The sequence below is a fragment of the Pipistrellus kuhlii genome, unplaced genomic scaffold (assembly GCF_014108245.1).
Source record: "Pipistrellus kuhlii isolate mPipKuh1 unplaced genomic scaffold, mPipKuh1.p scaffold_m20_p_18, whole genome shotgun sequence".
Taxonomy (NCBI): domain Eukaryota; kingdom Metazoa; phylum Chordata; class Mammalia; order Chiroptera; family Vespertilionidae; genus Pipistrellus; species Pipistrellus kuhlii.
Genome location: NW_023425493.1, coordinates 23614402 through 23738247, shown reverse-complemented (window position 1 = coordinate 23738247; position 123846 = coordinate 23614402). Strand labels below are relative to the sequence as shown.

The 123846-nt window shown below is 35.8% G+C and overlaps 2 protein-coding genes across 6 annotated transcripts; one reads left to right on the top strand and one right to left on the bottom strand.

Annotated features, from left to right (window-relative positions):
- Nucleotides 1-2777: 2777 nt before the first annotated feature.
- Nucleotides 2778-116782, bottom strand: KIFAP3 (kinesin associated protein 3). 5 transcript variants are annotated; one of them, XM_036442882.2, is made up of 21 exons: nt 116492-116780; nt 110265-110396; nt 104963-105117; nt 103105-103160; nt 102427-102568; nt 97995-98094; nt 96642-96766; nt 94652-94750; nt 92726-92904; nt 87653-87815; nt 70494-70594; nt 61691-61799; nt 59385-59497; nt 58811-58976; nt 57917-58042; nt 56105-56203; nt 54264-54349; nt 40752-40941; nt 33078-33177; nt 6544-6612; nt 2778-3228 (listed from the first exon to the last, which is right to left on the bottom strand). In XM_036442882.2, the coding sequence occupies exons 1-20, from the start codon at nt 116521-116523 to the stop codon at nt 6567-6569; spliced, it is 2319 nt and encodes a 772-aa protein (XP_036298775.1). In that variant the 5' UTR covers nt 116524-116780; the 3' UTR covers nt 2778-3228; nt 6544-6566. The 5 variants fall into 5 exon arrangements, with proteins under 5 accessions (XP_036298775.1, XP_036298774.1, XP_036298776.1 ...); XM_036442884.2 differs by lacking the exon at nt 6544-6612 and adding an exon at nt 27147-27192 and having other exon boundaries at nt 3154-3228; XM_036442881.2 differs by lacking the exon at nt 6544-6612 and having other exon boundaries at nt 116492-116779.
- Nucleotides 43002-43378, top strand: LOC118721693 (40S ribosomal protein S27-like). Its single transcript, XM_036442888.2, has one exon. The coding sequence runs from the start codon at nt 43034-43036 to the stop codon at nt 43286-43288; it is 255 nt and encodes an 84-aa protein (XP_036298781.1). The 5' UTR covers nt 43002-43033; the 3' UTR covers nt 43289-43378.
- Nucleotides 116783-123846: the final 7064 nt, after the last annotated feature.

Sequence of the window (123846 nt, the reverse complement as noted above, 5' to 3'; positions counted from 1 at the left end):
ACCGAGTTGTGTACTAAGTCAGTGATGCCCTATAGAAAAAAAATTCAAGCCACATAGGTAATTTTAAATTCTAGTAGCCACATTAAAAACAGAATGAAGGTAATTTTAATAGTTTTAACTAGATAGGTCCAGAAGACTGTCATTTACACATGCACTCAATATGAAAAATTGAGATTCTTTACATCTTCAAAACTGATGTTTATTTTTTTAGAATTTGGACTAGCCATATTTTCACGCTTAGTGGTCACACATGGTTAGCGATTACCATGTTGGAGAGCACAGTTCTAGAGGTCTGACCATCACTTTGCTTATGATCTTAGGCTGCACAGCTGGGGTTCTCAACCTGGGACCCACAGCTAGCAGAGTTGCCCAAGACCATCGGAAAACACAGATATTTACATTATAATTTATAACAGTAGTAAAATTACAGTTATGAAGTAGCAACGAAAATAATTTTGTGGTTGGGGGTCACCACAACCTGAGGAACTGTATTAAAGGGTTGCGGCACTAAAAAGGTTGAGGACCACTGGTTTAGACCCTGTTTATTCAGGAGCAGAGAACATTTTCTAAAATATGTTAAGCAAATCACCTATCTTGAATTCTTTTTAGACCTAATTTCTAATGTACACTGACTATAAGCTGTTAATTTTGCCAATAAAAACCCATTTCCAATACCATGATAATTAGTAAAACATCTGGTGTCTTCAGAGACCAAGGTGGTTAAAGTATTTGTAGCTCCATCTCTGGAAGGTGGCCTTTCTGGTATGATGCTACTCGCTAACCCTGCAGTGTGTGTTCTGATTACTAGAATGCTAGCCGCCTCTACGGTTTACCTGGAACCAATCAAACCACAGAGAACAGCACACTGCCTGTGCTGAGAAAATTTAAAGTCAACCACAGACATCATGACACCCATGTTACTGTAAGAAAGAGTGTCCTGTGTGTTAAACACTATGAATGTTCTAGAAAATGTAACCTCATGTTACAGACTATGTTTATTCCACAGGCATTTAATACACGCCCCTTCTGTGCCATGCATTGTGCTGACCACTAAGAAGGAACAATCATTACAGAAAAGTGGGTTGAGGGGCCCAAATAAAACTTTTTTTTTTTTTCCCTTTTCTGTTTAAGGGATTCAAGATGTGCCAGTACTGTAATCCTAGGAATGTTATTTCAGCTTTTCAAAATGCCTGTCCCACTACCAACGTTTAACTACTGCTACTGTTTGTGGATCTGGACATGAGCTAAATGACTCCACACTTTTCCTGACATTCGTTCCTTGTTCATGGTGAAGGGCTCACTGTGCGCCGGCTTCCACTCCACAGTCAAGGGAGACACCAGCACAAAACAACTTCCCTGCTCTCAACAGACCCAACATCTTAGGGGTTAGGGGGACAGAGAGACATAAAGCATATAAACAAAGGTAAGTTCAGCTGATGTAAATTCTATGAAAAAATAAAACGAGTTAATGTAGGAAGAGTAACTAACACGTGTTTAGTACTTACTGTGTTAGATACTTCATATGATGTTCTTCCTAAGTCACTTTGTAATAGTTCGTGGGAAGTTAAGCTTTAGCACGTTCGCTTTGTCTTTCTATTAATGTCACTTAATGTAATTAATCTTTGTACATATAACAAATAACAAGGCAAGATGCTTAGTGTTGAGGTTAGTGGGTTGGAAGCAGGGAGACGGATTACGTCACTGACCAAACAGGTAAGTTTGGGCAAATAATTTCATCTCTCCTGGCCACAGTTTTTTCAACTGAAAGAATCTGATAAGGTTGATTCTAGGGCCTTTTCCAGTTTTAATAGTCTATGGTTGAAATAGAAACTAAGACAAATGTATGTTTTCAGAAAGATCAATTAGGTTGTAATTTTAAAGACACAAATCATATTTCAGAGTGACATATTCCCTCAGAAGCATCATATTCTTAGACATAAGCAGTAGTTTAAAAAAATCTGTTGACTATATTGCATATTTTTATGTGATTGGTTTCTCAAATAGGTAGATGAACTGAGTTATTTCAAAGGCTCTACTGTTCCTTAAATATAAATCAAGCCAATAAATAGTGCAGTAGGTCAATGAGATCTAAAACCCAAGGACAGAGTTGTCTTTGATCTATGCATCCCTTCAAATCCTTACATAATTCCTTCCACAGCAAGTGCTCAAGGAAATAGCTACAGATTATTGCTATTTTATTTGCTTTAGTAAACTTTAAGCATTGTAACATTGAGCTATTTTCAAAACTCATGATTAATTATAAAGTCTTTCCATTTCTTACTACCTAAATCTAATTTATAACAGCAAGTGAACAAATGGGAAACAAGTATCTTAGTGAGCAAAGATTGTTCTTAATTTTCCTCCGAGAGAGGACAATTAGCTTTACCATACTTTAGATTTCACAAATCATAAAATTTAAAAACCCAATACTGATCTCATTTCATGCATACTAATAGATGTCCCAGACTTTCTATAGTAAGAAAGACATGAATGCAAATGGTTGAAGAGACTATACTCACATATAACAACATATGGCATATGTTCCATTGTTAATTGAAAACTCATAGTAACTTCGGGAAGCAACTTTTCAGGCACATGGCATGGAATAAAAAGGTGACGTCTTTTTATAAATTTTCAGGGTACCACATGCCACATGAAATACTCAAGAGTTTACAAGGGGGGAAATGAGGCGGGGGAAAATAAAATTCATATGCAACCTATATAAGCATGTAACTCCTAATGAAACACATTAAATAGAAACACATGACTTTCTCTAATTCATTTGTACTTTATGTTTCTTTTTAATAGAAATTAAATTAGTCACTTAATGTACATAATGTAGTGTTTGTTTTCCAGTCTAGTTGCTTTTCAGCATCCACTTCTGAGTCTCAAGGGAAATGTTATCCAGCATCAGATATGGCCCGGTGATGAACAGTGTCTAGCATCCGCTCTACTTAACAGGGAGTATAGGGGGTGCAGTTAACCTGCAGCTAACAACATGAAACGAAAAAACAAGCACAGACCTGCAATAGTATCAACATGCATTATTAGCTCAATATGCAGAGTCAACCCAAACCACACAGGTAAGAAACTAAGAGCACACATGGAAAGGGACGCCTTTATCGAGACCCGTAGCCATAGTAGTAAGGTTCATCAGGGCGGAATCCATACGCTGTCGCTGGGCGTCCCAGAATGCCGACTGGCTGGCCAAAGCCATCCATTCCAAGGCTAGAAAGAGAAAGAGAAATATGTTATATTTTTCACCACACACCCACAATGCAGGTCAGGTAAGAGGCCTGGAACTTTACACCTTCAAGATTCTCTTCCTAGCAATGGAAGTGATTGATGTGGATATTGCCAATCCTTTAAAAAATCAATATAGCTATAAAATGTGTATGACAAATATTTACTTCTAATGATATGTGCAATAAAAAATGTTGGGAACCACTGTCATCAGGGTAAAACCATTAGCGATAACGAGGAGGACAGATCAGAACAGTTTCAACAAATTACATGCCTATATGGCTTTTATGCCAGAGTATGAAAAGATTTTACATGCTAGCCATGATCTGAAATACAGTGGGAGGGAATGCTAAAACTGGAAAAATGAGTTTTGCTGTTTATAACGAGATCTCCTTCATAGGAAGATGTAGGACTGATCCACTATTACAAGGACATGCAGTTAGATTTTAACAGTAAATGCTCTCTCAGGGCCAAACTGCACACTAAGCATGTGAGTAAAGGAAGAAGACAGGACATTTTACAGAATTTCAAAGTGATCTGCAATTCTCGTTCTGGCTCAGCAGTGCAAACATTTACTCAATAGTACATGTTTGAGTAACAGCAAGTTAATGATACACTTTGATTCATTTTATTCCATGGGAATAGAAGTCCAAAGATAACCTTCAGTTATAAAAATAACTTGATAATGAAATGACTTAGAACATTATTACCTTAAACAAAGCATTGTTCCATTAGTAAACTATTTAGAAGAGAATCTGTTCTCCAGAGCACCCTCTAAGGTTCAGAGCATTACCCAACGCTTAGCAAAATCACGAGCTTTGCCAGGCAAATGTGGCAGCTGCAGCATGCTCATGCACAGCTCATGCAGGGAATGCCAGTGAGCTCGTTTGCAACCAAAGGAAAGGGCTTATGATGCAGAAATGTAAGCTCTGAAAAAATAAATATATTTAAATGATTTAAGATATTATTAGATGGGAAATACTTTTCTCTTACAAGCAAAATCTTAATATGATTAAACAATATATCCAAATAGCCACTAACTTACTCTCACAGCTCAAAATGAGATGAAAATACCTTATAATTTAAAATATTAAGGTTTTATATAGTGTGTGTGTATTTGTGTGTGTGTGTATTGGGATAGGATTTAGAACTGAAATGTAAAGAGTCATAATACATATAGGGCATATTAATCAAGTTCATCCACCTCTCAGAGGAATGGAATTTCTGAAATGCAAGTCTAGGTTAGCATTTATAATGAGTGATGCTAGATAAATCAAACTTTTGGGCTCCATCTATAATTTCTGAAAGTTGATTGAAAATTTTAAGTTTGAATTTTATCTTACAATGGCAAAATATTAGCACACCCCTCCCACCTTGGTCCTATGGGAAGGTCACATTTTATGATGAAGAGAAATATTAGTCTAAAAGCAGCTTTTAAGATATTTCAGAAACTAGTGGCGTCTATGAGCTCAGCTACACCTGTATCATTTTAGAATCAGAGGAAAACTGCTGTAGAAATTTCCCCCCTGAAGCACTAAGGCTAACAGACATGTATCTGAACAACGCTCCACTACGTAAAGGGGGATGGCATAGCTGTGGGTTTCCACTCCTTCCTTTATCATCTTTCTACTTAAGCCACTTCCTACATATTTCAGCATCTCTTCTGAGGCCAAGCAGCAGCAGACTTAGGTTAAACTCAACTCAATGTTGTCTTTGTTTCTCAATCAAGGGGCTGTGGTGAGATCTCTTTCAAGAACTTGGAAATGAGAAGCACACAGCAGATCAGTGAAGAACTAGACAAAAGCACCTTGAACTCTGACCCTCTCACAGAACTGTGACAATGACTAATTCTATCTGAAGGGGGAAGAGGAGCCTCAGAAGGCAGTCTGCCCACAGGCTCCCGAGGCAGCACTGGGAGAACCAACCCAGGCAATTTCCTGGGGGGCCCTCTGACAGCACCCACCTGATCCAGAAGGCTCGTCCTCCGCGAGGGAGGAGCCTCAACAAAGTTCTGAGAATCTGAGGTCATTATACACTCAAAAGGCAAAACCTTCCATTTTTTTTTCTTTCTTTCTATGACCAATAGGCAAATTTCTGATCCCTTTTTTCTCATGGGGCTTGCTAAAAGGGTAAAGAATAAATATCTGATATGCCTTATGGTGTTACTTTTCCATAGTAAGTTGACAGGTGGGTATTACTACGTTTTTTTTTTTTTTTTAAACATCTGTCACATTGCTGGTAAGAATTTGCACCCAGTCAGTGAAAGTAAGACGTAACCCAGAACTCTGGTGAGTTTGTGTCTGAGCCTGCAGGTGTCCTATTGACACAGAGACATCTCTGGGCAGTACAATGTCAAGGACACAATGTTTTGCATTTCCATAGGAGGAGGAAAATTTGAAGCCACCTCTGTTCTTTTGGGACATGGGGACATTTATTCACTCGTTCTCCCATGGGAGGCAACAGTATGAGAGGCACTTGCAAACCCTCATGAGGGACCGAGAACCAAGGGAGACTAGGCTATGAGATGTGCACCTGCCCTTGTCCGGTGACTGTTCTGCTTCAGGTAAGTATGTACAGTTGGCTGTTTATATGGGGCCTTAATCCTGCACTGCACGTGTGTCTCTGCATGTGCATGTCCGCTTCCTGGTACTGCTGACCTATGCACAGGAGCTGTGTGTCCCTTTAGATAGAATATAGTACAACTAGACCACTCTTCCTTTCCAGGATAGTTATATAGCACCCTCAGGTCTAGATGTCATACTTTGGAACTTTAAATTAGAAAAATACCAAAATGCAAGATCTCTTTTTGGAAATAATAATTTCAGTTCAATGAAAATGGTTACTATTTGTTGTGAAAAGACAACTAGGAAAGGTAAGGGCTCCAATCCCACCTGCTATTAAGTTTTATGATCCAAGAACAAAGATTTTTGGGGTACCCAGAGAGGAAAATGGCAAATTCTTCATAAACAAAACATTTATATTTAAAATCCAAAAGCAAATATAAAAACTACACCTAGGTATAATTTTATAAAAACCCTTACAGCTCTTATTAGCATTCAGCAAGCAGGATTACTCAATTTCCTGTAATATTAACAAGGCTTCAAATAAATTTTTAACAGCATTCACTAGGATTCTAAACCTGAGATGATGGGGGAGGGGGACCCAGACATGACAGGTGACGCGTCACATGCAGCACAGTACACGGGGACAGCAGCCGGGGCGGTCCCAGGCCCTCTGATGCTCTCACTGAACTCTGGGCCAGAGCTGACATTCCCAGAGAAAGGGAGGAAAGCCACCTACCTCTGGCCGTATGGGAGGTTTAATTAGTGCATGTTTGTAAAGCACTTTGAAATCCTTGGATGAAAAGTGCTGCATAAGTGAAAAGTATTATCGTTATTTTATTAGAATTAGATAAAAGCAATACAAGACTTTTTTTTTTTTTCCTTCTTTGAAATTCCCAAGTAAGCAAAATGAATGCAGAGTACATGGTGAATATATTAGTGGATGCCACAAAAGAAAATCCCAGCCATGTTCTCTTTCACAGAACCTTTGTTGGACACATTTCCAGAAATCATCTACAGCCTATTCTTTCATCCACAACAGCATCCGTAACAGGGCCTATCCCATTCTCGTGGGAACACTTCCGAAATGCAGGTCTCACTCCACCGTGGGGGCAGTTCACGGCATCTGCGGCCACGCCAGACTGTCAGAAAGTTCCTTGTTACACTGCTCTGAGATCTGGTTCTATTAGTCCTAGATTTACCCTCTGGAGCCACACGAGAAGTCTTATTCTCCTTTAGTATCTATTTTACAACTCCTGTTTAATCTTTCCTCATGATATGGTCTCTCAAATCTTTACCAGCACATTTTCTCTCTAAAATACTGCTAACTTCACTTTTTTCAATATTTTTCTTAAAATGAAGAAACTGAAGATGTGTAACTTATAATGTGGTCTGGAACCAGTATAGAATATAACGGGATTCTTTTTCTGACTCTGCCAAAGTAGGCTAAAACTGTATTGATCTTAAAGTTCTTTAAGGTGTTATCACCACCAAGTGTCTTACACTGAATGCACATGTGTCTGTGTATAATTCTGTGTACACACACAATTTTCACTTATAACTACATGTTGAATATCTTATAAAAACTTTGGGCCTTTCTTTAGTGATTCTATTCTACCTAAGACAAAATCTTTTATGACAAATAAATTTTCAAATAGGGAATGGTGAGTCTTATTAACTATCTTTGTGGTCCATCAGGAAAATCAAAAGCTGGAGTTCTTTTGGGATTGTGAAGTGAAAGGGCTGAAGGACAGCAAGTGGAACGTTAGGGTGAAAGTCTTGGGTTTCTGATATGAGCAAGTGGAAGGAGATAAGGCTAGAAAGGGGGGTTAGGATAGATTCTGAATGCTTTTGGAGAGTTGTCATGGTTTTTAAGAAGGGGAACAATTTACCTCTGTTCTTTAGAGGGATGATTGTGGTAACAAAAGGTGATGAGAGGCAAGAGCATGGGGAACATTTAAGAGCATATTATGGCTGTCCACATGTGAAGTCATTAATGAGATCTGGGAGAGCATTGGCAGAAAAACAATGATGAAATATGCTATATTTCAAATAAAAATAGTATTTTTTTTTAAATGTGGTTTACTATCACTATTTTGGAACTGATAATTAAGGAGAATGAATATAAAAATTACCTGAAAATTTTAGAAGTTCTAGTTAACTGGGAACAAAACAAATTTTGCCCCTCTGAATGGGAATATGCTTCATGCAATAATTAGAGGCTGTGGTATCCCATGTAGATGAAATCAGTAGTTTGCTTCTGTATTCAATAGAAAGGCTGGACTGTTCTGGCAGAAGCAAACATTTTTTTTTCCTTCTTGATATTGTTATATACTAGAGGCCTGGGGCATGGAATTCGTGCACAGTGGAGGAGGGTCCCTCAGCCTGGCCTGAATCCTCTTGCAATCTGGAGCCCCTTAGGGGATGCCTAACTGCCAGTTTAGGTCCGATTCCTGCAGGATTGGGCTTAAACCAGTCACTGAACACCCCTCTCATAATCTGGGACCGCTGGCTCCTAACCACTTGGCCTGCCTGATTGCCTCTAACCATTCGCCTGCCTGCCTGATCACCCCTAACTGCCTCTGCCTCAGCCCCCATGGCTTCATCAGGAAGGTCATCTGGCTGTTTGGTCTAATTATCATATTATCCTTTTATTATTATAGTCACAAGAGAAGTATTAATCAAATGAGACAATGTCTATAAAATTTTACCTAATGTTTGTATAGTGATATTATATTATTAAATCAAGATCTAAAGGTTCGTAATTTTCAGACCAACCACTAGATGGAGGGCTTGTCTTATCACTGAGTATTGCCATTTTGCGAAGTTAGAAAGCAAGCTTTATAAAATTTAAAATTTTCAGCTGTTTACCTTCTACAAAATGTGGTTTACGTTGCTCTCTCACATAACTGATGTCTTCATTTTATAAGTGTGAAACAACTTACTTAAAGCTAAACAGGAATATCAGGCAGATGCCAAGTGTTGTAACGAGGGCCTATGAAAAGGCTGTGTAGTCTTGGGCACGGAGAAATGTATTGTACATGCATGCGAAGGCACTACTGTTGTAGAATGGCTTCTATTATGTTCACTGAACTGTTGACAGGGTCTCATTTCTACAGATGTATATGTAATAAATAGATATTTTGGATTGCTCGAAGGTGTTACTTCTTGCTTTGGACTTGAGCCTTTGTAAGATTGAGAAAGTGAGCAGGTAAGCAGTCTTTTAATGAGCTTCACCAATAGATATCAAGTTTAGCTGTAATTTCCCATTTGGTTTTCTTTTAATCTTTCATATGTACGGTTATCACTTTTCCTTTTGTTATAAAACTAAATGCCTAAGAATACTAAAGAATCATATTTTTAGTGAAATCAAGCTAAGTGATATTTCCTCCCAAAATCAGGAACAAATGATATGAATAGTGGGAAGTTGCGTTTAAAGTACTCATATGTTTACTTAAAAAAAAAAGAAAAAAAAGAAAAAGACATCTGTCAGTTCTAATGGGAAAAGAACCATTGGCAGATCCTTTTAATTTAGTTACTATTCTGAGAAAAACTAATCTGTATGAATGAGGGAATCATGTGTAAAATAGTCATGAACTTATTTCAAATGAAAGAAAATCTATTTTATTGATGCTTCTGTAATATCATTCAGTTTACACTTTTATTATACATCTTAATTTGTTGTTTAACCATCTCCAAAGTCTATTTTAATGTGGAGATGTTACAGTTGGTATCTTTTCATATTACACAACCACTGCACTGAGTTTTTTATTTTTTTGTTTAAATATATATTTTATTGATTTTTTACAGAGAGGAAGAGAGAGGGATAGAGAGTTAGAAACACCGATGAGAGAGAATCATTGATCAGCTACCTCTTGCACACCCCCTGCTGGGGATGTGCCTGCAACCAAGGTACATGCCCTTGACCGGAATCGAACCTGGGACCTTTCAGTCCACAGGCCGACTATCCATTGAGCCAAACCGGTTTCGGCTAAGTTTTATATCCTCTTATTTTCCCTATATTTTATAGCCTCACTGAGGTTTCTCTATTAATGCTAGTTCTTGGGCATCCTCTCTTACTATTGCTTCTGACAATTCTCCTTCATGACAGTCATTTCTTTATGAGCACTGTAATTTTTTATTGTGTTCAAGTTTCAGGCTTATTTGTTTTTCTTGCCTTTCTGTTGGCCCTTGAGCACTGGAAATATTTCTACAGAGAGGTTCTGTATTTGCTTATAATTTCAAGGCCCTGCTGATTTCACTGTCTTGAAGCAATTTTAATAATTTCTGGGTTTGGGGTTCCCTCAGTTAAATTCTGAACCCATTCATGTATATGGAGCAAGCTAGTGAATTAAAACCAGGAGATCTTTTTTCAACCAAAGTTCCCAACTTTCTATAGGGAATCAGTGCCACCCTCCTCTATACCACAAAACCCACACCCCACCCAGGATTCTTGTGGGTGCTTCTTTTTTGTGTGCATGTGTGTCACTGGGGGTGTTTCCTATCTTTGGGAGTTTTTGTGAACTTGGCCAGGAATTATAAATGGTTGTCCTATTTTGCCCACCTCTTCTGTGCATTTGTATGCCCTTCCAGGTCAGCTCGGTCTACCATCTTGCCCTCCATGCCCTTCCAGGTCAGCTCGGTCTACCATCTTGATGCAAGTCCCCTTCCATTTTACACTTTTTAGCTGCTCTGCACATTTAAGGAAAGAACTTATAAGCTTCATATTCCTGTAACTCGAAATTGGCTTTCTTGAAGAGAACAAGGATTTAGAAGAAACAACTGAGCCATTAGATTAGAAGATGTTTTCTTTCCCCTTATTTGCAGCAATTAACAGAAAAAATACCCCAATAGATGCCTGGTGGAAGCTGTCAGATGCGGTTATCAAGCCGATGTGACTATTGACTCAAATCTAGAATGGTCTCCAACTTTTTCAGCAATCTTTTAATGAAGGTATCTTTAACTTCCACTTTTTCAACGAAGCATAAGGCTGCTTGAAGCTGGCAGTTCTGTAATATCAAGCAATGCCTCATTTCACACCACCGAATGTGCGGGGAGCTCACCGAGCTGCTTAAGTAACCCCTAGGTCAATAAACTGAGTCATTAGCACCTCCTTTGAATAACTGTGTGTCTGTTACTGCTTCAACATTTATATAATCTGTCATAATACCTTGGTTTTTTAAGGTACAAAAAATGACTGCTGTAGGCTTAACATAGAGACTAGAATGTAAGTAGCAATGTTTTCACAGTGATGGTTTAACTGTCCTGTCTGGTACTGAGTGAGTTAAAGCCCGAACACCACAGCTAATTACTCTGTAATGCTAACCTTAGTTGCTGGTTCATTTTGAGACTCTTTAAAATATGAACTGTGTATTTTACCCCTATGCACTCTCTTAATGATTTGTTTTTTTAGACTGAAATCACTTCCAGCCATCAGTTATACCCTTGGTCTCTACATATGCACTTCTCCAAGCACAAATATTTCTTTTTCCTATTGGCCTGCCAGCCCTGTCAGAGCGAATTTCACTTTAAACTCGATGCTATGATACTTAAAACCTCTTGGATTACTCAGGCTGCCAGTGTGATCTATGACCTTCCGAGAATGACAGCTGCACTTTCCAATTTGCTTCTACCGCTTGGGGAACCAGAAAGCACATGCCAAAGAGGAAAATGCTTCTGATGTTGAACAGAGAGGAGAGTTCTTGTTGGAGGCGGGAGCCGGAGCCTATTAGGTACTGAAAAACGCGAATCAGAAATGAAAAGAAACCAAACATGCGGCAAAGCCCAAGACCTTGAGCATAACTCAAAAGCTAATGCTGGTACTAAAAACTCTTGAGTCCAGTTAAAATATGAATAATGACCTCCAGTTACTGTAATGTAAGCACCAAGCAGAATCTCAAAGTGATAACGCACTCTCAACATGAACAAGTTCAAGAGATGGAAGAGAATCTAAAATTATCATGAGAACTGTAACAAAATGGACTGTCTCTTGCTTCATAAAACACAGCAATCTGACATGTGGACATAGTCCATGAGGTAATATGGCTAATAACGTGCACACTACGCCTCCTGACATACCAGTCTCTCATAAATGGAAAATTATGGTTGAGCTTCTGTTAAAACCTTGTCGCCAAAATGCTAAAATAAATATAATGTAGTTTGGGAATATTTCAATATTGTTTTGAAACTTTTCGCTTTCTTTTATTATCTTACGTAAGAGTGGGAAAAATGTTTGTTGTAAAAGAACTCAAAAGTCTTATCAAATATGAAGCTTGATGTAAAGTTTCCAATTTATGTCATGTCTTGTCTCAATATTTAGGTTAAATAATCTACAAATTACCTTTGGCTGATAAAAATAAAATAGTGGTTGAAAAGTTAAAGACTTATTTGTAGCTAAAGCAAACTAAGTAACATTTTCAAAATTGTTGGTACAAGAACGGATAATAGAAATAGTATTTAAACAATTCAAAGTGTATGATTTAAAACAGCAAAGCATGAAAGTTTGAAATTTTGATTCTCAGTAAGCTTATGCTATCAAATATACAACAAAAAAGAATTTTCTTGAGTTATGATAACATTTCAAACCTCTATATTGGACAGTGTTATGAGTATACTTTCAGTCACTAACTCAGTAATTTCAATAATCAACTCAGGCAGATAAGTATTTCATAGCTATATGGTGCCCTCTAGAGCATTCGGAACCTCAGTATACTGTGCACTGTACCAACACTGCATGTAGCACTGGAAGAATAGGTGCTAAAGTAAATCTCCACTCTTAAATTTTACGAGTTCTCTCGGTCCTTGAGAATATGAGATATCATGGATCTGTAAACACAAACCAACCAACCAACCAACCAACCCAAGGTGAATTTATTTTCTACTTACATCTATCTAAGGCTAACTTTAGATTTTCAAGATACAGACTGACTTAATTCCTTCTGATCAACCGGATGCAGTCTTCTGATGATGACATGAAGTATTTCCTTATCATTTCCATTGAATGGGGCTGAGCTCTTTCTGGGCACACTGGGTTGATACTAAGCAAAGTAAGTGTACATGGAAAGAAGTATACAAGTTTAACAAATAGTTTTCTGACTTGTACCCTATTATCATATTTTAAATGATCTATTTTCAAGGCAACATAAGGAAACTTTTAAAAAGTGCTGATGTATGTAAGCATTTCCCTCCCTTAATTTAAGGACTGGCAATTATGTAAATTAAATTCAGCAACATTAATTTAAATATGAACTTAACTCCTGAATTTTTAAAAGTCAGTTGGGCACAATGACATCAGAAACAGAATATCTGAATAAGATTTGTCTCTATTGATAACTTTTTTTCCAGTCTATATCTGTAACTTTCTTTGTCATGATTATTTTTGTAAAATAAGAATAACGGCTTTCCCTTTTAACATCTATCTGCCTTGAGATTATATTTCCAAGTCTCTTACAAGAACAGTATGGTGACTCCTATACAGTTGGTGTTGTTATTGTTCTGACATATGAAAATAATAGAGCCTTCCCTAAAAATACCTAGGAGATCCTGGCTCCTGCCACCTAATGTAGACAGTGAAGGGATCTCTATCACACCTGGCACACTTCCCATGCATGCTTTCTGTTTGACCTCCTGGGGCTCTTACATAATTCATAGAGAGCTATGCCTTTGCACAGGCGACTAATTTTTGTTGCACCAAAATAATGCCACAGCCAATCATACCTTCCTTTTACCATAGCGAGAGTGAGTGGCTTGTGGAAGTGGGATTCTGTGTTACGACTGATGCAAACGATACACCTTTAGCAATGAAAAATACTGGGAAAGGCTCTTTACATGCTTTCTCGTCTTTTACAGTCAGTGATTTTACTTTAAAAGTAGCTGATCAAGGGCAAGGTTTTTGGTTATTTCACACAAATCATCACTTCTCACCTTGCACACACTCCTGTTCTCAGGTTGACTGCTATAGTGTTGGCTTTTCTTTGAAAAGGGCACAGAAGTACTTAGAGTGGAGTGTTTCCATTTTGGGATGTTCATTGTGTTGGGGTTGTGCCAACCCCACAAACTGGGACTTATAAGCAAAGCTGGGCAACGGTGAGGAGAACTCTCCCTGGGGATGGAAATGCAGCGTACATTCTTGAGGTTAAGGGCGGAATAGGGTTTTAGGTACGATTTCAAACTCACACACAGGTGTCTTGACCTTTGAACTGCTCGGGTCTGAACTGCGCAGATTGGTCACACGCATTTTTCAATGGACCAGCACGTTGGAACCGTGTTGTCCAAGGATAAATTCCCGGTGGGAACCTGCATATGTGCAGGGCTGATTGTAGTTACATGCAGATTTGTCACTGCCTCGGAGATTGGTGACCCTAACCCCTGCATTATTCAAGAGTCAACTGTATATCTGTATTATTTCAGGCATTCAGGATGAGGAAAGATTACAAACTTGATTTATTTTAAATGACTATGGTACCCACTTGCTGATGGCAAACAGTACTTCACTCCCCCAGACTTTGAGAGAAATAGGCAAGTTGCAACAGTAAGAAATTGTAATAGTTTCTTTTTCCCCTTTGCGTATATAGAGAATAAGTTAATTATAATAATTCAATATTTATAAAGACCTTAAAATCCAAAATTCTTTAAAAAATGTTTTAGAGACTTTTAAGAATTCCTGTTCATTTACCACCTCAAAGCTATCTCAGCATGAAGTTTTAATACCCATGTAAACATAGCTTTATGGCTTTCTTGTATCAATTTGAAAAGATGTAATTTTAAGTTACACTTGCAATTTAAAAATTCACTTGTCTAACTATGCTCCTAGAAGCCTCCACCTCTCCTTTCTCATCTGAGGGGCTCTAAATTAACTCCTTGATACTGTCGACCAATTTGGATTAATTTTTAATATTGCTTTTGCCTTTTAATTTCTAACAGGCCAATATGAAGGTGCTTTGATTTTGGCTGGAAAAACCTGAAATAGGAAAGGATATCTGAAAAAGTGGGTGGGATGTATCAACTAAACAAACAAACCAAAAAAATAGGCTTAAAATATATGTGTGTGTGTGTGTGTGTGTGTGTGTGTGTGTATGTGTGTGTATGTATGTTACATTACATGAGATAGGATGCTGACTTATGTCCACAAAGAGAAGATATTCACAAAGTCATTAATTATGCTCCTGTTTATAAATCTATTAAAAAGACTTTAATCTTTAACTTAATCAAAGGGCATCAAAAGCATTTGTTGATTGTGCCACTGTGCCTCACTAGTCTAAAATGAGGCCATAGAAATATGTAGTTTTTACGGGTAGACATACATAAGATTTATAATGGCCAATAATTCACTTTAATAACAGAAGTATAAAGTTCAGAAAATTACTAATATTCTTCCAGAACATAAAAACAAATAGCATTTGAAATTAGATTCTTTTATAGAGCCACACTTGTCTCTTTGGAATAGCTGAGTTCTACCTAACTGATGAAGGCACTAAATAGTTAAGAGATTACCAAGTGACTTGGGCTACTACTGAAAGATTGTATATTGACCTAAAATTCCTACAGGTAAAATCTATAATACAAAACTACAGTCCATAATTCATCCCCTTAACTCCAGACATCGTCTCCATTTTCAAATATTCATCAATGGAGGTTTATTGCGTTTAAAATGAGAAAACAGAATCCATTTGAACAAAGTTTTGTAATCTAAAACTCCATTAAATGGTTTGAGAATTCATCAATAGCTATTCCCTCCCTCCCTTCCTTTATAAAATGGGTCTCCTCAAATCTCACGGTTATTCAAGTTATGTTTTGAAGGACATAGATGTGTTTTTAAAGAAGCATTATCTCTATTACAAAGCCACAGTGAGTTGCCTTCTGGATTCATCCTTCCAAAGAGCCTATTGTTATAATGAAGAATTTACTGTATAAAAATTCTAGTGACTTACCATCACAATGCAGTATTTTATTAAACAACCTATGTAATTCAGGAAGTGTATTTCAATGGTAATTCAATTCTTTGTCAAAAATTGCACTGTGCCCTAGCTGGTTTGGCTTAGTGGAAAGAGTGTCAGCTGTGGACTGAAGGGTCCCAGGTTTGATTCTGGTGAAGGGCACATGCCTGGGCTGCAGGCTGGATACCCAGTAGGGAGCGTGCAGGAGGCAGCCGATCAAGGATTCTCTTTCATCATTGATGTTTCGATCTCTCTCTCCCTCTCCCTTCCTCTCTGAAATCAATAAAAAATTTTTAAAAACATTGTACTGCTAGGCATAAAATGAAAAAAAAAGTTTTTTTTTTTTGTGTTTTTTTTTTTTAACATTTAACACAGCATGACATTCTTTTCCAAAGATGATTGATTTTGTGTCCTCTTAAGATTAAGGACAATTCAGAACTGTTTAAGATGTTTATATCATTGGAATACTCACATGCACGCAAGCACATTTAATCAAGGTGTGGGAACAACACAAAAGTAGGCAGGAACATGTAGAAGACTGTTTGGCGCAGAAGTAAAATATTTGGGACCAGCTACAATTATCAGAAAATCATGCTTTGTTAACCATGATGGTTCTGTTCTGATTAGAGAAAGCACATTCTAACCTCACTGAGAGAGAAACGCTCTAGGACTTGAGAGAGCTAACACCGGAAGGCAGTCCATTCTTCTGAGAAGTGCCTATCACTATGGACAGGTCTACATCCTCCTGGCACCAAGTCCTGAAGTCACCTGATCTTTAAAACCCCCTATTACTGTAATCTGGACTCGAGGTGCCTGATCTCTGTGGCTCTCCACCCCCCCAGTCCACACGGCTTGTAACCTGTAATGATTATCCCATGCTGACTTGCCCACACCTGTAATTCCTACTTGCCCATGTACTCTTCATCCTTCTACCTAATATGTGCAGCTGGCTTATGTAGGGTGCAGAGCAGTTTTTTGTGGATGACCCGTTGCTTTCCCATATACCGCATTATTGGAATAAACGCTCATATGATTCAACCCTGTCTCTGCTTCTCTGGCCGAAGTAGTGACAGGCAGCCTGGGTCCCTTGGTTGACCAGTTACAAGACCACTGATGTCCCAAAGTTGACAAAGTACTTGGTATTGGTTCCTGAATGCCTTTTCTAAGCCAAATAATACTCTTAATCATAAATATTTAAAAAAAGAGAAAGTTGAAATAAGGAATAATTATGCTTTAAGTCATCTCAAATAATGACATTTTAATCCTGAACTATAACTTCCTTGAGGGAAAAGAATTGTTTCTCTATCCTGGTGCCCATCCAAGTCCTTGTCAGTTAGAAAGGTTACTAAATAAAGAAAATATTAAGTGTTACAAGAAAACGTTAAATCCACATTCTTACCTTGATTATATTTATAAAGTTAATTTAATTTGTCATCACAGAAACTTTAGAAGTTAAAATATCCTTTAGAAATGACAATATCCTTTTCATTTACTAGTTACTAACAGGTCATTAGTGAAGATTTTTTCCAGGAACAGGAAAAAAATACGGTTAAGGAAACTCTTTATTCATTTTAAGTATAGCATATAATTTGTTTCTACAGAACATAGGCTATTCGATAATGAAAAATAATATAAAACTTGTTAATACTGGGACATAAAAAGTTTCTTTTTCCCAGTAATAAAAAAATTTTTTATGATAAAAAATGATGATATTTGGTAAGATAAGTACTTCTCTCATGTGTGTGTACATACATATGTAAGAAGTACTTCAATGAGATATGTTGTAATATATGTGTACTAAGAATTTCTTAACTCAATCTTAGGCAGGCATCTTCATCTACATAAAATACTGCAATTTAAAATATTTTGATTTATACAGGTTATTAAAAAAATTCCCATATAGCATAGGTTCCTACCAACAATGTCGTAATATAAGCATATAATACTATATATGTGCATGTGTGTGTGTGTGTGTGTGTGTATAAATATATATACACTCTTTCTCTCTCTCTCTCTCTCTCTATATATATATATATATCTTGAGTCTGTAATAAATATAGGGTTGAGCAAAAGTAGGTTTACAGTGTGAATGCATGAAACTGTTTATTCTTGTATTATTATTTGTCAATTATTGTGTTATTTTCTATATGAACAACTGTAAAGCTACTTTTGCCCCACCCTGAACTATACATTGTATATTTGAAAGGATGCTGAAATGGTAAAGATAATATATAAATTTAAGTCATTGTTAAAAAAAATTAAGATTGAAAATAAAATACAGCCCAGGAAATAGAGGAAGACACATGTGTGCTTGAACACTGGCTCTGACCCTTACAACTCATTTATTAAACAAACATCTATTGAGAACCTACTGTGACAGGCTCTGTAGGCACACCTTTGAATACAACAAAGTTCTTGGTCTCCTGGAGGCTAACCTCTTGTGGAGGAAGGCAGATAAATAAATGACTGGGGTGCTAACACAGAAATTAGAGGATGGGAAAGGAGCTTCTTTGATCATTTTGTCAGGAAAAGGCTCTTGGAGTGATACCTGAGCTGAGATACTTGAGACGTTCATGTAAAAAATAATACAAAAAGGAAGTTTCACAATGCAGGGCCTAGACACTGCTGAGGATGAAGGACAAGGAAGGCCCACTGGATGTGGTGATGTGAAGACACTGGCGATCTTGACAAGATGGGAAAGTGAAGAGTCTTTTGAGAGGCATGTATGATAGGAAGTGAGAAATGGGCAGTAGTTGGAATGTGATGGGGGGCCAATGAGAGCAAAATAATCCAATAGAAGGGAAAAGAGAGGACAGCAAAGAAATCCTTGAAAAACAACAGGGATGGGGCCAGAGCGAAACAGACTGGCTGGACTATACAAAAAGGCCACTTTCTTCAGTGTAACGGAATGAAGAAAGATGGGTAGAAATAGAAGTAGACATTGGGTGGTAGGAAGATAACCGTGGACAAAATGCTTAACTTGATAAGCTTCAGTTTTCTTCCTATTAATGGCTCCTTGTCTGAGCTGTTGTAAAGATTAGACAGGGATGTAATAAATAGCAATTAGCATGCTGCCTGGCACTCAATGTACATATCTATACATATAAAAGGCTAATATGCAAAGTGTGCCCTCGGGAGTTCGACTGAGAGTTCGATCACAAGACTAGGAGTTCTATCGCTCGCTATGATGTGCGCTGACCACCAAGGGGCAGTGCAGAATGAAGGAAGGCTCCAGCTGGCAGCCGGCAGCCAGCAGCAGGAGAAGGAAGGCCCTAGCTGGGCAGCTGAAAGGCCCAGATCAGCCCTGATCGCCGACCAGGCTTAGGGACCCTACTCATGCACGAATTCCATGTACCAGGCCTCTAGTATTTCAACAATTGCCATCATTATTATTAATTAACAGATCTAAGATTGCAGGAGGAAATTGAAACTATTTTAGTGAACATTTCAAGTAACTGAATTAGGATAAAGATTAAGTCAATATGACAGTGAAGCCTGAACTGTTTCTAATTCTTTCCGGCAATTTCATTTAAAACTGGACTGGACAGTTCATGTTCCAGAAACAAATTTTTGAGCAATTTTACTTACTTTTTTGAAGAGTAATAAAAACTTAACAAAATTAACGTTTGTTCTGTGCAGAAATGTTTTGTGGGCTTTCAAATCCAGAACACTGGATGGATTATGGACTAATGGTCTGACACAGATTTAATGTTGCAGAAAAATGAAGAAGCAAACTACAGAAGCCCCCACCTAAACCAGATACAGAGTCTAAAATTCTGTGTTAGCCTCCACCATTTTCCCCCAATGGAAACTATGATGTTTTAGTTTAAGTACACATAGACCGGCTTATTTTAAAGTTCAACATTTCTACATTATATTTAACACCTTCTGAAAAGGCCCAGGGTAGTACTGCACCTCTCTGTCTTTTAAAAATTTCAAATCACTCTTTTCTCATTGGGGTAACTAAAAATAGTCACTTCTCCAAGTGGGTCCTCTGTTTTATCAGAAAATCTTGATAAATTTAGAAATATTATCCTAAATTTCAGTGCAATTTTAGTTATTGTTTTTATGAGAGTTATCTAAATCATTGAATGGGTCTTATATACCACTAGAGGCCCAGTGCATGAAATCCGTGCACAGGTAGGGTCCCTCGGCCTGGCTAGGGAACAGGGCCGATCAGGGCCTTCCGGCTGCCAGCCGGGGCCTTCCTTCCCTGACTGCTGGCTGCTAGCTGGGGCCTTCCTTCATTCCACACCGCCCTCTGGTGGTCAGCTCACATAATAGTGAGCAGTCGAACTCCCAGTCAGCTTAACTCCTGAAGGGACAATTTGCATATTAACCTTTTATTATATAGGAGTATTGATTTATACCCAACATTTTGATTTTATGAGAATACAAATGATTTCTTCTGTGGAATTAGATGGCAATAAGATAATATGTGTGACTTCAATCGTGAGAAACTAGAAGTTGATTTATTTCTTTTATATATTTTATTTTACAATACTTCATATTTATGTTATTATGATCTATATATGTGTATAATATTATTTTAATATATTTATCAATGGCTATCATCTAAAATGGCCTTCTAAGAGTAAATTTCTGGATGGAGATAAGTTCCAGTTACCAATCACAAAATAAGACAGTAAAAAAGAGAAAAGATGCAAGTGAAAAATAAATTTAACAACATATATTAATTGAATCAAATAATGCCTCAATCCTAAGGTCTAATTGTAGCAAAAAAAGCAAATAAAAATATGAGATTTTATTGTAATTCAGCATGAAGATACATATGTTTAATAGTGTATAAAATAGTTTGAGGGCATGAGTGAGGGAATGGGGGGAATAAGGACACACATGTTAACACCTTAATCAATAAAGAAATAAAAAAATAGTTTGTTTTAATACAATTTTAAATTTCCTTCAATTTATTTTACAAATATTTATAATATTTCCAATATGTATATGGCCCCATTTGATAAGATGGTTCAATGCTTGCTTATAACAATCTTATTTTTACTTTAAGAATAGCTCTTATAATGTAGAGATCAAGGTGTTTTTTTTTTTTGAAATTCTTTAAATTCCATTAAATACTATGGACTCTTTAATCAAAAGTTAAAAATAATGTTGTGACTTATTAAATAAATAGTAAGTGCAAATTTATGTTGAAACAGAACATACAACACAATCAAAGAATTGACAAACTTGTTAATTTTATTTGAAGAGAACAAATGGCCTGGTCTTTGAAAAGCACTAAAGTAGACCCACTTTGAATCTTAATGCTAGTACACATTGCATGTGCCCTGACTCCCTCAACCCACCTCCTCAACATATGCCCACTTTTCTCCTCTGTTTGTTAACAGTCTCAATCTTTCTCCCAGGTTCGGTCTTTTAACCACTTACTTTTGATAAAGTAGGTCACTTAAAAAGCAAGCAAGCCCAATAAAATGAATTACAAAGACGACAAGATTAAACCGACTGCACCATTTTCATACATTGTAGCTGAAATTCTGCAAATATGCAGTTGGCTGTGGTTTGGCATTTAACAGCATGTGATCAGTGAGGAGGAGGAAATTTTATTCTCATTAACTGTTGCAGATTTACTGCAGTGAAAAAGAGCTATGTAACCCGAGATGTGACAGTACAGAAAGATCAAAGCCAGGGACTGGAAACTAAATAAACCCTCTGGCTACTTCCTGCAAGGAAAATTCACTTTGGCAATGTAAAACAGAGCCCAGTTAAAAACTACTCTGTTTTATGAGCTGTCATAGCAGCTCAAGTGGTTTGGACCGGCTGAGTTTAGAACATTATATTTCCTTGTTTTTGTCTTAGATACTGCTGCAAGCAGTTTTATAGACCCCCCCTTTTTTTCTTTAACACAATAACAAAACACACACACACACACACACACACACACACACACAAGAAACTCTCTTCTTTTGGCTGAAACTGAGAAGGTAACTGCTAAACTTATTAAAGCAGGCAGGTCTTCATTTGCACATTCCTTTCTCATTTACTACAGTTTAATATTTTGCTCTTAGATTTATTTGGCAATACATTTACTTTAATAACTCATCAACAATCTGTATAATTCCTATTCAAAATAAGTGCAAATCAGTTTACAGAACCCACATGGCTCATTATCTGAGGATTGAGCTATTTGGTAAAAGCACATCTGGAAGGACTATGGAGAATATGGGAATTAATTAATATTACATTTAAAAACCTTTAGGCTCTAGGTTTAATAAAAAAAATATTTGAGAAAAAAATATTTGGTTTAACATTTCTAACATAAAATTTTTTAAAATTGTTCATAAATACTTAAATCACATTGTTAAATCAATCAAAACACAGACGAGCCAGAATAAATCAACCTTAAATTAGAAAATATCCCCTAGTTTAGGAGTAAGCTCAGTATCACTGAATGCAGACTTAAAGGAAATAAAAGATGACATGCTCTCTTTTTCTCTCTTATTTTCTTGGATGGGTGGTGGTGCTTAGCAATCAAATTGCTTACAATTTGGTTATCATTAGCATGTGATTAAGCAAGCCTTTATGATGACAATTTGTATACTATTCCCTTAAAAAAAAAACCCACATTTTTTGTTGTTGAAAATAACAGCTTTCAATAGGTCAAATATGTTATAAAAGCAGTCACCTTTGTTGAAGGACTTTCTATTTTCTTTCCATTTAAATTTACAACTAATTTTTATATATCTGTGCAGCCAACAAAAATGCAATTAATACATGTAAAAATGTATGAACTTTAACACTAGATAATTGCTCTTAATGGTGGTGATATAATTAACTTCTCAGTCACGACTGGATTAATTCCCATGTCATTTCTTCTAGTACAAAGCTACACCATAATTAATGTGTTAACATTTTTATAGGATTTAGTCATATTCAGATTACTTTTCTGTTTATAGACTAAGTTATGTTGAATTTCTTCTCCTAAATGAAGTCCTAAGAAAGTGATAATAAATTCGATTTTAAATCTGGTTTTCTTTGGGAGCACCTTTGGACTTTATATATAGCTAACATGCATGCCTCAAAAAACTCTGCTCAAGATCACTAGATTGAAAATTAACACAAACTTTATGAGGGCAGCTCTGTCGCCAACTTCTATTCCTTCTAAATTTCAAAGGAAAATAAATCACTTAAAATTCCCACCCCCCCAAGTCAGTAGTGTAATTTCTCTAGGATAAAGCATCTTCTAAAGTTTCCAGAATTCTAGGCCTTGATTTTTGGCTTCTATTTCTATATTTTAGTAAAGTTTATAATTTGCTAATGCTGATGTGTGATAGTCTAATAAAATTTGGCCTTAAAGTTATAGGCCCAATTTGCTAATAAAACCTAATTCAATTCTCCTTGGGAAATGCAAATCATTAGTGTTCTAGCAGCAGAACCAAATTTTCTTGTGATTTCATGACTACAAAGAAGTTGTCTCAATAAAAGTAAACAAATAAGACTAATATGTAAGGATTAATTTATAGGTATCAAATAATAGTATCATATATATACTGTCATTAGGTAATTAGCTATATAAACTATTTGCATGAGACATTAACCCTTCTAGACTGATATTATCCCACGCATTTCATCCAAATTTGTTTATACAACTGTATTAATTTGTAGAGGACTTTATGACCTAACTACAAATGAATAGTAGCAAACTAATTAAGGTGTTAATAATTTGTAGCAACTTGCCTATAATTTGAAGCACCAATTTGCAGTAAATCATGTCAAATGTATTAAAGCAAAATAGATAAACATGTTGTGTTGTACAATGAGACCTACATATCTCACTCTGAATTGTAATAATATTTACTTTGGAAGTTTTTAAGCACAGTTCACTGTGAGACAAAGATAATGGCTTGCCATTTGGAAGCAGTAATGGTCTAATACTAAGAGTACTGGCTCTTGCCAAGCTTAAAGGTTCACTTGTCCCTTAAAAATCCTTTAGGCTTAATTTCTACATTTGTTAAAATAGGGACAATACTATCCTTTGCCTTATCTAACTCACACACTTGTTGAGGATCAAATGAGATACATGATGTTATAAATGCTAGCTAAATGAAAGTTACTAGTATTAGTCTTTGTATACTTAGATTTAGACCAAAAAAACATTTTATTTTTTAAAACTTTTAGAAGGCTCTTAAGACAGTCCATCTTCTGAAGTAATAAAAAAGAAACTGGCAGAATTGCTATGGGAATATTTAGACAGAAAAACGTAATTTGATTTAAGGATTATGTTAGAACAAGAGTCTTATAGTGTGAAAACCACTTATTTGCATTGGTTTTATTTTCTCATCAGAACTGTGTTATAGGGCAATTGCCATTCTTGTTTTCCTGTTTTCACTATCTCACAAGTTTGAGAGTAAAATGACCATTTCATTACCTTAGATATAATTTTCCCTGTCATTTAGTATTATTTTTTATGAATGGTTTTAATTCATGTCAAGAAAGTTTACCACTCATTTCTGATTGGTTAATACTGATGAAGGTGGAAAGAACTTAAAATTATTTCTATTGATTATACCTAGGTATAGTATATATTACTGAACTTGAAATACATATTTTACTTACATTAAAACCAATGTTATTTGCATAACCAAATACAATTATAATAAAAATTTCAGAGATTTGGATATTTTCAGATGAAATAATATACTCTGAAACAGAGTAACTTTTAAAAGTAAACAGAATACTGTTCTGTTACTCAATCCTACTGTTCTTATAAAGAGGTTGTACTCTATGTGTTTTAATAAAATTTCATTAAAACAGAGAAGCAACTCTTGCAAATCTCCCAAACTAAGTACAGCTGAGAACAAGTATTAGAGACATATGCAAATCATGAACAAAGAGGAAATAAAATGTCTAACAGTGCCTTGTATAAGCATTCAGTAAGTTTTTGTTTTTTTAAATTTGTATATTGTTTGATAATAGTTTTGCCTTAAAAATTTATTTACGCATTGAGATTAAATAAAAGAATCTGTTGTCCTAATGTTTTTGTACGTGCAAATGAATATAAATGGAATGACTAAATGTTCCAAACATACTGTAGACTTTCATTACTGAAATTACAGATATGGCAGTGATGGACTCAATTTTATGTTATCAAAACATCACAGGTGAATAATGTTTTTTATAAAAAAAAGAAATTTCAATAAGGAAGAAGCAAACTATAAAATGTCTGTGGTCAACTCTTAAAAAAGTGAAGAGTTTTATGTTAAGTAAATATATATTACTAAATGTATCTATTTTACCTATTTTGACTTTCATAATGACTTAAACCAGAACACTGACATGATATAATCTAATGTGTGGGCAATATCCTGTGGCATAAAAGTAGGTGCTGAAAATAACGTTTATTCAACAATTAGGCAAGTGTACCTCGCTACACTCAGTGATCTATTTTCTTTGACATACAATCATTTATTCATTTACGTAGGATTTATCTTTGATTACTTCATAAGGATAAAATCTTAGAAAAGAAGTGAACAACTTAAGGCTCCTGTTCTCTGTTACCAAATATATCGCACAATGGTTTCATCCATTTAAATTCCTACAAAGGTGATCAGAATACCTCTTTGCTTCAGTCAACATGTGGGTATTAGCATTAAAAATCCCTGTCAATTGATAGGCAAAAAATGGAAATTGGGTGCTTTATTTTGTAACCACTGTGTCTTGAAAAATTACTAAAGTCAAGAGTTTTTTTTTGTTTTGTTTTGTTTTTTTTTACAGATTTCGTGAAGCATGCTCTCTACTGAGAAAAATAGAAGACATTGATTAACAAAAAGGCTATGTTCATTTCTGATAAAATTTTAATAACATTAAATAAAGCAGTGTTTTAGTTAGTGATTATCTTTAAAAGATTTCAAAAGTATTTGCCAATACATTTAGTTCTTACAATACTGCTGAACAAAAATAGTTGGTCTCAATGTTTATCAAAGGAAGTACTTCCTGAAGGTTCTGTTCACTATTTTTGGATCCTTTCATATACTGTCTATCCTACTGCCACAGAAACAATGGCCACTAAAACTCCAGCTGTTAGAGCAAATGGGAGGGTTTGAGTATCAACTAAAAATTGATAAAGGACTTCTCAAAGAATGGATTTTATAGGCATATTTCCTTTCTTCTCAATATGAAATACGTTTTGCATTGGCCAAATTAAGAGTTGTAATAGACAATCATTTCATTTCTTCTTTGAGTAACTGCTTTGAAAAATCTAATCAAATAGAGTTCTAGAAATAATATGTAGTTCTGTAAACACTGCACAATGCACTTTAGGCAGGGGATATGTAAATTTTGAGGTGCTTCTCTCAAGTGAAAAAAACTGAGTAAATAGCTGAGTAAAACCAAGGTGGCCTAGTAGCTAAAGAAATATCTAATTTTTACATGTAGAGTCCTTGTTTTAGGTAAAAATATACATTTAAAAATTTGAATGAAAGATGATTTCTTATGTATTAAGGAAATAAGTAATTTGTTTGGTCTATTCAGTATGATTTTTAGAAGTACAACTAGCATTTCAACTGTGATTTAATGTTTGGAAAAAAATAAACTGAGCGAACAGAATGAAAGGTGCATATTGGTAATATATAGTTCATATAATGCACACATGCCAACATATTCTAAGAATGAAGGAGAGAGAGGCAGGCCGTCTAACAGACACAGAAAATGAAAGTGTAAGAATCAGATGGCTCCGATAACAACACATCCAGTTCATCCCGGGCCCCAGTGAAATGGTCAGTGAATGACATCACCGTGGCAACCACAAAGCTCTCCAGGCCCTCCCTCTGAAAAACACTGTTCAAAGCCCCAAGGAAACCTAAGCAGCCTCTGTAATTTTTTTCCAGTTTATGAAAATTGGATTCCTATAAAAGAAAAATGGACCGTTTTTACTGCAACAAAAACTGATTTGTAAAAGCTGGAAGCAGTTTAAAAATACTCAACATGAGGTTCTTGTTAGTCTTGAAAAGTAAGAGTTATAATAAAAAATGGTCCAAAAATATGGTACGGATACATGGTAAAAAGGGGGAGAAAGCTAGTCTTACTCCTATTATTTTTAATTAGCTTCAAGAGCAAGTTCCACTTTTAACACCAGTTCAGATTTGGGGAGGGGAAGATTTACATCTGACCCTCTGGGATTGGCAACTCTGCAGCTAATGCCTTGAAGCCCGAATGCATTTTGCATTACCTCCAAATGCCCGGGAACTCTGGCGCCCAGGGGTTCAGACTGATAGTGAGGCATGTCTAAAACCCAGGATTCGCTGTCCGACTGCCACATCTATTCTATCAGACATCCAATCTCCCTTGTAGAATAGGATAGATGAGTTTACAGTTTTCAACATTTCCATTTACATGGCCTTGTTGTATTACAAAAATGCAGGCATTCAGATTAAGCAGGACCCCTGACTTGGATTTTAAGAAAAAGGCTAATTTGAACTGTTCTCTAAATCTGGCTTAGTTTCTGCATTTTGACAGATATGCCCCTAGTACTAAATTTTGCCATTTTAGGAAGAAAGTGAAGGGTTTTTCTTTGAACAATTAAAAAAAGCTCTTATAGAGGATCTAAGATGGCTGCGCCCAGGTGAACACCTAGCCGCAGCCGCACACAACAATTTCAATAAAATACAACTAAAATATAAAACGGACATTGCCCAGAACTACAGGAAGGTTGACTGACTGGAAATTCTACAGCGAGAAGCAAGGAGAAAATCAGAAGGAGGCGCGGAGGAGCTGGGAAAGCCCAAGGAGACGCGGCACGCGGAGAGGACGGAGCCGGAGAGGAGGGAGGCCGAGTGCCTGGCAGGCGTTCCTGAGAGGAAAGGAGATAAAACTCCGACTGTGCTGGGCCCCCGACTGCTCTAATTCCCAGTTTTAAGCCAGACCCCGGGGACTCAGGCTCAGCCATAGGGAGCCGGGCTGTAAGGCGGAACCCCGGGGAGAGGCGAAAGGAGGTCCCGGCGGCACGCACACTGCACACAGAGAAGGGACATTCGGCTGTGCCGCGGGATTGCCCTGATGGGAAGGAGACTGGGGCTCCAGACTGCTCTGAACGCCACCTCCAACTCCACTTCCAACTGAACTGAACCCCAATACCGGGCTCATTGGGGGAGAGCATAGACTGTTTGGCAGCAGGCGAAAATCGAGGGCACCTTTCTCTCAGAGGCGCCGGCAGCGAGCACTGAAGGACCCGCATAGGGCGGGGCTGACGGAAGCCAAAGCTGCAGGCTCCACCCTGAAACCCCGTCCCATCTGTAACTGCGAAATGCGACAACAAAATAGATCACAAATGAAAGAAATGGAGGACAAAAAGCGTCTGGATATAGAGTTCAAATCTACGCTTATAAGGTTTTTCAAGAATTTCCTAGGAAAGATGGATAAGGCCTATGAGGATATGAAAAGAGATCAACTAGAATTAATAAGGAGTCAACAAGAAATGATAAGGGATCAACAAGAAATAAAGAATACATTGTCTGAAATAAAAAAATATTTTACAGAGTCCTAAAAACAGAAGGGAAGATTGTAACAATCAAGTCAAAGATTTGAAACATAAAGAGCCAGAAGACACTCCTCCACAGAAGCAAGAAGGCAAGAGAATCCAGAAAATTGAAGATAATGTAAGAAACCTCTGGGACAACTTCAAACGAACCAACATCAGAATTATGGGGGTCCCAGAAGATGAGAGAGAGCAAGATATCGAAAACATACTGAAAGAAATAGTGACAGAAAACTTCCCCCACCTAGTGAAAGAATTAGACTTACAAGTCCAGGAAGCGCACAGAACTCCATACAAAAGGAATCCAAAGAGGACCACACCGAGACACATCATTATTAAAATTCCAAGAGCAAAAGACAAAGAGAGAATATTAAAAGAAGCAAGAGCAAAGAAGGTAGTAACCTATAAAGGAGCATCTATACGATTGTCAGCTGACTTCTCAACAGAAACCATGCAGGCCAGAAGGGAATGGCAAGAAATATTCAAGGTGATGAATAGCAAGAACCTACAGCCAAAAATAATCTACCCAGCAAAGCTATCACTCAGAATTGAAGGCCAGATAAAGAGCTTCACTAATAAAAAAAAGCTAAAGGAGTTCATCAACACCAAACCAGAATTATATGAATTGCTGAAGGGGGTTCTTTCAGAAGAGAAAGTAAATAAAGATAAAAATTATGAACAACAAATACGTAACTATCAACAAGTGAATCTAATAACCAAGGAAATTAAAAAAATCTGATGAACAATATTAACTGTTGAATATAATAGAATCAGAGGTATGGAAGGGGAGTGAACTGACGATTCTTGGGGAAAAGGGGAGAGGGGGGCGTGGGAAGAGACTGAACATAAACTGTGCACCTTTGGATGAGGACAATGGGGAGAGGGGAAAGGGCAGAGGGTGGGGTGGGAACCTGGTGGAGGAGAGCAATGGTGCAATGGTGGGGGGGAAAAAAGGAACATTTGTAATAATATGAACAATAAAAACTTATTAAAAAAAAATAAAAAAAAAATAAAAAAAGCTCTTATAAAAATTAGAAATGTATTCTTTCCGTCACAGGAACTTGGGATCATCAACTTGACCTGAACCCAGTGAAAAAGAGGCGTTAAAACCCCAAAGACAAAAAAGCCATGCTAAAGAGCTCTGCCATATTGTTTCATGTTAAAAAACAATGACAATGTTTTAAAAATTTACATTTCATACATGAATTTTTAAAATATATTTTTAGTAATTTTAGAGAGGAAGGGAGAGGGGGAGAGAGAGAAACATTAATGATGAGAATTATTGATTGGCTGCCTCCTGTATGGCTCCCACTGGGGATCAAGCCCACAACCTGGGCATGTGCCCTTGACTGGAATCAAACCTGGGATCCTTCAGTCCACAGGCCTATGCTCTATCCATTGAGCCAAACCGGCTAGGGCTATACATTAATTTATTATTATTTTTTCAGATAACTTGACAGTGCTTACTTATCAAAGATATATGAAAAGGAAGAGGGAAAGAATTCTTAAGTCATTTGAATAATTTTCCTGTTCAAAAAACAACTCAGAACATATAACATTTTCTCTTTTTAAAAAGTATTTAAAAATCAACTTTTTCAATATTTAAAATTCAATCAAGACTTTTTTTTTCCCCATAACTAACCCAAATTCTTCAAGTTGTCCATTAGGACTGCTTATTCTTCATCATAGTGAAGATGAAGAATAAGAGTTTAGCATCTTCTGCCCTAACCGGTTTGGCTCAGTGGATAGAGCATCAGCTTGTCGACTGAAAGGTCCCAGGTTTGATTCCAGTCAAGGGCATGTATCTCGGTTGCAGGCACATCTCCTATAGGGGGTGTGCAGGATGCACCTGATCGATGTTTCTCTCTCTTCGATATTTCTAACTCTCTATCCTTCTCCCTTCCTCTCTGTAAAAAATCAGATTTAAGAGTTTAACATCTTCTGTTTATAGTTCTAAAAAAATGCTCCTTTTGCTTAAAATAAAAATTTTCAAAAATAGTATTTTGAGTCAATGTTATTTCATCTAATAGGCTTTAAATTTACCTATTGGATACCAGAAGATGAAAGGTAGCCATTAGTTTAAAATTTCACATCTGGGACATTTTGTGGCAAATTTTCATGCCAAAATATGTGAATAATTATGTAGCAATTTAAAATGCTTAAATCTTTGCAGAATTAAAAAATAAACCAGATAAGATCTATGGTTTGTTACTATCAAAGAAGAGCATAGAAATCCTATTAAAAGAGAATCCAAACCAATCAAAATGATTGAATAAAAGCAAGAGTAAATGATTCCAGAGTAGGAAATGCAGAAAAAAAACAACCAAGTTTGGGCTACGCTGTAGATTTTCTCTGTATCTCTGTCCCTTCTTATTTGATCTATTACCTAACCCGCCCCCCCCCCAAACAAAAACAAAAACAAAAACAAAACTAAGGAAATTCATGATAAATTATTTCTCCTGGAGATAAAAAAAGAAAACGATACAGTTACATGATTTAAAGCCTGAAAAATTACAAAAGACAGGAGATGAAAGACAACTTTTTTAGGGGAAGTTCTTTTTAAAGGGTAAATAATTCCCAAATCAAAATGATTATAATAAATAAGTATATCACTCTTCTGATTTTAAAATAGTCTATATAGTAAGTTCTATACACTAGTCATTTAAGCCAACATTACTCTGATGTGCCTTTTAGATATAAAAGACACTGCCTTAAATATTTTTACCTTTTAAAGGGACTGAAGGTACAAAGGTAAGAGAATTTTCCCAGTAATTTTTAGAGAGTTATTGACAGAATTAAGAAATAAAACCCTATTATCTTTAGACATAAGTGCATAATTTAGTCACTGAGTACAAACATATTTGTTTTATAAAATGGCCATTTTGAAAACCAGATGAGAAATTTTGCTGAACTGAACTCATAAGTTCATTGTTTTGTATTTTCAATTTTAATGAAAATGTTCAGATTCTTAAAAAACTGAAAGCAAATCTTTCTGGAGTAAATAATGCATAATTAGTATCATCTGTTTTCTGTAGACTGGGGATTGGCTGTGACTGAAGAAGATACAAAAATGTTTTCTTCACAATGAAACATAAATAGCAGAATTAATCTTGTAAATGTCATCAGTAAAAATCTCCCATATAAATATTAGGATTAAAAACCCAAATAATTTCTTTCTTTTCCAATTATGTTTTAGAAAACATTTGTATAAGGGATTGCCCCATGATGGCGTATAGTAGTTATGATTAAACAGAGCCTCTATTTAAATGATTATAGCTAATATAGACAGAAACATCAGAAGTAATCAAAAGCCATATGCTTTCTGGTATGTAACCATGTTTAACTTTTATTTCCTAAGGCAAGGAGTTTCTTACCGTGACATCCAATACAACAATAAAACTATTTTGAAAGTGCTATTATTTATTTAAAGTCTGCTACAGAATACTGAACTACATATAAGATATCATATTTCAAGTAATACTACATTTTCTACCATGCTTTTAAAACTCTGAGTCATGATCATCAATGAGTTGTGAAACCAATACAGTGCGTTGCAATATGCATTTCAAACATGAAATAATAGAATAAAACAGAATTTATCATTGTGCATTATGGAGAGTAAAAGTAATTATTGTTTTAAAAAATTTTTGTTCTACATATATACAGGCATATACATATATATAAACAAATATGTCTGTGTGCATTGGGTTGCAATATGAAAGGTATTTTTTAATGGGGTTGTGGTAAAAAAACAAACACCAACCCTAAATGCTTAGAAGTGACAATAGTATGCTGTTTCCTTCCAAATTAGGCATCATGTTTGAAAGAACATAAACTTTGGAAACATATAGACCTGAGTTCAAATTTTTTCAGTAATATCCTACTAGTGTGAGTTGGTTATTTAAATTCTTAGAGCCTTGATTTCTTCATCTGTAAAATGGCTATAACAATTCTTTTCTTAAAATATTACTAGGCAGATTAAAATAAATATGATGAATATTTGTAAAATAGATTATACATAATACATGATCAATAATAGTTGTAAATAATTACTATTAAATCAAATGGCTTATTATAAGTGACCAATAAGAGTTATAAAATATTAGTCATAATTATATTCTTTCAATTAAAATAATGCCTAAATATATTTTCCAAACAGAAAACAGTTCATGTTAATGAAAAGTACAAATCTATAAGAAAAAATTAAATAAATAATTTTAAGGAACAATAGTCTTAACAACAAGTAAGACTACACCTATTTGTGAGACTAATTTGATGTGAAATTTCAATAGTCAGTCTAAATTCAAATATTACACCACAAGAAATGATATGAAGGAGAAAATATTGTTTATACATTATGGTAAAATTTTATAAATCAATTGTAGAACAATACTGACATGTCAGTTTTTCCACTTAAATGTTTCATTTGTATGCCATCCAGGGAGGAGAAGTTTTTAATCAAAGTATCAACTTGCTAAAACAGTGATGTCTGAGTAATTGGTAAAATACATGCATTGAATTCTTATTTTATTTTATATTTTATTAGCTTTGGAAAACAATCCTGGTTCATTAATTTGACAAAAGTACTGTCTCTTTCAATAGAAAGCCTGGATTTTGAAAATCAGTGATGAAGCATATATGTTTTTTAGATCTGTGATTTCCTTTTTTTTTAACATAGAAAATATGACTTCAGAAATTAATTTAAATTCAAGCAAGCATAACCTTGAAAATACTGAGTATTTTTTCCTCTTTAATGAACAAAGATAGAAAAATGGGAAATGAAAAGAATTCTAGCTTTTAAAAACAAGGGATTTTCTTGGAAAGATTGTTTACCTGCCAGGAAATGAATGCTGCCCAACTACATCTCCATTCTGCAGGTGATAATCATTGAAGAAATCTGGACTTATGGCTCCTTCAGAGGCAATTAGTCCATCTACAAAAAAGGAAGATGGTAACTAGTAAAACATATTTGTAGGGAATAAAAAGGAAACCATTCTATCAAGCAACACAATAGCAAGTAACCTGCATATTTAATCTGGAAATGTTAGCATGACATGCTCTTCTCTTGGGAGTAGAACAGAAGACCATACATACATGTGCACTTTTAAAACAATCCAGCACAAAGCTTGAACACTTATTGAGCATCTACTACAAGGCAGTGCTATACTAGTGCACAGGTGAGTAAGACAATCTCTGCCTTCAGGTGGCTCACAAAGACAGAAGAGGACAGGGGTGAGGTGAGGTAAGGGGGAACAGATAGGAAATAGAATGACTGAAGACAAGGAGACTTTAAATAGCACATTGTCAGTAAAGTGCAAAAGTTTGGTTAGTATGTCCTGCGTTTTATACCCACAGCTCCATTTGTGTAACATGATTAGGAAATTAGATACTCAAATAAGTGAATTTCTAAATAAGCAATGCTTGACAAACCTTAAAACAACACACAAACTTGAGTTAGAAATCTTTGTAAATATATTTTACACTCCCTGAGTTTTTATTAAGTGTACAGAACATATTTAAGTGGCTCTCAATGATTCAATCTTCATTATATGCATCAATTATTACATAGCAAGCCCTAGAGATGATTAGATACATCTGCATGCCATCCAGGGAGAAGAAGTTTTACTTTGACTACTTACACTAAATGGCTCTACACTAGGGGTGTCGAACTCAATCAGAGAAGGGGCCAAAATCTAAAATCCAGCCTAAATCGCGGGCTGAATGGTTTACTGAACAGTCATAAACTGTCATTGTGATGGAAACGCAGCGGAGTGCAGTGATGACAGCGCGGTGCGGGCCACATTGCAAGGCCTGGCGGGACGGATTTGGCCCGCGGGCTTTGTGTTTGACACATGTGCTCTACACTATTATGCTTTTTGAGTTATTTTCTGTTGATTATAAAGTGCTTCTTTTCCTAAATCCAAGTCTGCATTATTACTTCTTACTAATTTTTGAGTCTATTTTCTTTCTATTTTCTCCAAACAAAGATTCCAGATATTCTATTTCTGATAAGTGATGGCTTTTATAATAACTATTTGGAAAGTTCTGAGAAGTTTCCTATTTTAAAAGTATTCTGGGTTAAGTGACCTCCAGATAGATATTGGCTAGGTCACACTCACAACACTGTTTACAAATTTGGGACATGGTAAGTCAATTACTCAGACACCAGATGACCATTTTACACTTACATTTGTAACAATATCGGGTCTAGTAATAATTAATGTCGTTTTTAAACATTCGTTTAAAATCTTGCTTGGTGTTGACTTGTATTGACATAACCTTCAAACACGTGGTATCTACAGAACGTGTGAAGTGCAAGTAACAAGTTTTGCTTGAAAAAGTTTGTGTTTGGTTTGGTTTTTGTTGCAAAACTAGGGCTAAGAAGATGGCGGATGAAGAGCATATTCGGCACTGTATGCTTTACGAGTTCCAATTAGGAAGAAAAGCAAGTGAGGCTGCAAAAAACATCTGTAGTGCTCTTGGTCAAGATGCAGTTAGCACCAGAAAATGCCAGCGTTGGTTTGAGAAAATTCGCGAGGGAAATTTTTCGTTAAATGACAAGAGTGGTCGAGGCCGTGTGTCCAATTTTGATCAAGAAGTTCTTCAAGCTCTTTTGGTGCAAAATCCTCAAATTACCCAACAAGAGCTTGCGACAACTTTAAATTGTTCACAAAAAACAATTTCCAATCAATTGCGTGCACTTGGCAAAGTCCAAAAGTTTGGAAAATGGGTTCCTCATGAGTTGACCGACCACAACCGTAATCAAAGAGTCACAATTTGCAGTTCGCTCCTCTCTCGTCAAAACCGTTTGTCGTTTTTAGAGCAAATTGTTACCGGAGATGAAGAATGGGTGCTGTATGTTAATCTGAAAAGGCGGCCTCGATGGTTGGACAAAAATGAGGCTCCGCAGCCCACGCCAAAACCTGACTTGCATGCGAAAAAAGTGATGTTGTGTGTTTGGTGGAATTTTAAAGGAATTCTTCATTATGAACTTTTACCATCTGACCAAACCATTCCAAGTGCAGTGTATAGTGCCCAATTGGAAAGGTTAGCCAAGCTTTAAGAGAAAAAGAACCCGCGCTGATTAATCGGAAGGGCGTAATTCTTCACCACGATAACGCACGACCGTATACTGCAAGAATCACTGCTGAAAAACTGCGCCAGTTGGAATGGGAAGTTCTCCCTCAACCTGCATATTCTCCTGATATTGCCCCTTCCGATTACCATTTGTTTCGTTCTTTGCAAAACTTTCTTCTTGGAAAAAAATTTAATAATGAAGAATGCCTCAAAAATGCATTGACCTATTTTTTTGCATCAAAATCACAAGAATTTTTACAACAGAGGGATTAAAATGCTTCCTGAGCGTGAGGCACAAGTAGTAGAAAACAACGGCAACTATACTGTTGATTAAATTTTGTTGTATTGTTTAAATAAATTCGATTTAAAAAAGTATTAGAAAATGACATTAATTATTACTAGACCTAATATTTTCCTGGGTCCTGTGATCAATACAAAAATTACAATACATAATTTCTGTTTTCAAGATTCTTATGTTAAGTGAAATAAAGAACAAACACTTTAAGATGCAATTAAATAATACATTTCATTGATAAATAACATACGATGGGAACGGGTATATGTACCAAATGAGCGCTGGAGACAGAAGGCCTGCAGCAGATGGTGTGTCCGCAGGGCTTGGAGAGAATCCTGCTTGTGGAGGGAAGCAGAGGTGTGGGGAATGCCAAGGTTCCACAAAGAGTTGAGCAGCTAAAAAAATTAACATTACATGGATCTAACACTTTGTGAAATGTGGCTAAAATTAACAAGGTTAAGACCACAAAAATCAACAAGCTCCTCTGCTAAATGAAAACCAAACAACTGTGGATCAGAGTTCAAGAAAGCTGCCAATTTTAGAGGAACACCGCTAAGTAAAATGCCAAAATAAAAGGTATGCCACAGTTTGAAAATGAATGCAAAGATATCCAGCCTGCCAGTAGAAGAAAAGATTCTACGCTCAGAAATACTTCAGATATAAATACAGTAGATGAAAAGATAACAGAATAATATTTTAAAAATTATTACATGAAACATGATCTAGTGACGTGAGCCAGATTAGGAGGAAACTAAATGTCAAAAGCGTCATTCTGATCAGAGCTCCCATTGTCTTCAAAGAGAACAACGAGGAGCAAAAGGATAAATGGAACACAGAGCGGAACTATAAACCGGAGGCTCATTGGAGATCAAACTAAATATTTTCAGTTTAAAGACTCAACTAGAAATTTTATAAACCCAGAACACAACTAGTTTAACAATAAAAATAAGCCTGATATCATGTGAGTAAAAAAGCAAATTTATATTTCTGAACTTATTTTTTAATACTTCTAGGATACTGCAGCTCATTCTGTGAACCACAGCTGCTACAGTGTGCTTCATGGCTTGACAAAAGTTAGGCAATTCTGATAGGTGAGCAATCTCTCTTCCCTAGAATTTATGTATAATTTAATAAAAGTTAAATTATACCTTAAATTAAATCCTCCATTCAAGCACCCCAATTTCTTCGGACCTGTTTGTTCTCAGCATTCTGAATCCCAAAGTAATTGTTTTCTAGAAATACTACAGAGGAATCATTTATTCTTGATTACAGACTCCAGATAAATCTAGTAGTATTCTACTCTAACCTCGTTTCTTATTCAAGGAACCGAAGAATTCCATGTCCCATTTAAATAACCAGAGAACAAACGAAGACAGGTGACACACACCAGAGCACGTTGTAAGCTGCAGAGCATTATTTACATTTATGTTATTAAATTATCTGAGGCCTTTACGCCATGGTTACATCCAACACACCTTTCTGAGGTGTTCCGAGTAACAATGGTAAATATGCTTGTAAGTAAAAGCAGTATGTACTGGAATAAGGGTGAATTCAAGGCAAATTGATTGTCAGCCCACGTAATTTATCAGCCTTCTGATTTCTGAAAGTCAGTTAAAAAGCTGATGTATACACATTGTGAACAAAAGGAACAAATACAAAAACATTATCTTCTTATATATTGTTACTTAAATAAACTTCATTTTAAAAAGTCAAATGAAAACATAATATTGGGCTCTTTGGTGAACTAGCTAAAAGTGAAACTGTGATTGTGTGGGAGAAAAGTAGATACCAATAATGGAGAAAATGAAAAAAAGAGCCGAAGCCGGTTTGGCTCAGTGGTAGAGCATCGGTCTGCGGACTGAAAGGTCCCAGGTTCGATTCCGGTCAAGGGCATGTACATTGGTTGCGGGCACATCCCCAGCAGGGGGTGTGCAAAAGGCAGCTGGTCGATGTTTCTCTCTCATCGACGTTTCTAGTTCTCTATCTCTCTCTCCACCTCTCTGTAAAAAATCAATAAAATATATTAAAAAAAAAAAAAAGAAAATGAAAAAAAGAAATGACTCAACTAGGTAAATCATAACTCATTTGGCTGTGTGTGGTAAGACCCACCATAGAAACACATATGGAAATGAAAATGATAGTTTTACAATGATTCTGAGATAGAAGCAAACCTTTTTAAGCTTCATATTCCCAAAATGTCAAGTGCTAGGAATAACATTCACCACAATTGATGAAGAAAAACAAAAAAGTAAAAAGTCATTTAGAAGTGCGTAGTGGTAGTAGTCCAGCTTTGCTGTAAGTGATAATATGCTTGCTCTGTTATTAAATGTTCTAAAGCAAACAGCATAATTTTCATGACAGAAAAGGAAGTTAGTCAGTGATTACAACCATAATAATTTTAGACTCTAAGGAAAAAATACTATAACTAAAGGAAATGCTAGATTCCTATTTTATATGACAACATTAAAATCTTTTTTAAAAATAAAAGAGAGAAATATACATTTTGACATATTTAACAGTTTGAATATACAGAAGGCAATACTAATGACTACCAGGTAGCAAATGATATTTCATTTACAGTAAAAGATAAAACCTAGGAAGTTATGGGCCACTTAGCTTAACATCTGTGGCTAAAAAGCTACTGACCCTGCTTTTATTGGAAGAAGCCTTCAGTTTCATGGAGACCAGGGACTTAAGTAAGATGGCTTTCAAACCTGTAGTATTACAGATTTCTCTGAAGTTTCTGAAGATACAACCGCACAGAGAAAGGAGGCTGGCATTATCTAGGTTTCCCTGACACACACCAAGAGATACCACAGAGATTCATTTAGTAGATGAAGTACTCATGGAAAATGAACTAGGTAAAATATTAATACACTAATAAAATAGATGGCTTGATATGAGAACTATATCTTTAAATTCACAGCAATGTAATCCCCACCATATCATCAGGCCATAGATATTAAAAAACCACCATGAGTATATCTAATGATAATATTCCACCCCTCAAGTGCTTAAGTTTACTTTTTCATCAGTGGTGGCTGTTTCTAAATTTTGCTATAAATTTATTTAATTTAGATTTTGCACAAAAGCCTAAATTATACATTTTAATTATAAGGTATCTTACATAAAAACGTTTATGATTTTCATTTAAGAGGTTAATTTAAATAAATTTTTGGAAATGTGCTTTAACTTTAAAAATTTTTTTAATTTATTGTCTAAAGTTTTACATAGGTCTCCTTTTTCCCCAATTGACTACCCTCCTAGCCATTCCCACCCCGGGCAAGGCCCCCACCGCCCCAGTGTCTGTGTCCATTGGTTATGCTAATATGCATGAGTGCAAGTCCTTTGGTTGCTCTCTAATCCCCCCAACTTCCCTACCATTTGTCTCTGGATCTATTCTTGTTCATCAAATCATGTTGATCATTATATCCCACATATGAGTAGATCATGTGATGTTGAAGGGGATAGATAAGACTTTTTTTTAATTATAGCTAAGTCTTCTCAGCAAACTGAATATTTTTTTCTTTAAAAATTTTTTTTCCTTTATCGATTAAGGCACATGTGTCAAACACAAGGCCCGCGGGCCAAATCCATCCCGCCAGGCCTTGCAATGTGGCCCGCATGGCGCTGTCATCACTGCACTCCGCTGTGTTTCCATCACAATGACAGTTTATGACTGTTCAGTAAACCATTCGGCCCGCAATTTAGGCTGGATTTTAGATTTTGGCCCCTTCTCTGATTGAGTTTGACACCCCTAGATTAAGGTATTACATATGTGTCTTTATCCCACCATTGCTCCCAGCCCCCAGCTCCCGTTCATGCCCTCATCCCCCTGGTGTCTATGTCCATTGGTTGTGCTTATATACATGCAAACAAGTCCTTTGGTTGATCTCTGTGCTTTAACTTTTTAGAAATCAGTTCTAAAATTCTAATTGTATTAAAACAAAAAAGTTGAATACTGTGGTGGTTAAAAGTTTTATTTGGTTTGAAAACTATGATTCACACTGAAAAGTAGCTATCAATCTTCAAAGCAAGAAATCTGATTCCAAGAAATTCTGATTTCTATTAACAAAAAAATTCATATCATATATATTTTACATCATTTTACTTCATGAATATCTGAATATGTAAGGAACAGCTGCTTGCCATTACCAAACTAAGAAATTTCGGTTGGTTGAAATTAATGATCTACACCATCTGGTTTGAAACACAAAGCAGTATTTCATAACTACTGTAAAGTTCAGTTAGGAAGAAATCTATTTGATTTTCAAAGTAAAGTATCAATTTTCTAGGATTCAAATAACTATATAAAATATAAAAATAATGCAGTGTTTATGGGCAATTTGCACAATACACAATTATGAATACACATGAATCAATACATAGTAGGAAAAAAGTGAGCCATTAATTTAGATATTTTCATTCTTTTTATTTCTAACCTGCTACAGATCTTAATTAGAAATCCTTTCCTTCCACTCATCAACTAAATGACTTCAATGAAGTAATATTAATACTGGCAACTGTGAAACACATTTAAAAGCCAAAATATGGAAAAACTTACCAATCTTTGTGTCAAACTCATCCCTGGAAAAAGGCAGTATGGCAGAATCAACAAGGTTGTAACATATGTAAGATTTACCTTGAAAACACTAGCCGAGTTTAGAAGGAAAAAACTATTACTATAAAGTATCTACATCATCCCAACCAATAAGAGTCATCAAATAGTTTACTACTTTGAAAATAAAGAAAAACCATGGAAAAAGTAGTTTTAAAATGAAATATAGGGAAAACAAAACATAAGTTAGTAAGTTATACATTTAAATAAAGAAAAATACATATTATATTTTCAAACAGAAGTCCTAAGTCTTGAAGTTGTCATTTTAAGTTACATATTCTAGAATGTAATCAATTAAGAGCAATTAATTTTCCTGGCCATGCCTTTTATATTGAGATCACATAATATAAAAGAAATTATTTTGGAAAAAAGAAAGTGAGTTATTAGGTGAGTATTGAGGTTATGTCTGAAATGATTAGCAGAAGAATTTATACTCTAAAAGAAGTGCTTACAAAGCTTGGAAATGAGCAAGGCTGGCAGATCAAACTAGCATGCAGACAACTGGTTACCACCTTACCTGAGCTGTAGAAAAGGTCAGGTCTTTCAAGAATATCTCCTTCATGGATGTAAGGTTCAATTCGATCATCACCATACAAATATTGCTCACTCTCATCCATCTGACGACTCTCTACCATTTCCAGCCACTGAGAGTTATGCCAGCGGAACTTTTCACTCTGAATTTTCTTAGCCCATTCTTCATCATATTCCTATAAAAAACAAATAGTCAATTATTATTACGTAAGCCTATGAAGGAACTTCTTTGACTCTCAGATAACAGTACTTTTATCTTGTGAGAATTTGGGGGAGAGGGGGAGGCGCTTTTGATTTGCGTCAGAGGAAACATTTATAATACCTGTTCAGAATTATTTTATGTAATAATCAATAAAAATCAATTCATACTTATATTAAATACATTTCTGTTTGGATTACCAGTTGCTAATGGCAATGTCAAAAATTGGAAAATCTTAAATTTCACAAATTCTTTATCACTAGACCTAGGTAAGGAATCAGACTTTAGATTTCAGAGAGTTTTGTGGCTATACTTATTTGTAGCACTAATGACAGGTGGTGAAGCATTAAAATTACATCTTTTGTTACGTCTTTTTGTTTAGATAACAGTTTTCAGTAGGACAAAAAAGCACTAAAGTATTAAAGTAGTAGGGTATTTATCCTACTACTGAAATGGTTACTATGGAAATAAAATAATGTTATCTTATTTAGTCATAATTAGGTCTTTATAATATGTCTAACTCCTGCTTCAGCCATTAATTCCTAAGGAGTGAGACTACTTTATTCACTGCTGTACCTGTAATACCTGTTCACAGAGAACATCTTTGGTGAATGTTTTGAAGGACAAAAGGCAAGTTATTATAAACTACAGCTGAAGTTAATTAGCTTCCAGCTCTTTCCACAGATTATGGTTACTTCTGACTAATGTATTCACTTAAAATTGGTGGCATAGATGGAAAAAAAAAAAAGGATTCAAGTATTTCTTATCTTAATACTAGAATTCTTTGTTTTAAATTCCTCTGTTACCTCTGACACTTTTTTTTTTATAGTCATCTAAAAAGGAGTTGGAAAGGTGCCAGCTAACAGTACAGTCCTCCAACAGTCAACACAAATTATGATAACAGAGGGAGACCAAATATACATTTTAGTCAAATTATTGAGCAAATTTCATCCAAAATTGAGGCTTAAAAAACTGTCATCATAAAATGAATTTCTGGGATGTAAGAAAAATCTGAAATTTTATAACAAAGGTAATTATTATTTTCGTATTAATAATTTACCTGTTAATTCTTTAAAAGTTTCACAGTATCACTAAATCTTTTAGTGGCGTCAGCTTTCAGACTGTCACCTTTGAAAATATAAATGCTCTTTTACAACTGAGGTTGTTGGAGGTAGGCGATATTTTGGGCTATGGTACTGCTAATGGCAACTTGGCCACTGAATTATTAAAATTTTCTCTAATAGTTTTTTAATAATATCCTTAATAGCTGTCAATTTATTTTCAAATATAATTATTTTTAAATTAAATTATATAAAAGTAGAGCTATGATAAACATTAATCATTACATTTTACTCTAAAACTAATAAACATTTAATTCAACTGTCATAATTTCAATACTAAAATCACTGAAGGAGATTTTTTATTCGGAGTTACATTTTCAATGCTAGTCTGTATTTGAAATAGACAATTTAGATATATACAATACATCCTAAATCCAAGTGCCATGGCTTGTTGGCATGGTTACAATGATTAGATACAATCATTTAAACAATCATCCAAATTGTTGATCACACATAAGTTGCTCTGATAAAATGAGAAAATGCAGATAAAGCATTTAGAAAACCTGTAAACCTATATAGAAAACTCTTAGTGTTCACCATTACTGTTAATTAATTGAAGTTATGGCTCTCTAAGTTGGATACTATTCTTATTGCCATATTACAAATGAGAAAATGAGGCCCAGAACACTGAAGTAACTTTGGGCAGCATAAATGTTGAAAAGGCAGTTAAACAGAGAATAAATGAACACTTGGCAGGGTCACTGTAGAATGGATTCTTCAGTGAATACATATAATAAACGACTTCCAAGGTCAACACTCAGCTCTAAGAATTTTATGAAGGGGTCGAATTGTTGACCAAGCAAGTAGCTTCTGGTCTGCTAAGTATATTACACACTGTATTCTCAATCATGTTCTCTTGACCTGGCCACACATAGGAGAGTGTTAGGGAAAAAGGGAATTGAAAAAAAATAATAGCCTTTCTGGCGGTGATGACCTCCCCACGACAATATGCCTCTCGCTAAGGATCTCCTCCATCCCTCTCCGGAAGAGGAGAAGAGGAAACACAAGAAGAAGCGCCTGGTGCAGAGCCCCGATTCCTACTTCATGGATGTCAAATGCCCAGGATGCTATAAAATCACCACCGTCTTTAGCCATGCACAAACGGTAGTTTTGTGTGTTGGTTGCTCCACTGTTCTCTGTCAGCCAACAGGAGGAAAAGCAAGGCTCACAGAAGGATGCTCCTTCAGAAGGAAGCAGCACTAAAAGCACCTCAAATCAAGATGTGTGGGAAACCATCCCAATAAACACATTTTGGATACAAAAAAAAAAAATAAAGAAAAGAAAGAAAAAAAATAATAGCACAGAAATGTTACAGTAGTTTCATTGGCTACGGATTTTAGTAATCACTTTGGTTTTCCAAAATTAAATAAAATACTAAGTGGTGTTAATTAAGCAATAATGAATACTGTGATTAGCTTTAAAATAATTTAGCCCAAATGCTAAATATAACTTTGAATCTCTTCAAAGTATATGACTTCAAAAGTACAGTGTATTGTTTTGGTTCCACATGTGGCAAAGTTAGCTGCAAAGAAATATTATTGTCATATTAAAAGTGGCCAGATAATTTAAGAATGATCACATATATACTTATAGAAGAAAAGGATGAACTTATTATCATTAAGGTAAAGATTTTAATGTGTAAACAAAAAGCAAAATGATATTTTGGGCAAGAAATTCTAACTGGCCTTTTTTCTAAAAGATAAGTTAGTTACAAGTCACCAAAACTCCCAGGAGTTTTGGTATTATATGCCTTATAATACCAAAAATCATATAAAATCTACATTAAATACTGGAACTAATTTAAGTGGTATTGTTTCTTTTATGGATTCTAGCTTGTTTCATTTGGCAAGAGGTATAAAACTAACTTTTCATTTTGGTAGAACTTAAAATCTGATTATCTGAATGAAGTATTCAAGGAAGATGATAGAAAAACACATAATTTGACTGTTTTATTATAATTTAAGTTCAAGCATTTGGCTTTCTAGTGTAAGAACAGTAGTTAAAACCCAGTCAAGTGCCCTGGCCCTTGTGGCTCAGTGTTGGAGCATCAGCCTGGGCACTGAAGGGTTGAGGGTTCAATTCCCCTCAAGGGTATGTAGGTTCATTCCCTGAACCCAGGAATGCCTTTAGGAGGCAACCAATTGATGTCTCTCTCTCTCTCACATTGATCTTTCTTTACTCTCTCTTTTGCTAAAAATAAACAAACAAATAAACAAACAAACAAATAAATAAATAAATGGGAAAAATATCCTCAGGTTAGTATTAACAACAAAAAAACCTCATTCAAGAGCCCAAAGCCTATAAAATACAGGGTTTGCTATTCTATTAAGAGTAAAACTTGCCTCTTTACTAATAACTGTAAAATGTCAGAGGTAGGTATAATTCAAAAAGTAAATACTTAAATCACATATCAATAAAGTATAGTCTAGTAAGTAATGCTCTGCACATACATACACACAAATTCATGCTTATTCTAGGAATTATCATCCTACACCCTTCTCGTAAAATTGTACTATTACAATTTAATAAGTGTAAAATTGAAAAACAAAGATGTTATTTTCTTCACAAATAGCCCTTCTAATTAAACCTTCTTATTGCCTTTCAAGCTTACAGCAATGTTCTTAATGAACCTACACATGCATACATGAGTTTTCAAATAAAGACTACCTGCCCTCCATGCAGACACACAAACCAAAAAGATCCATGAGCATCAGTGGCTAACATTTGATACAAAAGTATGACTGGTTAGTGTCTTGGGCACAGACTTAGTACCACATATAATAAGACTGCCCTTAGGCTAATCTGAATTCCTTTCAAGTTTTGTCTTCTTTCTTTTATCAGTTTATGACTGAACTAGAGGCTCGGTGCATGTATCTGTGCACAGGTAGGGTCCCTCAGCCTGGCCAGCCATTGAGGCGGATTTTGCTGTCTTGCCTAGTCCCGATAGGTGTCAGCTGGCTTCGGGGGATGGGCTGCGAGAGGTTAGCTGTCCGGCTAGGGGGAGGGACAGTGGGAGGTTGGCTGACCACGGGAGGTTGGCAGTGGGCATGTACTGACCACCAGGGGGTAGCTCCTGCATTGAGCATCTGCCCCCTGGTGGTCAGTGTGCGACAGAGCTACCAGCAGGGTGTCCGGTTGTAATGGTCACTTAGGCTTTTATACCTTACCTAATAACAGACAAACATGTAAATGGACCGTACCTCTGCTACACCCACAGCCAATTACGAGTATACAAATTAACATGACAAAGATGGAGGGTTAATTTGCATATGCAGGTGCAGAGCAGCCTGGTGGGGAGGGATGCCTGCTATGAGGGAGTGCGGGGGAGGCGGAGGGAGCTATAGGAGCAGTGCTCTGGCCAGGAGCTAGGAGCTGCTGGCTCCCGGGTGGCTGTGAGTGAAGCCAGGGGAAGGAAGGCTTGTTGTATATATAATAAATATCCTGCAATAGGCCTCTAGTATACAGATAAACCCATAGAACCAGGGCATCTCAACATTATAGAGCCAAAAAGTTCGAGTAGCACTTATATAGACTGTAGTGTCATTTTCCTTATTAAAAATAACTTTATTTTGGTTTTAAGTGTTTTTGTACTGTAAAATCCTCGATCTGACTCTCTGTGTCTAACAAGGTTAACGAGTGCATTACTGTTTACAGGATACACAATGAAAACATATGGCTGTTTCTTCAGCTTTTCAAACACAAAACAAAACAATCCCCTTCCCCAGCTTTTCCTTCAGTAAACATAAGACAGAATATGTTATTCTATGCCAAGCTGTGTGACCATTCAGGATATAGGAAATTATGTTTTGCGAAAGATGACTACAGACTCCTGCTATAATGAATCCACTACAATAACATGTGGAGCTTTCATGAGAGTGGCCTTGAGATTTGATAGGCATGTGTGGCTTATTGTTGTAGACCACAGCGAAGATAACAATAAAACCCTTGACCAAGCAGTATCAAGGCATTAAAGTTATACCAGGACTTTAAAAAACATTTGGCATTTTATTGTTATAAAACTGTTTCAGTATTGAAAGTAAAATATTATAGAATTAAAAATATATATATTTTATTGATTTTTTACAGAGAGGAAGGGAGAGAGATAGAGAGCTAGAAATGTCGATGAGAGAGAAACATCAACCACCTGCCTCTTGCACACTCCCTACCGGAGATGTGCCCGCAACCAATGTACATGCCCTTGCCTGGAATTGAACCTGGAACCTTTCAGTCCGCAGACTGACACTCTACCACTGAGCCAAACCGGCTTCGGCGAATTTTTTTTAAATTAAAATAGCACAGTCCCTTTACCCAGATAGAACCACAATAAAAAAGAACCAGTTTTCATTGATTTCAATTCCAGTATTAACAGCTAACTTTGGAAAATATTTTAAAATATATATAATTAAATTCAGAGGCTAAGTATAAAAATTATCAAGCTATTGTACTTGCGCTACTTTGTAATATACAGCCCCATGTATTCAGGAGTTTACCAAACATAGTATTTTGGGATGAAGCATGTTTGTTATGAGGAACACAAAAGTAATTTCTGCTTTCCTTAACGGTAAACACTGGCTAAAGTCAAATGAGATAGTATTGTTTTGCTATATGATGCTGGCTTTGGATCTTTATGCTTCTGTGACACTGATTTTTATGTTCCATATTTCTTGAAAATAAAATATTTTAGCTAATGGTGGTTGATTATCGATTCAGCAAGTGTAGTTAATAGGCTAGTACTGTGGTTCCTAGGGTTTCAGACTCCAAAAAGGTTCAAAAGTAAATGTTGGGGATTCCCATTAAATGGAAATCAACTGTCATCTACTATTGTTATTTTAGAAAAGATCATTTTAACACTAAAAATATAAGTCAGATAATCTGAAAATAGACATATACTTTCCAAAGGCAAAACATGTTAACAACTTTACATTTGCAACTCCTCCCAGACGTGGTCTCTCTGCATGCATAACTCTCTCTCTCTCTCTCTCTCTCTCTCTCTCTCTCTCTCTCTCTCTCTCTCACACACTCTCTCTCTCTCTCTCTCTCGCACACACACACACACACACACTCACACTTTCTCTCACTTTGTTTTGTATTTCTCCTCCACTTTGGTGAAACACATAGAGCTTTACTCGACTCCCATGGCCAGAGTTCTGGAATCCTAGGCCTCAGCCAACTTCTTTGTTGTCTTCAATGAGCACAGTTATGGCAAAACCATAGTTTCTTTGTGTCTCAGAGTCTGAATTTACGTAGGTTAATAATATGGCATGGTATAATGCAAAGAACATTGGCTTAGGAGACCTGGGTTCTGATTCTGGCTCTGACACTAAGAGAAGTATATAACTTTCTAAGATATTAAGGTATTTTAATATTTTTTGGCTCAGATTCTTCATTTCTAAAATGAAACAATTCTAAGATTTATTCAAGTTGTAACATTTTATAAATAAAAATCTATGAAGTAATTATTCCCCCAAAACTGAAGAATACTGGCAGTATAAGTTTATTTTAAAAAGTTAAATGGCAACTATAAATGAATATCCAGTGTCAAAAATTTGATAAATTCAACATATATCAATTAAATCTATTCCCTTTAACCTCTCTGCTCCAAATCTCTTTACTTTGCTCTTTTACCATCACCCCTTGTTATCAGAAAGTCATTATGGAAATTGAGGGATGTCATAGCTAAGCCACAGCTAAGAAATACAAAAATATATCAAGCCATTGTGAAAATACTCTAGGAATATATAGAATATCCCCCAAAAATGTATACACATACTCTGAATAATTATAAAGGCAGTGTTTATTAAAATACATTTATTATCAAAATTGAGCTATCAGCTGTTACAGTGTGTTTATATTTTTTGGGGAACACCCTGTAGTCGTTTTCTCCTTATTTTTGAAATGCTTCTTTTCACAAGGAGTGCACCCTGAGAGCCACACTCTGAGACTCGAGTTTGTCTAATATTTAAAGGTACACAGCACTATGTCTTTTATTTTCTCCTCAGCTCTTGCCATCATGATCTTAAGCGCTCAGTTTCCATAAATTCTGAAGTGTCACGAAGAACTTATGGTTTGACTTTCTATGGAATGTGCCATCCTTTTTGAAGTCCTATATTGTTGTTTACTACTTAACCCCTGAGACAGTACGAAGCCTTAGCCTATTATCAGAGCCTGTTCACTATCAGGAAAACTCTGTCACTGGCTTCCGTCACACCTTGTATCTGATTAACACAATACAGGATAACATACAGCTACATAGATCTGCTCTGTGTCCTAAAATTCCTGATGGAAAACAGACTTTCCTTTCTCCTTTAATGTGGCAGCCCCCTAAGTGAGCATGTAACATGGTTTATTTAATACAATTCTTCATACTAAATTAAAGTAGATCTAGAGTAATTCAGTTGCTCATTAAGGTTAAGTTAGTAGCTGCTAAAAGGATGCTTTTTATAACTTAGAAATGACTTCTCCCAATGATATGTATGTGACACGTATATGTAGATACACATGATTAAATACGTACTTAATAGAGATGCTGACTTTTATGCACATTCTGCCTATTTTGCAATAGTATTATTCCCACTGCTGCCCTTTAATCTTGACTATGGATGGCATTTTCTAACCAGACTTCACAGTAGAATTATCTCTTCAATCTCTATTTAAAGCACCGAGGGGGCTCATATGTACAATATCACTTTAAATATTATGTCCAGTCAGACCACAAAAAAAGATATAACTGTACAGAATGTAGTTAAGCAAGAAATCATGGTTCTTGCCTTAGCCGGTTTTGGTCAGTGAATAGAGCGTTGGCCTGCAGACTGAAAGGTCCCAGGTTCAATTCCAGCCAACGGCACATGCTTGGTTGTCGGCTCAATTTCCAGTAGGGGGTCGGAAGGAGGCAGCCAATCAATGATTCTCTCTCTTCGTTGATGTTTCTATCTCTCTATCCCTCTTCCTTCCTCTCTAAAATCAATAAAAAACAAAACAAAACCATGATTCTTATCTTTCATACTATGCTTGGGTCCTTTTATTTTTTATTTTTAAAATATATTTTATTGATTTTTTTTTTTTTTACAGAGAATAAGGGAGAGTTAGAAAAAATCGATGAGAGAGAAAGAGAGAAACATTGATCAGCTGCTTCCTGCATACCCCCTATTAAGGATGTACCCATAACCAAGAATACCCTTGACCAGAATCAAACCTGGGAACCTTTAGTCGCAGGCCAATGCTCTATCCACTGAGCAAACCGGTTAAAGCTGCTTAGGTTATTTTAAATTCAACTGTTACCAATTTAAAAAAATCAATAAAGTTACATGCATAGGACTGAAAGGGATATACACACATTCATATATATATATATATATATATATATATATATATATATATATACACACACACACACACACACACACACACACACACTGAGTGGCCAGATTATTATGATCTCTAAACGCATAATAATCTGGCCACTCAGTGTATAACCTATATAATAAAAGGCCAATATGCAAATTGTCCCCTCGACCAGGAGTTCGACGAGCAGGTAGGCCAGCCAACCACCCATATCCCCTCCTCTTGCCAGGCTGGCTGGACCCCACCCATGCACAAATTCATGTACCGGGCCTCTAATATATACATATACACTGCATGGCCAGATTATTATGCGTTCAGAGATCATAATAATCTGGCCATTCAGTGTGTGTGTGTGTGTGTGTGTGTAAAACATACAGTAGGCCCTCACTTAATGTCGTCGATATGGTTTGTGACTTTAATTGAAACATCCTACTAACCAACTGTACTATAGTTTAATGGATATAAACAAAAGTTAATTTCCTAGGGCATCTCCTCAATGTTATAAAGAAAGGACTTTGAAGGAAATGACATTCTTTAAGGATCTGGTCATTCTGTGTGTGTGTGTGTGTGTGTGTGTGTGTGTCTGTGTGTTTGTGTGTAAATTCTAAAAAGCTGGAAAAAATATCCTAAATGTCTGCCTTTCACATTTATGCAATGTAAAAATGAACTCCAAAAGAGGGCTAGCCAAACTTATCTCGTTAAACCTAATTTGATTGAATGAAACTGAGACTTAAAAGTCAAACTTACAAATATGAAAAATTAAAATTTGCCAAAATTGTGAAACAAGAAAGAACCAACTCCACTTACTCAGAAAGAATCTCTTAGAACTTTCTGTCAATAACTAACTTAGAAATCTGTTCGGCCCCTATAACCAATCTGCAAGTCAATTAATAGTGACCACTGTCTTCTCATTTTACCCAATTCCTACCCACTCGCTGCTTTTGAAAGCTGTCCTGAAATAACCTGACTTCTAATGCTAAGCCTCTTCCTATTGCTATGAAGCTTCCTCTCTAACTTCCCTTTTAAGGGTGCAGGAGGCATTTTTAAAATGCTCTCACTTACTGTTAAGATTATTAATAAACATAGCTTTCCTGTCTGACACCAGCTTTCCTGGTCATTTTTGTGGAGACCATGACAATTGAGGTCTTAGAGGTTACATGTAAACCTACATTGATTTATCTCATTTCACTACACCAGTCTTATATATGATTTTGTCTAGCGTGGAATGAAGATAGCACCTTGTTTTCCAAGTTTAAAATACTGAAGCTACATTCCTTCTCCTGTGAACATCCTGTAGCCACAATGTGCCATTGGTGCAGAACATGTATAGGCAGAGCCATGTAGTTGTACTGCTCCCAGAAGGCCAGCTCACATCTAGAACCCTCGTGTTCTGTAGAGTCCCGATAGTAAACTTTTACATTTTAGGGACTTTATGTTATGGAGTTTTGTAGTCCCAGTGTCCACCTTAGTGTCTGGAACACAGTATGTGATAAACGTGTATTGCATGTATGAAAACGCAGTAAAGTCAGGAGAGGAATTCACTTGGCAACTGGGGAAGGATTTATGTGGTTCTCAAATACTTCAAAGTTGAGAAGCACTGAAGTGTAAAAATTATCTGGGTTTTTAGGAGCTCTCTGTGTGTAGAGGGTTTTGTTCTCCCCTTCAAGACTCCCAAAGCTTGGAAGAGAAAAGGCAGCAGTCAACTTCCATAGAATCCTCTTTGAAGATCAAGAGGCTGTTAGGCTGCTCTCTCCTTGCCGCCCTGCTCCCCTCAGTACCTACCCCATTCTCTGCCTCATGACACTACATGGAAGGACTAGTCAGACAGGCGACAACTTGCTGATGAGGCCACAGAGACCGCACCACCAAATAAGTAATACTCCATGGTACAAAGACGACTACCACCACATCTGTTTCAGTTCACCAATTCAGGGTTTGGGCCCAAATATATTAAATAAATCATCACTAACATAACATTTCCATAATTTTGGGGACAAGTACTTAATTGTAGTAGGCATTTTTCCTTAACGGTTATAAGGCATCTAATTTTTCTTAGTATTATTCTATACTGTCTGTTTTAAGTAAAAAAGAAGTCTGTTTTCTTAAAGATAAGTTGCTTTAAGATATAAAATTCCCATTTTGGGGTATTTTTTTTAAATTAGTTTAGGACATGCTGAGATACTAGGAAATCAAAATCAAAAGAGTCTTAAGAGATCATCCACATCCATCCTAGGCAGTTGATTATTTGGTTCTTACTGATGTAACTGGACAGAGACTTCACATTCTACCTGACAGCCCATTTCTAGTGTTTCATCATCGTTGCTGTGCCTAATCAAAGTTTCCCCTGTTTCAAATTAAGTCAATTTCCTCTTGTTTTGCTCTTGAAAAAGATTCAGGACAAGCAAATAGACCCTCAGTCATGATCAGTAATAGAGTCTGGGCTCAAAGAACCAAAGACTGGCAGCCATGTCCCAAGTGGCCTGAAGAGCTGTCTTTTACTGATGCGTTAAAATGCCCACTCCTCAGATTTCTCCCAAATGCAGAGGTCCAGTGAGCTAGGAGTGTAACTGTGGTCTGAGGTTAGCTGATAAATTGAGTTCAAACCCAATAAGTTTCCACAGTTCAGAAGACGAGTAACCGAACAGATGAGGCACTTCTGTACGGAAAAGGCTCCTCCCTCTTGAAGACACTATCCTAACCGGGTCTTTCAGCTAACTGTCCTATTCAGTTAATTGTTCTGATTTGAAGTTTTAAAAGGCAAATTCAGCCACTTGCAGGATAACCCTAAACTACAGATAGTAATATGTCTGACTAAAATATATACTCCGAATAACGTCCCACACTTAAAATCCAAACAGTGAACAGATTATCTTTCCATACCATTTAAAAAATTAAAATGAACGGAAAACAGTCCAATTTAATCTGTACTAAAAAAGTGAAATTATCCACAGACTTAATCTACATTTAAACTTAATTAGGTCTGAGTTTTGGTCTAGTCTGAAAAGAGCATATTGAGTGACTGTCATGTGGCAGATGCTTCATATACACCTTCTCCATTCCTTACAGTAATTCTCTAACCCCCAGGAGTCACTGGAGTGGAGTCTTCACAAAGTTAAATACTGTACATTTCCCGAGGTTACTCGGTAGGCGGGAGCACTTGAGTCAGTTGTATTCCAGATGCAATGTCAACCAGACCACGCTGCCACTTCCCAGAGGTCAAAAGTTAAAATCAGAACCCAACCCCACTGAGGAGAACAATGTTTGGGAAGGAACTGCTCCCACTGGTGCCGTTAATAACTACCAAGCTAAAACTGACCCAGGGCCTTGAGTCTTGAAGGTGTGTAACAGAAAAAAGGGAAAGAAACATTCTTCCAGCAGAACGAGGCAGTTTCCAGTGCTGGTGCTCTTCCATGAACTGCACTGATAACTTCTCTTCTAAAAGATTCAGCTATGAATATGACTCAGTTGAGTGGCACAGCAGAACTTCAAATCGAATGAATAATTATGCATGAACCTTTAGATTACTTGTTCATAATTTTTAAAAACTGATTCAAGTGATCAGACAGCCTCATAGGGAGCCTTATATAGTAGCTGATCTACCACCATTTAAATTTGCTGATACTTCCTTGGCCTAACGACTGGTCACTATGATGTGCACTCACCACCAGGGGGCAGACACTCAACGCAGCAGCTGCCCCCTAGTGGCCAGTGCACTCCCACAGGGGGAGCGCTGCTCAGCCAGTAGCCAGGCTCATGGCTGGCCAGTGTAGCAGCGGAGGCGGGATCTTCTCCAGCCTCCATGGCCGCGCTCAGGGATGTCCCACTGAGGCTTAGAGCAGCTGTCAGTGGGACATCCCTCAAGGGCTCCTGGACTGCGAGAGGGTGCAGGCCAGGTTGAGGGACTCCAAAGAATTTTGTGCACCAGGCCTCTAGTATACAATAATGACATCAATGATCGGTAGAAAAAAGTTATGTCATGAAATTGTTCTCTAGGAGTAATAAATAGTCTCTATTCATAAATCCTGTGACAGTGGCCAACATGTATGAAACATCCTAGTAAAACACGGCTTTAACATTAAAGTTTCCCTATTGTAATTTAGAGATCAAAGCTAAAATTTCAATGTACTTATTTAGTTTTAAACCAATAATGATATAATCAGTCAAATCCAAAGAGCAGATGATATAAAATAAGATAATTTCTGAAATAAAATATGGAAAACTGACCAAAAGTATCTGCTGGTGGTTGTATGAGATTACTAGCAGAAACGTCAACTCAGAAAATTTGCAATAAAATTGTTAAAAAACTTTAAATAATATTCTGACCCTTTTAAAATACTTAATTTTAACTTTGAAAACTACTGAGTAGTCTATATTCAAAAAACTTTGTATAGGGTGAGCCAAAATAAAAGTATAAATATAGTTCAAAGAAGGAAGCAAACAGTTTACGTGTAGCACTATCTGTCATATGTGAAAAAAATATTTAAAGTAATCTGGTATCTGGCACATCCCATGTACCAAAAAGCTGCCAATGGGCACATGGTCAGGTTGCTGGTTTGGTCCCCAGTGGGGTGAGTGTGGGAGGCAATCGATTGATGTTTCTTTCCCTCCCTCTATCCCTCCCTCCCTAAAATCAATAAAAACATATTTGAAAAATGTTAGGAGCCAAAAGTCTTAAAAATGTTTTAAAAATTAATTTTTTTATCACTGTATTTTTTGAGATTTATCAAAAGACAAATTTGTCTTTACATTGAGTGCAATGTTCTAAATAGGTGTACAATGCCTTTTTTCTCCCCGAATGAAGACTATTATAATTTGTGTAGGAAGATAAATTACTTACCGCTATAATATCTAATGTATTATCACAGACCTTTCGGATTTCATTATTTTTATCATGCATCAGATCTATGAGATAGGCTGGAGCCTCTGAATAAAGTGGTTAAAGATACAAATGACATTTGAGACCGAGGCTATTCAATCCTATTAGAAAAATCTCGCATTTCACAAAATTAAAATAACTTGAAATTTAACTGCAAATTTTAAAATAAAATCATTAATACAAGGTAGCCAGAAACATTTTCTATTTCATTTGTTTAAAAAACAAGAATGAGAAAGAAAGAAAAAAATACATAAAAATGTGTAAGAAAAACAGCCAGTAAATTTTAGAAAGTACAAGGCCATATTTTTGAAAACATGAAAATAGCTAAAAAGGTAGCTCTACAGCTGTGTAGCTATAAAAGCTTTCTCCATCTATCTGGCTCTGCTAAAAGTCTAGGGAGTAAATTTCACAGTAAAAGAGCAACAGAAAAGAATCACAGTCAAATTCCTCATATAGTTATTATAAGAAAAAGAAAACAAAACATTTTTACATAAAAGATAAAAATTGCAATTCAATATCCCCAAAAGAGATAAAATAATTAGAGAAAACAATAGTATATGAAAGAATATATGTCAGAATTAGAAAACTGAAATAATTCAGAAAATATATAAAATAAAAATCATTTAAGGTATAAAAAATTAAATTTATAACAGCACAAGAGTAAATAAAAATAATAGATAAAACTTTAGAAGTAGAAAGTAAAAAGAAAGAAAAAAATTAAAATTAAAGAATAAATGAAAAGAGAGAACAATTAGAAACAGATATTAAAGGTAGGCAAAGATGATCCAACATAACAAATATCAAGAAGATAACCAAAGCAACAGGACAGGACAAATAATAAAAACTATAATTCAAGAAAACTTTCCTGAAATAATAATAATAAAAAAAGACAAAACTACATATTGAAAGAACACATTTGCATATGTGGAAAAATCAAGGAAGGATGATAAATTCTAATACAACTGCTGGCTTTATAGAAACAGAAAACATTCCTTTGGCCTTCCTGGCAAAAGGACCGACTTTCTTAGAATGGAAACAAAAGTAAGTTGTCATCAGACTTTATGACAGATCCCAATAATTAGTAGACTATAGATTTTTCATTGGCAGCAATTCAGGCCAGAAGACAGTAGAAAAATACCTTCTGAGGGAAATAACTGGCAAGTTGGAAGTTCGTATTATGCTAAATTATTAAAGAGGGCAAACTAATTATTACTCCTGATGGGGAGAGACAAAGGCTTACCTCAGAAGATAGCTTATAACCTTATTAATGTTTGCTAAATTGGAGATAGGTAAAAAAAGGAGAGGAATATTTTTGAGGTTGACAAGGCACCTGAAGAGGCAGTAAGTTTTAATAAGGTGGGTCATGTTTGATAAATGATGAGAAATGTGGTGTGCCAAAAGAAAATTGTGGATAGTAAGGTTAAACAGGGAACTATGGAAAATTTGATATTATAATTATCGTATCATAAAGATTATGATAATTAGGATTCATGCACCAGGCCTCTAGTTTAATAATATTATGGCCATTTTATAGATGCAAGATTGAATGTTCAAGCAGATTAAGGTCCTGCAGCTAGTAAGTAGTAAAAGGTAATTAAAAATGACCTTTAGGGTTATGCGATTATAATGCTTCTTAAGCTACACCATACTATGCTTCCATGAAAGATAGCTTGCCTTATAAATGTATTTCAGAGCCTGATATTTTCCACATTATTTCAATATTTGCAAGAAAAAATACCTAAAGATGCATCTCTTCTTAATATATGAAATGTTGTTATTTGTTGTAAACACTGAAAGGATACGTGTTTCTTTAATTATGACATCTCTCGTGGCTTGGTGGAAAACCATCTGATAGAAGACATAAATTATCTGGCACACAAATTCATCATCTTCTTGTTGAGCTGAAGGAAACAGAAAACTTTCAATAAAAGAATACTACTAAGTTTATATACCAATTAGAAAACACTGAATAAAAAACCTAAAAAGTGTCAAGGAGACTAATAAAAGACTACTAGTTTAAATTATTGGTAATATATGGGTGGCACATGCCATTTATGTCTTAGGTATTTTTCTAAATTACATGATAACAATGAGGAATTTCTTAATATGTTTTCAGAAGTTTTAGTAAATTTGGTTGTTAACTAAATAGGTTAAATTACTTTGGAATGCAAAGATTAAAAAAAAAATAAGATTTTGAAAAAGAGAAATTGTATCATATCTAAGTTTAAACCAGACTACCTGAGATTACTTATCTCAAAAGCCCAGGTTGGACGCACTGAGGAGCAAGCTTGTTTTAACAGAATAGTAACAGTGCTTCTTGATAGTTTTCACTGTATTTTGCCACCAAATAAGAAGAAATTGATTACATTAGCCATAATGTAAAATGGCAACACATCTTCACTTGTTTTATTTCTTGTCCATGATAAGAATTCTTTAAATAAGTATAATTTTGAAATAAAATTGGCTCTATTTTCCTAACCAGGAACCAAATAGGCTGGTAGCTTGATCTTGGACTTCCCAGTCTCCAGAAATATCTGTTGTTTAAGACAACCAGCCTGTGAACTTAGTTAATGGCCACCTGAGCAGGCTAATATAAGGTCCCAGAAAATGTGACTCTAATAAAATAATATTAGATTCAGACAAACTTTGTGTCCAATATGGAGAACAAAAAACCAAGGGGAAGGGCAAGGCTCTACCTAGGCCTCCACTGTCCATTCTTGTAACCATAAGCCACTGTGGCTAATTAAATTAAAATGTAATAGAATTAAAATTCCAGTTCACACAAGAGCAACATGTGATGGACAGCATAGACAGAGAACATTCTCTTCACTGAAGAAAGTTTAGAGGACAATACTACTTCTGGAATTAGGGGGGGGATTATGATAATTAGAATTAACTTCTAAATAAACTTTTCTGATTAGAAATCAAAATATTAAAAAGGATTTGTACAACATAGGAGACCCAAATACAAAGTTCAACAGGAAGAAGAAATGACGGAATATTAGTTGCTCAAGGCTGATCAGAGGAAGGCAATGTCTAAAATGGTCCTGAATTTCTTTCCCTTTAAAACAAAAATTTATCTTTATTAAAGTATTACAGATGTCTCCCTTTTTTTCCCACTGACCCCGTCCACCATACACCTATCCTGGTTAGAAAATCTTTTGGATAGTAGCTGAGAATGTGAATAATCTAAGAAGTTTAAGCATATACATGCATAGATTGGTATTTCTAAGACTGAACCAGAAAAATCAAAGATATGAGGGAGAGCCTTTGGTATGGTAGACAATAAAAGGATGGACTCTAAAATTATAAACCTGGATTTACTAGTGACCTATTCAGGTTCAGAAAGAAAAAAGCTCACAAGTTAGTATCCTAGATTAAGATAAAATTTAGCACAGCAGTGTTCTCAACTCTTTGATATTATTCTAGCTAATCCCAGTAAGAGTTATATTTAATTCATTTTTCATAACTATATAACTTAAGTTGCTATAAGATCATTAATGTATCAAGTTAAATAACATTATGATTCCAAACTCTATTCATATTTAAGAATATAAACTAATAACCTATTAATATATTAGCATACAAATAAATTAAGATAAATTGTAATTCACCATTCAGCAGTTCAATGAGTGCAGGGATTATCCCAGATTTGGCCAGCAATGCAGCACAAGAGTCATCCATAGACACAGTTCCAATCATTATCACCACTTCCAAAACAAGGTCATCTTCTGCAGTCCCTGATAAAGTCAGATCACAGAACATCTTCATTCACAGAAAATATAAAAGATACTAAGAGCTAAATAAATTCTTATAAATCCGTAAGATGGTTATATATCTGTCTTTTTCCAAATTTCCATGTTTGCTGATGATGGTTCATGGTGTGAGGGGAGGGCAGCAGAGACATAGAAATTACTCTTTGGAAATACAAATGAATGACAATTTAAACACAGAAAGTAGAAGACTCACTTGGACACTCTAAAGAACTTTGTGTGTGTGTATGTACATGGTTTGTAGAAAGGGTGGCGTTTGGTCATTTCAAAAAGGCAGTATTTAAAAAATAAGAAAGAAGGCAGCATGGGAACGGGAAACTAATATTAATTGTCAGGGAAAAAGAATAAGATTGGCCACTTACTGGGAAAAAGAAATTAGAACTTGAGCCCAGCTGGCTTGGCTCTGTGATTAAGCATCAACCTAGGAACCAGGAGGTCACAGTTCGATTCCAGTCAGGGCACATGCCTGGGTTGTGGGCTTGATCCCCAGGGTGGGGTGTGCAAGAGGCAGCCGATCAATGATTCTCCTTTATAATTAATGTTTTATCTCTCTTACTCTCTCCCTTTCTCTCTGTAATCAATAAAATATATATTAAAAAAAGAAAAGAAACTAGAACTTGAGAAATAAGAGAAAAATTGTCACTATAATAATGGCCACAAAATTATGCTCTAGCAGCCTTATCCACAACATAAATAACTTCATGGTAGGACTAAAGTAAGATGCGCAGCAGAGACCTGGTTTCAGTTTATCCTTGAGGTATGGAACCAGCTTGTACTCCTTCAGCACCAATTCCCAGTCTAAGTCTGGAATGGTCAAGTTTGCAAGTGTTCCCAAACACTCAATCACAAACTCCTCCTCTTCATCATTGGAGATCTGGGCTGCAAGATCCCCAACATAATCCTGTAGAAAATACAATTTTAATACAAATTTAAAAATGATTTCTGCAGGAGAACCACTCTAATAATTCAACCCTTTGGAAAGAAAAGTAAGTATCAAATGTGATTCTCTTCTTTTTAATAATCTTGAGCTGAATTACTAGGGGAAGCCCTATGGTGAACTGGTTTAAGGCAAGAAAACTGGAGTGAGTACGGGAAGGTTAGGAGTAGGAATCATAAAACAAAAACATCATAAAAAACTAGGTTTAATTTCTAGGAATTACTCTTACAAAGAAGTTGTTGATAGAAAAACCAATGTGGGTCATGAGTTAATATTTGAGGAGAGCTCAGTAAAAGTTATATTTCCAAATGGCTCATTTTAAAGCTTTGATTCTCAGGCCGTTACTATAGACAGGTCAAAAATCATACTTACAATAAATAAGTTTTTAGTTGGTCCGTCGTGCTGGGAGATGTTTCTAATCATTTTCATTAGCAGCGGGTCCTTGAATTTCAGTGCTCTTTTCATGAGCATCTTTAGCCCATTTCCTGGTACAGAAACACCAAAGATTCCCCAGTAAAAATAAGGTTCACTAAGTTAAATCAATTTTTTTATAGTTCACAAAAGTGCCATAATTTATATGCAGTAAAGTGCATAAACCTCAAGTGTTCAATAGATTTTGGTGGTGGTGGTGGTGATGGAGGTTAATCTACACGTGAGGATATTTTGTCTGTTGACTTTTTCAAGGAATGGAAGGGAGAGAGATTGGGGGAGACATAGAAAGAGGAACATCAATGTGAGAAAGAGGCACATCAATTGGTTGCCTCCTGCACATGTCTGATCAGTTTTGGGTATTGAGCCTGCAACCAAGGTCCATGCCTTTTACTGGGAATTGAGCTTATGTCCCTTCATGTTCAGGCCAATGCTCTAAAAGCAACACAGGCCGGGGCTCCAATAGATTTTCAAAAAATATTTTTTTTTAATTGATTTTCGAGAGGAAGCGGGGGCATGGGGAGAGATAGAAATACCAATGACGAGAGAGAACCATTGATCGGCTGCCTTCTGCACGCCCCACACTGGGGATCAAACTCGCAACCCGGACTTATGATATCGATATATGCCCTGACCAGGAATTGAAGACTGAAAATCAAAGACCAGAAATCAAACTGTAACCTCCTGGTTCACATGTTGGCACTCAACCTCTGAGCCACCTAGCTGGGCCTCCAATAGCTTCATTTTGATAAACGTATGCTGCCATGTAATTCACAAACACAACAACATATAGAATATTTCCATTTGATCCAGAATTCCCTATGCCCAGCCAATACTATTTCCCAAATTCAATCACTTTTCTTCTTTTCTTTTCCTCTTATATTCCTTCTTTTTCTTCTTATTAAACAGATTAATTTTGCTTGTTCTAGAATTCCACATAAATGCAATCACAGAGTATGGGCTTTAGTGTATGGAATATGGGCCACACTCTATTTAAAATTTTTTTTAAATGCACATGCTGGTTGACCTAGAAAAACTACTTCTAGGAATTTATCCTAAGAATATAAAAAATGAAAATGTGGAAAACCTCAGAAAAGGGAAAATCACTGCTTTGTTGTGTCACAGAAAAGAAGTGGCAGAAAATTAAACAACCAAATTAGCAGATTAAACTATGGAAAATCATTTAATGGATTACTTTGCAGCTATTGGTAAGTATGTTTTATAAAAGTATTTAACCACATGGAATGATATTTCTTATATTATTAACTTAAAGAATGCCACAATACATAAAGAACACCATTTTAATTAAAAAAAAATAAAAAATAGAAGCAGCCCAGCTGGCATGGCTCAGTGGTTGAGCGTTGACCTATGAACCAGAAAGTTACAGTTTGATTCCTAGTCAGGGCATATGCCCGGGTTGCAGGGTCAATCCCCAGTGTGAGAAGTGCAGGAGGTGGCTGATTGATGATTCTCTCTCATCGTTAATGTTTCTCTCTCTCTCTCCCTTTATCTCTGAAATCAATAAAAATATATAAAAAATAAAAAAATATAGAAGCTTTGCATCAAAATTTTACCTAAAATTACCTCTAAATAAGGGAGAGTAAACACTTAATTTTTTCCTATTTGCTTATTTGTATTTTAAAAAAAATATATTTTATTGATTTTGTACAGAGAGGAAGGGAGAGAAATAGAGAATTAGAAACATCGATGAGAGTCATCAATCAGCTGCCTCTTGCACACCCCCTACTGGGGATATGCCCGCAACCAAGGTACATGCCCTTGACCGAAATCGAACCCGGGACCCTTCAGTCCCCAAGCCGACGCTCCATCCACTGAGCCAAACTGGTCCCGGCTATTTGTATTTTTTGTAACAAACATGTATACTTTTCAAATAAGAAAAAAACTATCAAGAGGACTCTGAAATATCATAATGCATGACAAGCAATTTTGCAAAAATAATACAGAAACAAATACCTAACATATTTGTATTATACTATCTTACATTGCAATGAACTACTCTGCAAATTAAAAGTTTTGTTTCATATAGAAAGTATTCTTAAAAATCAAATTTCAATTAAGGGTAACTGACCTTGTTACTAAAGGGTGTTTCTACTCATGATATCAGAATATTCTGAGTCTATCTGACCTTTTAGGGTTATAGTTGTAATTTTACTTCCTTATTACCTATTTTCCATCATATGCCAATTGCCATATGATAGAGGTTATCTATGAAGCTCAAAGGCACTAACCTTCACAGATAAGCTGTACATTCCTTTTATTAGCAGCAAGATTAATGCAGAAAGAAATCAGTTCCAAGTCAATTCGTTCATCTGAACATTCAAAGAGCATCTTCATTAACTGTTAAGAAGCACAGGGAATATTTTTACTCAAAAAGATACAAAAAAACCCCCCAAATCACTATTTTATCACAATGTGTTATCTTCGATTGCAATATAACACAATTACATTTTCAGTACATAGCTGTGGCACACTTCTTATTGAATAACAAAATGAATTAATGGTTAATGAACAACTACATTAAATATAAACTTCCAAATAAAGTGAAGGATACAGAAGAAATATCAAATAAAGCCTATGCATTGAAGGAATTTAAAATTGTGCAGAAGTAGAGCATTCTGAGCAAAGAAAACACCTTGGCCAAATTTACAAACAGGAAAGAACATGATTCCACTGAAGAACTAACAGGAGATAAAGCATGGTTGGAGTGAGGGAAACAGTGTTGAGAGATAAGATGGTAAAAGCCAGATCACAGGGTCTTGAAGTACATGTTAAGGGTTTAGGGCTTCTAAAGATAACGGAAAGCCATTAAAAGATTCTAAATAAGGAAAGTGTCAGGATAAGACACGGGTTTTAAAAATATCTGTCCAGTGTAGAAGATAGACTGAAACAGGGTAAGAAAAACACAAGAAAATCAGCTAGAAGGCTAGAAGAAACATGCAGGAAGATGATGGCTTCTTGGACTAGGGAGAGGAAGGCTAGAGCTATATTTAGGAAAAAGAATCAAAATGGGATGGAATAACTGACTAGATGTTGAGATATTGGAGAGGAAGGGTCAAAGATGACTCTAGGTTTCTGTACCAACATGGATAGTGGTGCCAACATTTATCAAAAAAGAGAAACTAGAGTAGGCACGTTAAAGGGAAGATAGTAATTTTGGTTTTAGATATGTTGAGTTTAAGCAGCCTATTTAAGAGTTTAGTATGGCTATTCAATGAAGATAATAAAGGCAAGCCTGAATTTAGAAGAAATGTTCAGATTGGAGGTATAATTATAGGAATGCCACATATGCTTGATAACTGAAGCTGCAGGCTGGATCCAACTATTTGGGCATGGGTATAAAATGAGAAAATAATTCTATTTAAGGTTAAGAATAAAGGGAGAGGGTCAGAGAAGTAGCAGATAGAAAAGTAGAAAGGAAAAGTAGGCTATCTATGCCATTTAGCAGTAATCTACGTTTTTCATAAGAGATAGAGGTTATCATAAAAGAGAAATGAACAAATTTTGTGCTGTAGTTTTGAGAAGCTAGTCTTCTATTATTATAGTAAATTGGAAAATTAAGTTATTGTATATTATCTATATACTAGAGTTCTGGTGCATAAAATTTGTGCACTCAGAACCCTCAGCCTGGCCTGCGCCCTCTCATGGTCTGAGAGCCCTCAGGGGATGTCTGACTACCAGCTTAAAACAAATGAGGGAGTGGGCCTAAGCCGGCAGGTGGACATCCTTAGTGCTGTGCTGCCCAGTCCTGAACCCGGCTCAGGGCTTCTGTCTGAGCAGTGCTTCCCCTGCATCGACGGTCTGTCCCCTGGTAGTCAGTGCACATCACAGTGAGCAGTTCAGCAGCCTTAGTATATCATTGGCATGTTATGCTTTGATTGGTTGAATGGCCGACCAGACAACTTGACACTTAGAATATTAGGCTTTTATTGTCTTGTATAATAAAAGGCTAATATGCAAATAGACTGAATGGTAGAACTGAACAACTGGTTGTTATGATGTGCAATGACCACTAGGGGTATGCACAGAACATGGTGGGCATCGGCCACAGTGGGATGGTGGAGCAGGTGAGCAGGGGCGCCAGACCAAGATGGGGCACCAGTCACTGTCATTGGGATGAGCCTCTGGTGGTTACTGAAAATTCTTTGCTCCTGCACGCTGTGGTCCTGACTGGTGCTTGCATCTGCTGCCGGCACCGGCCTTGTTCGCATTCACTGATGGCACCAGAGCCGCTGCTCTTACCCGCTGCTAGCCCAGATCACTCAGTGCTGTCAGTGGGTGTGAGTGGCAGCTGCCAGCCCCAATTTCCCCTGAGGGCTTCTCCATCTCCCTCTGCTCCTGAGAGACAATTGTGGCGGCAGCTCCAATCGCTCTGCGCCATCAGAGGGTGCGAGTGGGGCCGGTGCTGTCAGCACGTGGGAGTGGTGGCGGTGGGAGCAGGGGACCAGGGCTGTGGCATTCAGGAGACCAGAGGCTGCGGCAGGAGGGGCTGGGAAGGGCTGTAGAGGATGGGCTGAGACAATCCCCCGTGCCCCACCACAGCCTCACAGCCCATGGTTCCTTTCAAGGTGCATGAATTCATGCACTGGGCTCCTAGTGTAGGATATAAAAGTCTAAGCAACTGAACGACCTAACAACTGAACAACCAGGCAACTGGTTGCTATGATGTGCACTGACCACCGGGGGCAGACGTTCAATGCAGGAGCTTCCCCCTGGTGGTCAATGTGCTCCCACAGTAGGTGTGCCGCTCAGCTGACCGGCCCATCCCAGCAGCACACCAGCTCGGTGGCAGCCACTCTCTCCCTCAGAAGTCCTGTAGGTCCAAACTCTGGAGAACGAGCCAGACACCAAGGAAATGGACCGGTGCCACTGGCACAATCCCAACAGCGCTGCTGCCAACCTCGAGCATCATGGCCACTTCCCCTCCCTACATGCTCCACAAGAAAGAAATGATATAAAAGTGGCTGTCAGGTGGCTCCCGATAACCAATGTGAATATCAGTGGGAACGGATCTGGATCCCAGGCCAGCAAGAGTATCCTAGAGGGCTGATTGCGTCTGGGCTCCCCCCCCCACCCAACCCCCTTGGGATGGGCTTCATGCAGGGCTCATGACTGGCGAGTGCTGCTGCGGTGGCACAAGCCCCTTCTCATTGGGACTGACTGGGTGTGAGCCAGTGGCAGGCATAGCAGGGCCGGGATGAGCAGAAACAGCAGGAAGGAGCAGCGTCGGACTGCAGGTTTTAGCCAGAACCCTGCAGATCACCCCGAGAGACCCCGCCTGTGCATGAATCTGTGCACCAGGCCTCTAGTGTAAAGATATTTTTCTCTAAGTCAAATTGCTAACAACATACAGAAGTTAATTTATAAACTAAAAATTTCTTATGCTTCTCAGGACAATACCTTTTTAGACCAACATGCCTTCCTGAATCCTGCATGCCTTATTTATTATATAAAAAGGCTATGGTCGTCCCACCATCACGCTGTAATGACTGATCAGCAGGAGGCTGCATGCGCAGGGTGGGCGGGGTTACATGTGCAGTGAGGTGTGCATGGGTGGGCGGGGGACTCGTTCTGGGTCCCACCAAGTCACGGACTCTGGGTCCTGGGTCTCACGCGATTTCGCGCGTTGGGCCCCTAGTATCGAGATATATATATATATATAGTATATATATATATATATATATATATATATATATATATATATATAGTATATATGTGAATAATAACTATTTGTTGACTGGTTAGACCCTATTTTGTTAAATCTTGTTTTGGTTATTCTCTATGTTAGTTCCAGATAATGTCTAAGTTGCAAGAAGGATACACAGTCGCCACACAAAAATCATGTGTTTCTATGTGCTAGCAATAAACAATTGGAGAGCAAAATAAAAAACACAAATCCAAAAGTGAAATACTTATGTTTAATTCTAACAAAACTATATGTATATACAATATAATTTGCTATACACTGGAAACTACAAATTCTATAGCAGGTTGACATGTATCATGCCTTTTTCCAGAGGGCAGCTCTTTAACCCCAAATGTTGCTGCTACTGGAATCTTTGGGTAAAGAATTGTTAAATACTTAATAATGTTATAGGCTAAAAAATTCTATGGCAAAAATAAAGTAATCTAAATCTATTAGATATATATATATAATAGATTTTGCAACTTTTCTATAAATTAACTGCCAATTAAAATTAAATTATAATTTAATAAAAATGTAAGTGACAATCCTCCAGTTAATGAAATTAATGTTTGTCATATTCATTAAAACCTACTATGGATTTCTTCTAAACTCTTACTGATATAAGATGTTTTTTGTAGTAACAAAATGTTATATCAAAGCAAATCTTTAAGAAGGCAAAATATCTGTTATCTTCTTGAAATTAACCTTGTGGTATGAAAACTTCCCTTAGAAAATGGGGTTACAGGTGATATGTTTAGAAATTGAGGATTTTTAATTTTTGTAATGTCCATGTTACATCCTGTGGTGAAATAATCAGGAGCTAGGTTTAAAAAAAAATAAGGTATGATTTGAAATCTTATCCAATACCCACCCCCCAATATCAAGAGAAATCAGGACTAAATGTGAATTAAATGTATCATGATATCGAATTAGTTTTTCATCATAAGAAAAAGAAACACTTCAATTTTAATTAAAGCATTCACATTTTAAAGTAATAGTTTAGTTCAAACTCCATGTGCAATATGATGTCTTTAATTTGATTGCTACCCATGGCACTTCAAAAGTAAGTGTAATTGCTGACAACTAGGAAATATTAAAACTAGATTTGTTCTGCTTTAACTATGTCCATTGTCATCTTTTACTAATTTAACAAGAAGGCACTATAAGGGCTTCAGTCTGTGCGATGAAGAGGCAATAGTGCTCAATCAGACAAGTCCCATATTGAGTATCAGATACCAAAGACCCACGACTGAAATCACTGTGTCTAGACTCTCTGGCACCTGACTTTACTTATTTACCAGTGACCAGAGGCCAACCCCCACAGCTCTCTGTGTTCACATACACCTCTACCTCCCCCAACCCCCTGCCCAAACATCTTTGAATGATTATGGCAGAACTTTGCATGCCTCAGGAATCTCCTCTGACTGGCTACTCCCTAGCTCTGCTGTTTGAAGTGATGCTCTGGTTTCTGAACTTCAGCAGATAATGGCAGGCAGGAGCAAAGGGGGCTGTCAGAAAGGACGTTTACCAGCATTCAGCTAAAAAGAAGCATGCAGATCAAAGAGGGGCCAAACAGGACAACTATGGTGGAAAACATGTGGATCACTATGAAGATCCCTGCACACTGTTCTAGGGTAAAATATTAAATAACACCATGACATCATTACCTAAACATGCACTTTGATTGGCCACTCTATTACCAATAAATACTTTTATGAGCATCTGGATGGCATTCACACCTATTTAAACAAAACATGCGTCTTAGAGGTCTAAATAACAATGAACTGTTAATGTGTACTTTTAACTATTATTAGAATACAACTATTAACTCCTGGTTACCCCAAGTATGCTTACCTAAAACAATTTACCCACTGAGACCATTAAGATCATATGTAAAGAAAAGACTTGCCCTGGCCCCAAAATTTTGCAGAATACTGACAATATTAGGAAAAAAAATTAGAATATATTGGATAATTAGAGGCAATAAAAAAGTACAAAAGAAACAAAGCAACATAATATTGAAAGACGTTATAGGGCACATTGAATATATAATCAACTATGCTGAATGTTAAATAATTTTCAAAAGTGAACTCTAATCTAATTATGGGTTTAACCTATAAAACACATATAAAAAGAGCAGTATTTAAATTGGACTATGAATGGATCCAAAATAATGAGAAAAAGATCTCCTATTTTACTAATAGGACCTTACTTTGTGTTTTACAGCTTAGGAAAGCTCCTTAATATATCTCTAATGTAATGAAAGAATCTGACATACTTTATACTCTAGTCACTGATATGAATGAGTGCTGAATCTTTGCTTTCCCATTTTCAAAGTGATTACAGCCTTCTCATTTGAAAAATTTATTTGTGTACTTGACAATCTTTTTTTTTTAACCATATTCACTAAATAAAAAATATGCATAATCTCAAAGTGAATTGAGTATTGTATTAACTCCAAAATATTCTGAACCTCAGATATAATTTTATTTAAATAAATAATAAATCTATTGTCACAAAGAAGTTTAAAGCTTTACTGGTGCTTTAAACATTAATTTAAAAAGCCAATAACTATGAAAGGACTATCTTTTTAATTCCCGAAGGAATTAAATTGAATTCCAGATATGCTTCTGATGATTCTTTTATAATGAACCTGGAACTGGGTGGCATATCAAGCCATATCAACTTTTCCCTAAATATATAAAAATTGAGCCCTGTAAAGTACAAGCTATAGGCTGCATAGCACTTTAGGAACAAATATATTCTAGAGTATAATTTGGTTTCTCATAATGTGACCTCATACTAAAAAGCTTCAGGATATTTATGACATAATCTGATAATATAACCTCATCTAATTCTATTAGGGTTGAAGTTTTAAAAAGATAAAATGTTAAATACCAAGCGAGTTTTAGAAGATTCTGTTAATAAAATATACCTTATTGCAAAACCTTATTGCAAAAATGTTTGATGTTAGAAAATTATCTGGCAAAAAAACATGCATAAATATTGTTCTAAAAGCTCTCAGAGATTTTCTACAAATAAAATTATCAACAAATAGAAAATAAAATGTCTCAAAGATAAATAAAATAGGTTTTTATTTATGATTCTTTATTTAAAATATTTATATTTTATGTCTGAGATTACACATTCTAAGTGAGAAGGGTAACTCCAAATTCAAGATTCAACAAAATTAAGTTTCCATCCCTTTTTACTTTATATTTCTCTCTTTTATTTATTTAAAAAAACAACAACTATAATCTGGATAAAAATAGTCAATCTAGGCAAGAATATTATTCTTTTTGGCTGCTTTCCAATTCATATCCTGTAGTCAATGAAGTTCTGACACTAAATGGGATTGAAAAAGGAACACCCTTTGAAACTGCCAAGGAGAGACCCTGGGAACATGTGGAGTGAAACTGTAGTAAATCACCTGTAATCTCCCTCTGACATGGCTACTCTTTTATTGAAAACTTGTTTGACAAAAAGCTTGATTACACTTCACATTGGCTACAGTCTGACATGCGTTATCTTTGTAAGAAGCCTTGCCTTGTTAGATAAAATATGCTATATATTCTTTAAAGGAAGTCTATTTCCTATAAACACACATAACTTGCTTATCTCCTGACATAAAAGGCTAAAAAGTTATCCTTAAGAGTTTACCAGTTGTTAATTGTATGTAGATAAAGTGTTAAAATTCTAAAACACAAAATTCAATTTCAGAATTTTCTTACTGATTTGGGATGAACAGAAGGAGGTTCAATTAATAAACAGAGAAGTTATGGCCTATTTTTATTACTTACTACTTTTCTAGTAATACAAATTTAATAACATACATTATGCTAACAAGAAAGTGCCTTTTAGAAATCTTAAGAGCAATTAGTTTTAATAAGTATAAACTATTATTCATATTCTAAAGTGCTTTTAAAAGTGTTATTTTATTGTGTATTATACATTCTGTAATTTTCCTTTATCTATTTTAGAAAATCATTTTATAGAAAATAATGTAATATTAAAATCAGCCAACCAGTGTTTTAAAACAGATAACCAAATTACTGGAGCTCAGTTTAATAAAGATTAATGGAACACTAGTTATTCTCTGAATGTAAATTCCCTAAGAGTAAAATCATATGTATAAAATCTCTACCCTTACAATACATGCAAAAAAAAAAATCACTAAACTCTTTCAAGTAGATTTTAAGATATAAAATGAAATGTATCTGATAATATAACCTCACCTAATTCTAGCACTGAGACCAGTGCTAGAAAAAGTTTTATGAAGCATTTTTCTATCAGCAAATGCAAAGCACTTAAGACCATCAACCATAATAGAATTAAGGGCAATTGACAAAGTTGGGAAATGTTTGTAATATGACAGAGTTTAAATAGTTACCTATCTATATCTTATTTATTAATCATGAAAATATTAACTTGAAAATGAAAAAACTGGCAAGAGACATGAAGAAATAATTTATAATATGGATAAGAAACATAAAAAATGTTCAATCTCACCAATATTTATAGAAATGTAAATAAAAAGACACTTCATTTTTAGAGAAATGATAATATCCAGTGCTACTAAAAGTGCAATGTTAGCTGGAAATATAAACTTATGACTTCTTAGAAGGTAATTTAGCCACAATGCATTAAATACAAAAAGTGTTCATGCTTTTTGACCTAGTACTTCTACTTTTAGGGATTTAAACTAAATAAAAATTAGAGATATGGATAAGCATTTGTATACTATAATATTTATCCCACATTTTTTCAGTTGCTTATACCTTTACTTCTGTTTTTATGTTATAAACCAGAAAAAAACTAAACATACAATTTAACAATATTTAAATTATGGTACATTTACACAACAAATGTTATACAACTATTAGAAACTTTTGAAGAATATTCAATGACTTGGGAGAATACTTATGGTCTGTGTGGTAAATAAAGCAATATGTAATTATATAGAGCATATAATCCCAATATATTATTATTTTTTAAAATTTATTTATTTATTTAAATTAAATTATTATCTGTGTACATATTTAAACATTGCCCCCCTCTCATGCATACCCTCCCTCCCCAGAGTTTTGTGTCCATTGGTTGTACATATAATCCCAATATATTATTTTTTTTAACAATGTAAAGGAAATGTACCAAAATGTTAAATGATTATCGCTGCATTTGGGATAACAAAGTTATTTTCATTTTATACTGTTCTGTACTTACACCAAATTTATATTATAATGGGTTAAAAAAAATTTTTTTTTTCAGGAAAAGGACATTTGGGAAATGAGAGAAAAGTGAAAAAAAATTGTTTGACTGTTTTTTTTTAAAACACTGAAATGACTTACCTGTGGTATACAGTCAGTGTATGCAAACATTGATTTAAAACGGTCATCCATGCTTATGTGGTAAAGTACACACATTGCTATCTGTTTGTAGTTTTCATTGCCTAGGAATAAGAAATCAAGGAAATGGTGATTGATATTTATATGATTAAATTTTTTGGTATAACTCACTCCAATTAATACATTAAAAATTTAGAATACTGAATCAAATCCTTATATAACCCTCTTCTAGAAAATATTTCAAGCTCCCTATTTCAATTCCCAAGTCTGGAGCAAACTATCTGTGAAATATTATAAACTTCCAAGAGATAATGTATATCTTGAAAGATATATTTTTGGATAAAAAATTAGGCCCAAACCTAAGAATTAATAATTTTCAGTAGCCCACTATAAAATTGACCTTCCCATCCTTATTTTTTAAATCAAAATATGTTATTAACACTTTCCTATAAGGCTCTGCTGTCCCAGAAGTACAGGCACCCCATACTACAAGGCTCCATTCTCATAAGAACTCTTCATTGTTCTCTCATTCTCAACGGGTTATAAACTCCTTAGCAAAAATAAACTTGAGAAAAGGAAATCATTACAGTACAGATTATTGTCATCAGTGTATGTTCCTCTACCACCACCACTACCACCACCACCACCACCACCACCACCACCACCACAAATTTCTTCCTTCTTTTTTTTTTTAAAATATATATTTTTTTATTGATATTTTAAAGAGAGGAAGGGAGAGAGATAGAGAGCTAGAAATGTCGATGAGAGAGAAACATCGACCAGCTGCCTCTTGCACACCCCCAACCAGGGATGTGCCCGCAACCAAGGTACATGCCCTTGATTGGAATCGAACCCGGGACCTTTCAGTCTGCAGACTGACGCTCTACCACTGAGCCAAACCAGTTTCGGCTCTTCCTTCTTTCATAGTTTCTTGGATGTAACTGAATTTAACTTCTCTCCTAGAGTGGAGAATGGTCATGGAGGAGATGGGCTACTAAGAAGAAGAAAGGACACACAGAGAGAAGTCTGAAAACACTGAAGACAAACCTCCCAACTAGCTATATTACTTCATATATCTTTAAGCAGCACGTGCCAGGCAAATAAAACCTATAGGAGTTTCCCCCCTTGTTTGGGCTGAGCACAACTGAACAAAAGAAACTGGAATATGACTAGCACTATGCCAGAGACATTTGTTCCTCGAGGAAAGCGTGAAAGGAGGTGATGACAGATCTAAGGGACTACGACACTGAACTCGGAAGTCTATATAACCCAACTTGCTGATACTTCTTCTAGGTTTCTTCTGGGTAAAGATTCCCTAGAATTTAATCAATTGATTCGCAAATATCTATGAATCTTATTTTCATCCCTTTTTATATTTACTTAAGGAGTGAAAAAAGACGTCAACTGACACTTGTCCTTTTATTCAGAAAAAATGTAAATAATTCATAAATGCCAGTTACCCAGATGTTACACTGATGATTCTAATCCAGTCTTGTTACATGCCACATATTCCCTTTATCCTCTAAAGTAGGGGTGTCGAACTCAATCAGAGAAGGGGCCAAAATCTAAAATCCAGCCTAAATCGCGGGCCGAATGGTTTACTGAACAGTCATAAACTGTCATTGTGATGGAAACGCAGCGGAGTGCAGTGATGATAGCGTGGTGCGGGCCACATTGCAAGGCCTGGGGGGACGGATTTGGCCCGCGGGCCTTGTGTTTGACACATGTGCTCTAAAGAATTATAATACATGTAAACCACAGGTACCTTATTCGTTAATTCAATAATTATATAAATGATTAACTTGATAAAAATACAGCCTATAACCTTATGACATCTAGCAGATATCTGACAGTTTCAACAAAAGATAAAGTATTTTAGGAGAAAAGTAAATAGTTGGAGAGAGAAGAGTGAATACAAGGAAATATCCTGAATTCATTTCTTCAAACACAGCTACATACAGAAAGTAGAAGCTTTCTGGCTGCCAACACTTACTATTACTTAAAGGCTAATTTTCAGATCATGTAGCAATAAACAGCCATTAAGAGAGATTAAATGGTCCAAGTAAAATAAGAGCTTATCCTTTATTATAAGTTAATCTTTATTCATTGAAAGAAAGCATATCTTAGTTCCTAAATCATAAACCTAAAAAAAATACACCATCACCACCAAAAGCAAACAAAACACCCAAAAATCAACCCCACCAAAAACAACAACAAACAAACCACCACCCACCAATCTTGTATACCCTAAATGAATTCCAGGGGCTGAAGGGTATGATTTTCTCCTAAGAATTCATGACGGAGAACCATAAACTCCAGCTAACCAGCTGTGATTCCTCCACATCCTACAAATGGCAGGCATTTCAAAAGGGCTCCTTTAAGACTTATAGACATCAATTATTCCCTAATAGCATCCCAAGTAAAAACAGGCTGGCCAATAGCAAGTATGCTGGCATAGCACCAAAGCCCTGTGAGTTCTGAGCAGAGCAGTGAAAAGACTGAATATTTTGAGAACTAGGCCTTAATGAGTAGAGGTGGATTAGTCAAATCTGTTCAAGTAATAAGGCCTGGCTGGAAAAAAAATGGCCTAGTCATTACACTTCTTTTGGTATTTATGGTAATAAACATGAATCATGATGAACTCACTGGCTATTAAATGCAGAGGTCATAAGTACTTCGATAGGATTTCCACAGGAATTCACCGTTAATTAGCTGGATCGTTATTTAAAAGTGTTCCTGAATTATCTTAGCAGTTGTGCAGCCATTCCTCCAAAATTGGTCATTCCCAGCTGAGGGCAGTTAATGCCTTAACAAACTGGTCATTAACTCCAGTAACTGATTTTGTGGGAATTACTGCACTTATAAAATACAGTCAAGAGGTTTTGTCTTTCTTTCTTTTTAAAGAAATTTGCAGCTGTAGTTCAGCTGGAACAGCTGAAGGAGGAAAAAATCAGCTCTCCAGGCTGCTCTCACGATCAATATTCTGCCAATTAAAGGGCAAACGCATGCTGATGGGTTTTGAATTTTAAAATGTCTTCAGTTTTTTCATCTCTGAAGTGATTAGTAAAAACACCATTTAGCCACTAATTTTGTAAGGCACTTGGGATTTTCCATTCACAGTTCAGTCATGCAGAAATATGAGTTCTGAACACCAGAACTCAAGGCCAAATTTCCGCTTCTGCAGTAGACCCAGCCCAACACTTTGTAAAAACAGAGTGAGAACACAAGTTATGGGCAACATCATTAGCCAGATTCTTATTCCCTTCTACACTCCATGTCTCATTCAAAGTAGAAAACTCCCTTTGAAGTCACAAAGCTCCATGAAAAGATAAGAGAACTGGGAATATAAGCACCCTTCTATTAGAATAGTGTAGCATTAAGGCCATATTTTACCCTAGAAAGTCTATGTGAATACAACATAGTTAAAAAATCACATGTTTCTTTAAGTTTCCTATAGAGTCAGAGCCCTTAAAGCTTTATCAATATACGTAGTAAAAATGCCACAGGCAAAACTACCACTTAAAAGATAATTGCAATAATTATTGAACATTTATATTGAATATAGTGAAGTATACTTAAAAGTATACTGAAAGTACATTAGAACATCTTTGGTACATGTTCCCACATAATTTTATGTTTAATCTATTAAAACTTGAAATTGGAGAGACCAATTTTTAAGAATGCAACTATATAGGATAGTCTCCTATTTTATAATATACTTGTTCACAAAAAAATCTAGTACAGATTTGAGATAAACAGATAAAAACCAAGTGTTTTTAACCATGAACTGAGGGGAAGTGGGGAGTGACAATTTATAGGTTACAATAACCAGTCTGAAAACAAGTGTAACAATAGTTTTGTGATACAATGATCCATGGATAAATATTTTTGTGTCCAATTATTTAATTTAAAAAGTATTAAGAAACTGAAATTATAAATCTATAATTAAGCTCAATAGCTGTTACATTAATAGACATTCACTTAATAAGTGCTCTAAAATCCAACACTTGATGCATTTTCATTCCTGCTTAGTATGTAAAACTGTACATTTTGCCATGTAGCTTATTTTTAAAAAAAATATTTTCAGTTATTTTATTAGCTTGTCTTTTTATTACATCCAGAGCATACCACAACAACTTCTTTATGATATATCCTACAAAATATGCATGCTTGTGGTACAAATGATAAGGACTGAAATAAAGCCCGTAACAAAGGCTGCTTTCTAGTTTACTGGTTCCCATCACTGACTTAATGTGCTTTGGTCAGCCTTTACCATCTAGAAATGGAGACACCCCAGGCAATATTCACACACTGAGTATTGGAACCAGCTGCTGATAGAAGAATCTTAAGAAAAAAGGCTTCTTGATTTAATTGGGAAAACAGGAGGAAGCATAAATTTTACTGCCATTAATAACTTCAAGCAATCTTGATATGACTCTACCTCACCCTGACGGCTAGACATGTGCTTTTTGTTAAAGCGTTTGCCACATCTAACCCCTATTGTTTGCTCACTTGATCAGGTAAGAAAATGTAGGTTTATTTATAGGATAATGAGGTCTATTAAAATTGAGAAACAGTGCAGTAGTCTATGAGGACCTGCGTTCCAAAACAGATGTGTGAAATTCCGTAACAGTTTTGTAATAAACAGGCTAAATGAAGTTATTAAACAAAATCTACTTTAAGTTTCTTAAAGAAACCTTCATCAAGGCAACCTACTTAAAAAAAGAAAAAAAGAAAAAAAAGAAAAAGAAAACACCTCCTGTTTGGAAAACATTATTCTGACCATTCCCAAACAGTTTTTAATAATCAAGTTAGAAAAGTCCATTTAGAAAATACTGCTCTCTTTACAAAATAAAAGTAAGCTTTATTTCTTCATTTTATGATGGTTCTGATAAACTAAAAATTAAGTCATATTGATATGTAATGAAAAAAGTGAATTTCTCATTTGGAGGAATTTCAAAGATGTTCAGAAATTAACTTTTCCAATTTTCTTTTAAGGACCTATGACAGAATGGTCAAAGAAAATAATCCTCAGTTTTTAAGTGATCAAAGTTTAGAGTCCAGCTCTGGCCATCTCCAACAATAGGGGAAATCAGACTTGTCTTAATCGGAAGAAATCAAATATTTATCACTTAACTCTTGACCTGGTCTGACTCCTGACATGCTGATACAGCCTTGGAAATGTCCTGAAACCCTGATTACCTAAGGTAATATAGATCAAGATGTATCAGTTGCCACTCCTCCTTTCAAAACCACTCTGGTTCCCATCCCAGGACATGTGAATTTAGAAAACCTCAGAAACTCTCATTTATTTTTCGGTGAGGAGAATACAATCTAATATTAATCTGACTAAAATCTGGATCCTTTGTGAAATGATTCAAGTGAAATCGTGAAGCAGGCGTAATGGTGTGCTATTGAACCTGGGAATCCTCATTTTCTTGCCATCACCAATAACATTGGTGAAGCACAAACCAGCCATGCAAATTAGCATGGACACACTTCAAATACAAGAGTCAAAATTTATACAGATAGGAATTTGAATCAAGACTTGAACTATGGCTTAAATTTTCATACCTGTATATTCAGTGCCATACATAAACACTGACCAGTGTGGTGCTGCTAAGGAAAGGGCAACTTTAACAAAGCTGTCTGGAGATAGTTAACTTAGGTAGTTAACATACACACGGATTCATAAATTCTATGCTAAAAGTGCCAAATACTAGTTAAGCACTTGATGAATATTTATTGAGTATGAGCTTGACCTGTAGCTATTACAATTTTTATAAATACTGAAAAGCTTAACATTTCTAGGTAACATTACCAATTCCTCAATTTCTAGAAACATTCTGATCTCTGCTCATAAATAAACTAAGAAAGTCTGGCAAGGCATGGTCATTTGTGATGCTGGCTTCAACATTATATAGACTTTTGAATACTTTAAATAAAAGATTTGTAAAACAGAAGTTCAAAATTTGTATTATATTAAGAAGAGATCATTTTATTTAATTAAGTTGCTGTGAATGTCTGAATGCTTATTCTCAATTTCTAGATTTACTCATTGCAGGCCAGGAATCTATCAGAAGATTCCTGCCCTGAATTTACACAATTCACTCGATATCTACCTCAAATAATAAAAGTGAAATTACAGCAATGTTTGAAACAAACCCCTAGAAATAGTCAAAACTATGAAGCAAGAAGACTTTTTCTGTGCTCCTGATGCTTTTCATTCAGCAACCATTAGCCTGTAAAGCCTTCCCCTTCCTTTTCTTCCTCCTTGTCATAACTAACATTTACACAAGGCTTTCTATGAATTCTCTCATCTGCTTCACATAACAGTCCTATGACCTCGGTCTTATTTTATTCCCTTATTTTCTGAACAAGACAGAAGGCTCAGTGAAGATTAATATACTTTCCTAAGGCCACTTAGCTAAAGAGAGAAGGGAAGGAAGAAGACTCAAGCTCAGCTCTTTTGAAGTTCACTCCTTTCATGTGTTCCTTTCATACACTAATCCACCCACTAAGCACCAATATTTATTCAGAACCTACATTATGTCAGGCCCAACTCTACATTTAAATATATATATATATATATATATTATTGATTTTTCACAGAGAGGAAGGGAGATAGTTAGAAACATCGATGAGAGAGTATCGTCGATCAGCTGCCTCTTGCACACCTCCTTCGGGGGATGTGCCCGCAACCAAGGTACATGCCCTTGACTGGAATTGAACCTGGGACCTTTCAGTCCACAGACCGACACTCTATCCACTGAGCCAAACCGGTTTTGGCCCAACTCTACATTTTCATGGAGCTTGTAGTCTTTGAGGCCTGGGGCATGATGGTGATGATGGGTGGATAGTGACAAAAGAAATAATGTAATTATATGAAAGATACATTATGTGGTGAATAAGTATTGTAGAGAAAAGTAAAAAATGAGAAAGAGAGAATCAGGAGCCAGGGATTGAAAATTTAAGTATAGCAACTTGAAAGCAACCATTCAGGATGTGAAAAAATGAATGATGCAAAAACAAACAAAACAAAACAAGGAAAGAACAGATCTAGGCAGCAGGAATAGGAAGTACAAAAGTTCTGAGGTAGGAGTGTGTCTACTGGGTTTAAGTAATAGCAAAGAGGCCAATGTGCCTTTAGCAGAAAGAACAAGAGAGAGAGAGTGCTACAAGACGTAGTTACAGGGGTAAAGAGATGGGAGAGAACATGTAACTTATAGGCCCTAATAAGGAGTTTGGTTCTTCCTCGGAGATGGGAAATCATGAAAAGTTTTGTGCAGAGAAATGACATTATTTAATTTAAAGTTCAATAGGATCACTGTGTGCCATGTTAAAGAAAGACCAAGGCCAGGGAGGAAGCCCAAAGACCCATTAGGATACTACTGCATTAAAACAGGAAAGAGATGATAGTGGTTGGGATCAGGGTGGTGAGCGCTATGTTTTGAAGGTGGAGCTGGCTGATCTGACAGACTGGAAGTAGGCACGGAGGGAAAGTGAGGATTCAAGGATATAAAACTTCCTCCATTTTGGGCAGTTAACTTGAAAGAGGAAGTTTTCACTTATGAAGATGGAAAAGGCTGTGAAAATAAAGGGTTTAAGGAGGATTGGGGGTGAGAGGGTCAGTAGCATAATTCTGAATGTGTTAAATCTGATGTACTTATAAGGCATCCAAGTGGTAATGTTTGGAATAAGAAAACAGAGAAGGGGCTGAAATTAACTTTATTCAGTAAAGAAAAAATATTTAAGTGGAATGGATAAAGCCACCAAAGGAGTAAGTACGGATAAAGAAAAAGCCCAAGGACTAAAACTTGAGGGCGTGGGGGTAGGGGCAAGGGTAATCTATGCTTAGAGATTGGGGAGATGAGGTGAAGGCAGAGGGAAGACTGAGAAGTGGGGTTGGGTAGTTGGGAAAAATAGCAGAGTCCTGTGTTCTGGAAAAATCAATGAAAAGGTTAAAGGAGAAAAGAACTGTACCAAATACTGTTCATAAATTGAATGTGAATGTTGTAAACTGGGTTTAGTAATGTGGAGGTCACTGGAACTTGATCAGAGTAGTGCGATCTACTGTGTGAGTGTGTTTGGGGGAGGGGAAAATGGGTATAAAGCCTGATTGTAAAAGGTTAAAAAGAGCACTAGCTAGGTAACTCAATTGGTTAGAGCATGGTTGGTTAGAGAATGGTCCCGACACATCAAGGTTGCAGGTTTGATCCTGATCAGGGCACATACAAGCAGCAACCAATGAGTGCATAAATAAGTGGAACAACAAATTGATATTTCTCTCTTTCTAAAATCCATAGACAATTTTTTAAAAAGGATTTTTAAAAAAGATTAAAAAGAGTATAGTACACTGATGGAGGGAAGAGGAAGAGAGAGGGAGAGAAAGAGAGAGAAAGAGAGAGAGCGAGAGAGAGAGAGGAGATAGGAGATAGGGAGAGAAGAGCAGACAGCGAACAGAAAAGGATATAAATGTATGTAAAAAGAGAAATGGAGACAGGAAATGAAGACAACTCTTTTGAAGCACTTTGCAATGATGGAAAGAAAGAAAATGTGATGATAGCTGGAAGATAAAAGAGTAAAGTGAAAGTCAAGAGGAACTTTTATTAAGATAGAGGAACAGCATATTTGTATGTGGATGTGAATCATCTACTAGAGGGGGGAAATTAATGAAACAAGAAGAGAGTGGAATTTCTGGAGAAAGGAATGAGTAGGTGAGAGGGAACGGGGTAGAAGGAAGTGCTAGCCTATGTAAGGTAGCGGCAAGTTTATCCATAATAATGGGGGAGAAGCAAAGTACAGACATACAGTTTGGCAGCAGAAACTCATGGATGCTTTCTTCTGACTGCTTCTACTCTCTCAGTGAAATGAGAAGCAAAGAAGATAATGATTGGAGAATGAGGATGAGAATGAGGTTGGATTTGTGAGGAGAAAGTAGAGAAATGAAATTCTCATATAGGAGAGTGGGGGAATGACCAGACAAAGAAAATATGATTGTTGGGCAGCATTAAAAGTCTAGTATTGTTAATTATCCAGAATTTATTGTATGCAGCCATCCCTCTGTGCTCAGGGCCTTCCATCTTCACAATCCTACACCATGTCATGCATTTCCCAACCCCTTCCAAAAGCACAAAAAAAATGACTGTAAGATGTAAGTTGCTGAACATGCAAATGTCCAAAGAGCAAGGTAAGAAATGTAGCTAAATGTCTAGAATTAAGAGAAAATAAGGGTTATTCCTAAGGGAATCGGAGTTTTGGGTCATGCCTAGAAATCCAAAAAGAAGATTAAGAAAATATAGTTTGGCAAAACCAAACATGTCTTCTAGCTGTATTTAAGCAGCTAATTTAAGACTCCTTGTGAATTATTACTACCAGGAGTGTTTTCATTTAACAGGAATTAAAAGCTTTAAAGGAAAGCTCTAATTCAAAGTGTGCTCCGAGGACCCTTAAAGCAGATTCACAAAGTCACACCATTTTAAGAACAATACAGTACTAATATATCATTTTCCTTTTTTAAACTCTCATTTTTTAAAAATAAAAGTCTACATGACATGATATACATGACATATGATATATGACATCACGACAGATTTGCTAAGTAGATATTCGAGCCAGCTGTTGTCTACTAAGCCTCACTTTCTTTTTAGAAAAAAATTATTTTATAAAAATATTATAAATATTCATAAATATAACTCCTTATAATTAAAAGCTCTTGGGGGATCCTCAATAATTTTTAAGAGTGTGAAGGGACATCCTGAGACAAAAAGTTTGAAAACGGATGCGCTAACGGCTGAATTCCTACCATTTCTGCATAAATAGGGGAGACTTAGAAAATAGCAGCAAAATTGTGGAAAGTGGTTACTGCCTGTAATTTGCAGGCAGCTATCTAATCTCCTAAACATCAGATTGGCTGTGCCTATTTTATATTTATTTTAACAGATGATAAAATTCACATAATGTCTGATGAAACCTGTATAATTTATAAGGCTTGCTCTCTTAAGTTTAAATCCCTTTGAAGTCAAGTTAAAAACTGAAAAGCTGGCATGAAGAATCAGAACATTACTCAATTTAAAAAACATATTAATATCATTCACAAAGAAAAAAAATGTAAACAAACTCAAAATTGTCTAAAAAAGTTCACCAGTGAAATCTGGTAGTTTTCAAAATAAAATTAAATATACACTCTGTTTTACACTGTCTCTATCATGTGATATTTACACTTTATGCATGAACTAATGTCAGGATGAAATAAATTGTTGCAACGAACACATTTCCACTGTACATTTATTTATGCTTGCTTCTATGCTAATCATTCCCAAGCATATCAAACAATACTCTGCATAAAAACTATCCAGCTAAAGTAACTGAGAGGTGCAAAAACATTATTTGCCTGGTGCATCAGACAAAAAGCTAAAAAGATTTAGTTTTCAAGCTGCTTTTGAAACACTATCAGTGCATTCTCCAGGGAACTGAAGAATACAGTGTGACAAGGAATTTCCTTGCCATCTACCAACTCAGGATACTCTGACATAAGGAAGCACTCCTGAGACACATCAAGGTCAGATGGCTTTAGGACTTATGACAAGAAAATGTATTTTTAAATGATCTGATTCTTAGATGAGCCAAAAAAGTCTTTAAGCACTTAAAAAAAGTTAACTCAATATCATAAAAACCTGAACAAACTGTCTATCAATTGGATAAGTTAAAGCCAAGTTTTCTAGGTCAAATTCAATTTGCATAGAATTACATTTGCTGTGACATAAACCACTGGCTATGATAGGTGTCCCAAATGAAATAATAAAGTTATTAGGTATAAGTAACTATGAAAAGAACTGAAAAAAGATTTGTAACTGATATTGAACTAGGCAGAGATAACTTTAGGATCCTTATAAAAAATAAAATAAGAAATGAGTAATTTTGGTGGTATTTAAGAAAAGAAAAACAAAGGAATATTTCAATATAGGTTTTCTACAAATTCAAATACAATTTTTGAAACATTTCAAGAGAGAACACCATTCTTTATGCCTCAGAAAAAATACTCTTCAAATCAACAAATTTCAAGATTAAGTTGGAGAAAGGAGAATTTACATAGTAATTTCTAAAATTTCTTATTTCTCTTTGTGTCCCTGATGTCAAAGGAAAAAAAGTAAAAATTCTTAAATGAAATGCTTTATATAATAAATTAATATTAAAATAAATTTTGGCAATATTGAATTACCTTTCACTCAGAGCCTCACATGACAAAAGAGCTGAACCATAACAAATTCTCCTTTGCCTGTAATAATTATTCAGATCACAAAGCCTTTCTCCATTACATATATATATTTTTCAGTTATTCAGCAATTCTCACAACAGCAGGGGTCGCAATGTACTAGTCAAAATGTTTCAGGATACAAGAGAAGGAGATTAAATGTTCACACAGCACAGCTTTATTGGAATCTGAAAGATTCATGATTCATTGTACTCTAGTTAAAGTAATCTATTATTAAGTATAAAAAGATTTTTCAGTTATGGGGTCCCTAAATAATAATAAAAACCTACTTAAAATCTGATAGCATTTCCAGTTGAAACAGCATCCCTTAAAAGGCACTTCGGACAAGTTCTACCACATATATAGCTCTACAACAGTGCTATTGCATTTTTTTGAATCTTTTAAAAAATAAGTAATTTCTATATATAAAATGGGTAATTCTTTAATTCAGTCACTTGTCAACATGAACATACATTAACCAATGCATTTATTTCTAATGAAATAAATGGCCACTCATGGTCTACTGCCTGCTCTTTAATTCCTTCTTCGTGACTACAGAGTGAAGAAAATGCAGCCCGAATTCTTTATCTATTTGATTTACAGAAGGTTTTTTGCACTTAAAAAAAAATTATTCCCATGTAATCACTCCAAATATTTCTCAAAGAATAACCTGGAAAAATTTAGATTATCAACTGATCAACACATTAAAAGTCCAACAAAGATAGTGATAGTTCTGAAGATTTAAAGGGAAAGAAGTCTAATCACTCCCTTAGTTCAGTGTTTTTCAACTGAACATAAAAATCAATCAGAGAACATAAAATCAATGAGTAAGTCTTAAGTAGAATTAAAAAAATAGAAAAAAGAAAGTATATGGCATTACACATAGAAATGGCAAATACGCTTTGTGACACTTAAAAATTACATATATTAAACTAAATATATAATATAATTAAAATATCATGTATATTAATATACACAGATGGCTATATGCACACACATATACACATCACTTCACATAAGTATGTATTTAGTTGTAATGTACAATGTATCTTTCTATAGACTGGGGTAAGAGACGTTTGAAAGTCTCTGCTCTAGATCAATGATTTCCTATTCCTTTAAAATCTGCTCTTTATAATACTTCCTTACTACAACGTCTATATAATCGTAATGGTAAAAGATCAGATATATTAAACATATCACTACTCAACTGAGAAGCTTATTTTATTGTGTTAGGAGTTAATGATTTAATTTTCCACACAAGTAACATTTACATTGACAAATGTAAAAATGACCATTACTTATTAGAAAATCATTTATACACTGAATAACATTTCTTTGAACATAGCAGAGAGCACAATCAAGCAAAATGAGTTTCTTCACAGTCAAAAGAAATGTTGCAAAGTCCATGCAATAAACATTACTAGGAAGAAAACATTATTAGGGAGAGAACCCTTCGGGCATTCATTTGGAATTCATTTTTAACAAAGTATACACTTCAAATAAATTCAGCTGTCGGTTTCCAAGACCACAGGAGATTAGAACTATATTATTAGAGGAGAGGAAAATGGCTGCTATGGAATTGCTGCTAGTGCAGAAGAAATGAGAAGTGACAGCCAAGGACAAGAGGGGAAACAGGAAAACTGCATATAAAAATTAAAATACATGGCATTCAGGGGCCATTCAACAAGGGGAAATACTTGAGCACAGTAAAATCTGTAGCCTTGTAAAATAAATTATCTCCAGAATTACAAACCTGAATCAATAACAAAAGCAACAGCTAATACAGAGCACTTGAACCCAGGCCCTCTGGCTCCAAACCCTCTAGTTTTAATTAGTATACTATATTCCTCTCAATGAAAATTTAAATTATGTTCATGTCATGAAGGAAAATTTAAGAATATGTCTAACAAAATAAGGATTTAATCCATTTGGAAAGACCTACATATAAAATGGTGTAAGCCTGGAAAACTTTAAAAAAGCCCCATTTCTAGCTATTATTTGTATTCTGTGTATTTTTATAATAATTTAACATTATGTATAATTTCCTAACATTTACTGCACTATCTCATTAACCTTTCCCTATTAATATATACAATTCTTATCTATATAGTGGAAATGAGAAAACTGACTTATGGGTTAAGTAATTTACAAAATATCACATAGCACGTAAGTGAAAACAACAATATTCAAAGTCATATAGTCTGGCTCCATAATTCTAGCTTTTAATCAGTATGTTCTGTGTTACTACAGTTGCTAGTTATAGTACATAGGGCAGTATTTGCTAAAATGTCTCAGAGTGTATTTTTAAAAATTTCTTTATTAAGGTATTACATATGTCCTTAACCCCCATAACCTCCCCGAACCTCAGAGTGTATTTTTTAAGAGATTCTAGTTAATCCTGGAAAACCAGCTAAAATTCCAAAAAATTGCCGGAACTGGTTTGGCTCAATGGATAGAGCGTTGGCTTGGGGACTGAAAGGTCCCAGGTTCGATTCCGGTCAAGGGCATGTACCTTGGGTTGCGGGCATATCCCCAGTAGGGGGTATGCAAGAGGCAGCTGATCAATGACTCTCTCATTGATGTTTCTAACTCTCTATCTCTCTCCCTTCCTCTCTGTACAAAAATCAATAAAATATTAAAAAAAATAAAATAAAAATAAAATTCCAAAAAATTAAAACACACACACCTTTTAGGATCATTAGGATGCTTGTTACCAATGTTCCAGTTCTAATCCTTGCAAACACCCAGCCCCTTAAAGTATAGCACGGTCACGTGACTTAGTTTCATCAATAGAAGTAGAAATAAAAATATTTATCACTCCAAGTGGAAGCCTTTAAGAGAAGTTTGCAATTCTCCCTTTTCTTTTCTACCAGTCTGTGCCCTTGACTGATGCTAACATGGACCAGCACTTTCCACTCGCCCAGGAAATATGAGCAAGAAATAAACAACTGCTCCTTTTTAAGCTACTAAGATCTGAGGGTTGTTTATTAATAATCATAGCCTTGTCCTCCTATTAGGTAGATTTTTCCTGGGAAGTGATGGATAAAAAGGGCCATTTTGGGAACATGATAAAGTTTACAACATGGTTTTATGTTCCAAAAGTTCATATTGAATCGGGATTTGGAACATTTTTTTTTTAGAGGCTCACCTTATAAATACCCTACAGAAGTTTATTAAAACCCATAATTTAAAGATAAAAGAGTAGAAAATAACAATGCCATTAAAATAATTAAATTAAAAGAACTAAGCAATATAAATAAACTTATAGACATTTTGAAGCACTTCACAGATGTGGAAGGCACTGTTCTTTCTCTAGTGTGTATTGATTTCTGTTTAATATGGTCATTTTCTGCCTTTCCTTGACCTGGAAGATCAGTAGATACTCTCTAAGTTTATGAATGACTGCCATTGCTTCCATGGCTTGTAAGTGGAATGAAAAGGAAGAACTAAAGAAAGTTATTAAGTGACAGGAGAAGAGTTGACTTTGGGTGGTGGGCACATGGTACCACAGAAACCCACACCTGAAACCTACATGTTTATTTTGACCAATGTCATCCCAATAAGTTGAATAAAAAAAGAAAGTTATTAAGCAAAGGATATAGGAATATTTGAAAGAAAAAAAAAGAAAATGCTTAAGTTAAATTCAATGACTTGTGAGCAATAAAAGAGGGATATTTGTTAATAAAATATGAAATGAGTATTCTGTAATTTCCCAAAATTTCCTTTAAAATCATGTTTCATAAAGGTAGGTGGACTGAATGAATATTGAAAAAACCAAAGAGATTATGAATTCTTTTAGGACAAGGATTATAATTTATTTATCTTCATACACTGAGAATCTGACCTAAGATTTGATATGTAATTCTGCTAGATTATGATAAATGGAGGGTCACATCATTAAATGCAAGACTTATAAATTTTACTTCAAAAATACTTTTTATTGATTTAAGAGAGGAAGGGAGAAAGAGAAACTTCAATGATGAGAGAGAATCATTGATTGGCTGCCTCCTGCACGCTCCCTTCTGGGGATCTGCCCACAACCTGAGTTGTGCTCTGACTGGGAATTGAATTGTGACCTCCTGGTTCATGGGCCAATGCTCAACCACTGAGCCAGACCAACCAGACAATCAATTTTACTTTTAAAGTTTTTCTGTTTCTTCACTAATGTTTGTATTGCTTTGGTTCCCCAAAAGCAAATCTTGAAAGTACTCAACATAATTTCTTCTAAAATGTGTAATAAAAGTCCTGTGCAATATTTGTGGAATGACCAATTAACCAAATGTTCTTGGACTGAGTAGTAGATTAAAAGTTTTCCTATTTTGAAAAAAGAACAAGAAATAAGTAAAAACTTATTTTTAAGCACTCGCTGGTGAGTTCAGTGGTTAGAGAGTCAGCCCATACACTAGAAGGTCTCAGGTTTGATTCTCAGTCAAAAGTATGTACTTGGATTAAAGGTGCAATCCCTGGCCCTGGTCAGTGTGCATATTGGAGGCAACCATTCAATGTGTGTATGTCTCTCTCTTTCGCTCCCCTCTTACATCTCCCTTCTACTCTCTGAAGAATCAGTGGAAAACATTCTCACTCCTCAGGTGAGGATTATAAAAAAACAAATCCAAAAAAACCAACAACTTCAAAAACACTTTTTTTTTTTTTAAAGCAGACTTGGAGAACTGGATTTTTAAAATATAGTTCTGCATAGTCTATTTAATCATAGACCACTTGATATCACTATACATAGTAGTTTACAATAGTAGTTAATAAAGCCAAATTTGGCAGCAGATAGCTCTGAGTTGGAATTTGAGCTTTGCTTTTTATCAGCTATGTAATCCTGAGTACAGATCTCAGACAGGGATTCCATGAGATAATGTAATTAAAGCACAGAGCTAAATGACTGGCACAGTAAATGTTCAATAATGTTCATAATAGTATTACAAAGAAAATAAAGATGTCAATGAAAGATTGGATTAAGAGATATTAGACAGCAAAGAACAAATGCATTTTAAATCATTCCACTACTATTGGAAATTGTTACAAAATATCTGACTATGGAGAACAGCTACAAAATAAGAATGAAATTGCTATACTGAAACAAAGGAACAGTCTTAAAAGACAAGGGAGAATTAGCTGTCTAGCTAGTAAAGGCAGTGGCCTTGCTGGGAGAAGGAAAAAGCAGATGAACAAGCACAGAGGCGTGAAAAGAGCTTGTTTGGGAACTCTGAGGGCTCAGCAAGGACCCAGTACAGAGGATGTGCTGGGGAGCAGCAGTTGCCTGTAAAGACAGACACTGAACAGACCAAGATGAAGGGTGAATAATACTCTGCTAAGAAGCATTATGTAAAAACACAGGAGGGTTAGCACCTGAGTCCATCCTTGCTATGTAGATCTCTTCCTAACAGGTAAAAGAAAAAAAATGTATCATCAACTGAATCCTCCAATACAGTATTTTCTAACTCACTCTATATATAAATGCCCTTTTTTTAGTTAATGACAAAAAGGTTCACCAAATTTGTGTAGTTTCCAGGAGTATTTTGAAAGTATGGCAGCATACAAGAACTTAAATGATATCTGCTTTTTAAAAAAATGAAGAGAAAATAATTTCCCCTTTTGCTTCCCTATGTAGTTGCACACTGATTTCACTTTCACATGGGTAAATGAAGTCAGAGTTAACAGTTTCTATCCCAGTGCATTCTACAGCACTAGGGGAATCCTGGCATGTGTCATTTTTCATTCATTGTTCATTTTTAAATTCCCAAAGATTGTGTGTGTGTGTGTGTGTGTGTGTGTGTGTGTACATACACACACACACACACAAAATTTTTATTCAGTTGACTTTTCAACACACTGCTCAATTTTCCAATGATGTTGGAAATTCTAAGCAACACTATCATTAATTTTAAAAAAAGCATACCTAAGAGTGCAGTGAGTTTGGGAAGCAGTCCAACTTGTACCATCTTGTTCCTCAGACCTGTGTCAAAGGACAGGTTTAATAAAAGCCGGAGGGTGATATTCAGCAGATCTTCATGCTCACAAGGTATCATTTTTACCAGTTTTTCAACAATATCCATTTCCACCTATGTAAAAAAAATAATACAAATGCAGTGAGGTTCTGTTGCACAGTAAAACAACAAAAAAAAAGGTTATATTTTTTTCATTGTATCCTAATTATGTGCTAAGCTATATACTCATTTTAATCCATAAACTTCTCTAAAAGCAAAATTGTAGAAATTTTATTTTTATTGTTGGAAGTATTTTAGATGTCCTCTTTTATTCCCCATTGATCCTTTCTGGCTCCCACCTTCCCCCTATCCCAGGCCTTCACCACACTATTGCTTGTGCCCATGGGTTACTTGGTTAATCTCTTCCCATGCAACCACCATCACCTTTCCTCTGTCCCATGCTTCTATGTCTCTGGATCTATTTTGTTCATCAATTTATTTTGTTCTTCAGATTCCACATGAGTGAGATCATGTGATAGTTGTCTTTCTCTAATTGGCTTATTTCACTTTGCATGAAACTCTCCAGATCCCTTCATGCTGTCTCAAAGAGTGAGATCCTTCTTTTTTATTGATTAATAGTATTCCATGGAATAAATGTACTGAGCTTTATTCATGCACTCACCTACTGATGGGCACTTGGGCTATTTCCAGATCTTAGCTATTGTAAATTGCACTGTTGTGAACATAGGGGTGCATACTGCAGTGATAATTTTGTAACATACATAAATATCAAATTTCTATTATGTACAAAGAAACTAATAGGGTATTATATATTAATTATATTTCAATAATAGATCAACAATGGAAAACTAATTTCTTTCATAAAAACAACAATTTTTAAACTACACTTTTTATTGCTAAAAACCGAAATAATGGAAGAAATCAAGAAAGATCTAAACAAATGGAGAGTTATACCATGTTCATGGATTGGAAAATCTAATGTGGCTAATATACTGAATATATATTATTACTGACAATAGATTCAATGCAATCCCAATCAAGATTCTAAGATTTTTAAAAAAGAAATAGATTGGGTATGATTCTAAATGGGTATGATAAAGTAAAGAATATGAAAAAGCCAAAATAATTGAAAAAAATAATAACATTTGAGGCCATGTACCACCTAATTTCAAAATTTACTATAAAGCTACAATAATTGAAACAAAGATGTATCAGACACATGGTAAATGGAATAGAAAAGAGAGTCCAAAAATAGAAACACACACATATATAGCCGATTGATTTTCAACAAAGGTACAAAGGCAATTTTAATATGGTGTAAAGGCAATTCAACGGAGTAAGAATAGTCTTTTCAACAAATGGTGTTGGAACAATTGGCTATCCATTTCAAAACATGAATCTTGATGCATAAATTGAACCATATACAAAATTAACTAAGAATGGATGGATCACAGACTAATAAGCCAAAGAACAACAACACAAAGCCTATAAAACTTCTTGAAGAAAAAGTAGGAAGATATCTTTGTGACCTAAGTTAGGCAAAGATTTCTTAAATACAACACCAAAATATAAACCATTAAAAAATTCTTTGATATACTGGACTTCATAACAATTAAAGCCTTCTCTTGCCCAGCCTGCATGGCTCAAGTGGTTGAGTGTCGACCTAGGAATCAGGAGGTCACAGTTCAATTCCCAGTTGGGGCACAAGCTTGTGTTGCTGGCTCAATCCCCAGTGTGGGGCATGCAGGGGGCAGCTGATCAATGATTCTTTCTCATCATTGATGTTTTTATCTTTCTTTCTCTCCCCTTTCCTCTCTGAAATCAATAAAAACAAAACAAAACAAAAAACACAAAAGCTAAACCCTTCTACTCTTCATATAATAGAAGAATGAAAAAACAAGTCACAGAAACTAGGAGAAAATATTTGCAAAACATAACTATTGATAAAAGACATATTCAAAATATAACAAAAAAACCCTCATTTTTTTAATAAGAAAAAAAAACTGAAGGGATATATATCCTCTCTGTAGTTAGTCTTAAAATCATATTCTAATATGACTTATTACCTTTTTGTTATATGGCATTAAAATATAAAATCTCAATTTCAATTATTAATCAAATATTTTTAAGTAAACTAAATTTCCTTTAAAATATATAATTCTAAAAAGCAAGGTCACTATTAGTTCACATTAACACTAAAATAAATAGATTATTTAAATAAATAATACAATCTCACAAATAGATCAGCCATCCCTCCAAACACCTCTTTTAAACAAAATTGCCACAGGCTTCATCTGTTACTAATTATATTAAGTAATATTTTTCTTTTGAAAAAGCAACAGTACACACTGGTGTTATAGTAAACTTAATAATAACGTAACCTAGAGAGTTTTTAAAAAAAAATTAATTTGTATTTCCATTACAGAAAATGGAATGTAAAATTGCCAGGTAGTCCAACCAGATAGTTAAACGCTAGGCATAGCCTTCTAATCATGACTTTCAGGTTTATAAAAGCCCAATCAATCCCTAAAGCTAAATTTAGTCACTGTCTCAACATGACATGTCCTCTTAATTATATATCTATAAAATGGAATGTATGATAATTGTTTTATTAAATTTCTATGTAAAGTGTCAGCTTATCAACAATCAGAAAATTTCTTTCAGCCTTTCAGTAATTCTTTTTAGTGTTTCTAGCAGCTATTTAAAAATTGCTTATACTTAAACTTGCCCAAAATTAAAAAAAAAAAAAAAAAAAAACACAACATAAAATAAAGACAAAAATTTTTTGTCTTAAAGGCAGAGAGAAAGAGTAGGAAACATGACTTGGAGATCTTTGAGCAAATTATTTAACTCCCCAATCTTCTGCTACTTCATCTGCAAAATTAGGAGGTAATTCACTAAATATAAATATGAAGGTAAGGTCCAGTCAAGCTCTAAAAGTCCTGATGCTAGACATGCCCTTAAATAAAATGCCCTTCTTCCACAATAAAAGATGACATGCATACCAGCTACAGTAAAAACCTGGCTCATCATTCTTATGCATGGATTATCTTTCCTGAACCTCGTTTTTCCTTCTTAATAAAAAAATGAGGTTTGATCAGACCATTTGTATTTTGAATCTATGAACTTACCAGAAAATAATTTTAATAATATTCTTGAGGTAATTTTTGATTGAATAAACTTATCAGTAATGTATTAAATATTAATCTAATCAATAAAAAGAAGATACATGCTGAATAATAATTTAAATTTTGTGAACCTACTACTATAGGTGAACTTAATCCAAATACATAAATGGAAGTCTATACTTCAACTTAGAGCAACAGAAAGCAACTATTTACACATTCTAATTCCTCAGGAGTATACACATCATCATGTCATCATATTCTTCTTAAATATAAGGTTAATAAATTTAAAAAATGTTTTTCATTAATTTCTCTTAAGTAAATTCAATCTTAAAGCATTATCAGGCATACAGTGATCATCAATAATTAATAATGATAAAGATGACATATTCTAAACATCTGTTGGTAAAATAAAATTTCTTCTATTTCAAGTATCAGAATTGAAGGCACTTATTGAAGCTGATAAATCAATCATTTTCAAAGAGCATACTGTCATTTGATAAACATAAGCTACTTCCTAGTTCATTTGTTTTAAAAGAAAAAAAAAAGTAGTAAGAAATATTGTATATTTAGACTATCTGAAGAATTCATTTATACCAATAATACATAGTAACATAATGACTTATATTAGCATATAGTTCTAAAATGGTTTTCAGTGGAGTTTAGACCAATGAGCCAAGAATTCCATTTTTAGGACTATATCATCCTATATAATAAAAGCCTAATATGCTAAGTGTCCAGTCCTCCATTCAACCAATCAAAGTGTAATAAGCTAGTGATAAGCTAAGGCCGCTCAACCGTTCACTATAATGTGCAATGACCACCAGAAGGCAGATGCTCTGACTGGTAGGTTAGCTTGCTGCTGGGGTTTGGCTGATCAGGACTGAGTGAGACAGACTGGACATGCCCTGGAGCCCTCCTGCAGTCTCGCCCCAGCTGACCAACCTTCTGTTTCCCTCTCCAGCCCAGATCATGCAACAGTGGAGTCCCTCAGCTTAGCCTGCGCCCTCTTGCAATCCAGGACCCCTCGAGAGATGTCAGAGAGCCAGTTTCAGCCTGATCCTGCAGGCCAGGCCAAGGGACCCCACTGGTGCATGAATTCGTGCATAGGGCCTCTAGTAAGAAAATAATCAGAAATATGAACAAAGACACATGTAGAAATGTGTCCACTGAAGTGTTATTTCTAATAGCTAAAATTATAAACAAATATTAGAATTAAGGTAAGGTTAATATCTGATCTATTTTAAATATAACATTGTTCTAACAAAGACTTTTAAATACCATAGCAAAAGCAGGTAATTTTTATTCTATCTTTGTATATTTCTGTATAATGCATATTTTCAGAAGGGGAAATAATACACAATTAAATTGTATGCCTCAAAGACCACTGCTATAATTCAAACAAAAAATGAAGAAGGTATAAGAAAGAGGGCATGAACTGGTACAAACAGCACTTGGAATAGAAGAAGGAATATTAAGGAGAGAATCAATAGCTTATGTCTACCAACTGGAACAGTGAGAAAAAAGAGATTGGGCTAAACTGAAATTTCACAAACAATTATGAAATGCAGGAGAAAAAAATACTGTAGGGGAAAATTATATAAGGGCAGATAACTCTGAAGCACAACTTAGGTTTAAATTACTTTCTATATATACTGTTTAATATGAAAAATTCATTCTATACAACATTAGAAAAAGATTTTTATATTTTTCTATAAGCTTCAATTATCTGGAGTATTAAATAATCTGAAATGTATTTCCCAATAAAGCTATTTAAAAGTTATTGTTATTATTAAATTTTCATTTAGCATTATCTAAGTAGGGGGATAATGTGTTTACTTTTTATCAAAATATTCTAACTTGAAAATGGCAAATATGGATAGTTTCAATGGAAGTTACCATATCATTTTTATTCTCCATAAAAATGCTGAGTTTCTTCAAGAATGACACAACTAGAATAAGCAGCTCAAAATTATCCCGATCAAGAGCCTTCACCAGCATGTGCACTATGTTCTTATTCCTCATCTTCAGTTCTGTGCGCGTATCTTCAGCAAGATTCAGTAGCAAATAAAGAGCAACTAGAAAAGTAAAAGAGATGAGATTGGCATACTGAATCAATAATTTAATAAATCATTCCTGCCTAATAAAGTAACAGAGGTAGTTCTTATAAGAATATATAATTTTGAAAATGTTAGTTATTAATTTATTCATTAGAAAACATTTGTTATTATTAAATGCTATGTTATATAAAATAAACATATATATATATATAAAATGACATTTTTATGATCTATAAAGGACACAAGAACCATAATAAGACAATGATTCATATCCTCTTGGAGCTTAGCACTTAATAGTAATCAAATGAAAATTAAAGGAATATGTTAGCAAATAATAAAATAGGCAGGTGGGGAAAAATAATTTTATAGATATAGAAAACAAGGTAAAACTTCAACAACTAGAGGCTGCTATGTTAAAAAGAGCTATAATCCAAAACATATTATACAACTAAGCTGAATCTTAAGGATTCTAGAACCTTTTTCATTTTTAAACTGATTTTCTGACAGCCACTACAGGAAATAACCTGCATGAAATTCAGTAATATAACTGTTATACCAAACAAAGTTGAGGTCACTGTCTACTAGCTCTAAGTAAAATTTCTTTTAAATATCTGTTGTAAAAGTGACTAGGTTGTCATAATTCATATAATTGTTCCTTTTGACAGAATTATGTAACAGATAATGTTTGACATTTTGCCTTGATGGACAGAAAACTTCAGAGTAAAGACTTGAACAATTTCTGCCAGAATTATGTAGACCATTATGGTCAATATGATCTTTTTGCTCTCCTATGGCCTCGATTTTATTCATTTTTTAGTATTTAATTTCATGTATTCTTATAAACCATCTCTAAACCTTTATGAATAGAAAAAATATATGCATAAGTATGAAATATATTGAAAATATAAATATATATTAAATTTATTTAATAAACATTTGGGTTGGAAAGGTAACTCACAATAATTAAGTACTTGCTGTATTCCAGGCACTATACTAGTTGATATATAAATAGTAACCCATTTTTTTTCTTAAAGTGGCATCCAAATTGTATTTAGTCCACTTACATGCAATATAATAACTGATATATTTGGGTTTATATCTAACATTATCATTTGTTTTATTTTTTAATTGATTAGGGTGACATTGGTTAATAAAATTATATAGGTTTCAAGTATACAGTTCTATAATACATCATCTGTATGCTGCATTGTGTGTTTACCACCAAAGTCAAATCTCTTTCCGTCACCATATATTTGACCCTCCTTTACTCTTTTAAAAAATATATATTTTTATTGATTTCAGAGGAGAAGGAAGAGGGAGAGATAGAAATAGCAACGATGAGAGAGAATCATTGGTGAGCCTCCTGCACGGCCCCCCAACTAGGGATCGAGCTTGCAACCTGGGCATGCGCCCTTGACTGGAATTGAACCTGGAACCTTTCAGTCGGCAGGCTGAAAGTTTATTAGGGATTCAAAGACAAGATTCTTATTAATGAAAAGGTTACAAAATGGATTAAACATCATCTCAGTGCAAATAAATAACAAGTATCTACACATTTAAAAACTGAGCGGGTTTTTTGTTGGAAAATAATAGAGTAAAATTTAAAACATTATTACCCTTGCTAAAGACACAAGTTTTGTAGCATATTAAAATGTATAAAACTCTCAATTATTCTATTACCTTTACCAATCTGACAAAAAAAATGGAACAAACTAAACATAAAGTAAGCATTTTGCTGTATTTCTCAGTGTTTAAGAATTTGTACCTCGTAAGAGCTGTTCCTGTTTTACCACAAGCCCCTGGTATTTCTTAAAGGTTTTTTCATACTCTTTTCTCAAAGTTTGATTTTCAGGGTCTTCATCAAGTAAACAAGTTAAGGATCTTCCATACTCATTGAAGCAAAGAAGAAACCCTACTGGAAAACACTATGAAGAACAGTGCTATTAAACTGCATGGGCAACATTATCCAGTTATTTTCTCTAATAATTTAACTAAAATAGTATTCTCTGCATAATAATTGTATCATAACAGGTCTTCTTAACCAAGAATTTAAGTATGTGCTTGGAGTCCTTGGGTGAACACATTTTGGGGCTTCACCAAATCCTTGAATCCCTAGAAATCGTAAGTAAATATTTTATGTATGTACACAGTCTCTTTCAACAGATTAGCAAGTGGGTCCATGTACCAAAATTATTACTGCCTTAAAAACAAGCCTATCTAATAAAAAAGTAATATGCAAATTGACTATACATCTGCTATACCCACAAGTCATGCCCACCAGCTAATCAGGAATGAGTATGCAAATTAACCCAACTAAGATGGCTGTGGCCACAGAGAGAGCAGGAAGCTTGGGTTTCCTGGGCAATGGAGGAAGCCAAGCTTTCCACCTGCAATGGTGGGCCCAGGCCTCCACTCAAGGCTACAAAGTTTCCATTACAGAAGATAAATCCCAATAAAAATGGCTGCAGCCACAGAGCTGGCGAGAGCAGGAGGCTTGAGTTGCCCCCAGCAATGGAGGAAGCCAAGCTTTCCAGCTGCCTTGGTGGGCCCAGGCCTCCACTCAAGGCTACAAAGTTTCCATTACAGAAGATAAATAAATCCAGATATCAGGGCCTCTAATTGGGTTGCTGGGGGGGGGGGGGGGGAAGGCGCGGCTGGCCTGTAAACCATCAGGCCCCTCACCCAGGCAGCCCTACATCCTAAGGGAATGCCCACCCTAAGCTGGGACACCATTCAGGGTAAACCAGCCAGCCCCACCCATGCACCAGGCCTCTATCCTCTCTAATAAAAGGATAATATGCAAATTGACCATCATTCCAACACACAAGATGGCTGCCCCCATGTGGTCAAAGATGACTGTCCCCATGTGGACAAAAGATGGCCACCACAAGATGGCCAGCAGGGGAGGGCAGTTGGGAGGGACCAGGCTTGCAAGGGAGGGCAGTTGGGGGCAATCAAACCTGCATGGGAGGGCATTAGGGGTGACCAGGCCAGCAGAGGAAGGAAGTTGGGGGCGACAGGACCTACAGGGAAGGGCAGTTCGGGGGGAGGGGTCAGATTCAGGCCTGCAGGGGAAGGCAGTTAGGGGTGACCAGGTTGGCAGGGGAGCAGTTAGGAGGTGATCAGGCTGGTGGGCAGAAGTGGTTAGGGGCAATCAAGAAGGCAGGCAGCAGGTGAGCAGCTGGGAGCCAGCAGTCCTGGGCCATATGATATAATTTTTAAATTTTGTTTACCTCTAACTTTGGTATATTTCTTTTTTGACATCTATTCTAAAGAGGGTGCTAAATAGTTTAAACCTAATACACATCCTTTGACTATTCTGGGCATCATCTGTCTGAAGTGGAATCTAGTAGTCTTATTAACTAAATCATTTTTAAGGCAGTAATAGGTTCATCACCAAATTCATACCCATTCCAATCAAAGTCACAGAGAAAGAACCTCATAGGAAACACTAGTGAGCCAGACTACTGCTAACCAAAAAAATCTTAGGAGGCATTGATGTAGCTACTTAGAGATTCACCAATTCAGTATCCAGAACACTAATTTATCTCTCTCTATCTCATCAAGTAATCAAAGTTAGATGAGATTAAAAAAGTATACGTCAAACTATACTCATTCTGACAGTTTCAAAATTAAAAAACCCCAAAACACTCTTGCATTTTTCACGTACTGTGAATGGGGGGAAAAATCCCATTCATACAAAGCTCATAGCAATAGGCAACAACAGCAAGTGAAATGCCACTCTAAAAGGATATCAGCTTTCTTCTTCTTAGAAAGTTCTTCTTGCCAAAGCTCATGTCTTTTTAATTCATGATCAATGATATTCATGCACAAAGCTCCAATTTTATAGTGAGTGATAAGTCCATGAAACTGAGAAAAGCTTTAAAGAAGAGATTTTTTAGTATGTGTTTAAAGGAATACATTTTGTGGGTTCAGGAAATTGTTTAGGGTAATGTGGTACAAACAACATAGAAAATAAATTTTTTGATATACACATATCAATAAATAAATACAGAGCATACTAGAAAGACTTGAAATTCTGAGATTCCTTTAAATATATTTTAACATATTACTATTACCTGAATTAAAATTACTTTTAAGTTAGAAATTAAACAAAACACATTTATAATTAAAAACCATTTAAACTATTCAGACACCCTCAAAATAAATCTTCAAACTACCATTTACCAAAACTAATACTATAACAATACTGTTATTGAATAAACTAATACCAAAGAATAAACTAGTAAAGTATTAGCAAACATGTCTTGGCCAGTAGCTCAGCTGGTTAGAGCATCAATCTAATATGCCAAGATTACAGTTTTGATCCTTGGTCAGTGCCCATACAAAAATCGACCAATAAATGCATAAGTAAGTGGAACAACAAATCTCTCTCTTTCTTTCTCTCTCTCTCTTTCTCCCTCTCCTTTCCTCACTCCCTCCCTCCCTCCTAAAATCAATCAAAAAAAAATTTAAAAAAATTACTAGCAATCATGTTTTGCATGTTTTCTAGACAATTCATTGATCCAAGTACTTCTTCAGTAAATGTTTGCTATTTATAGACACATTTTTAGACTAGAGAAAGGCAATTCTTTAGAAATTAACTAGAGACTTTTTACAATGTCTCAAAAAAACATCTTTCTAAAGAATATATGTGTAAAATAATACCTGTGAATGTATAATAGGTGTGCATGTAAAACAATAACATTCATTGCACTTAGTCTGGGTCAGGCTTTATTCTAAAAGCTACCAAAAGGTGCTACTATTACTACCCACAGCTTACAGATGAGGAAACCATGGCACAGAGAAGTTAAGTAATATAGCCAAGAACACACAGCTAATAAATAGCAGGACTTAAATTCAAATCCAGACAATCTACATCCAGCGTCCATTACTCTTAAACTGTGGGTGCATGGGTGAGTACAGACTAAATTAAAACAGAACAACAGAGAGGACAGAGGGTAGAAAACAGAATAAGAGTTCAGAACAGAGCATGGGCATCCCACAGAGTGACTAAGTGAACCAATGATCTACAATCTAAACCGATGTCATACACAAGGAGAAATACAGATAGATTACTACTTTCATTACCTAGTTTTAATACTTACCTGGAAAAACAGAAAAAGATGTAAATTATGTTTGTGGCTAACTCAACACTCTGCTTCCAGTCTTCTCTCAGGACTCTTGCTAATGCACCAAGGGCAGTTTCTAGATAAAAATGGGACATGCAAATATCATCATTCGTCTTGCCTCTAGTATAAAGGGTGATTGGTTTTAAATGTCTACTTATGAATAAATAACAAAGCTAAGATAGAACTGGGACAACAAAGTAGGATGCTTCTTTCCAACACAGGAAAGGTATTTTAAAAATTGAAACCCAACTTTTACTTAAAAAACTCATATCATGTAACTTTAAGTCTATTCCTGTATACAGAAAAATCAAATATGATTTAGATAAGGTAATATAAATATATTTAGGGTTATAAAAATAATAAGTCCATTTATTTCAAGTTGAATTTCCACTTGCTACAGTAGTATCCTTTTTTTCTTTTTTAACATGTGACTTAAGGTGTTTGTGAATAACTAAAAAACTAGAACAATCTAAAAAAATAATGAGTTTAGCAGGCTTACACTAGCTACATTAAAGCAAATTAATAACCAAATAAAAGTTATACACAAAATATTGTATTAAGTCTAATATTTTAATATTATGTTAAATTGACGCCAACAGACATAAAATAAACATTTTTCATAAAATTAGCTTTAGGGTAGTTTAATATCCATGCTAGATTTTTATCCTGAGAAAAGTGAAATTAATGAATTGATTCATGAGACTTATCACATATTAAGTAAGCATAAAGTAATGAGACTGTTTTCAAATTAGTGTTGCTATATGGCCTACCAATTCTTAATATAAGTTAAATAGAATATCTGTGTTATATTATATATAACTTATCATTTAACTTTCTTTAGCACCCAGGATCTATAATACTTCGTGGACTGCATTAACAGTATTTATCATTGTAATGGAAGTGTTCAATTTATTTGAGCTTTCAGGCTACACAGATTATGAAACAATAAGAATTCACTATAATATTAATCCACTCTGAAAGAATTTTTTAAACAAACTGAAAAATCCTATAATGGTGTTTCATGTTTTTCATATTCGCAATGCAGAGCACATACTAGTATAATATATACTGATCTCCAAAATCATTCCAGAATTAAGTAATTAGACAGGCAATGTATATTAAGAGCAAAAGCTCCAAAGAGTCCTACTTAACAAAGAATCTGGACATTTCATCACTGTAATCCAGAGGAAACAGGATATCATAGGATATACTTTGGAAGTACTATACTATAATACCATGATTTAGGCAAAGGTTTAGTGACTCACTTTTCAAAATTTATTTTATTTTTCTCTTTTAGTTTAGAACAGAGAAATATCTCAATGAAATTATAGCTACAAGAATTATACATGAGTTGTCAAGAAATAGCCCAAAGAAAATTACAGAGTTTACAGAAGGCAAAATGAAAATTCCATTATAATTTTTTTAGAGAATATACTACAGTGATCTCAAAATAATAAGTAGGAAAATGTACAAAATATACAAGAAAACCACAACTATGATATCTGTGAAAAACAGCAGCCTAACAACAACTGGAGGAGGCAGAACAGTTTGGTGCTTGCTTTCCAAATTCCTCCTCAAAGAACTGTCAGTCTAATCCATCTGGATGCTTGCTGAAACGCTCCAATCCCAGGGTTTTCTTTCCGTGTCCTGACTCAGAGCTTGCTCCTTACACCCAGCAGCCTTACACCCAGGGCATTTGTTGAAAACTACTTGTTAAGACATGGCAGTTATGTGCAGCAGCCTTGCCAGTTGGAGTTAACAAGAGGCTGACCTAAATCTTTAAGAGGAATAACTGGAAAAAGATATTCACAGGGTCTTTGAAAAGCTTCAACACATTCCCAGGATTCTATGTGCAGGGATATGCACATGCCAGAGAAAGACCAGAGAAGAACCTAATCTCTCATCTCTGGAAAACCTTAGGGCAATGTGCAAGCAGGAAATGAAGATAAGTCTCTAAACTACCTGATATAGTAGTTTAGAAGACAAGCCTCCTTCCTACACACACACACATACACACACACACACACACACACACACACACACCCCTCCCCCAGCAAAGGCTGAGACATGTAGTGCCAGGCATTTAAGGAAATCTCTATACAATCATCAGCTATTATTATACTAAACTAACTGAGCAGAAGATTCAGTGGCTGCACAAAAAATACAGACTTTACCGAAATAATCCAGGAAACTCATTAAACAAATGAACAGCAAAAATAACAGGCCCTGGAAGGAACGGGAATCAGATTTTCAGAGTTTCCACAAAATTATTTCAAAACAACAATAAAAAATACAAGCTATGCAAAGAAATAGGACAGGCTATCTCTTAATCAGGAAAAATCAGCAGTCAACAGAAAGTGTCCATGAGGAAGCTCAGATGCTGAATTTATGAGACAAAGATTTAAAATCATCTATTATAAAATATATTCAAAGAATAAAAGAACTGGCCCGGCTGGCGTGGCTCAGTGGTTAAGTGCCAACCTATAAACCTGGAGGTCATGGTTGGATTCCTGGTCAGGGCACATGCCCGGGTTGTGGGCTCCATCTCCAGTTGGGGGTGTGTAGGAGGCAGCCAATGAATGATTCTCTCTCACCACTGATGTTTCTATCACTCTCTCCATCTCCCTTTTTCTCTGAAATCAATAAAAATATATATATTTTTAAATATATATTTTATTGATTCTTTACGTAGGGGTGTCGAACTCAATCAGAGAAGGGGCCAAAATCTAAAATCCAGCCTAAATCGCGGGCCGAATGGTTTACTGAACAGTCATAAACTGTCATTGTGATGGAAACGCAGCGGAGTGCAGTGATGACAGCGCGGTGCGGGCCACATTGCAAGGCCTGGCAGGACGGATTTGGCCCGCGGGCCTTGTGTTTGACACATGTGCTTTACAGAGAGGAAGAGAGAGGGATAGAGAGCTAGAAACATCGATGAGAGAGGAACATCGACCAGCTGCCTCTTGCACACCCCCTACTGGGGATGTGCCCGCAACCAAGGTACATGCCCTTGACCAGAATCGAACCTGGGACCCTTAAGTCCGCAGACCGACGCTCTTTCCACTGAGCCAAACCGGTACCAGCAAAATATATATATATATTTTAAAAGAATTAAAAGAACCGAAAGAATTAAAGAAAAGATGAGAAGGTAGGAGAATGATGTTTCACCAAACAAAAAATATCATAAAGAGATACACATTATTTAAAAATGAACCAAGTAGAAATTCTGCAATTGCAAATTATAATATCTGAAATGAAAAATTCACTAGTAATATTAACTGCAAATATGAGCTAGAAAAAAAAAGAAAAAATGAACAAATGTAAAGGCAGGTTAATTAAGATTATCTAGTTTCAGGAACAGAAAGAAAAAAAATAAATAAACAGAGCCTCAAAGACCCGGGGAACATCAACAAGCATACTAACATAAACAAAATGGGAGTTTCAAGAGGAGAGAAGACAAAAGAGTAAAATGAATATTTAACAAAATGGCTAACAAATTCCCAAGTTTGCTGAAAAACATTAATCTGCACATCCAAGAAGATCCACAAATTCCAAGTAAGATAAATTCAAAGATATCAACACTTAAACACATCATACTCAAACTGGCAATAGCCAAAGACAAAGAAAATGTTGAAAGCAGCAAGAGAAAAACAATTCAACACGTACACAGGATCCTCAATAAAATTAACAGCAGATTTCACATCAGAAACCATGGAGACATGAAAGTAGTGGCATGACATATTTAAAGTACTAAAAGAAAGACAACCAACCAACAATTTTCTATCCAGCAAAACTATCCTTCAAACACCAAAGAAAACAAAAACTTAAGAGAATAGAACTCCCCTATGACAAATACTAAAGGGAGTCCTTCAGGCTGACATGTATACAAATGTCAAAGCTTCATATTGCCTCCTAATTGAAAAAACAAAAAAGCGTTCCAGCCTGGCTGGTGTGGATCCATGGCTGAGTGTCGATCTAGGAACAGGTGGTCAGTCACAGTTCAATTCCCCGTCATGGCACATGCTTGGGTTGTGGCCTTGATGTGGGGTAGGAAGTGTGTAGGTGACAGCTGATCAATGATTCTCTCTCATCATTGATGTTTTCTCTTTCTTTCCCTTTCCCTTCTTTGAAATCAATAAAAAATATTTTGTAAAAAAGTGTTCCAAATTAGAAGATACAGTACCAATAATGCTTGATTTCCCTTATTTAAATTAAATGATTAATGAATTCTCCAGAGAATATTTAGAAGTTATGCTCTCATGTTAAAAGTTTGAAGAAAGTAAAAGCTGGAAAAAGTATATTTTTAAGTTCAGCATAAATAATTTTAACTTAATTCTCTAATATAATAATCTAAAAATCATATTTTACAATAATTTTTCCAATTTTAATATTTATAACTATAAGTTACCATTTAATAGTAGTTCTTCCAAGTTATCAGGATTTCGAGCAAGTTGCAAGATCAAAGCAGAACCCCGAACCTTGTCAGGTATATCTTCATACAATAACTCAATGTATTCATCCATATCATTAATGTTAGCAACTTCATCAATCTGAAACAAAGGAAGAAGAAAGAATTAAAAAAAAAATGATGCTTAACAGAGCCACTGTCAAAGGAATGATATTTTGTGATTAATATATTCCCTTTTATAATAATAGCTAAGTTTTCAAAGAACTCACAGAAGGGAATATTAGACCTTTGGGTGTTAAGACTTCAATACAAAAGTGATTATAAATAATATGATAAAATGGGAAGTATACAGGCTCTAAACTTGGTCTAACCATTATAAAATATTTTAAATATAATATAAAGTAATTTGTATTACTATAATATTTCAAAACATATTGCAATGAAAATATTTAAAACACTTCACAACTTATTTTTCTATAAAAATAAATTGTCTAAAAATCATACCCAATAATTTTTTCCTTTGTCAATTAAATACTGACTTTCTACCTTTTTTAGGCACTTTTAAGTTCAATCACTTTTAAAAAATTATACATATGTTTAATGTTGATTGTATGAATTCTGATGGTAAAAGGCAACACCTTATAATCATATTTCTGTTAGATCAGAATGTAGTCTTACCTCCATTCCTTCAAAAGGAGGTGGATCTTTAGGTTTGCTTGTTTTTTCTTTTTTTTCTGTAATAAAAAAAAAGTTGTTTGTTTTTTTTTAAGGGGAAAAACTAGGTTTTTGGCATTTATGAGTAATTTTTATTTTCAGCAGCTGATTAGCTAAACTTAATTTTGCTTTTAAATAAGTTCACAGGCATTCAATTAATTCAATAAATACCTATTGATTATACGATGTGAGTTAGTAACACTATTTAGGGCTAACTAATAAAAGTATACATTAGGCACAAAGCAGTTTATTTTCTGTTCATAGAGAGATAAGACAAACTTGAAAAGGTGTAAACAAATTTTCTATTTCATTTATTTTACTTAGTATAATCAAAACTTAAGCCTTTGTAAGTCATTTCAAGGGCATCATATTTTGGTACTTAACCATAATGAAAGATAAGTAAACGAAATACTATGAAATGAAATAACTAACCATTCAATAATCTGAGATGGTTTTGTATTATAAATGTCTGAATTTTTATTTTGTTTCATTTTTGGTTTAGATTACTTGAAATTGCCTTCTATAAATAATCTGTCACTTAGCTCTAATGTTTTAATGGCTTAGTTCTTGTTGAAGGAACTGAAAATAGAAGCATGATAACAACAAAGACATTGAGGAATGAAACTTTCCTAAGAAAGTTTCATAAAATATAACATTAAGATAGTCTAATGCATATGACATATATTTAACATTTAAATACTTAAGTCACCCATTTAAATAACAAACTAAATGTCAATGATAAATTTAGAAAACATAAATCTAGTTGGAATAGAGAAAATATATTTTCTGCCCCCAATTCTCTACTATTGTTATTCTAGAATTACATAGAATTATACAGCCATTATATAGAATTATTTTTTGGTAAAGACCACTGACATTTAAAAAGATATCTGGTTTTTATTCCTTATTTCAGCATATGTGTGCGTGCATACACACACACACACACACACACACACACACACACACACTATGAAATGGAAACATCATTTTGTGTAGAAACATCCTATATAATAAAACTCTAATACAGTAGGTCCTCAGGTTACATTGGAGATTCATTCCTAGGGCGCGATGTAACATGATTTTCGCTGTAAGTTGGAACCCACCTACATAAGCACCTATGCCACTCACATGGAGCACATACACAGCAGTGAAAAATTGTGAAACAGTAAAGTGAAAGTGAAACAGTAAAAATTTTTTTAAATAAAGATAACAATTCCTGACCTTTACTTGTGGTAAATAAATAATAAAAAACATAAAGCACATATGTATATATGTCGAAATCACTAAGCTTTTTTTTTATATAAATAAATGGGAGATGGTGACATAACCACAAAACGAAGTATGGTATGTTGAGTTTGACGTAAGGGAGGACTGCCTGTATGCAAATCAACCGAACAGCGGAAGGACCAGTCGCTATGATGCACACTGACCACCAGGGGGCAAGCACTCAATACAAGAACTGTCCCCTGGTGGTCAGTGTGCTCCCACAAAGGGAGCACAGCTCAGCTGGTGAGCACAGCAGCAGTGGCAGGCAGGCGGTAAGGAGTGAGGGGTCCCAGACTGAGAGAGGGTGCAGGCTGGGCTGAGGGGACCCCTCGCCCCCCACGCCACAGCGAACAAATGCTGTGCACCAGGCCTCCAGTTTAATATAAAGCTCAACATGTATAAAATGAATATGTTTGTCTATTCTTTCGTTTACTTATTCACAGCACTGGCAAAAATAAAACACAAAACAAAAAAACAAACACCCACATTTATGTAAAGCTCAAACTACAGCCAGACAAGTCCGGATTTGCACTAAAAGTCACAAGTCTCTACTTACCCTTTCCTGACAAAGAATCACGGCGATTCTGGAGATAGTACAACAGCTGCTCTACCTCATTTAGTTTTGAGGGATGAATGAGCTTACATTCTTCAACTACCTTCCGTGCCAGGGAAGTTATATCTGTGTTGGCATTGAGACTCTTAAGACGAATGCTGCAAGCATAACAGAATTTTCCAGTTCATGTATTATTAAAGTGGTAACTTAAATAATATTTCATTAAATAAATAACTTATAAAACATTTAAATGTACCTTACATAGACTCTATTTATATGAGTTGGATATAATTAGGCTTAAAGCAATGCAAAACAATGATTTTCTTTGGTTGGATAAATAAGATAACAAAAGGAACATAGAACCTTCATTAGCCTCTCCAGGCAGAACAGCACATTGGAAGACCTAATTTTAAAACAACCTTCTGACGTAAAACATAAAGTCTTTATTCATTGGATGTGAGAATCCATATTGCCAAGAGTGAATCACTTCCTGACCACAGTCATGAAATCATTTATGTTTTCCAGTTAGGAACAAGACATAATACTGGTTATTTCGGGTTCAGTTGTTCTCATGGAAATCTTATAGTAGAAGGAAGAAGAAAAAAAAGCAGGATGCATTTTAAGACCTATACGAGGAATTCTGAGGAACATTTTTATACTTGTTAGTATATTAATAAAAATAAATAAACCAGCTTCTCTCTCCTTTTTAAATTAGTCCAGGAGATTCATTGGAAGATAAATAAAAAAGATTGTTCAGAGTCTGGAAACAATTGCCTGTTTACATGAATTTATGGCACCAAGGAGACCCATGAAAACATAAAATTAGGTGCAGGGTGAAGACTCAAGCAGATATGTTCATGCAAGGCTCAGATTAAAAAAGAGAAACATAAGAAAGTAGCCATTATATAGAATTATTTTTTTTATAAAGACTGTGGACATTTAAAAAGATGTTAGAAGGCAGCAGGGACAGAAATCTCAGAAAAAGGTTCTGCATCTGTGCAATCATCATTCAGGTGAAGATGATCTCCTCAGAAATAAGTCCAGTAGAGTGATTTAGAAATTACTCCCAGCTATTTGGTCATCCAAATTACTCCCAGCTAGTCTGGTCCTCTTGGGGTTCTACAAACTACTTAATAGCTTTTTAATAAATTCCTTTCATATTTAAATTTGCTACAGTGGTTTCTAATGTTTGCAAAAAGAACCCTAGCCAGTATTCTGTTCCTCTATTTAAAAAATTTGGGTTGTTTATAGTCCTCTTTTAAATTCTTGATTATATTTTTTGTATAATTTTACTGCACATCAGAAGACAGAGATAGAAAAGAGAGTCCATTCAGAGAAAAACTCTCAAAATACCTCTCCATGTTTAATTGCATCAAGGAACTTCGAAATCTTGATGGTTTCTAGAAATTCAATTAAGAAGAGACACAACAGAAACTCTTATAAACATATGTTTAAAAAAAATTCTTACTAGTTGTTTTTTAGAGCAGTTTCAGGTTTATAGGAAAATTGTGCATCAAGTACCACCCCAATAGTTTTTTTGTTTTGTTATTATCACCTTTGTTACAACTGATGAACTGATATTGATACATTATCAATTTAGGTCTACAGTTTACATTAGGATTTATGTGTTGTATAGTTCTATGGGCTTTGAGAAATGCATCATGTGTCCACCATTATAGTATCATAAAGCATAATTTGCCAAAACCGGTTTGGCTCAGTGGATAGAGCGTTGGCCTGCGGACTGAAGGGTCCCGGGTTTGATTCCGGTCAAGGGCATGTACCTTGGTTGCGGGCATATCTCCAGTGGGGGGTGTGCAAGAGGCAGCTGATCGATGATTCTCTCTCATCGATGTTTCTAGCTCACTATATCTCTCCCTTCCTTTCTGTACAAAATCAATAAAATATATATATTTTTAAAAAGCATAATTTTATTGCCCTAAACATGCTTCATCTATTCTCTCCTCCCCACCCCCTGAAATCTGGACAAACTAAATTTTTTTACTTTAGAAAATTCCTTTTCTAGAATGTTATGTAGTTGGAATCATACAGAATGTAGCTTTTCCAGCCTGACTTCTTTTACTTAGTAATATGCGTTTAAGTCCTTCCATGTCTTTTCATAACTTGATAGTCGGTTTCTTTTTAGTGCTGAATAATACTTGATTGTATGGACGCACCACTGTTTGCTTACCTGTTTGTCAATTGAAAAACATGTTGGTTGCCTTCAATTGTTGACAATTATAAATAAAACTGTTTACACATTCATGTGCAGGTTTTTGTGGACATAAATTTCTAACTCATGTGGGTTAATATCTAGGAGCGAAACTGCTGGATCATATGCTAAGTTTATATTTAGCTTTAGAAGAAACTGCCAAGCTGCCTTTCAAAGTACCACTTTATACTTCTACCAGCAATGAATGAGTACCTATTGCTTTACAACCTTACCAGCATTTGGTTCTGTCAGTGTTTTGGATTTTACCCATTCTAATAAGTGTAAAGCAGATTTTTCTATTTCTTTTAAATCTATTTTTTACCAACACATATATTAGCAATCTGATTCATCTTCTTTTCATTACAATAGATTTTCTTCTTTTAGTGTATAGGTCTCTCCAAAATCATTTCCTTATTACAAAAGACAGAGAAAAAAATAGATAGGGCTAGAATTTTTAGAAAATGTTACCTGTATGCATATTGGTATTTTCAGATATAATAAAAAACTAGAATCTTTTTTTTAAAAATATATTTTATTGATTTTGTACAGACAGGGAGGGAGAGAGATAGAGAGTTAGAAACATCGATGAGAGAGAGTCATCGATCAGCTGCCTCTTGCACACCCCCTACTGGGGATATACCCGAAACCAAGGTACATGCTCTTGACCGGAATCGAACCCGGGACCTTTCAGTCCCCAAGCCGACGCTCTATCCACTGAGCCAAACCGGTTTCGGCAAAACTAGAATCTTTATAGGCAGCCATATCTATTAAGAACACCAAAAATTCACAAGAAAAATACCCATATTATTTTTGGACTATAACCATCAGTTTCTCATAAAGAAATTTTCAGACACTGGAACTCTATTGAAGATGGGCTTATATACTCCTTTGCCAAATAAAGAAGATTGAAATACAAGTCTTCTTGACCTGGGACATAGCACTGACTACCCAAATTTAACAACATTTTCACTTCAAACCTATCTCCATCTTCATTAGTGTCCCCTCCACACCAGCTGCTGCCATTGATAAAAACTCTTGAGTTATCAACAGACCACATTCTGCTTTCGGTCCCACAACATGATTCCTCTCCAAATCGTGTACACCAGGGTAGAGTATTCCAAAATTGAGGTCCTCGGGTTTTCCCCTTAAGGATGTTTAAATCCACTTACTCCAGCAATAGTAGGTAGTATTCTTTCCAGCTGGCTGACTCCCTAGTGAATGCATCCCTTGTCTAGAAAGACTTCAGATTTTCAAACACAAACAACATTTTCATTTAATTATAGTTGAGTAAGGTTACTGACTGCATTCTCAAGAACTAAAATCTAAATTTCTCTCATGAAATGTGGATGTAGGAGGTTCTAAAGGCAAACACTCTGCTCTGTTGCTTGTCTTCGGCAAATTGATAAGATCTCAAAGAGATTTTTCACGTTTTCAAAATGTACAAAACCCAGGAAGCAATCACAGGCACACAAATGGAAGAAAACAGAAAAATGTGTGAGCATGTCAGTTAGGATTTACAGTGTATGTGTGTATGCAAGTGTGTATCTTTTCAATCTAGCAGATTATCCAAAGACTCAGTTATTTTTAATGAATTCAGTGTGCAATTTAGTCTCCTTCTAAACCCAAGAAGACAAATTAGGAATATTAATAGACTAAGTAGCTACTCTTTTGGGCTGTTATACACCAAAGTTTCCCAATTTCAGCATTATCAAAGTTTGGGGCCAAATACTTCTTTGTTTGTAGGTGGCTATCTTGTGCATTGTAGGATCCTTAGCAGCCCTCTGGCTTCTAGCCATTGAATTCCCTTAGCACCCCTCTAGTTATGACAACCCAAATGTCTTCAGGTATTGCCAAATGTCACCTCAGGAAGGGGGTGGGGTGGGGTGGATCAGAACCAGTTGAGAACCATTGCTATAGAGAAAAAAATGCAGTGCTTTTCAGTGTTATAAATACTATCACATGCACTCCTAGCAGTCTGAATACACTTAATACCACCAAAACACACTAAAATTCTTTTTAACTACTTCCCAAACCAAATTTTTGATGGAGGGAAGAAGACTAGGAGAGAGAACTAGGTAATCTCAGACCTTCTTTACTTCCACAAAACTATGGAAGGGATTCAAGATCATTACCAGCACAACTGCAGACAGACGAAAGAGGCCAGTTCCCCAAAGGTCCTCAAAGAATTACAGATGCAGAAAGGAAAGGGTTTAGGATATTGGAAGATTTAAGGATCAGTACACTGAGTCAGAAAATGCTTGTCTTATTAGGATCTTCCAGAGCAGTGGTTCTCAACCTTTCCAATGCCACGACCCTTTAATATAGTTCCTCATGTTGTGGTGACCCTCAACCATAAAATTATTTTTGTTGCTACTTCATAACTGTAATTTTGCTACTGATATTAAATCGTAATGTAAATATCTGTGTTTTCCGAGGGCCTTAGGCTCTACAGCAGCGGTTCTCAACCTGTGGGTCGCAACAGGTTGAGAACTGCTAGCAGGGTCACCTAAGATGTTTACATTGCTATTCATAAAAGTAGCCAAATACAGTTATGAAGTAGGAACGAAAATAATTTTTTGGTTTGGGGTCACCACAACATGAGGAACTGTATTATAGGGTCACGGCATTAGAAAGGTTGAGAACCACTGTTCTAGAGGGCTAGATTTTTAAGGGATGAATTCAAGGGGCATGCCCCAATTGGAAATTTTGGAAATCACACTACTTTCTGCAATTCCAGGGAAGAAGGAAGAACACAGGATCTCTCAAAAATACAAATTTCCTAAATTAAGCTAAAACGTCCCACATAAACATATCTTAAAATTGATTTCACAAGTTGTAGATTATACTCTATTATATGCATTTACTAAATGGAATAAATCAGAATAAGTATTTTTTAATAGATTCCCATTATGTATAATACATAGACATGATTTTCTCTTAATGTATCTGCATCTATAGTTTAATGTTGTCTCTGCTTCACTAAACTGAAGTATGGAAGAACCATTTATCATCTATGCAGATTTAAATAATCAGATTTCTACAAAGTCTGTTTAAGGTTCACTACTTTCAGAATGTACGCAAAGAAAGAAAACTTACATTTTTTGGCATTCTTTTCGTTCCCCCAACATGGGATCCCCCATTTCTCCGAGAATGGTAGCTTCCACTTCATACTGAACAATGAGTGCTTTTTCTGATGGATGTACATCAATATTTCCTCCTTTAACTTTCCTGCAATGTAAAATAAAAATAGGCATAGATAGATTAAAAACTCATAAAACGGCCATGGTTCTTTTCTAGGTTCTAATTCCAAAAACAAGCGAGCTTGGTTAACATGCATTTAAATTCGATTTACATTTAAAATGGCAACATTCCCAAAGTGATCTACAGATTCAATATAGCCACTATCAAATTCTCAAAGTTTTTTTGTTTTTTTTTTTACAGAAGTGGAAGAGAGATAATAAAATTCATGTGGAAACACAAGGGGCACTGAGTAGCCAAAACAACCTTGTAAAAGAACAACAAAGTTAGAAGACGCACATTTTATGAATTCAAAATGTACAACACTACAAAGGCTACAGTAACCAAAACAGTGAAGTACTAGCAGAAAGATAGACACATAGATCAGTGGAATAGAACTGAGCCCAGAAATAAACTCGTATATATGTAGTCGATTGATTTCAACAAAGGTCACAAGACCTTTCATTGGGGGAAAGAATAATCTCTTTAACAAATGTGCCAAGACACTGGGCATATAAATAATGAAATTAAACCTTTGCTGCAAACCACATAATTAACTCAAAATGGATCACATACTAGTAAATTTAAAATTCAAACCTAAAATACTCTTAGAAGAAAACATAGGGGCAAAACTTCATGACCTTGGATTTGGGAATGGTTTTTTAAATAATGACAGTATCAAAATAATCAAAAGCAACCAAAATCCTAAAGACCTGCCTTCCTCAAAAAACCAACTATATCCTATTAGATTCAGTAAATAAATTCAGTAAAATTTCAGGATACAGAATCAATATACAGAAATATATTGTATTTCTATATACCAATAATGACCTATCAGAAGGAGAAATTAAGAAAACAATCCTATTTATAATTGCATCAAAAAGCATAAAATACCTAGGAATAAATTTAATCACAGAGGTAAAAAACTTATACTTTGAAAATTATAAGACACTGAAGAAAAGAAATGAAGAAGACACAAATAAATGGAAGGCTATACCTTGCTCATTTATTAGAATCAAAACACTATAGTACTGGCATAAAAACAGACATATAGACATATGGAAAAGAATACAGAGCCCAGAGAATAGAAAATTCTCATTTATATGGTCAATTTACCTATGACAAAGGAGGCAAGATCATACAATGGGGTAAAGACAGTCTCTTCAATAAGTGATGTTGGAAAAATTGGACAAATACATGATAAAAATGAAATTGGACCACTTTCTTAAACCTTATAAAAAATAAACTCAGAATGGGTTGAAGACTTAAATGTAACACCCAATATCATAAAAGTCCTAGAAGAAAACATGGGCAGTAAACTCTTTAACATCGCTTTTATCTTTTTGGAAGGTGAGTGTGAAAGGTCAATCAAAGAACTTGTATGATATATCAATATATCAATAACTCATGGACACAGACAATAGGGTGGTGAAGGCTTGGGGTGGAGCTCAGAGGCGGGCTAGAAGAGGTCAATGAGGGGAAAAAGGAGACATATTAATACTTTGAAAAATAAAGATTTTTTTAAAAAATTAAAAAAAAATTGGAAGGATAAAATGATTTTGAAATACTATTTTCTTTTTCGAATGTTATGGGTTGAACTGAATAAATCTCTTATCTTTGAACTCCTTTTCTACACCCTATTAAAGCTGTTTTTGCATTCTATAAAAAAGAGGACAACCTATTAAATGGGAGAAGACATTCACAAATGATACACTGACAAGGGGTTAATATCCAAAATATATAAGGAAATGAAACAACTGAACACCAAAAAACAAACAATCCAATTTAAAAAATGGGTAGAGGACTGGAATAGACATTTTCTCCAAAGAGGACATACAGATGGCCAACAGACATGAAAAGATGCTAAACATCACTAATCATCGGGGAAATTCAAATCAAAACTACAATGAGATATCACCTTACACCTGTCAGAGTGCTATCAACAAATAACAAGTGCTGACAAGGATAAGGAGAAAAGGAAACCCTCATACACTGTTGGCGGGATTGTAAGTAAGTGCAGCTACTATGAAAAACAGCATGGCAATTCCTCAAAAACATAACTGCTATATTACCCAGCAATTCCACTTCTGGGTACTAGATGTACTGGTTAATAATTCGGATTTTTTCAATAGATGGAGTTACAAATATGTTGATATATATGCGATTTGATATATATGCTATTTTGTTGTACTGCTCCTTCGGATGACCATTTGTTCTGATTGATGGCACATGATTTTCTGAGCAGCACTTTAAAACATATGAAGAAGTGAAAAATTGGGTCTCTGAATGGTCTGTCTCAAAACAAGAAAAGTTCTATTGGGAGGGTATCTACAAATTACCTGAAAGATGGGGGAAATGTGTAGCTAAAGATGGACATTATTTTGAATAAAGCACTTTTGATGTTTCTCTTGAAATTATCATGTTTTCTTTGATTACAAAATCAATAATACCGGTTAAAAATTTGGATGAACTATTAACTGGTTAATAATACTGATTAACTATTAACCAGTTAATAATATGGATATTGTAATCCACACCTTCCTGATCCCATCAAATGCAGAGCATTGTCTTCTTCCTGAAGCGATTTGGCCTTGCAGTTGATATTGATGGTTGCCCTGGATCAACCCATGATTTTGTGCATTTGGGATTCTCAAAATAAATTCATTTTTCATCGCCAGTCACAATTCGATACAAAAAAGACTTTTGTGCAGTTGAAGCAACATTTTACTGATGACTTCTAGATTTTCCATCTGTCTTTTGTTCAATTGATGTAGCACCCATTTTCCTTCCTTTAACATCTTTCCCATTGCTTGTGAATGATCAGAAATGGTTTGCTAAGCAAGTTTGACATGCATCTTCATCCAATAATGCTTGTAATTGTTGGTCTTCAAACTTTTTTGGTTGACCTGAATGTTCTTATCTTTCATATCGAAATCATCACTTTTAAAACATTTAATCCAGCGTTCACAAGTATCTTGAGATGGAGCATGTTCACAATAATCTTCCCTGAAGTATACACTAACTTTCAGCAGCACTTTTCTTCAAAATAAAATAATGAATTAAAACTTCCCACAAATGCTCTTTTTTTTGGCATGAAATTCGACATTTTTAAGCATAAAGATACCTATGATGTTAACATCTTCAGCAAATTTGTCACATGAAGTTTTGAAGCTTGTTGTCAATACAATAAAATCGCATGCATATCAAATCGCATATATATCAACATATGTGTAACTCCACCTATTGAAAAAAATCCGCATTGTTAACCAATACACCTAGTATTTATCTGAAGGAAACAAGAACACTAGATATATGCACCCTTATGTTCACTGCAGCATTGTGTACAATATCCAAGATATGGAAGCAACCTAGGTTTCCATCAATAGATGGATAACGAAGATGTGGAACATATATACAAAGGAATATTATTCAGCAATAAAAACCTAAAAATACTAAATAAATAAATAAAACAGAAACAGACCCATAGAGATAGAGAATAAATTGATGGGTTGACAAAGGGGAGGGAAGGACTAGAATTTAAAAATCAATGATCATGTAAAGCTTTTTACAAAAGCAAAAGCAACTAAAGAAAATATGAATTTAAAACTTTTGCATGTGAATAGACACTATGAAGAGAGTGAATACACAATCTACAGAGTGGGATAAAATATTTGCAAATCATTAATATGATAGGGATCCAATTTTTAGAAAATATAAAGATTTTTTTCTCCAAAGAAGGCAGAGAACGGCCAAAAAGTATATGAAAAGAAGTTCAATGTCATTAATAACTAGGGAAATGTAAATCAAAACTACAATAAGATATCACTTCAGCCGAAAACCGGTTTGGCTCAGTGGATAGAGCGTTGGCCTGTGGACTGAAAGGTCCCAGGTTCGATTCTGGTCAAGGGCATGTACCTTGGTTGCAGGCGCATCCCCAGTAGGGGGTGTACAGGAGGCAGCTGATTGATGTTTCTCTCTTATCGATATTTCTAACTCTATCCCTCTCTCTTCCTCTCTGTAAAAAAAATCAATAAAATATGTTAAAAAAAAATGATATCACTTCACATCCATCAGAATAGCCACAATTTTAAAAAATAAGTAAGTGCTAGCAAGGCTGTGAAGAATTGAAACCTGCGTACATTGCTGGTGGGAAAGTAAAATAGTGCAGCCACTGTGGAAAACAGTTCAGTAGTTCCTCAAGAAGTTAAATATATAATTAGCATATGATCCAGCAACAACTGAAAATATATCAAAAGAGTGAAAACAGATGTTTAAACAAAAACTAGTACCGAAATGTTCAAAGTAGCTTTATTCATAATAGCCAATAAATGGAAACAGCCTAAATGTCCATCAACAGATGAATGGATAAACAAAATATGCTGTATCTATAAAATAGATTATTCAGCTATTAAAAGGAATGAAGTACTGTACTGATGAATGCAAAACATGGATAAATGTTGAATATTTATACTGTGTGAAAAAATTTACACAGGCCACATATATATCATAAACTTATATCACTTCTCATAAATACAATAAAATAATTACTTCTGGTAATAAACAGTTTAGAGTGTGTATTCTTTGCTATATTATAAGCACCATAAAAACAGGAAAAGTATGTCTCATTCATCTAATACTTTAAAATACACATATATATTGTTTTCAGAGAGGAAAGGAGAGGGAGAGAGAAACATCAATGATGAGAATCACTGACCAGCTGCCTTCTGTATACCCTCGACTGGGGATGGAGCCCACAAACGGGGCATGTGCCCTGACCAGGAATTTTAAGTATGTTTAAGAAAAACTACCTTCTGGCACAACTGTATTACATGAAAGTAAGCTAATGCTATAACTGAGGCTCTTTGCTCTAGAATAATCTTATATTTAAAGTTGAAAGAATTTATTTTCTTCTGTCACAAAAATTTCAACCAAGATTGAAAAGATCGATGTAAGCCATGAGGAAATAAAATACTTGTTATGACTACATATTCTTTTTTAAAAATGAGGAGGGCAGGCAATAGATGTCTCAGTCCTGCAAAGACAGTACAGTTAGTTGATTGATTGGTTGACTATAAAACTGAATCCCCTTTAAGACTATCTCTTTCTGTAATGATAAGGGCCTTGCCAAGCCAGGGTAAATATATTCAATAAAACTTTATTATAACTTATAATACCACCACCTTACACGCATGTTTTATCTCTTAAAAGTATGTTTACATTTGGTCCTCTCATAAGGTAATATTTTCCCTACTTTCCATTCTTACATAAGGAAACTGTGTCTAAAAGGATACACGTGACAGGGACTTTAAAAATGGAGCGTCCCAATTAAGGTTTTTTTTCTATTGGATCACTAGTAACTCTTGGTCCATTGAGAAGTATCCTTTTCATCAGGGATGATCTTATCTTTGACAGGAGTCAAACCAATAATCCCTCAGATTTACAGTTTTCTTTAAAGAGTCGCTGACACTATAGATGTTTTAAAATTAAAATAATTATAGCCTGTTCCATGTCAAACTCCTGGACAAACCTCTTGATAATTACGATCCCATAAAAATGATACTGTACACATGGCAGTCAAATGGATGAAATGGATGAGGAAAGCAGAAACAGACTGGAAAGCAACCTCTCAGTCCAGCCTCCCGTACGTGAAAAGCCATCACTTCTTTCCACTTGATCATTTCAGAACCCGAGGGCAGTGAATGAACCCCAAACTGGAGACAGAGAGCATAAGCGCCAGAAGACTTCATTTCCAGGCAAACACAGGATTGGTCTATAGGGGAGATGCTGAACTGGCTTGGGAAAGGAAGCCCGGTTTCCTCGTCCTTAGCCCTTCCCCCAGAAATAGGAGCCGCTGCCAGGAGCTACCGCGATGTCCTCCAGGCCCCTCCGAGTCAGGTGGGCGGCTGCAGAACCTCTTTACCCAATGCACCTTCCCCTTCCCTTTCCGCGATTCCTCCCGTGCCCACCTCTCTTCTAAGCTTCTAGCTTGGCCCCCTGACACCTCAAGGCCAACCCCCAGAACCTCTAAGAATAGCTTCAGGGTCCCCGGCCGGCCGGGAGGGCGGGACTATGCCTTGGGGAGTCACCTTTTGAGGTATCTGGCGTCCTCCCCCTGCATGGCTGGCGGCGGCGGCGGCGTGGGGGGTATTATGGGGGTGCCTGAGAGAGGCCTGCAGAGCTATTTCCGGAAACGGTGGCCAAAGCCCCCGGCCCCCCAAAGGCGATGACAGTGCTGAGGCCTGCGAGACCGAGCCGAGGCAGCGATGTGGTTACCAAGGTGAGGCCGCTGGCTCCTCCCACAGTTCCCAGGCCCCAAAAAACACTGCCGCCGCCCAGACCGGCTTGTAGACGCCCCGTCAGCTCCGCCTCAAGGCGCCTGCGCCCCGCGCCGCAGCGCCACTATGCGCAGGCGCAGTGACAGTAGCTGGGCCCTGGGACTTATCTGACGCACCCTGGAGCAGAGCGTGAAGGCTTTTGCAGCGGATTTGGGCGTCAGTGGTCGAGGTGTGCCGCCCCGGTCACCGGTCACCGCCCCCTTGAAGATGGGAATTCAAAAGAACCATCCCAGTTATTCAAATTAGAATTGCAGGTCCTCAGCTTGAAAAAGAGGGAAAGGGAATACACTAACCTTTTCTTCAGAGTTTAGAGAATGCTATAGAGCAGTCAGCCCTAGGTTAATAACCTGCCAAGTGAGGTTTGTACTTTGAGGGGACATTGTGGAAAAGGGATGGCACTGATCGCACTGAGAAGCTCTAATTAGTGCAGATAGCCTGACACTTGTGCAAAATGAATACAACTTTGATTCAGAGTCAAATCTTTACATTTCACTTTGGTATCTTAGATCTAGAATGACCCCTCCTTCCTCACCACCACACAAAAACTCCACCTCTTCCAGTAATTATCCCTAAATCGAGGCACTTTCAGAATTGTTTCCTTTTAGGCAGGCAACTTATGGCAGTGCAAGACAAAGGGAAGAAGGAATGTCCTTGAACCTTAGCAAGTAAACGTAGCTTTTACATCTAATCCTATGGGCTCAGCTGTCACATCTACGAAAATGACTCACGTTAATTTATTCAATGAATATTGAGGCCCAGTTTTGTGCCAAACACCAAACCAGGCTCTAGGGATACAAAGAAAAGTACCTCCACTCCCTCTCCTCACCTGTAATCCTGTAACTCTCTTCTAGTTCTTCTTTTTTTTTTCTTCTAGTCACCTACGACCATGCTTACATAGTTATTCCGCTGCCTTTTTTAAAATACAGTAAATTACTGCAATATCCTCCATAGAATATTAAATATATAGACACCCTCTAAGACATATTTTTTAAATCTGTCCATCCATTCCCATCAGCAGCACTATTTATGTCAGTGTCATAGTCATTCTTGTGAGAATGCCAGTGATTCAAGCAGCTTGGAAAATAGTTGGGCAGTTTCTTCAGCAGCAAAACATGCATTTACCACATGACTCCTAGATATTTACCTAAGAGAAGTGAAAACATATGTCCACAAACACTGGTGTTCACAAATGTTCATGGCAAACTTTAGGCATAATAACAAAAAATTGGAAACAACCCAAATGTACATCAAAGTCAATTGATACAAAATGTGGGATAGCCACATAATAGATACTACTCAGCATTAAAAAAAAAAAAAAAATCCCAAACTACTGATGTAAGCAAAAACATAAATGAATCTAAAAAATATGATAAAGAAATCATGGTTTGATTCCTCATAAAAGAAGTTCTTGAATATAAAAACTAATCTGTTAGGACAGAGAGCAGACAGTGGTGGCTTGTTCCTGGCACAGATGGAGGAGAGACTGAAGTCAGGCTGGGGGTGGCGGGTGGGGAGGGGACTTGGACACATTTATCAAAGCTGATCAAGCTATATACTTAAACACGCTCATTATTTTTTGTATGTAAATTATTCCTCAATGTGGTTGTTTTAAAGACTATAACAAACAAGGCAAAAAGAAGTAAATTAAGTGGATGAATTAAATATTAAGTTAATATCATTGAAGAGAAAATTTGAGAATAATATGAGGAAATAATACAAAGAGATAAAAAGACTATAAACAGAAGAAATTAAGGGAAAGAAAGGATAACATTTAAGGGGCTATAAGCCTTCTAGAAAAAAAAATAGAATAGAGATAAGACAGTACTTTAAGGACTGAGTAATGACCTGAGTTAATCAAAGACATATATCCTAATCAGGAAAAACAAGAGAAATTCATGCTTAGATAAAACATAATGAAATTAAATAACTCCGAAGGTAAACTGAAAAGTTCAGAAGACATTATCATTCTTTAATAATTCTACAGGTATTAATTTAGCATTTCTCTCTTATTCCTACCCCTTCCCAATGGATTAGAAATTGTTTGAATGAAGAAATAAATCTATTCAACACTTGGAACAGTCTTGGTAGTGGCTAGGAATCAGAACTGTGTGAGAGTACCTGATCCACCATTTATTTACTCTTGACGTTGAGCAAGCTAAACAGTATAAGCCTCAGTTTTATCATCTATAAAATAGGGATTATAATTCATAAGTGTTAGAGTTATTGTAATGTCAAATGACAGGGCATATATACATTTATACCAGAGTGATTATCACTTAAACTAGAGGCCTGGTGCATGAAATTCATGAATGGGGAAGGGGCGTGTCCCTCAGCCCAGCCTGTACCCTATCCAATCTGGGACCCCTTGAGGGATGTCTGATGGCCCTCTCACAATTCAAGACTGCTGGTTTCCAACTGCTTGCCTGCCTCTGCCTGATTGCCCCTAACTGCTTCTGTCTGCCAGCCTGATCACCTCCTAAGCACTCCCCTGCCAGCCTGATTGATGCCTAACTGCTCCCTGACTGGCCCGTTTGCCTCCAACTTCCCTTCCTGCTAGCCTGCCCTCCCTCAACTGTCCCCCACTGCAGGCCTGTTCCCTCCACAACTGCCCTCCTCTGCAGGCTTGGTCCCCCAAATACTCTCCAATGAAGGCCTGGCCCCCACAACTGCCTTCCCCTGCAGGCTTGGTCCCCCCAATTGCCCTCCCCTGAGGCCTAATTCCCCAAACTTCTCCCCCTTGCAGGCCTGCTCCCCCCCCCCAACTGCCCTCCCCTGCAGTCCTGGTTTCCCCCAATTGTCCTCCCCTGCATGCCTAGTCCCCCCCAACTTCTCTCCCCTGAGACTGGTCCCCCCAACTGCCCTCCCCTGCAGTCCTGGTTTCTCCCAACTACCCTTCTCTGCTGGCCCAGTCACCCCTAACTGCCCTCCCAGCTTGCCTTATCACCCACAACTGCCCTTCCTTGCTGGCCTGGTCTCCCCCAACTTCCCTCCTCTGCTGGCCTGGTCACCCCTAATTGCCACAACTGCCCTCCTCTGCAGACCATCTTATGGCAGTCATCTTGTGTCTACATGGGGCAGCCATCTTGTGTCTTGGGAGTGATGGTCAGTTTGCATATTACTCTCTTATTAGATAGGATGCTAGTCATTGTTATCAACTAGGTGTTTGAAAACCATATGTTAATCATTTAACTCTGGACTAGTCAATTAAGCTCTCTGTGTCTTCATTCAGAAAAACTGGGGTAAATACACACTGTAAAAGATTGAGGTGAGGAGAAAATGAGTTAATATTTTGTGAGAGTACTGAAGATTGTAAAATTACATGAAACTGGTAGAGGTTATTATTTCAACTTCATCCTTAATTTTGTCAACTTTTATTTTAAAATCTAATAGCAGCAGTGAGGAGTTTAAAAATGCTGAAAGCCCTGGACAGTTTTCCCAGTAGTTAGAACGCTGGCCCATGGACCAAGGATCGTGGGTTCAATTCCCAGTCAAAGATCTGTGCCTCAGTTTTAGGCGCCATCCCTGGCCCAGGTAGAGGCAGGTGCAGGAAGCATATAACCCATGTCTCTCTTTCACATCGATGTTCCTCCCTCCCTCTCTCACTTCTTCCCTCCCTTCATTCCTCCTTAAAGAAAAAATATCCCTGGGTGAGGATTAAAAAAATAAAATGCCGAGAAAAGTTATTATTGCTTCACGATCTTATAATTTAACACTAGGGGCCCATTGCAGGAAGATTCCTGCAAGAACAGGGCTTGTGGCGGGCTTCCCTCCAGCCACCACCACCTCTCCGGCCCTCCCCCAGCCTCCGCACTTTCCCTGCTGCCTCGCCTCTGCCCCCCCGCCTCCACTCACACTTTTCCTCCCGCTGCCACCGCCCAACCTGCCTGTGCTTTCTCTCCCTCAGCTGCCTTGCCTTCTACTTTCCCTCCCTCTTCCTTCTATGCTATCTTCAGTCTTCACTCCTCTCTCCCTAGGCATATGCAAATTAACTGCCATCTTTGTTGGGTTAATTTACATACTCACTCTGATTTGCTGTGGGTATAGCGAAGGTATGGTCAATTAGCATTTTCTCTTTTATTAGTGTAGATGAGGACAGAAGGAATACAAAGTTACATAGAACCACTTATGACAGAGTCATTGAAAAATACAGATAATCCCAACAATGCACCATCATTCCAATGTTGGTTCTCAGAGGGCTTTGGGGCTATGGGATTCAGGCTTCACTAGTCTGGGAAGCCTTCCTGTGGATTCCACAGTTTGCTTGTTCTGCAAAATCTCTTTTTCTTGGAAGCTTTCCGTAAGCTCCACACTTAAAAGTACCTTCTCTGTTCTCCTTCTGTACTTACTGTACTTTATGGACATGATTTTTTATAGCTCTATCTTCTCCAGTAAGAGTAATTCAAAAGGTATAAAATCGTGGATTTCCAATTACATTTCTAATCATAGTGCTTGGCATATAGAAAAAGCTAATATTTGGTACCTGCTGATATATCAGATGCAATGACAGCCTTCAGGCAACACAAAATCACCAGGTATGTAAACAAATAATGAATACATTGATGACTGCATGAAACAAGTAGAATGTTGGCACAAAGGAGAAAATAATCCACTCGTCATGGTGGATAGCAGCTCAGAGAAGGGCTGAATAGTAATCTGCTCAGTAGAGAGCATAATAGTGATATTCCAGGGAGAGGCAAATAGTATATACAAAAACACAAATGCACAAAACACCATTGTATGTTTATTTGAGATGGTTAGAGAATCAGGTTTGAGTGGGAGAGCAGTGAAAAATTAGTTTAGGAAAGCCAGGAGAGCAAAATAGTGGGGAGCTCACTATATGTAAGTGTAATATTTAGATCTTTTCTTAGGGCATCAGGAGCCACAGAAGGGTTTTTTAATACAGGAAAGATGTATGTTGAAATTTATTGCTTTTAGCAATATTGATTATTCTATATTTCACTCACATACCAACATAGAGCAGAGGTGTAAGAATTACATTTTTTTTAAATTCTCCAAATGCATTGTTTTGGAATGTTAATCCTGATTTGCTTCAAGAGTCAACAGGAAATCTTTTCTTACCTTGTGACTGCCTTTGGGATGTCATCAAATGGCCATTGTGGTCCAAGGAGTCCACATCCACTGGCTATTAATGCACTCATCTTCTCACTTTCCAAATTAATTTTAGTTCACGCTGCACATCCTAATAATACAAAGGAGATTTCAGTTAAAAGGATCCTTTAAAATACAACCTCTTCTTAATGGTGGTAACCTCTATTTTCAACTAATAAAACATAAGACAATAGTAACATCATTGGGTTACTCCAAGGGTCAGGACAGAGGGTGGCCCACTAGGAAAATGAATAACTAATCTCTGGGCTTTTCTCCTTCCCCAGGTTATTTTACAGCCTGAACCATACTTTGAGAAGATAGCTCAAACATAGTGTGTTATGTCAACCTGATGATCCCTAAAGTCATACACACAAAGTGAATATATAAATGACATTTGAAACAATACGTTCTTGGATAGAGCTATAATGTATTACTGTAGAGATGAATGTGGACACTTAATGCCTATTCTGCACAAGGCACTCATCCAAGAATTGAGGGTATAAGAGAATGAGACACGGACCTTACTCTAAAGGAATTCAAGCCCATAAACAGGAAATAAGAGAGCAAATAATTGGTAACAGCCATATTTCCACACATCTTCATACCAAGTCAAGTGTTTTTTCTGTTAATTTAGAGTATAGGTTTAAGAAAAGTTCAGAAGCCATTATCATTCTTCAATAATTTTACAGGTAATTAATTTAGCCTTCAAGGTACACAAAGTCACTAGGTATGTAAACAAATAATGAACATATTGATGACGGTCATAATGGCAATCTATTGATTTTGTTCTTGTAAAGAAGTTGCCACACCATCTCTTTTCAATTTATTGCTTCAGTTTCATGTCTATTCATTTGAGTTAGAGATATTAAGTAAACCCAACCTCTTGTTCAACACACATTTGTCTAGTGCACATTATATGTTCCAGGCACAATTCAGAGCTAAGAAGCAGTCTAGATGGGATCAATTCAGGCAATTGGCAAATTAACAACCAGGTGTCTTCTATGAAACATTAACAGCAGAATTTGAATTTTTTTTTAGAGTTGGAAAGCACAGGGCAACTACTGCTATACACACCTCTGCTGGAATGAGTTGAAATCTATTTGGTCACCAAGAAGCATCTCTCTTCACCTCTTCAAGAAAGACAGTGCTGTAGCATAAGCATTTGTGACATATCCTCTGAGTCATGAAGAACAGAACCAGAACTGCCAGTGCATTCCAGACCCCTTCCTATCAACTGCCAGTTATAATAATAACTTCGAAGGTGGGTGGGAAATGAATGTGTGTCCTCAGGGTTAAAATAGATTATATTCCAATGGATGGTTTAATCTCAGCCTTTTATATATGGGGCAGAAATTAAATCATGGTGTTGGCTTCAAAACTTACCTTTCTTTCTTTTTCTTTCCTTTCTCTTTCCCATCCATCTCTTCCTTCTTTCTTCCCTTTTTTCCTTTTTTGTGTGTGTGTGTGTGTGTGTGTGTGTGTGTGTGTGTGTGTAGACGGCACTTATGTCATAAAAATAGCTGCATATTGGAAACAGAATTGCTTCTGACTTTTGAAATTTCCTGCCAAATCCATGTCTCTTCAAGGTAGTCATTATATCAGGAGAGGAACTAGATATAGATCAAAGACCCTGAGAGATGGTTGAAATAAGATCAGAATAGTTCCTGTGTGCGTTCATGACAAAACATTTAAAATTCATTTTGTTTTCAGTCATACATCAATATCTTGTTCACAGTGCCTTTTATTTTTAAGAGGGAGAGGTGAAAAATATGATGCTACTCCAAGTTTGACAAATTGTAAAACATTTCTCCCAAAACAATCTCTTCCTGCCTCTCCCCTTCACGGGCATATGAACTTTTTTCTTTCCAAATGAGTCAGTTGAGCGGATATCAACATTGCTCTGATTAAAGGTGCTAGAACACCATCGCCAAAACAAAACAAAGTATACAAAATGCTGAGTATATTTCTATCTTCTTCAAATGATATGCATTTTCCTT

Excerpts from the sequence above, each read along its gene's own strand:
- LOC118721693 (XM_036442888.2), top strand. The coding sequence starts at position 43,034 with ATGCCTCTCGCTAAGGATCTCCTCCATCCCTCTCCGGAAGAGGAGAAG.
- KIFAP3 (XM_036442884.2), bottom strand. The coding sequence starts at position 116,523 with ATGCAGGGGGAGGACGCCAGATACCTCAAAAG. Across the intron at positions 110,397-116,491 it reads GACGCCAGATACCTCAAAAG|GAAAGTTAAAGGAGGAAATA; the intron begins GTGACTCCCCAA and ends TTTACATTGCAG. Across the intron at positions 61,800-70,493 it reads ACACTGACTGTATACCACAG|TTAATGAAGATGCTCTTTGA; the intron begins GTAAGTCATTTC and ends GCTTCTTAACAG.